The following is a 143,177-nucleotide window of genomic DNA, read 5'->3' on the forward strand; positions in this document are numbered from 1 at the left end:
CAGCCACTGTCATCTCTCAGAGTGCTTTTTGAGCAAATTCAGAAGAAAGGGTGTAACAGTCAAAGCAAACACAGAAATTACTTTTATCCCAGGTGGGAGATAAAGATAAAATTTTTAAAAAGCGGTGCTTTCAAAATGCCAAAAAAACCTTTAATTTTTACTGAGTGATGTAGTGCAGTGTGGTGTAATGCAAGAGGGTTAAAAAAAAAACCTTTTTGAGGTAAATGTAATTAATTTCTACCTAAAATGTTTTAATAATTCATTAATTTATTATAGAAGTTGGGATTTAATGTTTTCTTCTGTTACAATGATAATACTACACAAGGCTGTGGGGAAAACAAACCTACAACAAACACAGGCATTCATACAGTTTTCTCTTGGAAATTCTCAAACATACAGTAGATGAAACCTTTGGAAATGATGTGGGAGGGAAGCAGACGCATAATGTTTGACTATAGTTTACTGCTAAATCCATCCAATTATTTGAGTACTCTACATAAGATCACTTTACATAAAAATGATTTAGAAAATCTGGAAATTGATGCTCGTTCAACATTGATATTGTTGGTTTTATTGGGACGTCTCCCACATAAAGTTCCAGGGATGACATGTAGCCAATTTTAACGTGTGCAATAAGAAGCTCTGTACTGTGGATCCAGGTCAGTGCCTCAGCAGACGAGGCAATCTGAGGGTCAAAGGCAACAGTAAAAGCAGTGTAAGGCTTTACCTCAAAACTCCATGTATGGGAATTCCACTGAGAAATCATTACAGTCAAGTTCAATCCTTTAATTTGAGGGAAACAAACCAATTTCATCACTATCATCTCAATCATTGTTTTGATTGTTTTGCAAATTACAAGATCAATGCATTGTTCATCTTAAGGCACATTTAAGCCTGTCCTGCAGGTCGGGTCACAGCTGAATGTCTGAGTGACCATAAACCGACGGGGCAATGGTGCTGTTGCACTGTAAGCATGGTGGTCCTCAAACTTTTTCATGTCAAGGACCCCTAAATAGAAAAGTAATAGGTCAGGTACCCCCGTACGATATGACTTTGTCTCAGTGACCCTCATCTATAAAGGTATTTGTTGTTATATATGATTTAGTCACGAGTTCTAAAACATAGGTGGGGAGATAACAGTGGACAGAGTGAAGCCTATGATCAGAATAGTCACTCTTATACATTGTCTCATGGGACTAACTTCTGGTCATTGAAATATTAATGAAAGTAAAAAATTCCTAATTTTGCTGGGGATCCCCTGGAACCACCTCAAGGACCCCTGTAGGTCCCCGGACCCACTTTGAAAACCACTGCTTTAAACATGCTGACAGTAGACAGTGACATGTAGTAACAATGGTATGGTCCTTTAAACATGCTGACACTTATGTCTGTTACTGCACGAAGTGTGTGTATTTTTTACAAGGCATCCTTTATGTCCACCAAATTTCCCTCAGAACAAATAAAGTAATCTTGTATTTTGAATCAGTCTGTTGTGTTTAGTATAAATTATACTGGTACTTTTCATTCAATATTTAGGCTATAAGGGGAAAAGGAAATCCCTTCACTTCTTTAACCTGTCCAAATGTCTCAAGCACTTAGTCCTCATATGATATTGAGCAAACTGACTTGCATAATATGTTGTACAATACTGCACAGTAGCCACCTGCAAGTTTACTGTTTTGTTTTTTTTAACCATGAAATGTTATTGTATACAATAAAATAGATGTCTATAATTTTCTGTTATGGAGTAAATCACTTAACTGCTAAAAGAAAAGAAAGCACACTCACTGCCAGTTGCAGTGTCTTATTTTGATTTGCAGACTGTTCATTTTTTTGTCTCAATAATTGTCATTATTAGTACTGAAATGAATATAAATCATTGAATATCAAAAAGATTAATCAAAATCAGTTAAATATAAACGTTTTATTCAGAAAACCCACAGTTTTCACTCCTGCTTGTATTTGTTTACAGGGCAGACCTCCCACATCCAATATGGCGGCGACTATGACGTACGATATGTTTGTGGGCTCTACCAGCGGTGCTCTCCTCTGATTGGTTATCCGGACTGCCTCGCACTTCTTGTACTTCCGGTGTTGGATGTTAGCGGAGTAAACCTGAACACATCCATCCTACCACAGGCAGCGAAACGCAGCTAGAGTCACAGTCCCCTGCTGTACACAAGTGTGCCGACACAGCCAAGATTAATGGCGAAAAGACGAGCCGAGGACCCGCTACTGCTGCCCGACTCTCCCTCCAAAAGATGCTGCCGCTCTCTCTGCAGTGTTGACATGCAGCTGGGAAGCATGGCTCCCTCTGGGGGTGTGAGCCCGCCGTCCCTGCTGGCTCTGCTGGGCAGCCGCTCCAGAAAGAGGCCTAGTTACTTCGAGGAGCCGGAGGGAGGAGATGAAGAAGCCGCTCTTCTTTGTCGCAAGGCCACACACTGCTGCGACACGAGGAAACATGCGGCCAGTGTTTTGACGGTGCAGGCTTCTGGAAGTTTCCAGGACCGTCGCAGCTCCAGCACAATCACAAGCTCCAAGAAACGACATCGAGATGAATGCACGGCTTTAGGGACTGCCATTGCTCAAGTTAATGATAAAGTAAGTTCTTTGTAATAGAGCAAAAGTCTGCAGTCTTCTCAGTGACGATGTTCAGAGAAAGTGAGCCGATGTAATGACAGTAAATGTCCGCTAGATGTCACCCTTTACTCATTGACTAGCTCACCGATATTCCAGCCGCTTGACAAAATTTCTGTTTCTAATCAACAGTGATGAAATGTATCTAAGTACATATACCTGGTACTGTACATAAGTGCAAGTTTGAGGTACTTTTAGTACTTTAGTTACTAGTTACTTTGTAGATTACATGAGCCAAACCAGCACATTTTTAAATGTATTTATTTCATTGACACTAAGATAAAATATATATGAATGATTTACTTTTACTATTACATTTGTGCCAGAAAATTACTTTTAATTACATTTACTTGATATCTAAGTTGTACATGTGATATCAGATACTTAGAGACTCAAGCAAAATAAACTTTCACTTTCACCAAAGTAATATTTTACAGTAACAGAGTATCTTTACTTTAACCACAGTCTGACTTGCTTTTTACAACACCTATCAAAGATGCCAATAACCAATATTTGGAAACTATAAACCTTTGCTGTAAAATTAAAAATCTTGGTGTCAATATTTGGAACAACCAATGATGGAATGTAGCAGTACAACTTACTCAAGTACTGTATTTAAGTACTATTTTGAGGTACTTTACTCCACTACAAATATGTGACAACAAAGTTACATTTTACTTTTTATTTAGCAGAATCAGATCACTTCTCTGTCTTACCAATCTCCCTTGACTTGTTTGGGTATCTGTCAGCCATGTGGTTAAGGTAGATGCACACACGTACCTGCTGGTTGAGACACCTTTTTAAGACTATGCTGACTCAGCACCCTACAGGCATATACTGGCATGACAGTAGTGTGGACCTACAGGCGGCTATAGACAGAGAGAGGCGTCTGAGCCAAAGTAGTGCATTTTTAAATTAACTTATTTCATTAGCAATTGGGGAAAACCCCCTCAAAAATTTGGATAATCAGAAAAATGCTGAATATCCGATCTGATAATCGGTTGATTATCCAGCCCAGATGAGGGCTACCATGTATAGCTGGTCTAAAATATTACTGTTCGTTGCATTGGACAGTTTTTCTCCTGACCTCAGTCCCTCTCTCTTTTTCATCACTTTCAGGCTGATGAAGACACCAACTACGAAGACTGCACCTACAACTCCTTCCAATTCTGGAGGGTTCCCTTACCTGAACTAGACCTTTCACTGCTAGAAGATGCCGGTGACCATTCACAAATAAAAGGCAAGCCAAAAGTCAAAGACTCTTCTTCTGATGCCATGGAAGCTTGAAGGTGATTCTCATTCTGTTCTGACATCTGCAGACAAACATGAGGATGAAAATGAGAGGCTGTTCAGCAGACAGACATGTCAAAAGCACATGAAGGTACTTGAAATGCATCCAGGTGAGATGCATGAACCTGATGTTGCAGACTGCCAAGGTTGCCCTGTCAGAGTGAATCAGTCTGAAGTGAGTGAGCCTCCTGCTGCTGGAAGATCTCAGTGACTTTGGTGAAACAACAGTGAGATCTGCACTGCAACAACCCTGTTCTTACAGCGAGGACCAAAACATTTTTGTAAAGCTCGGTGAAGTGTTGCCCATCCATCCTCAAATTGTACATAGTTTCCATTAAAAGTTGATAACAGCTTTGTGTTTTTGTGCACAATCCTTACCTTGCAAACTTTATATAACCTTACAGAGATTAGGTGTGGAAAGTTGAGTCTGTTCACAACAGTTTGTATTAAAAACATTTAATATCTTTCAGAGTGTGTTTTTTTTTGGCATTACTGTTGTTTCTGAGTGTGACTGAGTCTTACATGTTGTGGGTAAGAAAACAAGAAGAACAAAACAAATGATCACTATCAGCAGATGCATCATGCATTCTTCATTTTCAAAATCTGCCACCCACACGACCCACAATGCAACTGACCACCACTGAGTGACATCACTGGAGGCAATTTATCAGGTTACATGCAGCTTCCTGAGGAGCCACAGCAATCTTTGATTAAAATGCTTTTATTTTTACATTTATCATTGTGCTATTTGTAAACAGAAAAACTTGAACCAGAAGCTCACCCTAAAATGAAATACCTTCTGTGACAAAAAGCTACAAAATCTAAAGCAAGGTTGCAATGGTAATGCTATATCGGTTTCAAGGTGTACTGTGTATAAAACATTGACACTGTTGATGGTATTTAATTCTACCATATTAGTGTTCTCAAAAAAGCTCCATGTCTGTCAGGACATATTTTGTGAAATTATAATAAAGACAAAATTAACAAGACATTAAGTACAGATTTAACAGCACACAAAAGTAAAAGGAAGGAACAGTAATATGGCAACAACCATTACAATATATTGTATTTTGTAAAGAAAAATGACCCCTCCACTGTCCTGAGGGAGCATCTTCACTGGATGTTGTCCAGCTGTTGGTGTGAAGTGCTCAACACCACACAAGCCCTGCTCTTCACATGTACTGCACACAGTGTATTAGCAGGGCTGTGACCCTTTAATCAGCTGTCTGTGAGTGTACTGGAGAGGTGGCTGAGAAAACGGAATCAAATGCAAATCAGTTTCCATCATCCTTCTTCCACCTCTTAACCCTTCCCACACCTTCCTGCCTGTTTACCAAGAACAGGACGAGGGGCTCGATCACACTTCCTCTATCACAGTGTGCTGACAGCTGAGGAGGTGAAACAGTCCTGAATGCGTTTGAAGGAGGAGGTCATTAACTCCTCAAGGCTTCTCGGAGAAACTCTCCTCTGCCCTTTGGACCCACGGCTGATAAAAGGGCAGTCGGTCCTTGTCAGGGGAGCAACTAATGATGAAGTGGTGGGATACATGTAGACTCATAACGTTACACGGCTTTAACTCAAGTGTGGAGACATGGTAAGTTATGTAACGCTACAACTAGTGCTTAAAAATAGTATCTAAAGTAATTGTGAAGTTACTAACGAGGCCAGCTTGTTTCCAGCGGGTGTGTACAAATAGCTCAGCTATTTATTTAACACTACTTATTAGCTGTCGCTAGCAAATGGCTAATGATAGCAAAGTTTCGAAGTGATTTCACTGTTAACTGGCTAGCTAACATAAACATATAACCTAGCTAGCTAAATGTCATGTAACAAATGCAAGGTTAGTAAAACGACTTACTCTGCTCTGTAACCAGCGTACACTTGAGATAAATTATATTTTATTTTACTGCGTCCTGTTTGTAAAGTATAGGTACTTTTATTAGACATAACTAGTAATGTTACTCACTTTACGGGTGGGAACCTAACGTGAACCTGCTTGACATGCTTAAGTTTAGCTAGGATACTGGTACTTTGAATATATATTTATTATAATTTTGTGCATCTTTATACTTAAACTCCACAACTTTTCAGAGGAAAAAATACGCTTTTACACTAGATAATCAACTCTTATCTGATGGTAGTTGCTACCAGATATATATATATATACATTTTACAATTTTACAATATCCAATTTATAATTTTACATGCTAAAAAAAATCACATCTGGGTTTGTCATCAAAAACTTCTGTTGGAAAGCTGACAAGTTAGTTAAAATAGGTAACCTTGTGTTTTTGTTTTAGAAATTGTGATTATTTTTTTGGATGGTAATAAGGGATGGGTAATACGGGGTATATGTCTCATACAGAAGTGCTTGCCCACCTCTTTAATTATGAAATAAAATGAACACAAATAAAATATATATACGAATATGTGTATAGATTAGAGCCCAATCAATAATGTAGTTTTTGGGGCTGATACCGATATTAGGGAGTAAAAAAAGTTTTGAAATCGTTTTATTGGCAGATATTCTGTCATCTATCTATACAGAATATCTACATATACACACAGTTTTTTGCAGTGATCCCTCAAACTTATTAACACTGAAAATAAGACAAGTATACAGTGGAGGCAGGATATTGTACAGTTTAACAATAAACTTTATAGTGAAAAGTGACATCAGTGCACTGTAACAATAAACTTACAACTACAAGCATCTTTTTTGGCTTTATGTTCTGTACAAAAAGTTTTCAAAGCGGTGAATGTGGGGCAACATATACACTGATACAGTTATATCTGTGATAGGTCTATGTCAGTCGATAAAATCAGCTGCCTGATATATTGGTCGAGTATAAATTCTCATTTAGAGCACAGGATCTTTAAAACAGTGGTTCTCAAACTTTTTCTCGTCAAGGACACCTAAACTGACACAAAAAAGACCACGGACCCCATTTGTTAAGAATTTTGTCTGTAGATGTTTTATTACAGTGTATGAAACCCATCAACAAAATAGTCACACTTTCTGTCATTGTGTTAATCATGGATAGAATTAGTGAAAGTGAAAATACAGTAAATTATTCCCATTTTTGCTGGGGAAGCCCTGGAACCCCCTCAAGGACCCTTTGAGGTCCCCAGATCCCACCTCTGCTTTAAAGTAATGCTTTAGTTGTTTCATTATTAGTCATGTGGCAATTCTAAAATTAATACTGCAGCACATGGTAAACTAGTGAGCTTTATTGTCTGTAGAGAAATATAATTACTGTGATACCACTGTGAGCTACATCAGCTACACTTCATAGCCCTGTTTAGTGTTTATACAGTCTGACGCAGGGAGGAGGCACACCAGCAACCAGCCATGTGTACTAATCTCAGGAAGGGGATGTATGTGTGTATGTTTCCTACCAACAATACTCTCCTCAGTGAGGCCATTGTTAAATTTGTCTGGTAAACGGAGCACAGGAGCAGGACAGACCTTGAAAGACCAGGGGAAGCAGTAAGAAAAGACGGCTGTGAAGTTGAATGAGAGACTATATCTCACATCCCGTCAGTGTTTTTAAGAGTGCAGTTCAGGTTTCTGTGACAGGGAGGGACCTACAGTTCACTCCCTGTGAGGCTGCTGCCGGCACTGCAATGAGCTTCACTGAGAAGGTCACTGATCACAAAAATTCTGGAATAGTGTGTTTTCTGGCTTGAGGATGAGATTGACAACACAGTTGAGGATATAGTGAGTATCTACTCCAGGATTTGTTAACTGAAAGTAAATATTTTCTCTTCGCATTGCAGTCCCGAAAGTCTTGGATTGAGGAAACCTTCTTCAAGAGAGAGTGTGTGAAGTTCATCCCCTCCTCTCGGGATCTACACAGGTAAACTGGAATCTGATTGCATTGATGAGCTTCCAAACTAGCGTAACGCACATGTTTTTATGATTCTCAGAAGAAACACACAAGGGTTTGTTTAGTCAGAACACTGTAATATTAACAGCAGTAGTTGGAAACAACATTTTTCTGAGAGCAAAACTATTTGGCACTCAGCCCTTACTTCCAGGAATAGAGACCATGTGGATTCTTTGATAATGTGTTATTTCCTGTTTCTTTCAGATGTATTCCAGTATGCCAAGTATGCCAAAACTTGATCAGGTACAGTTTATGAGTTTGTGTGTGTCTTTATGCCATCCTCAAGCTCAGTATATTCCCCTCCTACACTCCACCCCCTATTCCAGTGAAGCATTACTTTTAGTCTAGTGTAGATTTATGTCTTAGTTTTTCCCACAGTCTTTAGTTTTGCTGTGTTTTTGTTTCTCTTTCCTTTTTCTCTTACAGTTATTTTGACAGACATTACGATTGCGATATGCTTCACGGTTTGCAGTGATGGAATGTAACTAAGTGCATTTACTTAAGTACTGTACTTACGTACAATTTTGAGTACTTTCATTTTCTATTTCTTACACTTCCACTTTGCTACATTTTGTAGGCAAATTTTACTTTAACTCCACTACATTTATAGGATAACTTACTTAAGTTATCCTGTAAATGTAGTCTAATTACTATGCAGATTAAGTGCTTTATCAGAACGAAAGTAGTGTATTTTAAACTAATTAAAGTTATCAGAGATCGGATAGAATAAAACACATACTCCAACAATAAGATAAAAGCTAAATATTGGATCTAATTATTGGCCAGGTCGATAATCAGGCCCCCCATAGAATACAGTATATACAGCACCTATAAAAAGTCTTCACCTTCTTGGATGTTTTCCCCTTTTATTGCTTTTATAAGTGCAATCATGGTCAATAAAATTTGGCTTTTTTGACAAAAAAAAAAAAGATTTCTACAGTGTATCAACAGTGAAGAAGATTTCTGAATGAATGAGAGATGTGTGTGGATTTTGTAGACTGGAAAAGACAACATAACTTAGAAACATAGAGAGGTAGACTCAAGGACAAAGGGAGGTGAAGAGGAAGGGAGGGACACAGGAAAAGGCGAGGCAAGGTCAGGTGTCAATGAATCATAGCTACCTAACAACACAACTTTGATTTTGAGGTGCTTTACAAACAAAAACCTACGTTTTATTAGCTCAAATAGAGTAATAACATGTAAGTGAATAGTGTCTCTGTCTAGAAAAAATAATCTGCCCCTGCCATGCTCAGTTACATTATCTTTCCATTGGCCAGATGTTGTTGTGGCCGCCTGATTGGGGAGCACTCCTGGCAAGAGTCCTCTCCCCCCATATCCCTCTATCCTCCTCCTGGACAGGACGTGGAGGAGGACTGGTCCATAGAGCTCCACACCAAAGCCAGTCCCACCAATGCCTATGGGATCGTAGACTTTGAGGACACTGCCACACGTGTCTGTCGGGCCAAGGTCAGTGAGTCTACTAACTACACTACATGTCTGCAGGCCAAAGAAAAAACGGTTGTTTGCTTCATTAGCATACCACATTTTTACAACTCCACTTCTGTTTTCTGCAAGGCATTACTCAACAAATAAATCCTCGTCCAGGAGTGGACAGGACAGGCATTTGGCTTTTGATGGTTGCATAAACAAGATTTGGTTTGCTATGATGTCAGATAGTATCTACTTCAAACAGTAGGAACAAAACAGCCACACTAGCAGCACCTGAGAAAAGTCCCTCAGTCCCCAACAGACCCATGTGTTTCCTGTCCAGTTTGTACGTGTGGCTGTGGACTCAAAGCCGGAGGCGCTGCTCCAACTGATGCTGAGGGAGTGGCAGATGGAGAGACCCAAGCTACTAGTGACTGTCCAGGGAGGCTCAGAAAACTTCACCCTGCCCCCGAAAGTCAAGCAGGCCTTCAGCAAAGGGCTGATGACTGCTGCCAACAGCACAGGGGCATGGATACTCACTGATGGCATCAATACAGGTAGGTGTTGTTATGGTTGTAAGATGTAAGATGTGTGTGTGTGTGGGGCAATATTTCTTATTCTTCTTGAACACACTGGATCTTGGGCTATTGTCAGATATGCCCTAGGGATGTGTGTGATTAGTCGACTTTTCGACCTTGTTAGTTATTGTTGGTATGGGACTAAAACAAATGTTATTTGTTTCACCATCATTCCTCATCATCAAGGTAATTAATCTCATCTATTCCTTTACTTGCTTTAAAAACAAATGCACACTCTAGTCATATCAAGATCTTTATTACAGGAGGCGGTGGTGTTCATTCCACATTTTGTCCACAGGGGCCACCAATCAACAAAAAATGAAAATTGCTTTTAGTAGCTTTAACTTTGTAGATTAAATTGTACTCAATTTTAACTGTTTTCTGTGCATTTTCTTACTTTTAGACAGGTCAGCTAGTCTAATTTTAGATTTTTCCAGATTTAAACGTCATGGAAATTAGTCATGAAAAACATCTCAGATTACCAGCATGGTCCTGTAGTTCCATAATGACACTCAGTTTAATCAGTGTTGGTCCTGAAGTGAAACGACTAAAAAACCTTATGTTCTGGCATGCCTGTGTGATGTTAAGTTGCCAAAGGGCTCAATTTTTAACAGCATGTAGATTTCTGTCCCCAGTGCCTCCTGATCAATTTTGTTGGGCTGTGTGAATTCAAATAGGTCTGTTCATTTGTACGGATTTCAGTCCATTCATCCTGTGTCCCCGGGTCTAATATGTGTAGCCGCATGAAATGTCCATATGTTTGCAGCTGCACCAAGATGAATTCTTGATGGTGTGTTTGATGCCTGTCTTAAGTCAGCTGCATTCTTTATTTATACTGTTGAATTGTATGTTTGCTGTGCACTCAGCTACTCTGTACATGCTTTCTAGGTGTGTCTAAGTATGTGGGCGAGGCAGTGAAAACATTTGGGAGCCACGACCTGAGGAAGAGAAACACTGTAGGCATCACACCATGGGGAGTTATTGACAACAACACGGACCTTATAGGCAGAGATGTGCGTACTACTGTACACCAAACACATGCAGATATTTCTAACGAGTCTTTGAATATTGTTTTACTTTGATTGACTCCTGGTTGATGTGACATTCACTCAAAATGATTCAGGTGTTCAGGCCCTACCAGCCACTGGGGAACCCTCTGAGCAAGAGGGCCTGTCTTAATGGTTTCCACTCCCACTTTCTGCTGGTGGATGATGGGACGCTGGGAAAACATGGCTGCCAGCAAGGTCTCCGGAAGAAGCTGGAGAAACACATCCAACTACAAAAGATACACCCCCGTGAGTCAGTGTGTGTGTTTTTGTGTAATACATACAGGAAGTGAGAAAAGCAGAGGGGTTGGATGTGACTAATGTTATTATTCCCCTCTGCTCACCTCAGGACTGAACCAAGGAGTGCCGGTGGTGTGTGTGGTGGTGGAGGGAGGCCCTGCCATGGTGTCCACAGTGTTGGACTATGTGAGCAGTGTGCCCCCTGTGCCAGTGTTTGTGTTTGAAGGGTCAGGCAGGGCTGCCGACCTGCTTGCCTTCTTACACAAGCAGACTGCTAATGACAGGTATTCATGCTTACCTTAGAGTAGTAGATCTGAAGCAGTGGTTCCCAACAGCTCTGTCAGATAAACTAAAGTACCACTTCATCAACATGTTCTTAATGTCTGTGTTTGAATTGACTTTGAACTGGATGTTGTCAGTTTTTTCATACAGTTGTCTGTATTCACTCTACTACCACTTGAGACTACTACCACATTTATTAACTATTTCCACCGTTCATTTATCACTTAAAGCAGTCAATTTTAACTATTTATCATAACTTTTATCTTTCTATTTTACACATACTGTATATCACTTACTTTCAGCTATTACAACAATTTACTCTCCACTTTTAGCTAATTGTTTCAAATGTTTATTCATTACTTTCTGCTAATAATGTCAGCTATTAATCAGTTATTTATAGTTCATTATTTTAACTGTTTTTTAATTGCTTAAGCTAACAATTTTAGCCATTTATCAGTTACTTTTAGGTAAATATCTGAGCCATTTAACAATTATATTCTAGCTAAATATTCTTTAGCTAACTATTTCAACTGTTTATGATACTTTTAGCTAACAATGTTAACCATTTATAGATTATATTTTAGCTACCTATTTCAACTGGCTATTAATTACTTATAGCTTAAAATTTGAGCCATTTATTGGTTATTTTTTAGCTAACTATTTTACCTGTTTGTGATACTTACTATTTATTTCAATAATTTCTCTATTAATTTTAATGATTTTAACTATGTGAACAATTTATCCACTCCGTTTAGCTCTTTCACCATTTGATATTTTTAAATGGTTATTTAACCATTTAAGTATTGCTATGTTAAAGTTCTGGATAAATTTTGAAATACAGTAAGTAGATCATTAGCTACCATTTGAATAGCCTGGTTGAGAATCACTCATCTAAAGGATCTACATAATTGTGCAAAAGGAAACTTCTTGTTTAGTTTGATGGCGTTGTTATACCATAAGTAGAAACCGTTTAATTATTGAACATCACTGCATTTTGTAGGCAGTTGGACGCTGACATTAAAGAGGACTTCCATGTCAGGATTGAAGGTGTGTTTGGAGTAGAGAGAGGAGAAGCCTCTCAGCTCTACAATCTCCTCTTGCAGTGTATGGATCACAGACAGTCTGTAAGTAAAACACCATTTGCTGATGTGTGTGTTGTGATGCAATACATGTACGACTCATACTTCTTCACTATGTCTTTGAACAACAGATAACCATCTTCGACTCAGAGTCAGAAGACCACATGGCGCCTGATGCAGCCATTTTGACAGCTACTCTCAAGGGTACTTTTTTTTTCCTCCTGCTTGTGACAGAATAAAATTTTCAATACAGATATTTTGACATGTCATAGCAGGAAAACTGCAGGTGTGACTGATAACATCAACAATTCTTGCATTCTTTGTAAGTTTATCAGTTGCATGCTTGGAACCTGGGCTTTTCCCTGTGGAAGGTGTGCTATAGTCTAGGAATGCAGAGATTTAAGTTCAGTTGTATGTTTTTTGTTCTGTATGATGAACAGGTACCAGGGCCAGTCCTGCTGAGCAGCTGAGCATGGCACTAGCCTGGGACAGGGCAGACATTGCCCAGAAAGATGTCCTGGTGTACGGACAGCATTGGCAGGTGAGACTGCATAATTATTTGATATATTGCACACAAGTTACATGGTATTTTCTCAAAATCTTGATAGCTGTTGTCTTTTCGTAATAATTGTATGTTATATGTAGGTGGGTTCCATGGAGCAGGCAATGCTGGATGCTCTGGTGATGGACCGGGTCAGTTTTGTCAAACTGCTGATTGACAACGGCATGACTATGAGCCGCTTCCTAACTGTGGATCGCCTTGAGGAGCTCTATAACACGGTTATTATAATATATTTATTATCTACATGCTCCATTGCCACTTTATATTAGGCTACACATATAAACCATTTACTATTTGCTCTTCAGCATATTAGTAGCATATTTGCTCCTTATTAGTCATTATAACTCACAATTGCGTTTTCTGCATGGCCATATTATACAATTATTAAGCTATTAACTAAGAGTTTTCCCTCAATAACCTCCCAATTAAAGCTAATAAATAGTAAATAAAGAAGTTGTTGTACATGAGTCACAATCTTAACACGCTCAGTATGGGCCTTAAAAGGTGGTTGTACCACAAGAATATTCATTCTTTCTTAATTTCACTTGATAAATATAAGTATGTAACAAAAGACAAAACTATATGTGTAAAAAGAGTCCAAATAACTCCAAATTAATTCTCTCCAACTTAGAATATGTTCCATGCTAAAGTGAGATCGTGCTCATAAGCAATGCTCCCAGACAATGTTGGAGATTGGAATTTCCAAGTTGAAACCTCTGACTTCTGACCTCAGAGTGTTCCAGGTGCAAGACAGCAAAAGTGAACAAAAAACATGACTCAACGTAACAAAATTATGTCTCTTTGGCAAGTGTACACACAATTGGACCATCAGCAGTGCAGGCTCCATGCATTATAAATTAAATAGAGGAGGAAACAGACGGCATTTTATATTTTTATTTTCCGGCACTTTAATACTAGGAAACGTACATTTCATTCACTTACCTTTCACAAATACTGTAGTCTACAAATACAATAATAAAAATCCAATATGCTGCTAATATGCGAGCAAAAAGGAACCAGTTAATCGTTAATATGTGTTCCTTTATATAGTGTGTCATTATTATTGTTATTATCATTATTATTATTATTATTATTATTATGATTATTGTCCTATTGTGCTGCTGGAGGTCAATTAATGCTAACTTGTCTCCAAACAGATAAAGAAAAAGTACATTATAAAAACATTTTTTTGAGAAAATACTTTCACTCTGCTGTACTAGTTCCACTATTTTTCCCCCTCAGATGGCACTTTGCTACACAAACAGAAGAAATTCAGTTCTTCTGTTTGCGACTTTTGAAAAACAAATTTCATATCTGTAGCTTTGATTGAAATCACAATAATGCAATGTAAGTGTTTTGCACCAATAATCTCTGTGCTTCCTGGACAGTTGCTTTCAGGATATTTTCCCAGTTGTTGTTTTAGGATGCTTTCAAGATCACAAGACTCTTTTTCATCAATACACTCACACTTGGCATTCTCCACACTGCCTTTATCTTTTGTGTATTAAAGCCTGTTTACTTATTCATAACTTTGGGATAATAAGTCCCCCTAAGAAACAAGTTAAGGGCCCAAGAGCTGCTACTGTATATGCAGTATGCAACTGTGTTTGTTTTTTCTCTGATTTGGTTGTTGTTATTTACTGTTTACTTGTCTGTTTTCTTTGAATAATAATACATATTTCTCTCCACAGCCACAAGGACAGACAGACCGCTTCCTCCACCACCTTGTTGAAGATGTGAAACAGGTGAGTAGTGAGGCCAATGCCTATAATGATATGAATATTAAGTTATGTACATACAGATATTAAGTTTTAATTTCCCCGTAGCCTCCACATCTACATCTATATAGTGTATGGAGTGGTGGAAAGTAACAAAGTACTCAAATGCTGTACTTAGGTACAGTTTTGTGGTTCCTGGTCTTCCATTTTCTACTACTTTATAATTTTACTTCACTACATTTGAGGGGCAAATATTATACTTATACTAGTTACTTTGCATATTCAGATCATTAATATAAAATATAATTCACAAATAGATAATGATTTATGTTTATAGATATAACTATGTAAAGTCATTTAAATGAGTCTTACTTTTACCAGCTGCAACATTAAAGTGATAAATACATTAATGGATTCTGTATGTGTGTGCATCAACAGCATTGAGGGGAAGGGAAGGAATTGAATGCAAGGAATATTCAAGGATGACATTGTTAATGTACTACTTTTAAGAAAAGGAGCGATAGAAGAAAAAAAAAATACATGAATAAAATAAAATGAATTATAAGATAAACATAAATAAATAAAAGAGAATAAGGAGGAGGTGGAGTAGGAGGGAAGTTGAATGCTTAACCGAGGGGGGAGAGGAAAAGAAAATTAAGGTGCATAAATAAATAAACAGATAGTGGTCTTGGATTTGGAGGGTTATTCAGGCAAGGCAGAAGCTTGTTGGATTGTTGAACTGAGTGTATGTTTATTTTCTGTATCTTCGTGTATCTGTGTGTGTGTGTGTGTATGGTTGCGTGCGCGCACTTGTGTGTAAGTAGACTTCTCTTCCATTAGGTTACCGTCTTTCACTCATTGACATGGGCCTGGTGATAGAGTACCTCATAGGAGGAGCCTACCGCAGTACCTACACAAGGAAACACTTTAGAGCTGCTTACAGCCGCCTGCAGGAGAAAGTGAGCATCAATAGTTCAAACTGTATTTTATCTTCTGTGTTTTGATAAATCGTTATTTTCTTGTGTTTATCAGTTGTAATTACGCTTGACCTTTCTTTCAAATGATGCACTCTCTAGGAGGGTAGAAGGGACAGCTCCACCTCCTTGTCGAAACAGAGACGGGGATTAATACCAAATTCCAGCAGGGGCAAGAGTCTCCAGGACCTGCATTTCTTTAGAACTGCTCAGCCCTACAGACCAAAGGTTAGTGAGGCATTTTCTCAGTACTGGTGATATACTGTCAAACAAACAGTTTCCTTAAGTTAATTAATCCTATTCCTGGTGTTGTTTCTAGTAGGCACCTTTTGGATCTCTAAGGCAGTCCTAACATCTTTTAAACTGTGCCTTTTTTTTGTCCTTCTGCCTCCCATTTCTAACCTTTTCTTATTTCCTTGTTCCATCTCTCCTTCCTCGGCAGTGGCTCAGTCGGTAGAGACTTGGCTTGGGGACTGGAGGGTGGCCGGTTCAAGTCCAGCTACAGACCATAATATGGAAGTGGGCTGGCAGCTGAAGAGGTGCCAGTTCACTTCCTGGGTTACTGCCGAGGTGCCCTTGAGCAAGGCACCAAAACCCCCATGTGCTCCCCGGGCGCCTGTCATGGCAGCCCACTGCTCCTAGTTTGCAGTGTGTGTACATACAATGTGTAGCTAGTGATGGGTTAAATGCAGAGGACTAATTTCGGGTGTGTTTGCATGTCGCATGTAAAAGACAACTGACAAAATAAAGATTCTTCTTCTTCTTCAATTCCCTCCCTTTTGTCCACACCTCTAACTTTTTCATCTAGGAGCAAGATGTGTCTCCCAGGAGCAGTCAAGAGATCCCTGTGACCCCTGTCCTCGATGCGCCACTGCTGGTTCCCTTTAACTTCAATGACCTCTTTGTATGGGCTGTGCTTCAACAACGGCAGCAGATGGCGCTGTTCCTTTGGCAGCATGGTGAGGAGGCGCTTGCACGTGCAGCAGTGGCCTGTAAGCTCTACCGCTCCATGGCCTTGGAGGCACGGCAGAGCAGCATGGAGGACATCATATCAGAGCGATTCAAGTCATATTCACTGTGAGTGTATGTGTGTGTTACTGTGTGTGTTAACAGCAGTGAGCATGGGACAGTTGCAACCTTACAAAGGACTGTAGTAGCATGATTAAAGATGCAATCAGTTTTGAAATACAGTCTAGTCTTGTGAGTTTGTGCATTTAAAGATCCTGCTGTCAATTTGAGAGTTACAGCGGGTTCAATCCTGTGTTTTTAATTTTTGATGATGCTGGTGCATTTTTGTTTTGTATGTTAAGATAAATATTTTATATTATTATGGACTTAATGCCTGCATATGGTTGCATGTCTGTCCCGTCTCTGTGTCTTAGGGAGTTTGGTCAGCTGGCGTTGGATGTGTTAGACTGTGCATTTCGTCAGAACGAGCAGATGGCCATGAAGCTGTTGACTTCAGAGATGGAGGCATGGAGCCACTTCACCTGTCTGCAGATGGCTGTCTCTTCATGTCATAGACCATTCGTCTCACACTCCTGCACCCAGACCCTCCTCACAGATCTCTGGACGGGTCCACTCAACATGAGAAAAAACTCCTTTTTGAAGGTAAACATTGCAAATATTGCAAGGGTTGTCATATAAAACCAGATACAGTTCATATTATGTTTAGTTTTGTTACACCTTTAAAGTTCTTGTTATTAATATATGAACAAAATTTCTCAGTGCATACCTGCACTTAACTTGTAACAAAGTATTTCTCCACTGTTATATTACTTCTTGCAAACATGCATGTGAAATGCTTGTATAGGCTAAGAGACTTGGAAATTAAAAAGAAAGAAAACCATGATGTGTTTTCCCTCTTCTTCCCCTCTTTCATCCCTCTATGCCTCTCTCTCTTCCACCCTGTCACTATAATTTTTCCATTTCTCTCTCACCTCTCCTTGATCTCATCCTCTTCCTCCTCGGCTTCTGGGCCTCTGTGCTCTCTCTTCCAGTGTATCCTGTGGCCCATCTTTCCTGCTGTTAGACATTGCGATTAAAAGAATCAAAATGCAATCAAACTTTCCCAAAAAAACATTTTCTCTTTTATCAAAATGCTCCAAATGCCTAATTTGAGTATTAAAATAACTAAAGTTTCCTGTCTCTCTCCAGCTGTCGCTATTTAATAAAGCAGAAATGCCCAAAAAATTATCTTAAAAAAGACATATTGCTCAATTAAGCTTATGTTTGTTTCTGGATAGTTGTACAAGCTTACATGACACACTTGTTATCTCTTTCTTTCAGATTATTTTGAGCCTTCTTCTGCCCCCCGCCATCTTGCTGCTGGAGTTTAAAAGCAAAGCTGAAATGTGCCATGTACCACAGTCCCATGAGGCTATGCTGTTTGGACTCGACTCTGTGAAGTCGTTACCAGCCCACGAGGGAACTGATCACACGGTAAAGAGCCAGTAGTACACTTATCCAGCACAGTTTTTAAACTAGAACCACAACAGCCTCAGTATCGTGCTTTTCTTGTCTTGTCTTTATTCTCTCCCCTGTCCTTCTCTCCTCTCACAGGCCAGTCAGGATGCAGAGCGAGGCCTGTCTTTCCATGAAAAATGTCTTGGCCCTGTGTCAGAAACTGTATCCTCTGTGACTGTGCATTGTCTGTCCTGGATCAAAAAACTCTATGAATTCTACACAGCGCCTGTTGTCAAGTTCTGGTTTCACACAGTAGGTGGTGTGCATGTTGTTACACTTGTGAATAAATGTAAAATATTTATCTGTCTGGGCTGAGAGTATCTCCCTCTCGTTGATGTGTGGTATTTATGTACACTGCTGTTAAAAAGTTTGGAGTTTGAAGCTTTGACGAATTTCTCTTTTTTAATGGAAATATAGTCTAGAACAGCTATTCCCAAATTTAAAAATGACGTGACCCAATTTGAAAATCTTTAGGGGCCCACCCAAACATATGATACTAAGATTAAGTGTGATACTAAGATACTAAGATTAAGTGTTTCCCCAGAATAATTTTTATTTTATGTACAGAATAATACTGTGTGAACATGGGTCTACAGCAATGCAGTGAAAATTATTAATCCATCCAAATACATGTAACACTATATAAACTTGCATGTCTTTCAACACATGCAGTTATTACATCACAGCTGGAAAGATTCCCATGTAATATTTGAGGGGTTTAACATGTTAGCCAGGTAAAAATAGTTCAGATAAATGAAGACAAACACGTCATTTAACTCCTTTTTCTCAGTTCTGATTACTTTTAAATATTTTTAAATAGTGATATTAAAGCATACATATTTTATGGTAAATTACACTTATTTACATAATTGAAAATTAAAAACTTTTCATTTATTTATTGTAAATGACCTCCTGTGGCCCACCTGCAGTACCTTCACAGCCCAACAGGGGGCCATGCCCCACACTTTGGAATCATCGATAATGTGGCAAATGGCGGATTTTCAGCAACCGTAACTCCTGTGTTCCAGTGGCAAATTCTGTTTGTTGATCCTAAATTAAGCAATTTAGCACAGTTGACGACTATTTTGCTGTTTAAAAACAAAAAAAAAGTGTCTTTCTTTAGGCTAATTAAGTATCTGAAGCAACCATAGCTGCAGTTACTTTTATGGACAAACAAAGAGCTTTTCTTTAGAAACTTGACAATCACTTAATATGATAAGGGAAGGCTATTCTCAACTCTACATAGCTGTTGTTGGAGCTGCTTGTGCAATAAAGAGCTCATCAAGCCAATCCAACCTATGGGAGGTGCTACAGGGATGACATTTCTGAAGATTACCTTGACTAATGGACAGCTAGAAAGCCAAAGATCTGCAAGGGTGTTATTGCTGCAAACGGAAACTTATTTGATGAAAGACAGATTGAAGTTTAACCCTAACCCTTGTTGATTGAAGTAGAACTTTTCATTTTAACCCTTTCAATGTCTTAACTATGTATTGTTTTAGAACTTTTACACTTAAATAAAACTATTGGTATTTGTGGTTAATCTGAAAATGTCCAAGTGATTCCAAACTTTTAAAAGACAGTTTGCATGATCTTTTTTCTAATTTCTCCATGTCTCTCTCTCATGTTGCTTTGTCTCTGTTTCCACTTCAGATATCCTACTTGGCCTTTCTGATGTTATTCTCCTATGTCATCCTGGTGAAGATGGGGGATCAACCCAGTGTTCAGGAGTGGCTGGTTATAGCGTACATCTTGTCCACAGCAGTGGAGAAAACAAGAGAGGTGAGAGAGCCAGAAGAGAGGCTCGTTCTATTCTCGCCTTTGTGATTTTTTTAGTTGTTTATGTCCACTGGTGTATGCATTTGTGATACATGTTTCAACCATTAAACCATGGCTTAAAAAGTGTCATATGGAATATACAATAAAAGTAATTAGTATATAATACAATGCATAAAAATCTGAGCTTAATGATTAGAATATCCAAATATATACCTCTTTCTTAGGTACTGATGTCTGAGCCGAGGAAGCTGAGTCAGAAGCTGAAGATTTGGTTCTCAGAGTACTGGAACGTATCAGATTTCATTGCCATCCTCCTCTTTCTGGCTGGACTGATAATGCGTTTGCATGCTAACCCCTACCGGACAGCAGGGCGCATCAGTTACTGCCTGGACATCATCTTCTGGTTTGTCAGGGTGATGGATCTGTTGGCTGTCAATCAGCATGCTGGACCTTACCTCACCATGATCACAAAGATGGTGGGTAGCAACTGTACGCTACTAGATGGAGAGAAGGAAAGGGAAGAAGAATTTTTGTTCACCTATGTCTCCTCTCTGTGTGTGTCTTCTCAGACCAGTAACATGTTCTTCATCGTGGTGATGATGGCAATAGTGCTGTTGAGCTTCGGGGTGTCCAGGAAAGCCATCCTGTCACCAGATGAGAAGCCGTCCTGGAGCCTAGCTCGAGATGTAGTCTTCCAGCCCTACTGGATGATCTATGGAGAGGTCTACGCATCGAAGATAGATGGTAAGTGGTTCAATAGAAAACATTAGATTAGATTAGATTAGATTAAAGGGTAATTTCAGTATTTTTCGGCCTGGATCCTATTTTATCATATTTTTGTGACTGATAGGGTCAAACTTTCAACTTGTCTTCACAGAAAATAAATGACCTGATCCTCGACTTGGACTTAGAAGTTAAAGACCTGTGACTTAAGACACAATAACTCGAATGACTTGTCTGTGTTAATTTTATGCTTTAGGTTTAAATATTAATATAAAGTAATTCTGTGTGTGTGTTTGTGTTTTTTAACAGTCTGTGACGACGATCATCCATGTCCGCCTGCTTTCTTCCTCACGCCCTTCCTCCAGGCTGTCTATATGTTCTTCCAGTATATCATCATGGTCAACGTTCTCATTGCATTTTTTAAGTAAGCGTGTTTTTAAAAAAAATTAAAAATCTAATTTTATTTTTTACAGTGCAGGACTCCCAATAAGAGCACTTCTATTTTAATGAATGTTGTTTTCTGAACAACAGCAACATCTACTTTGACATGGCATCGATATCCAATAAGCTGTGGAAGTACAACCGCTATCGCTACATAATGACCTATCAAGAGAGGCCATGGCTGCCTCCACCCCTTATCCTCCTCAGTCACATGACCCTAGCTTTGAGAGCCATCTACAGGAGATGTCGTGGAGATGCTGAGCAAGAGGAGAGAGCCTCTGGACTTAGTGAGTACTACAGTGTGCATGTGTGTGGATAGAAAACGTATTTAGCAGTCATCTACACACATCTTACAAGCCAGTTCACTTGTTCCCTCTTCTGCCTCAACCAGAGCTCCTTCTGGGCCATGAGGATCGAAAGAAGCTCCACGAGTTTGAGGAAAAATGTGTCGAGGCCCACTTTCATGAGAAGAGTGATGGTCTCCACAGCAGTCAAATTAACAGGATCAGAGCCACAGCTGAGAGGTTAGATTGATATTCTTATAGATTTGTATAAACCAGGAGTGTGGAATTAAAGGGAAGCTTCTCGATGTGTGTTACCCTCCAGCTCTTGTGTTGTCTTCCTGCTGGCCTTTGTGATTTTACTTGGGTCCTTGCACAAGATGTTGTAGAGTTAATGCTTATGTAAACAGTGACCTTGGATAGAAACACAACGTACTGGGGGCTCTAAATGATGTAACTGAGAAGAATGTCTTGAAAACTAAACATTTATGGGTTTAGTGGCCTGTACAAGTTGGTTCTGGTTTTGTGTACCAAATTGATAATAGTGTCTATAGTAAGTAGGAGGTCAATCATCTGTGTCCAATGCTAAAACCAAAATGTTCCTCCTAGTGACTCACCCACAGTGGGTCCTTCTATCATTGTTTTTTTCCCTCATTATCTTATGAGGGTAATATATAACGACTTATTTAAGTTGCAGCCGTATGCAGTGACCTCATACGACTTTTCAAAAATTGACCTTTTTTCTGATTTAGATAAAGTGCATGTGAATAATAACATTAACATGAATATTCAATTTAATGCAAAATACTTTATTTGTCCCTCAAGGGGCAGTTCAAGGCAAGCAAGTGTGCAAACTAGGGATGTCAACGATTAACCGTTAGAAGGCTAACTGCTGAGAATATTTTTGACCGGTTACGCATGTTGTTCCGTAGGTTAATTTGCATACAGACACACTGTTTGCTAACAGCTTCACAAGAGCAGTCTGATGTAAAAAGGGAAGTGTGCTACAAGAAGCTCAGTTCTCCAGAAAGGCAATCTCTCATTTAGGAAATTTGGTAGTTCCTTATGTATTTCACATCAGTTTGCATTGTTTCTTAATAATTATCAGGTTAGCTATTGGTTAGTAACTAGTTAGTGGGTGTCGGCTTTTCAAAAGCAAAATGACCTGAAACTGATGTCCCTGGTGCAAACAGAATTACACACAGACACTTAATTTAGGTACAAACAAAAAAACCAAAAACATCTAAAAATACAATTATGACACATGTTAGAAGGCCTACAGAAGGATTAGTATAAGGTCATTTGACCAGGGACAGCAGATGTGAATTAGCTTATAGCTAACTCTGGTACAGCTAAGAAGCTGTGCACTGTCCCTGTCAAATAAACAAATAATCAAGTATTTCTAAGAGCTGTATCATTTGGAAGCGTCTATGACATTACTTATCACCCACCTACAATGCAGTACTGCGTTCCCATCCAAGACAGCTTAACATCCATTCACACCTGGGCTCACCTAGACCTAGCAACCCACATGAAGGCCGGTTGGGTCAACGACCCACAAGTGGCCCTAACGACTCTGAAACTCAGTGCTCACACGTGTCCTTAACGACTCTGTAAGGACACTCCCACACAGAGTTTAAAAGCCTGCAACTCCCCTCCAGTTAGTTAGAACTGAGGAAGCCTCTTGGATGAAAGGTGTAACGTCTTCAAGAGACTGAAACAAGTCCAGTTGCCTATGATACAGCACTTAGATTTACCATGACCTGGATGACTGAGAACCTTCATCAACAAATAAATAAGTAAATACATTTATTTTAGTAAGTAGTCTACTAAGTATATATTCCCGTCCAACTCACACAGTCTGTGTACTTGACGACACAGTCTCCCAGTTCATATGTGACATACAGTATTAAATGACATGTCATCATTGCATGCTGTCAGGCTCATTGTGACATTGTTATGAACTATATATATATATATATATGTATATATATGTATATATATATTTAACCGTGTTGACTTTTTCTCCAATATTTGGTTGGTGAAACTAAAGCCAACAAATGAAGCTGATAATACAAAGCCAAATTCCTTTCATCAACCTAAAAGCTCGCCATCTACACACTCTGATAATAGGTGGCAGTATGCACCTTTAAAGTTAGTTAGCAATCCGCAAATAACACAGAGAAGAAGACGAAGTAACGCAGCACACTGTTGTGGCACTTATGACCTGAAACTGCTGCACCTGGTTAGAGCCACACAGTTTAGACTAGGGAGCCAAGCATGACGTTGGTGGTGTGGGTGTTTTTTACGGTGTCAGAGGAAGACAACACAATTGCAATTGGCAGCACATGGTCTGCAAGGGTTCAGAGAGGAGGGAGAAAGTCTACAAGTTTCAAACAACAAACCTTACTAGAGCTGTGAAATATGTAATCATCCACCTATGCTCACTACATCTTTGCCTCTCAGGTGTGCATACACTACAAGTAATGAACCTTTTAAAATACAAAAATGTGAAATTATCCGTCATCTTATCAGTACTGGCCACAACACGCAGGTAATTATCAGTTCAGAAAAAAATCCATATCGTGCATAACTACCAGTGTTTTTTATTTTTTGTTGCACTAGGGCAGAGGAGATGTGCATGATGATTGGGGAAGTCACAGAGAAGGTCAGCTTCATTCAGGACAGCCTTGTAGATTTGGACGGTCAGCTGGGTCAACTCCAGGACCTGTCGGCGCTGGCTGTGGACACCCTCACTCTGCTCTCTGCTTCTGACAGCCTGCATCAGGAGGAGGCGCGCCTGGCTCAATGTCACCCCATCGCAGCGTCCCGACACATCCTCCCTCACAGCTGGAGCCTCCCGCACAGAAGTGGAGCAGACTGTGATGGGCTTAATGTGCGGCGAGTGATGGCCAAGTCGTGTAAAAGTACCCCGCCTTCTTTGCTGAAGGGCTACACTCTGGTGGCGAGTAGACGGGCATCACAGGAGTGTCATGTTGGAGCCAGAGGGAGCAGGGGAGGAAGACAAGGACGCACTGAGGACGGAGAGGAAGGAAAAAAGGAGGTACTCACAGTTTTCTTTTAATGCTGTCACTTCAGAACAGCTGCTGTAGGAAGTGAAAGAAATCTTCGTAAAGGGGCTCAGAAATTTAGTATTTAGTTTAATACCTATTTCTTTTCCCTAGTCTGCTACTGTTGACCATCTCAGCGAGAACTGGCCAGGAGTTTCTGGACCCGCATCCCGACAGACACCCTGTGAGTCCTGTGGACCATCCCGCTGTGCGTCTCCTCTTTCATCCAGAGGCGTGGAGTCACCACATCATAAACTCTGGACGTGTAGCCCATACCTGTATCCCAGTCAGGAGGAAACATCCATGGAGGAGGAGGAAGAGGGAGTAGAAGAAGAAGAACAAGAAGAAGAGGAAGAAGAAGAGGAGGAAAGAAGGCAAGAACAGCTGTCTGATACAGAAGCATCCAGACCCTCAAGCAGTGCTGTCCTTCTGTCTGAACCTCGAAACTTCTCTGAGGGTTTGGTAAATCCTGCCTTTTGTCCAGAAAATAGCCAACCAAGTTCTCACTCCAGACCCTCCAGCCAACAAGGAAGAGCTGTGAAATCCTGCAGGTGGGCGTGCCTGTCCAGAGACCGCCCCTACAGCCACTGCAGATCTCTGTCATCCAGTGTGGAGAATATGACCTTCTCTGGCACACCTCTCAGTCCAATGAGAGGGTCATTTCCTTCTCTTAATGAACCACTGACAAAAGAAAGTTTGTCTAGTGGGAGGAGTTTTAGGGATGACACATCACTACGATGCAGCAGGACCAAAGGTATTAATGCAGAGGCTAGAAAACATTATTTATTACAAATGATGGTTTAAGGTCCAGTGTGTTTGAATTAGGGGGCTTTAAGCTCAGTTCAGACCAAAGATTTGCAACAAGATGAAACCATTTTTATGTAGTGAAAGGTTGCAGCAGTATGAACTGGCCCTCTCAGCTCCACTCAAGCTGGCTGATGGTGTCCGCAGCGACTCAGCTTGTCAAATTGCCAGTGGCTGATTTTAGAACATAAGGCACATCAGCTGTTTCAACAGCCAATCAGCGTCTCGTATCAAAGTCAGCTGGTCATAATGTCAGCATTTTGGATGGAGGAAAGAAGGGTTAACATCCAACCATCCATTTGTTTGAGGAACAGCTCTGTCTGTATGACACAAGCCTTACAATTCTAATTTACTTATATCAAACTTTAAAAAGCCTGAAATGTTGGTATTTTGAATGCAAGTACGTAGAGTCATTGCTATGGAGATGATGCAACAACATGTCTAGTTTTAAGAACGTTACACTGGCACATTGCAAGTAGTCGCAAGTCTCAAATTGTCTCGTCATGACTCTTTGGTCTGAACAGGGCTTTAGGGGCAGAAATGGAATATACAGTACTGTTGGAAGAATTTGACACAATGGACATTTGAATCAAAAAATGCATTAATTAAAAATCTAGAAAGTACTAGAGGGATTATTCAGATGTGAAGCATTCCTTTACTTCATGTCTGCCTCTGCATATAACAGAGAAACAAATTATATACTAATCTAAAAAATCTGGATGTTCATTAAGTCTTTTGTGTACTGAATATACTTAAGTGTAAAAATGCAGACAGCCTTTCTGACAGCTCATGTGTGTTTTCTTTCTTTTTTTTTTGCAGAGTGGTCCAAGTCCTCTGACTTCACTCAAGTTGACAGCATAGGCAAAAGCCAGAACAGGAAGACGGTGAAGATACAAGAGAGCAGTCCAGAAACTGTAATGTGACACAAGATTTGTTTTTCAGAGCATACTGTTGAGATTTATTCATGACAATTAAACTCTCTCCATTATGATTCATTAATGCACTTAATACAACATGGAACATACAATTTAAATTTGAACTTTTCCACCTCTCTGTTTCTAATGGAAAACAGATAACCATGGAGTCCCACTTGTCTGATGCCTGCTGGAAAAGGTTCCGGAGATTTAGAGGGGAACCTACATGTTGGTCGGCTTCAACCAGCCTCAGTCAGCTCAGTAAGGAGCTAGCCATGTTTAAATTAAATGCACATTAGTAATTTGTGATACTGTCAGCATACTTCATCCATTGACCTGAATACAAAGTGGCACTAAAAGGAGAAGGAGAGGGTGATAAAGAGCTTGTTTGGCCTCTGAATTTATTTATGTAACCAATCCAGAGTAAACATTAAGAGACAAAGAACAGTCACCTAATAATATTTATAAAGTTATTTACAGTGTCGGCTTTGTTTTAAAGATTTGAATATTGGAAATATTAATATTGTTTCAGATTTTGAACCAATGGATTTGTTGCAGAAACAAGTGTTTTCCCATCAGGTAAATGTGTACCAAGTTGAAATATGTACTGTAGTAATAGTGGTAACATAAATAAATATTATTTATTATTATTATATAAATATTGAGGAACTACAATATGTATTGAGTGTATAATATGTCAGTGAGATTGGTCTGATTTTCTTTGCATTGGCCTTCAGGATATGTGGAGCCCCACTCATTCAGCATGGAACAGCTGGGCCAGATCCATGAGCAGGAGGTCTTCGTAAGTCAGCCTTTGTTTCGGCTGTCCATAATATTCGTAAATTTCAAATTAAATCAAATGTTTTCTTTATGTCTCTGTTGCAGTTTACAGAGTGGGATTGCCCCTGAAGGTATTTCTGAACATGGAGTGCAGACCTGTTTCCAATAAAATGTTTTTATACACACACATTCACTGGTTTTGTATTTAAATTTTTCCCCTTCTTTTGCTTGCTGCAGTGAAGAGCCCCTCATTCCAGTCCACTGACAATTTGTACCCACACTATTCAGGTACTAAAATAGTATTCAGAATATTAAATTAAGTTATTTTAGCTATCAGGCCTTTCACGATATTTACGTTATTGAGTTATTTTACATATCTTATTTTATCGACCTATAGATGTATGTAGATGTAGATAATTTTTGCTGGCCTTGATATGGCCTGTTTCCCTTCCCAAAGGAAGACTTTGGTGGGGAGGGTTTTTTTTAACATTTTATTTATTGATATTTATTTTCTTTATATATGATATTTAAATATTTTCTTAAAATGTCTGAATATTAAGAATTTAAAATTCACTGCTCTGAAAGGTTTTATTTGCTTTGTTATTCTGTATATTTTAAAATCAGTGGCATAAAATGGTCTTTAAGTGACAATAACTATTTATTGCAATTATTTCTGGGACAATATATTTCATCCAAGAAAAAGTAGTTATCATGACAGGCCTAGTGACTGTCAATATTTTTGGTGCATCAGACCTTAAAAGCTTCTTTTTTTCCCTTTTTAAATTTTTTTTTTACCTGGAATCATCTTTGTTGTGTTTGTGTGTTAACAGCTGTGGAGAGAAACAACCTAATGAGACTGGCTCACACCATCCCCTTCACACCTGTTTCCATTATGGGTAATTTTTTAGTTTGGTGTCACAGTAAACATATTTCTTGTTGATTACCACCTTCAATTTTTTTCTATTTCTTTCCATGCTCTTCATCTACTGTTTTCCTCATTCTGTGCAGGAGGTGAAGAGGTCAGCATCTACTCTCTGGAGGAAGTGCCCTCCAATGTTGACCCTGAATCCAACACAGTCTCCTCCTGGTCATCACGAGGCCTGTCTGCTATGCTGCAGCCCCTCTTCAGTGAGGAGGGCTCTCTGGATGGGGGTCTCCGGCGGGGCTGCAGGGTGCTGTGTACCTGGGCAGAACAGGACGTGCTCAGACCTGGTCTGGTGTACATAGTCAAAGCCTTCAGAGCGGAGGTGGTTCGTGCCTGGCAGAGGTACTTCCATGGTAGCACAGCACTGCAGCTTTGTTTAAGGGTATGTTTATCTAAAAAGTATATATGAATTCAATTGATTAGTAGAATTGCACCTACTTAGTTAAATGTTTGCAATTTGAAGTTTTAGCTTCCTGTAGGTCCAAATTTATTATCAACCTCTGTTTGACATCCCTGAAGGAGATCCAGCAGCAGAGAGCAGCCCAGAAGATGATGACAGTGTTCAACCAGGTCAAACCTGAAGATATACAACACTCACCAAGGTGTGTGTGTGTGTGTGACGTGTGTGCTTGTCTCCTCTCTTGTGTATGTCTCCTGTGTTTGTCTGAAAATCTCTGTTCTGTCCACCAGGTTTCTAGATGTATCGCTGGTCCTCTGGCATTCAAATGGCCAGTGGTTGACTATTGAGAGGAACATGTCTGGTGACTTCAGGAAGTACAACAACAACACAGGAGAGGAGATTGTCCCCTGCTGTTCACTGGAAGAAATGCTGCTAGCATTCTCCCACTGGACATATGAGTACTCATCTAGAGAGCTTCTGGTGCTCGATATACAAGGTAGGTTCTTTTACCGAGTGTTCACGGTTGCACAATAATTAAAATTTTATTGAAATCACAACATGGCCAAGTGGAATATTCACATCGTGGGTGCTGCATTTTTTTTGATAAAGATAAAGCATTGTGGTTCTACAGAGATGTCCCAGTCTACAAATCATATTCTTAAGACGTGAGGGGAAAAAATCACATCATCATCGCTCTATTCCTTTTCAGTGAAAATAATTACCAGTCCTCATAAAATTGTGACTCATATAGCAGTCAACCTCGTGACCTAATAAATTAGAGATATGACAATAAAAGATTTTATCATGGATCGCAATAAAAAACACACATGAATTTGATCAAGGTGATATTTCATTATCGGGAATCTTGTGAATCGAAATAATTATGAATATCTGGTTTCGTGATTTATGTTGAGCTGCCTAAGCCTATCACCATGACTGAAGGCATGGCTTGCACATACTAACAAATCAAATTGGAAGTGTGTAAATACTACGGATTCCAAACTAAAACACTACAGAGCAATGAGGGTACCACCATTTATTTATTGCGCATGAAGACCTTACGTTTTATGACTCCTTAAGATTCTTTGATCGTTTTCCAAAAAAAAGATGTGTGTCCTATCTGTGATGCAATAAAAATATTTTTTTTCCTGAGTGTCCTTGCCAAATATAAGGATAAAGTGATCCCAGTAGTGCAATTTTACTTTTATGAATATTTTGATGATTATCCGGATGATTTTATGAATCACAATTATGTTGGACAGGATAATTATGACATGAAATCTTCATATCGTCCCATACCTAATCACAATATCTGTCATTTATCTTTGTGTTGTTTTGTTGACAGGAGTAGGAGAAGAACTGACTGATCCAACGGTGATCATGGCAGACAATCAAAGGTATAGTGACCAGCAACAGATGGAGGTTATCAATAACGTTTGGTTCCAGAAATCTAGAAATTATCAAATTCTCTCTAACAGATGTTCAAACCTTTCTCTGACTCTGTTGCAGTGGTGGCAGGGGTGAGATGCTTTTTGGTCCTGATAACCTTGGAGATGCTGCCATCAGCGGGTTCCTGCAGAAGCACTCTTGTGGCGCCTGCTGCCGTAGACTGGGCCTAACAGGTCAGAAAATGTTCAGCATTGCTGTGGATGTGTGTGTGTGAGAGAGAGAGAAGTGGTGAGAGAGGATGTTTGTATGTTAACAAAAATACTTTGAGAATGATTTTTTAAATCTAAATCTGAAAACCAATATGTGATTTGCATTCTTTAGTGTATACAAAGGATTTTTTTTGTCATTTGTGTTTTTTTACTTGTGCACGTGTGTTTATGCATGTATTCGTATGTCACCTCTGTGTCGTCACTCTGGAGGCCTACGTTGGCTCTGAGATAAATCCCCAACAACTTCAAATGAAGACAACACACACCAACAGCCAGCTAATTAAGCCGCGAGTGTTCGTTTATTTCTATAACAACAGTAGTGTTTGAGGCATGGGGGTGGGCCCTGCTTTGTGCGTTGTGCTCCACGGCCTTTGATTACGTATTAATCATGTCTTTGTGCTGGCGATGTGCTGCTGAGACATTAGCTTTGATTAGCTATTAATTAACGTCTCTGGGTAGGCACGATACCGGCATCTGGAGGATAACTGCTCGGAAAGAAACTGTGCTCAAAAACAAACAAGCCCGGCAAACAAACACACAAACACTAACAATCAGACACAGTTGTTTTGATATTTCAAAGGTGCGTTGTGTTTCCTCTTCCTCTTCTTGTGTCCTCTCCAAGATTTCTCCAACAAATCAAACCAAATTATTCATGCTGGATGCATGGACTTCCTCCCAGGCCTGTCAGTATTCTCTTTCTTGTGATAATGACTGCGTTATTGGAACGACATGTCGCTAACTGATGTTTCTGTTGTTTTAGATTTAGGGAAGTGTTCGGACAGCTGCAAGAACAGCAGTGAGGCAGAGCCGACGGCGGGGAAGGAAGAACAAGAGAACGATGATACCGAGATGTAACCTTTGACCCAGGAAGTAGGGAAAAAAAGACACTTGCACTTTTACCAACACGTGTACGGAGACTGCCTGAACACACACTCACACATATGTTCTCACAAGATACTGTCTCGGTATCCTGCGGCAGCCCTGATTCCTTTGCAGTGGAAACAGTGTTGTATTTAATCATGAACAGTCTGTGACTAGACACTAGAGATTTAATTACTTTAATTTGTAAAAAAAGATATAATATAATAATATATTGTTTCACTGTAATAAGTAAGTACTGTCAGGAGGAAGGAAGTGTTGCATATTATTTTTTATAAAAATTGGTTTTATATAATTAAGCTTTATCCTATGAATCATAAAGAGAACAGTAACAACAAACTGCTTTTTCTAAATTACATTTTAAATAATTTTTTGTACTTTTTTGGTAAATATTTTGAATCTGACAGAAACCATGACTGTTAAAATTAACATATACATAATGTTCCAAAATTGTATCATGTTTGGATGAAATAAAAAGTGTGTATGTGACAGAATAACGAGGCAGAAATGCACCCATAAAATTTCTTTTATTTTTTTTCTTCCCACAACAAAATGTCTACAAAAGCGATAAAATATAGAATTTAACAAAAATCACTTCAGACCTTCACATTGTATATACATCTCAAAGGAGGACTCAGTAAGGGCCCTGCATAGCTCTGAACTTCAACCCATTCTGATCCATCAAATGTGGCTGTTTGTGGCTCTCTTTGATGCAAATGAATGCACGCATGCACGCACACACTCTTTCATCATCATGTTAAAAAAAAAAACAACTACAGTAGAGCTCATGGATTTCTAGTCGAGTCAGAGTTCAGAGTCCAGCAGAGTCCCCGCTCACCAAATGAAAAAAGCATAAAATGTAAAAACTGTTTGTCAGTGTAATTAAATACACATTTTCCTTGGAGTTCCCCTTTTTTGATTGGTTTCTCAAGTAAACTCACACAGTAAAGCATCTACGCCCCACTCTGCCAATCCTCTCCTCACTAGCTATGGCACTTTGAAAACAACAACAAAAAAAAGTCTTGTTTTATTGTATTTTTTGTTTTGTTTTGTTAATCCTGTGTAAAAGAGGTTCTGTCACCCGACCACCTTTTAGGTTTCGGTTACAGGTTGCTACATTTTGTTTTATTTGCTCTTGCTGGGATGCAAAGACATTCTAAACAATAAATTAACAATTTTCAACACTACTCCAATTGCACGCACGTGTAATGCATCAAGAAAGTTTACAAAGCATTGGTAGAGCAAACATCTCATTCTCTCTGATTCTCTGTCTCACAAACACACACACTCGCACACAGATTTCTCAGGAAAAGGAGGAGGAGGTTTTGGGTGGAGTGTAATTGACTAAATGTAGGAAATGCATTTCAAACCAAGTGTATTAAAAAATGTATGCGCAATTTGTCTGAGCCATCACATAGAATGACGACTAGTTTTATTGTGCGCTCTGCGATGTCAGTCTGTGTTGATGGAGTGAAGTAAAGGCGCATGATGTGTTCAGCCCCTCACACTGAACAGGCTACTCCATAACATTCAGAATAGGTTACCCTCCCCATATCGTCCCCTCCCGCTGCAGGTTAAGGGTCTTTGATCCGGTTCAATAAGGCCAGTTCAGAAAAGGGCCGTTCACTGACTGGTTATACCAACTCACACATTCAAAGGTTGAGAGAAAAATAAGCCATTTCAAATCGAACAACAAATTTTAAAATTGGTTGTGTATAAATAAGAGCATTTTATTTAAAAATTATTTCAGCTTGTGAAAAAAAATTTGCTTTGAACTGACTGAAATGACGTGGAATTTGCCCTAAAACCCATCGCCCACCCCGCCAATAATAACCCCTCCCACGAAACTCACAATATCATGAGAAGAGAAAACACAAATAAGCCCCAAATGTTTCATTGCAATGAAACGTCATGCAAATAGAACAGAACAACAATAGGCTAATAGTAATAGAAGAATAGTAGTCATAATAAGAACAATAATAATAGTAAATAGTAATAAAATAAAAAATAATCTTACAATGCAAACATGACAGTAGTAAATGCCTCCAGTTCTTATTGCTACAGTATCTTACTTACAGTGTTGCGTTGCCACTCGTTCTTGCCAGCACATCCCCTCTCATAACCCCATCCCACCCCTCTGATTCACAGTCTAACAAGGGAAAATAAAAATATCACACACAAAAACTTCATATTCAGAGTTGGAATTCACTGTCCCAGGGGTGTTGTGATGGCGCTTGATTCACAACTTACTAGTGGACTTCTCTCACTGTCCCCAAAGCAGCAAAATAAGCAGTAAACATGAGTGCACAGTGGTGATGAGAGCACGCTGACGTACAGTATATATTTTTTTGTTTTTCTTCATGTGCTACGTAACAATGCCTGTCATCTAGTCTGGGCTCTGGAGAGATGCGGACAGTGAATTCATGCTCTGTACACACATACACACAGACACACACTTATCAAAGCCTTGTCTGGGCAGATTCCTTCGCCTGCATACGTTTGGCGACGTATGCCATTTTTTATCCTAAAAAGTTATTCTTTAATAATTAAATTTTTTGTAAATTTTGCAAAAATATTAAACCCTCTTTTAATGCAAAGTCAGAAAAAGAGCTGCTCCCTGAGAGATGCTGTGTAGTGCATCGAGCCTTAATGAGCAAGTGATTGTCTTAAGAGTCACTGGCCTCTGATCTGGGGTCGGGTCAGGGGTTGAAGGACGGACTTTATGAATGGATCACTGAAACATTGATGCTCGTTATTTTGTTTACCATGTGGAGTAAACATATGTAAGTGTGAAAATGGTAATGGTTCAAGTGTTTTTAATGTTAATGATTGCACAACTTGTCAGACTGTGTCCGTGCTTATAGCAAGTTGAACATTTGCAAACAACCCAACGCAGATCTGCACTTTTAGTTCCACAGAGCAAATATGTAATTTTGTAAGTATTTAGGTAACCAAGTACAATAAGCTGATTAATTTTGTGCTATTATTGTGTATCTGTTATCACGTATTTTGATAAAAAGGGAAGTTGCACTTGGATTTGTCATTGCTCAACATAGATCTCTTAACAAAAGTAATGCATACAGAGCATCAAGTTTCAAACTGTTCCTTCACTTGTCAGACAGTGATAGCTACCAAATACACATCTTACACAGTGGCCAAATGCTCAAACATTTATGTGGAAAAAGCAACAAAAATGATAAGTGCTATTCATTTATGGAATGACTAATGAAAAGCAAAAAAAGTGATTGTCTATCACAGCTTTCTGAGTGAACTGTCAATGTAATATTTTAGCTTTAAAAGATCACTGGTAGCTAACCATCTTTCAATAAGTCATATGTGTTAACCCGGATCATATTGTGTGACATTAAAAACACTGCAGAGTCTGCGGTGGGATGAGTACCATCCATAGAGATGATTGTTAGACATATTTAATATTCAAGAGTCAAATATAGTGCATTCTTGTTAAAACTGCTGCCCTGTTGAGCGAGAAGAGATGGAAAGGAGAGAAGTTAGATCAGAAAGGCAGTGTGAAAGTTATTGCTCTTTAGAGAAAATGGTCCTTCATATTCACAGCCTGGAATGATTGACATCCACTGACTGGATTGTGCAAATAGTGATGGGAGGGATGAGGGCGTACAGCGCTCATACAGGCTTTTGGAAATTGGCAAGTTATGAGTTAAATTCAAGTTTATCTTGATCTTTTTGGTGGAATTTTTATCCACTTCTTCATTGTGATTTCTGCCGAAATCTCATGTCAAGGCCCTAATACATAAGAAAATAAGGGGCAGGGTGAGAGGAATTCGGTAAGAGGTGGGGTTTATTTATAGGAGGTCCTAGTTTCTGATTGGTTGATTCTGGTTGATTGTTCGAAAGCAGTCCAGCGTTTGTTGGACATATTTATTGCAGCGAGAAAAAGATGATTGATAGGACGGCACATCTGCCTGATTCTTTTACTTGCAAAATAGAATATTTATGTATATATCTTCACCTTGAAAAGTAGTAGCCATTATTTTCTTTTTTTTTAAATCCTTCATATGCTCTCTTTACAATTCTATAAGTTCTCATCAGAAGGATGCAATACCTTCTTTACATATGAACAAAATCCAGACAAGGCTTCTATATATCAACAAAACCCGAATCGACTCCCGGTTTTACCCAATATTCTTTTACAAGTCTCAACTTTACAAATTCTGTACACAAGAAACTATCAAATAAAATAAAAACACATAGACAAGGTATAATCAGCCACATTGGACTGCTGTATATTTAAATTAGGACTAACTTATTTTAACAGAACAAGAAGTAATACTGGAATCCGCTCTGCACTAGAAGAATATCTACAATAGCTTCTCTAAAACCACAGTTCCCTCCCCTGTCCAGCTTCTTCAGCCTCACAATTTCTTCACGTGAAAAAAAAAAAATCAAACAAATGTAAAAGTTTTTTTTCCAAAGTTAAAACAAATTAACTTACCCATTTTTTTTTAAAAGATTGACAGCTTACAATTGTTCCTAGATGGTTTAAAGTCTGTACATTTCTGGTCAGTCAGTTCAATTCAGGAGACAGAAGGAAGCCCCATTTAGGTTGTGGCTTGGGGCGCGTTTTCATTTATATATACATTCTTCAGACTGTATCGGTGAACAGGATGGGATAAGTGCTGGACATTCCTAGTATTGTTGGCGGTATCTGTAAGTTTCTGGCAGATGACTCCTCACCCTCCAGCCTGAAATGAGACTGGGGGAGCTCGGGAATATGTGTTTGCCACGTTGATGACATGATCGACACAGCTGCTGTTGTCTCGTCAGACGTTGCTGTCTTCTTATTTTCTTGTTCCTCTTCTAATGCTGTTTGCTGTGTTGAGACCACAGGCAGTCACTTGGGCATGGTCATGGGCAGGGAGTTGGGGTCAGGGTTGAAGAGTTCTTTGTAGAGCGGAGGGAAGAGGACGTTGACTGTCTCCGGGTGGAGCTGCTGGAAGGCCTGGAGCTCCTCGGTATGGAGCGTGCACAGGGCGGACAACGTTGGAATTCGGCTGATCAGCTGTCAGACACAAGATGGAGATACAGTCAAGGACAAGTGGAAATCAGACTGGTAAACTACAAACAAAGATAAGATTAGATGTGAGTTTATTGTACAAGAGTCGAGCTGCCAGAGGAGCTGTTGTCTGTCCCCTCTTTTTGACCAAGGTGGTTCAGGCGCTGGTTTGGAGCATGTGCCTACTTTGGGACCAGTTCTTTGTGTTTTGACAACTAAAGAACAGGCCAGGAAAACCGGTTCTATAGCCGCACCAACACTTTGCTGGTCTAGAACAAAGACCTGCTTATGTCAGGGGCTGGGGGCTGGGTTATCAACCAACCACCAACTAAAATTGCTAATGACCTTTATTTTTTAAAAACAGATAGTATAGCATGTTTTGGCTTATCCACAGGAGAATAAACAAACGATTTTCACTATGGACACCAAATCGAAGCAACAGTGGTCCGATGACCAGTCGGACCACCGGATGCCACGTATTCAGTGACTGAATGATGTGACTCTATGGTGGCTACCCGTGGAAAAGCAAACCGACTCTCAAAGAATTTGCAGGTTGAACCAACTCCGAACCAGCACCAGCATTATCCCAGAACCTGACTCATCAGTTTCTTTAGCCTAACACAGTGCCTTGGGGCTACTGTACCTCGATATGACTTATCTAACTCTAAAGGCCTGTCTTACCTTAGCCAATGCGTCTTCGTCCATGTGGTTTTTCTGCATTATGTGCTGCAGAGCAAAGTAGATCTTCTCCTGGAGCTTCTGTACTTTCCGAGGCTCCATCAGCCACGGACGGTCTGAGTTAAAAAAGGAAGGAAGTGTTGATTTGATGGAGAGTTGTTCATAAAGTTGATACAGCTCAGAGGCCGCTCAATAAAACAGTAGAACTACAAGGACTTTATGACTTCGACTGTGATTATAGCAGTTTAATACTGACAAAAAACAGAGTGACTGTCTTGTTTTGCTTCCTGCTAAGTGCCTTGAGTCAGTGCAGGCACTGAGTTCACGCAGGTTACTTCCTGTATTCTAATAATATTAGGGAATGTGCACTGACCTGTGGAAATTAGTACAGCTGCTGAGAACAGAGCAATCTCCTCCTCCGTCAGCTGCAGTGAACACAGACTCTTGGCAAAGTCAAACACTGCGCTCACTAAGTCATCACAACCTAGGAGGGACACAGAGAAGAGGACAGAGAAGGGCAGACAAAAGAGAGAGGTTTTCAGTACACTAATAAATAACTCACAGGTACAGTTTCGATTGGCTTTTTCCCTCATCCATGCCTAGAAAAAATGCAAAGTTTGTAATGTCTTACCTAGAGCTTTGAACATCTGCATGCCTCCGTACTTCCCTTCAAAGAGTACAGTGTTGTTGAGAGGGTTGAACGCCCTGCACATTCGCACCAAGACTACCTCCAAACAACCTGGAACAACAACGGAGACAGATTTTGATGAGTTTGATGCTGATTTACTGAGATAGGGTTTTTTCGTTCCTGAGCTACATCATCTGACCGGTAACAAGACAAAGATATATCCCTGACACGTCATGATCAGTCCTGTCAACTCACCTGACTTGAGCAGGAGGATCTGGTCATTCTGGCACAGTTCCATGAACCCTGAGATGCGCTTGGCAAACTCCACCACGTACTGGATAGCATGGGTGATCTGGATGGCACACTGCTGCCACAGCACGTCCCGGGGCTAGAACCAAACACACCAAGCGTTTAGGATTGTATGTTTTGTACTTGCATAGTTGTATTCATGACAGTTAATGTAACTCTTGTCGTCCTTCCTGACTGACATTGTTGTGTTTCATCTCCATGTTAAGGGAGAGGAAAAGACAAGCTGAATTGAATTTGCATCTCCACTAATGAAAAAGCTATTTTCTCATTCTGTCCCATCATTTGTCAGTCTACAAGTCTTGATGAAAAACCATTTCAAAGCACATGAATGCATTGGGCACAGAGGTATAAGTGACAATGAAACACCTTCAAAGCTCTAGTATGGCAGGAGTAGCTGAAAATTAAAGTCACAATAATGATAATAACATAAAGCCTTACCTTGGTCTGGTACATCTTGACCTCTTCATAGGAGTGTGTCTGCCAGGCTAGCTGCTGCAGCTCGTCTGTTGTGTACTGACATGTCTCCAAGTGGGACTTGATGATATTCTGAGCAATACGGTCTGGAAGAGATGATCGTTTGTTTATTCATTTATTCCTTTCGGTGCAGTATGGCTGTTCATTTATAGTTTGATTAAGTGGTATATGGCATGTGTATGAGCAGTAGCAGAAAAATTGAAATAGTCAGGGAAAGCAAGTCGAAATTTGACTTAAAGGTAGGGAAGGCGATTCTTGAGAGAGATAGTTTTTTGCAGAGTCTCATTCTAAGATCATCAAATACAGACATCTCGAATCGCCTGCCCTGCCTTTAAGTACAGTACTTATGTCAGTTGTTCTTGGTTCGATTCCATCACTGGTTATTTCATTTTTACTGCAAATGTATATCGTTACTATATATCGGTTATTGGTGCCTTTGATTACTTATAATAGATAGTGGTATTGGCCCTGAAATTGTACCGTATCTCCTATGCTGCTTAAATGTTTAAAGTCTAGAGGAAGAGACTTAAAGCTTTTTTTTTACTTCTACCCACTTACTGCTTAATTTAACATTTTCTTGTATTCGTGTTAAATCCATCATTTTATCCTCATCTTAACTTGTGCTAACAGAGCTGTATGTACAGTAATATGACAGGTTGTCAGATAGCTGTGTAAGCCTGTCTGATCTCCTGTTCTGCTCTCAGATTAGCTCTCTGACTCACGGTTCCTACCAGGACTGCTTTGTGGGTAATTTTCCCATGTGGATAATTCATGTAGATTTTAAAACCATTCTGCTGTGCCTGTGTTACAAAACAGAACAAAATATATCATGCAGTCCTTACCCAGCTCTCCCATGCTGACATTATTGGGTCCCAGCTGACTGTCCTGGTAGCCTCCATAGCTGAACAAGTTGGGCACTGGCGTCAGGTCGTACACCGGCTCCTGCTTAATGTGCTTCATACCCGACATGTCCAAACCTGACTGGTCTGGCGACGGCTGGGTGGAGTCCATGCCATAGTATCCTCCTGGGACTCCGCCTCCATTTCCGTGGCCGCCCTTTGGCAGCTCAATGACGTGACCATTGGCGTAGGTGCCCCCAATCTCATGGTTAAGGGTGGACAGTCCGTTGGTTAAGCTGGATGAGTAAACACGCGCCAGAGCTTCTGCTTCACCTGTCTGCTGCTGCCGCTGCTCCTGAAGTCGTGCCTGGTGCTTCTGGACCTCGGCATACAGGCTGTCACGTTGCTTCTTGGACATGCGGCCGAACTTTACCGCTGTACAGGGAGACAGAACAAGAGACAGACACAAAATGACTACTTAAAACTATCATAACTTTTCAGCTTCTTCAGGTAATATAAATCAGTAAGAAGCAAACAGTGTGGAAGCTCATTTTGTAGAACTGTTGACCAAGCTTGTTAACATAGTGTTTAAACTCATACACCACATATATAATAATTAAGTGATGGTCATTCCTGTGTAGACATAGATCTTACCATCTCTGGACATTCCTAGGGCGAGACATTTCTGCAGGCGGCAGTGTTGGCAGCGGTTGCGGTTTGTTCTGTCGATGAGGCAGTTCCTCTGGCGGGGGCAGGAGTAGGATGCATTGTTCTGCTGACTCCGTCTGAAGAAACCCTGGTTACATGTCAACACAAAAGAGCGTGAATACAGACTTACAGGAACCCGAAAAGCACAGATTGGGTGCAATAAAACAAAGTATAATGTCTCACCTTACATCCCTCACACGTAATGACTCCATAGTGGATACCTGATGATTTGTCTCCGCAGATCTTGCATGGTATAACTTCAATTTGGGCTGCAAAAAAAGAGGATAGAAAAGACGTGCGTTAGAGACATAGACTTTTATTTCCCTCCTTATTCAGTCACTTCACAGATTTTTAGACCTCAGTCGGTGGTCTGATTTGAGGTTGACCTGCCTGGCTGTAGGACCTGATGTGTGAACACTATGAACTTCAACTTCACAAGGGCACAGTGACATCTGGACATTGTGTATGTCCTTGAAGGAGTTTTTCTAAAACTGGGACATGAGGAGGACTGCGTATGCGCAGACACACATAAAGATACTTGACGGGATAGCATTAATTGCATGCGTGTGTGGGTTCTTCATGTAATGCTTGTAGGAGAGACCCCTGCAGGTTAGAAAGGTTGCCCATAATGAGAAAACTGATTACATCACTGAAGGACCACTCTTCAACTCTCTCTCTCTCATCACTTCTCTCTCTCTCTCACACACACACACTCACACACAACATTTTAGTAATGCTTTCAGTATTAAGCTTTTTCTTAATCTACAATTCTACTAATTCAACTACTTTTCATTCACGTCAAATATTTACTCACTGTGTATTGGCAGCTCCATGTACAGTCACAACCAAAAGGCACAGAAAGTTTTTCAATCTATCACTCAGAAACACCTGTTACCGGTGACTCTGAACGTATCATCCATAATATATGGAAAGAGAAAGTCGCAGCTCTCCTTAAGAGATATGAGATGGATGTAGAGGTAGGCAGGTATGTCTGCTGAGATGGCACACCCTCTATAAAGAGATTAGACAGCCTATCTAATCCTAAATTATTTCCCGACGAGTTGGTTACCTCCTCTGCTGAGCACTGGCTTAGCCACAGCTGAAATAGCCATTCGCATGTAATCTCCTCCTATATTCCTACCTGTGGGACAAATTCTGCAAGTTTTAGGAGGAGCTCTGACACATTCATAGTCAACAAGTAGAAAATAAACTACAAGTTGTTCAGTTTTATATTCCATGTTTGCATTAATTATGCATAATTTGTCCTCCTTAGGAACAAAACAAAATTTACACTATCTTCCTAGAGTTCACGGATGTGTATGGACACTGAAGTGCATATATGTAGGAGTTGTATCTTGTTATTTTTGTGTGCATTTGATGAAGTGTAAATGTTCTGGTTTGACGGTATGAATGTGTATACTAAATGTGTGGAGGAATGAGTGTGCAGTATATATAATTGGATAATCCCATATGAGGATCAATGCAGACAGTTCTGTCTGTCTAAGCGACTGAGCAGGAACAGTCAGTGCTGTCTATACACTATCTGCACCTCAGGGATTTGACCGCTTCACAATCAAAAGTTTCTCTAAATTCCTGCTTCAATACACATGTGGATACTCACAACTGGTCTGCCCTAATTTGTCCTAATTTGCCCATGCACTCATTTGTTATTTCTCTCATTCATTCATACACCTGCCTATCTGCCCCCTAGTGGCATTTAGGATGCATTAAGATGTCTACAGACTGAGCACGGCCCTTACTGGATTTCTTTGGCTGATGCCGATACCGATATTAACCAGAGTAAAAATTCCAATCTCAATATATTTACCGATATTATTATAACAATAACAATTAACAATAAACTTTATTATCCAAAATGACATTAGGGCACTGAAACAGCAAACGTCACTAGGAATTGTATAATTATAAGCTACCCCAAGCATTTCTTATCATATCGGCACATATCGGACAACATATGTCAATACCGATATATCTGTGATTGGAAAATATGAGCCGATAATATTGATATATCCATTGGGCTCTACTAAAAACTGACCTCCAGTCTGCTGTGACCAGAGGTGGAAGTCAAAGTAAAAGTAGCAAAACCACAGTGTTGAAATATTCTGTTAGAGTCATGGATTTAGTATAAGCATCAAAATTTAAGTGCCAAAAGTAAAAGTACTCTTAATGCAGAATGGCATGTTGCGGAGTGTTGCGATATACTAGTACCAACTTGATATTAAATAATGAAATATTGATATTGTTTTTTATAATAAATTTGTGATATGATTTTTCTCCTGCCATATTTATCTACTCTGACCTAATACGATTCTTTATTTCATGTCTAAAATTGAATTTTGAATTTTTAAAGACCTTCAAAAAATGTTTTTTTTCATCTGAGTCCTTATGTCCCCACCACTTTTTTTAACACCAATGGATGGATATTGTGACAGCCTTATTTCAGAAAAATATATATATTATATTACTGGTTATTGATCCATCATCACTCTGATGTTGAAGCTGGTAAAGGTTGTTTATCTACTTATGTAGTTTATCTGTTGGGTAGCTTGTGAATTTCCCCTCAGGTGTAAATAAAGTTTTGTCCTAATCTTTAATATTAAATCATAATTTATCTGTTAATTATATTTTGTATTATTAAACTAAAGTTGTCAAATAAATGTGTAGTGGAGTTGCAGATACTCAAGACTGTACATCAGTGCAGTACTTGAGTATCTCAAACGCAGTAAACGTACTCTAGTTATCTTTATAGTTGTCATTCAAGCTGGGACCTTCAGCCCTTTATTTCTCTCTTGTGAAATTATAATTTGTATTGTAGTAGCTCAACAGTAGATCATTGTATCCGTCTGCAGTAAATGACCTATGGACAGCGTGACAGGCTGTTTGATTGTGTGCTTAAGGTGGCATAGCTCATGCTGTGCGTTCTGGTGCAGCTCAAGATGTGACCCATTTCCACCAATTCCTGGCCAAATGGCTCTAAACTGGGTCAGAGCAGAGCACCGGACTGGGACGATACACAGACCACACATAAACAGAGTTGTCGATGAACGCGGTCACTATTTATAGGCTGTAAAACAGGTCAGTTGTGCCCGTGATGGCCGTTATCAACAGAGCACAAGTGAGCAGTAAACAGGAGACAGGACAACAGTGCATTGGTGGTGCTTCTCACAATCCTCTCTTTCTTTGCGGTTGCTTTGCATACTTTAAGTCAAACTCTTTGATTAGATTGTTAATCATGAAACAAGTGAATCTCTTTAGGCAAGCTGAATGTGTTTAGCCCACACCTGCTGCTGCTGCTGTGATGTGGATATACATACTTATTATTTTAGTCAATTTTTAGAAAAGGCTCTTTACATTTTTCCACCTTAGAGGAGTGTGTGTTTACGCTCTCTATCCACTGATTACATTAAATCTTCACTGTATTTCCTTTTTGCCCCATGGGAGATTGTACTCCTCTTTGTATCACATAATTATGCCCAAAGGAGCATGGGCGTGTGGGCATGTGCATTGTTTCAGCGTGTGTTTCAGAGCTGTTTTGAGTGAGCGCTTCACTTCTAAAGAAGACACAGTGAAAGATAAAGTACGTGTACATGTCTACGTGTTGACAAAGTGTTTGTGAATATGTGTGTGTGTGGGGGCGTGTGCATTGTTGAGTGTGTGTTGTGTTCATTGCCAGCGGGGACTGTCAGGTAGGATATAGGGAGACGGTCATGACAGCATTGCTGTTGCCAGGGTGACCACCCACTCGCTGCACTCGTCTGGCTGTCACAGCGATGATGTGCTAAGCTGTCACACTCTTAAAGGAAGTGATGTCATCAGTGCATGGAGCCAAGTCGGTGTATCATCACTGCTCGTCCTCATCAGCAGCGGAGCCTTTTTGAATTGTTTACCAAAGGACTCCCACTCCCACATCCAGTCGACAATACACGCCTGCTGCCTTGTTAGCTGCAGTGGTGGATTACAGCAGAATTAAGACTTGTTATCTGTTGGGTTTTTAGAAGAGGCTGTCTTGCTATTGTTTTCAGAGTTAGGGTGTATGATAATGCATTATGGGTGTTTGATTTCATGTTTTTTTACATTACAGAAGTTTTATCTTTAAAGCTGCAGTGGAAGTGAATCTTTAAAATAAAGTAGAACTGCAGAGAAGTCAATCTAATACACCTCATTTGACAGGCCATTTCCAAACCTTAGTGGGGGAAAAAGGCGGCTCATTTCAGTTTTTTGGAGATTATTTTACTCTTAGCTAAGGAGTGGGAGGGCCTTCTCTTCAACCTGAGCTGACCCACACCGAGCTGAGTGACTGACAGCGTCCTCGGCCAGCGGGAGCGCAAGTGTTATCCTGAGGTTATTATGTAAGAGCGGGACTGCAGCGCTGGCGATTCCTCAGCTAAGAGGAGGATCAGACCTGCACAATCTCTTGAGGGGGAAAAAGAAACAGAGGGAACTAAGTAAGAGATGAATTTCGCTAAGATAGTGAGAGTTGCCACACGTGCGTGTGTGTGTAGCAGCAGCCATGAGGGCTGTATTGCGCTGGCACGTGTGTTATGATAATTGATTTTTAATGAGGTGAGGATCTCCTGTGTATTTCCTGGGCTGGCCCTCTCTCTAAATAGAGTCCTAATTATCTACATTGCGCTGCAGAAAAAAAAAAGGAGCAGCCTAGCACCAATATCTTAACAATGCTTCATCTAAGTAGAGTGCATGTACACACACAATGACATGATTGTTTTAAAAGGCATCTCTCTTCATCTATACGGACAATGTAACAGCAAATCGAGGCCACTAGGTGCTGCTGTACATGTTTTGTTTCTGTGTGTTTGTGTGTGTTTCAAGTGGGGCAGACTGGACATGCATGTTTCATCCATTCAGCCTGCAGGGTGGGTCCACAATAGAAACATACCCTCAGCAACACACACGCAGTATCATGCAGTAACATAAGACAGCATTTTACACAAGAGGTTGGTGCTTATGGAACAGTTGAAATCTTTCTAGCATAACTTTTGCCACTTCAGAAATGCAAACACAACTCCTGCTTTAGTCCCAGGGGTTGATTTGTTGGGGGTGAATGTGGGTGGTATCTCCACTTCATTAAAAATATGCATAGCTTCTCGCCAGTTAACTAGATATCTTCTGGGAAAATGAAGGAGATCAGCACTTTACCCCCCACCACTCCTTGTTAAAAAACTCCGGCGCTGGCCTTAGATGTCTACATACTGTGAATTATGCTATCACTGTTCACCATCCATTCCACTTCAGTCTGTTTGACTTTTTCATTTGAGTGTTCCTCCTCGCTGTAAGTGGCTGTGTGACTGGGAAATCATTTCAGTTTCTGTATTTCATGATCTATTTCCATCTCTCAGCGTAACTCTGTCTTCCTCGTCTCGTAGAGCTTAGAGAGGAACAAGCTTCTTTTTTTTTTTTCTTCCTCCTGCGGATGATGAAAAACACGAAGAAAACTTTTGGTGGCGTGATCGCTGAGTGGATTAACACACACAGCTGGGAATAGCGTATAGCAGTGCTGCTTGGGTTATCTCCCCTGTGTCTCCTGTCATGTTTTCATATCATACTGTCCCATTAAAATCAATGAAACACAGCCACTGCATATGGTTTCAAACGGACTTGTGCTATGTGCTGTCATACTTTTCTCTCTTTCCTGTCTGTTTTTACTTTCTGAAGCGTCTAAAGAATATATTGAAGACTGGTCGACTATCTGCTCTCCTTAAAAAAAATAAATAAAAGAAAGTGCATTTTATTCACTTTGATTTGTCTCTCATACTGTATGTCCATTTTACTTCTCTTTGTGACTCCGACACTAGTGAACACTATTACTACTATACTATAAATGCCATTGTTTGGGAGCCTTGGTGATCTTTGGGTTTAAGGTGCTGACCATTTCACTGCAAAGTTCCCAGTTTGAGTCCAGTAATTCTTCATCTCTTTCTCCCCTGTCTATCCCTACTCTCTGTTTTCCAATAAAGGCATTAAATCCCCCCAATATGTATATATATTCAAACAGAAAAATAAATCCCACTGTCATCACTACAGCTAACAACCATGCGTCACAAAATTTTCAGTGTTACAATAAATTAGTTTTAGTCCAGAAATCTTGCTTTCTTGCTCTCTTCTCACTTCTCTCTGGCCTGATCTAAAGAGAAAAAACAAATGCTTCCAAAAAAGTGTGATATTTAATATTTGTTAGAGTCATTCTGCTGTCCTCTGCTACTCGCCAAAAAAAGGAAGTCGTACCATTGTTGTTATGTTAGCCTGTCATGTAGCCTTGTTTATTTATATTTTGATAAAATCATAAATTGTATGCCCTCAGTGTTGTCTGGGACAAATTTAATGAGCATGTTCTCTTAATTTCAGCAACATTTATAATGTTAAGCATGCAACTTGGTTGCAATTAGGCCCCTGAGGCAAATTGTTATTTTGGATTTTGGGCTATAAAAATAAAATTTGACTTTGAACATTTGCCTTTATTCTATGTTTTTAGATTGGAAACACCAGCAAAACTGCAATGATAGTTAATAAATCGTTGAGTTTATTATCAGATTATTAATTAGCAACTATTTAAGCAAAACTGGCAATCACCCTCTGGTTCCAGCTTTGATTTATTGTCCATGGTCTTTGAGATTTTTGGAGCAATCTCTGGCACAATAATTTCCTTTCATGATTAATAAAGTTCTGTCTTATCTTGTTTGGACTGTGGATCAGACAAAATATGACAACTCAAGGTCATTTTGGACTACTGGATGACCACTGGTCCATATTTTCTGACATTTTATTTTAGTCTATTGAAATAATGAGGAAACTTGAGGGGAAGAAAAGTGAAAACTGGTTGTTCTTTGTGATATAATGTAGAAAAACATTGTGTCCGGTGCTCTTGCAAAACAGGAAAATAAAAAAACAGGAACAATCCAGGCAATCTGATTATCAGAAAATGTATCAAATGAGGAAATAAATATAACAAAGCCTTTTTATTATTATAGTGGCTGAATCATTAAAAGGCCAGTCATTAAAAAACCCAACTTGTTTCGACCACTAGATCTTCAGGGTGAAGATCTGAAAATCTTTCTCACGTGCCTTAATTGAGAAAATAACTGACAGATTAATTGATGATGAACGTAATCATAAATTGCAGCTCTGAACTCCATGTTGGCGATGATCATCCCTGACTCCAACATCCAGACCTGATCTGATGCATCAACAAAACGCTGTCATGAAGCATCCTCGTTAACATAGGACGACACAGTCCTGTACCGGTTCTGTCTTTGTTCGTACAGTCTGCTGCTCTGTGCGTTATAATAATAATCATAATGCCATGCAGCGGGCCCATCTCCCCTCCCCCACCCCCATCCCTCGCCGCCAAGCATGTCTTTGTCCACTCTGTGATATAGACAGTCACACTGTTGCTGCATGAGCATACATGTTCCTACCCCCAACCTCCGTGTTTCCCATCAGTCCATCGTCATCGACCCCCCTCCCGTACTTTGCCAACACACACACACACACTTACAAACAGTCAGAAAAACAGTCTCTCTCGCCCTCCCCCCATGCTGTATGTCAGAGGGCATGAGCTTGTCCAGCTTGCCATGCGGCCCCAAAGCACTCTGGGTAATTGCTCAGATAGCAGGTCTGGGATCAGCTGCGGTTTGCTCATAGAATATTGTGCCGCGGCGTGATTGGACGCCACGGAGAGGGAACAGAAGGGGGCCACTGGCTGTCATCCAGTGCATCGATTCACATGCACAGGCACACACACACACACACACACTCGCAGAGACACGTTCAGACAGACAGAGGCACATTCAGACATGCTCGAATGCATACATTACTGCAAACTGCCTTTGAAAAAGCAGACTTTACAGTATGATTTCTATGCTTGCCCGCTTTCACCCTCCACACACACACACACACACACCCTCCCACCCAGTGCAGCATGTGTCCTCAGATGGATAAGTAGAGATGGAGGCGTGGGAAAAAATCCACAGGGTAAACCCAACTCCTGCTTGAACACATATACACACACACACAAACAGTCTGCCCATCTGCCCTCTCTGATCTGCCTCTCATGATCACTGTACACACACACACACACACACACACACACACACAAACACACACAGGCATACGCTCACACTCCAACCCCCTGTGTGACCTGTAGGACCCTGACGACCTCTGACCTTTCCTTAAGGACTGAGCGAGTGCATCAGAGTGGAAGGAACGAGTCCAAGTGTGAGAGGTCTGCATCTGGTCATTACCGTCTTGAAATCAGCCATGAGAATGCACACACACTGAGGCGAACACACACATATATAAAAACACACACGCACACAGTCTTATATATTTTATTTCCTCCCTCACATTAGCAGACATGCATGCGTGCACACCGAGCTGCTAAAACACACAGCGGTGTCATGGTGTTCGTCGTTTCGTAATGTGAGGAGAATCAAAGCAGAGAAGAATATGTTGACACACACGTACAGTGACTGAGATCCTGTTGTTTCATTCCTGAGGTGAGAAAATAACGTTTTGTTGGCTTCGGCCAAGTCCTCAACCTCCCTTAACCTCACGCTCCTCCTCCTATGGTGTTTCTCTTGAGCCTAATTGTAGATGACAGTGTGTGTGTGTGTGTGTGTCTTTGAGGGGGAAGGGAGAGGAAAGGTGGCTATCCCAGTGTAGAGAGAGAAAGAAATAGAAAGAGAAGGACATCCATGGAGAGACAGACCGAAAATTGCAGCTTTCAGTTCTTACATAAGATGGAGAGAAATTAGCCCCGAGTTTTGTTAGAGTCCTTTAGAGTGGCCAGTGTGGTCAGTCAGATAAAACAGGAACATCAACATGAGCGAGGGTGAATGTGCTTTAATGAAGAGAGCAGCACTTAGTCTGGATAGCTGTGGAATTAAATCACTGAGAGACGAATGGAAACTGTCTGTGTTCGTTTCAAACTCTACCAAAAGTATTTCCCTTCAGATTTGATTGGTTGCTATTGAAATTGTTTATGAGACTGTTTACATACAGAATACACATGTGCACTAGTGTGGCTGAAAGTAATGAAGTACATTTACTCATTTACTGTACTTAAGTACAAGTTTGAAGAATTTACTTCAAAAGTACAACATTAGAGAGGAAACCCTTAGTACATTTATCCGACAGCTACAGTTACTTGTAGTTACTAGTTGCTTAGCAGGTAAACATTAGCCTGACAGATATAGCAGTTGGCCGATATTATTCACCAATACTGGCCTCTGACAGATCGGTATCGGCATTTATGTTGCCCTATATGAGCCGAGATGAAAACTTTTGTTTTTACAGAACTCAATACAGAAAAAGATGCTTAGCGTAATTTATAATTATTAAAACTTGATGGCATTTTAGACAATACAGTTTATTGTTAAACTGTAAAATATCCTGCCTCTGTTACATATTCTTCTTCTTCACAAGTGTTTAATAACCACATTTGAGGGGTTGCCATGTGTATATCAGCCGATATATCGATATCGGAAATTTTTAACTCGCTATTATCAATATCGATATTGGCCCCAAAAAACGCGTTTCAGTCAGGCTGTAATGAAGTATGTTTGCTCAAGTACCATAATATGTACAATATTGAAGTATTTTCTTGAGATTTTCATATTGTGCTACCTAATGTGCTATCATTTCAGACTGAAATGTACTTTCTACCTCACTACAGCTGCAGTTACTGTTAGTTACAAGGTAGTTTGCAGATAAACATTTTACCAACCAAACATGATAAAAAAATATGTATTTACCCAACAGTATATAAAGCAGTTACGATTTGCTCCACCATAACCTACTAAAAGATTAAAACACTGTTTACATGTGAATGCATCAATACAAATCTGGGAACTTTTTTCAGCCGATGGTCCTGCCAGACGAATCCCAAAGCATCGGTATTTGCACCTTGTCGATTCCACTAATTCTTCTAAATGAAATGTTATGGCGATACACCCAATGTTTACTTGTAATGGAGTTTTTTCACTCTGTGGTATTACTCCTAATTAATTAAAGATCCTTGCCCCACTCGTTGTGGGTTTCTCTTCCCTCCGAGTGAAGCAGGCTGTCTGCTTGAACATGTGAATGAGTTCTTAAAAGGGTTTGAATGTATGTGTGTGTTTGAACGAGTGTGTGAGCATGCATGTGTGTGAGTGTATGTGTGTGTGTCCTCTCTCAGGGATGGCCGCTAATAGCTCGCCTCAGGCAACAATTTAACTCAGCCTAACAAGGTTCTCCCCAAAGTGGCCCCAGGGGCATCTCTCACAGAGGCAAATTGATCACAAAGACTATCACACGGCTCAGCTCGGCTCGGCTCGGCCCGGGCTGCTCTGCTCTTCACCTGCTCTCTCTCTCTCTCACTCCCTCTCTCCCTCTCCCTCTCTCTCTAGTGGGATGATTTAACAGAATGCGTTATGAACATTAAATCTGTGTTGAGAGAGCAAAAGCAGCAGCAGCATCGGTTTCATAATTGCAGACTCTTTGTGAATGACAGAAGACCTCACATCACCAGCTTAGGATACACACATTCAAACACACACACACACACACAGGTTATGAGAGGTAACTCAGGATTTGGCCAGAGAGAGCGAGAGCGATGTAGAGAGAAAGAAAGATAGACCTAATAAGAGTCTCTTCAATGAGATTACGAGCACTAAAACAGGCTAATCTTTGTCATTAAGAAAGATGCCGCAGTACACTAAGTCATATTATAGGCTTATTGTTGCTAGTGGGTGCTAGTGTGCACCTGCCAGCACTGAACACCTTCACAGAGTATGGGCATTCAGTTACATGGTGTTAGATTTCAAACGGCTAATGTGGATATACATGATCTTTTTCACATCTTCATTGTAACCTCGGGGTGACAAACGCTGATTTTTCTTGCAAAAGCAGACACAGTAACAACAATGCACTTCTGTTAAATCATGCATTTTGTTCCTACTTCTTTTTTCTAACTTAAAAAATGCATTTATAAATTTAATGACATTAATAAGCCCTGTTTTAGGCTTCATGGCAATGCGTTTTTCAGCCCTAAGACATACAATTAACCCATAAAGGAGCATTTCATCTATATGTGTGTGTATAAAGCAGAGGTAGGATTGTTAAAGTGACACAAACCTGCAGTAAATGGACTAATCTGCTCTCAGTGTTAGCTAAAGTCTAAAGGGAGGTGTGCAAGTGTGGACTTTGGACGCTACTATTACAGCTTCTGGCGTTATTCATTGCTCATGGCAGCGACAGGCAGAGTGTGCATGTGTTACTAAGGACAGGATAGTTTGAATCTGTGTTTCTGTGAGTGTGTGTGTGTCTGTGTGCATGCACGTAAACACCATCTACTGTTTTATCCACCTTCTACTCTCTCCTCCCTTACACATAGGGACACATAGACACACAGACTTGCACAAAGACACACACACACACACATGCACGGCTGCACTGTTACATAACTCTTGAGTCAAACTCTTGCTCTCTCTTTCCTTATCTCATTCATTTACTCATTCACTTTTTGCCTTCTCTCTTTCTCCTGCATTTGAGTACTCTCTTTAAATTTAAAATTTGCTATCTATTCGCTTTATAAACTTTAAAACTACATCCTGGTACAATTTCCCTGCTTCTGTTATGGTTAGTTTTCTTTACAAAGCCTAATCTCATTACTTGTCCAAAATGTTATTTAATTCAATGGTAGATCTCCTACATGATTGAAACCAGAGTTTTGAAGTGCAGGTGAACATGCTCTCTGACTTTGGACTATCAAACATTGCACTCAGTATCTCTACAACCACAAAACGAGGCTGATTATGAGACAGCAAAACTCAATTTCTGCTCAGATGGTCTCGATATGCGCGTATATCTCCCACCCAATTATATCCATGGTCTCTCTGTTCATACATCACTCGGTTTCTGCATTTAACAAGCGCAGTCACCCTCTTCCCCCGGTTTTTACTTCAATGTAAATCGAAGGAAAATGTGAATATTGAATGTCATTGTGGCTCCATTGAGACATGCCGGCTTCATGGATGAGTAAAACTGACAAAACAGAAGGAGCTGTCAGAGGACTCTATGACTTCAAGGCAGATTTAGAGTTTAGGAGTGGTTCAGGCTGAAATCCCTCCCGGCTAAGATAAAGTGGAGACACAAACCGAAGCGTGCCGTGTAGCCCACGCTTTGTGTGTATAAAGATTAAAAAAAGGAGAGAGAGGACGAGAGGGAGAATCGACTGAGGAGAAAAACTGTTCGCCTAGACTCCCCCAGACAGCCGCGGAGGGATAAAACCAACATGGAGTGCACGCTGAGCACATGCTAAACAAACACGGGCTATGATAGAGGCTCAGTGGGACCACAGAACTGCCATCCAGGCCACACACACAGCGTGGTGGGATGTTTTTAGTAGATGGCCTGAAAAAAAGGTCAGGCAGGCACGCTGGGTGAGGAGTGTGTATCTGGAGACAGGTTAAGTGAGTCCTGAATGTAAGCTTGTGTGTGTGTGTTGCAACAGCACTCTGGCGGTACCTCAGTCAGTCAGTAGGGCTGTGTTGAGGGATTAACAGCGTGGCCTGCATGGGCTTGGGGTAATCTCTCCTCTCTTCTTACATAACACCGGGCCATTAGTCAGCACAAACACACAATAAACAACACAATCAACAACACGGAGCTCGACAGCAGACCACACAGACCTCGACTGCACTGCAAACCACAGATTCATTCGGGCCAGGTGCCCGCTATTGTGCACAATAAGTGATTTCATGGCAACAATGGAAAAGCGTGATTTGGTGACAAAACCTGTGCGCTGACCTGCTGTTTCCTCCTGGTTTCCAAACAGCTCCTTTATCAACCAGTAGGAATTATGTCAGTCCATATTTTGGTGTAATGGTTCATTGTTGGGGCTCTTATCCAACTTTTCATACAGACTCCCTGTTATAGATTTGAATCATCTTTTGGTACAAAATGTTACACTTATTATGTTTTTCTCCTTGATATCTTAACCAGCATGTAATTCACACTTATGCGCACTATATAAACATTTGGCAAAAACACTATAATGCATTTTTAAGCATTTGTAAGCACATTTGGAAGTGTTCAATAATATACAGCATTTGTCAACAATTTTATTCTAATTTGAAGACATATTCTGTGTAATTATAACCGTGTTTCACTATGCTGTCATTCATTAACTCATTATAGTTGATAACAAATGCATTAATAAATACTTAAATCTGCTTACAATTACATTATTGTTGCTTATGAATGCTAAATAAGAGTGCTTAAGTTAAGTGTTACTCATATTTTCCAATGTCATACATATTATAACAAATAATAGAAAGACATACTAAAAGTAAATGAAAAAATGAATGTTAAAGACCCTGTTTATGGCTCTAATAACATTAAAGTTATCATATGGAGCATAGATGTATCTAAACAGACTGCGTCTGTTGGCTTCGACTAAAAATTGATCCCGGGATGCTTTAGAATCGGACAAATCGATGCTCACACAAGCCTCCAAAGCAAAGCAGCATGGGACTAATTCTATTGGCATGAGGCCGTCAAGCGTAGTGTTGCAGCTGTTTGTGAGTGAATGTGTGTGTTTTCAGTCTTTTCTGTGATTGTACCAGAGCACATCTTCTAAATGACGCAGGAATTAGAGGAGCCACTAACGTGTTTTTGTGGATTGATCCGATCCTGTATTCTTCTTTTGACACACCTTACAGCTCTTACACACTCTCCCAGTTCCTGTCATCCTATCTTTTCCCATGGTGAAGGAGCCTGGGAGATTGTGATTGACACATATCGCTAACAGAGGAGATCAAATGGCGCTGCCAGCCCCTCCTCCCCCTGTTGCTCCCTCCATCGCTGAACTCTTTGACCTGTCTGACCCGGGTGCATCTCTGTGGTGTTAAAACTCTTACAGCTAAGCAGTGATACAAAGTGTACGCAGACACAGGCTTTACTATTGACAAGCAGAATATGCCTGTTTATGTTTTTATGGTTTTGTATGTTTATGGTTAATATTCATGTTCCCAACTAGGTTGTTTCTGGCAGAAATCTGATTATAACAGACTGAAAGATTTGTTATGTTGATGATGGCTGACTGGATTAACTTTTCGGGCTAAATGTTTTTTTTATCTTACATTTAAATACAATTATTATAATTAATATCAATCTACACACACCATTCACAGCACAGCATCACCATGTTTCAATTAAAAATACAGAAATAATTATCCTGCTTACAACATCCCATACAAAAAAACACCACAAAGCTCCATTTTGTGAGATTGAAAAAAAGGCCCTGATGATATTATTCGGTCTGTTATTTCTCCGGCCACGCGATGGAGTGACATCATCTTCAGTCAGAGCTTCAGGAGTTGTGGCTATTGTTAAATGATAATTACCACGGCTCATGAGGGGCCTCTATTTTTTATAACCTTGTGGTTGTGAGCACATTTCTGTGTAAGGGCAGTCGAGACACACACACACACACACACACACACACACACACACACACACACACACACACACTCACACACAGGTTGAGAGTGGGGGCCGCGCAGCCCATACTGATTTAATTCTATCTGACAAAACCCTTTGGGGCGTGCAGAGGGAGAGAGGAAGATGGAGAGAGAGAGAGGGAGGAAGAGAGAGAGACATGGGAGAAAGAGGGGTGAGAGAGACGCTTCAGGGGCCTCTTCTGCCGACCACGGCTATAAAGTGAAAGCAGGAGCTTTCGGTATGCCCCCCAAAGCCTTGCATGCACGAGAGTGGTCGCGAGGCCCATTAAAATGTGGATAAAATACAAGGTGCATGACAGAGGAGTTTGCCATGGGATAAGAGAGAGAGAAGAGAGAGGAGAGGAGAGGAGAGGAGAGGGAGAGAGAGGTGGGGGGTGTTTGGCCTTCTCATGTTTTTTCCTGCCCGAGGTTTGATGGCCTGAAGCTGAGGAAGCTTTACATGACATTAAAAGACAAAAACAGGAAGCAGATAGATAGATAGATAGATAGATAGATAGATAGATAGATAGATAGATAGATAGATGTTTGAACATTTATTTCAGGTAAAAACTGGATTAAAATTACTTCAACACATGAAATAATCCCTATTATTGTTGGTTAAAATGTTAACCCTTTACCATGACAAGAATCTGTTAGATAATAATAATGGCCAGTCATTTACCCTCTGATATTATTACTACAAAACTCTACATCTGATTACAATATAGCCATGGTCCACTGTCACAACTGTGTGTTTTATTTTTAGCTGTATTTTACTTTGACAGGATTATTTTTTTCTGCACATTTTTGCAACAAACTTTCACCTTTTATGTTAAGTTTTTACTTTGTACATGTGGGTCGAAATTCTCCAACTATCCACCTATTTCTCTCTCTCTCTCTCTCTCTCTCTCTCTCTCTCTCTCTCTCTCTCTCTCTCTCCCTTCTCCAGCCTGATGTCGGGAAACATTCACACATCCTGGAGAAGAAGCTTAACTGTTTCAAATGTCAAATCGCAACGTGAAGATTAATAATTAGAGTTCAGGATCATCCAGGGGAGCGAGTGTCGCAACTTTGCGTCAGCCACAATTTCACAACATTAAGAAAAGTCAATAAAAACAAAGCCAGAGACATTAACCTGATGGTGAAATATTAAATGATTCGTGTTTGATTCACCACGACTGGAAAAAAAACTGCAAATAGGCGAAGTGATGGACGAACGAAAATACGCATTTTCTGATTTTAAGGGAATTTAAAGAGAACTGCAAGTGAGAGTGGAAAGAGATGTATTAACCTGCGTGTGTGTGTGTGTGTGTGTGTGTGTGTGTGTGTGCATGCGCGCAGGGCATGCAGGGCAACATTGACGTTGAATTTCAACATCATCCCCGGCCGGCGCGCTGCAGAGCGGTACGGAAATGGGTTAGTGGAGCGCGTAAAAAGTATCCAAGCAACATTCAATAAAGTTTATCAGCAGAACATAACGAAATGTACTAAAAGTTCTCTTTCCGTCCATCATCTGATCTGACCTGGTGTCAGTTCGTGGCGTGGAGTGAGAGGAGCTCAAAACGATTAAAGCTTTAATCAGACTTCATGCGCCACTTTTTAATTTCAAATCACAGACTCCAGCGGCTTTGCGCATGAATTTGCAAAAACTGTGGGCCTGTTCCACACACACAAACACACACTCTGACTCAAAACACACACACACACACACACACACACACACACACACACACACACACACACACACACACACACACACACACAAATAAAGTTTTATGCATTTATAATGTAAGGTGGCTGAGAAATCCAACCGCGCACCCTCCGCCCGGCTGTGAAAAAGTGTCCAAAACAGCTTCGCAGCTAAAAACTCCCGGAATAAACTTTCAAAGCCAAATGTGGGATAAAGCCTGTCGTGTTGTGTGTGTGTGTGTGCATGTGTGTTTAGCGGGATGAAGCTTGGGGAAAGTGCGGAGCAGTGGGATGGTCTTACCTCGCATGGTGTTGGCGTTGCTGGAGCTGATGCTGAGGCTCGCTTCCCAAAGCAGCAGTCATGAAGAAACAAACATAAACACTTAAATAAAAGGGGGCTTTGAGGGGGGATGCGGGGGGAAAGATCCTCGGTTAAAAATAACAACAACAACGAAAAGAGTGCAGATGATCTGCGTCGACGTCCACTGGGTGCCCTGAGTGGAGGCGGCTCTGCGTTAAAAGCATCCCAGACCGGGGCGCATGAAGGCGGGCTGAGGTCGGACGGTGCGTCGGTCGGTGCGCTCTGGTCGTGTGGTCGCTTTTCTCATGACATCTGCGCTCTCACCTCTATGGGAGGGTTTCACTGTTTTCTGCGGGCTGAGGGAGGGAAGAGCGTATAGGAGAGGCTTTACCCGGCGGCCCCGATTGGACTGGAGCACTTTCCGCTCCTCCCACTCTCTCCTGCTCAGCCTCCAGCACACACACACACACACACACACACACACACACACACACACACGCACACACACAGCCTGAGCGCACTCTGCCGCTACAGTAGCTACACAGACGCAGCAAAGTTTTAATGTCACCTTCCACAATTATTCAGCTTCATGCAGTCGAGGCTATTTTCATGCAAAGTCCATCTTTAATCCTGAAATCTCACATTCTGCCTGGTAGGAAGAGATTATTTATTCCTCTTGATGCCATTCCAGGTTTATTTGTTTTAAATTTGCACACAGAAACATGTGGCAGCATTGAAGCCGCAACAATTGATCAATTAATCCATTTTATTTATTTTTATTTAACCCTTATTTAACCAGGAAGTCCCTTGAGATTAAAATATATTTTTAGGTGAAGACCTGGCCAAGATAGCACACCACTACAGAGGTACAGAAATCAGTTCAGTTGTCAACTGTTATATCAATCACTGATCGCCCTTCTGAGTCATTTTTAAGAAAAAAAGGTCAAAATTCTCTCATTCCAACTTCATAAATGTTAATATTTTCAGGTTTCTTTCCTCCTCTGTCACAGTAAACTGAATATCTATATATCATTTTCAGACAACTAATTGATTATTTGAGAAAATAATCGACAGATTAATCAACAATGGAAATAATTGTTAGCTGCAACCCTTGGCTGAAAAACACAAGCGATCAGTAGACTTAACACTGTTTGTTAATTTACAATAAATAGAAGTCTAATAGTTTCAAAGTGAAAATGAGCTTTAAAAACTATCATATACTTGATTTAATGACTTAAAGTCACTCTTTTAATGTACAAAAGGCGACTGCATGGTTTGAATATCAGCTGATTAGTGACAAAACAAATGATAAACAACTGATAAAAGAGCTAAGTCACAGACAATGGTATAGTCTGATTGTGCAGGTTTAAAGTATTAGTAGTCAGTAGTAGTATAGTGAACTATTGAGTAGCACATTCTCTAAAATATTGATATAATAGTAGGTCTTACAAATGTCATTCATTTGGTTCACTATAAACACAGAACTTAGGACCACACACATATGTAAGTTCTTGCTGGGAATAAATTAAAGGGGCACTATGTAATGTTGGAGAAGAAATCCAAACTGATAATTTCAATATTTACACTATTAATGAGGTAATAATACAAACTCAGAAATATTTATTTTTTCCATAAGTGAATAAACAAGCTGTTCTTAGAGAAAATAAGGTCCCCAGAACACTGTCTGAGGCTAGAAAGGTGGCAGGGTCCGCCACATATAAACAAAGTAAAACAGTATGAAATTGTGTTGTCCTTTATGGTCACTTTGTTTATTCAGTTTATTCTGTCATGAGAAGTAAGATTCTTTGTTTACTTATTTTGTTCAGGCAAAAAAAACCTTCTTTCTCGTCTGATTAAAATGTCTTTCCCAAAACTACATAGTGCACCTTTAAATAGAGTTTTTGTTTATTTATTTGACAAACCTTTAATCAATAGGCGTAAGTAAAAATGTGCATGGATACTTTATCACAACAACTGATTATCTCATGCTGATGTTCAACTTGTAGCTACAGTAAATTCCACCACACTCTGATTGTTGTATGTATTTAAGACAACACATTATATATGTAGAGGCTCATAGATCTTATGTCACAGAAAGGAGAGCAGCTCGGATGACTCGAGGTGTCTCAGGTGTCCACAGGATGGCTTTCAGGGTGGGGTCCTCTCCTTCCTCTGAGAAACACTGAAATACTGACCTGGAAAATGAAAGAGTCGGTTCATGTTAGACCTTCTGTACTGTACAATGACTGACCCAGTGTAGGCTGTCGGTGTTAAATGTATGTGTGTACTTAGTATAACAATGAGGATGGATGATAACTTCAGTGTGTTCATGAGCTTTTAAGTCGTAATGTGGAAAGAAAATGGACACTATTCTCTAAAACCATTCAAATATTGTTTTACCAGAGGTGTTTAGGGTTTATGCTAATAAAATGTTTTTTTTCTAACTAATCTATGTTACTCCTCTTGGACGGCAACTCACGGTTACAACTGGAGCTGCAACAATTAGTTGATTTATCAATTAGTCGATCAACAGAACATTAATCAAACTACTTGGATAATCAATTAATCCTTTTAGTCATTTTTCAAATAAAATGTCATAGATTTGCTGGATCCAGCTTCTTCAGTGTGAGGATTTGCTATGTCATTTATGACAGTAATTGAAAGTTGTTGAGTTTTGGTCTGTGATTGGAAGCAATTTGAAGACGTCACATTGGGCTCTTTGAAATCGTGTTGAGCAATATTTTTTGATATTTTATTGACTAAAGGTTTAATTAATTATAGTGAAAACAATCAGCCCTAGATACAACCTAATATCATATTACAAAATTGCAGTTGAGCAAAAATTTTATACGCAGTACGTGAATCATAGTGACCTCAAAGACCAGGCTATACACGTTTTAGCAGAGCCTGGTAATAATAACGCGATTCTACCAAGGCCTGTAATAACACAACCCTGGTGGTCGAATATTTTCTAATTTAACGACTTTTTGAATATTCACAAATCATCCTTAGTGTTTATGTGACTTTTTTAATCTATTCTAAATGAATTTTTCAAATTACTCCAACACCACATGAAGGCACTTTAAGTGCAATGAATTGCTTCACCTGCTGACGGGTGATTACCTCCACCAAGGAGGTTATGTTTTTGCCTGTGTCCATTTGTTTTGTTGTTGGTTGGTTTGCAAGCAGGATTACACTACTTTATGGATTTCCACAAAACTTGAATGGAGGATGGGTCTTGGCCCAGAATATACCCCATTGACTTTTGGTACAGCTCTGGGAAAAGGGACGGTTTCAGGAATGTTTTCCTGACTTTCTTTAACATTGTGAAATAGTGTGTTTGTTGACAGTTTTCTTAATGTCTCAGGGAATAATACATACTGTAGATCTTGATGAAAAAATTAGGCGTTTTTTAGGTGGCTGGTATCTACGAGTGAGTACAATTTGATGCAGATCCTAATAAATATCTGGATTTAGTGGATTTAACAACGTTTATTGGAGATTTGATTAGGTCGATTGAATTGAAGTGACTGTTGGCCCTTGGCGGAGGTTTGCGCTCTATGATATGTGCACCAAAATACGAGTTAACATTTTTAATTACTTGCTAGATATCTTAACGCCCTTTATAACCTTTATGTCCCTATTTAACCTTTTATAAGGTTAAATATGGACTTTAAACTATTTTACTGTAATCTTGTGTTTACAGTGTACCAGCAGATCTATAACCACAGCATGTGTGTGGTAGACCCTGACTGACTGATCCAAAAGGAAATCCCCACCAGGTCTCCTCTTACCCAAGACTGGCTCCTGCTGACCTTTGGGTCCATTCTCAGTGAAATATTAACCAAATGTAAAAACTGTTCATGTCATGAATGTCTAGAAGAGAGTTTCTGTCCTCTCATTGCTGAAAAGAGCCACTCCTGTCACACACGGTTAATGTCACACCCAGCGTCCAGCGTCTGTCATTAGAGTGGTTTTCTGAGAGAAAACACGGTCGAAGCTTCTGTCCGTCTGCGCGAGGTAGGAGAGAGGCAGGTGTGGGTGAGAGGCACTTTCACCCTGGTCTCTTTTAGCCTCTTTAGCTGTGGCCCAGGGAGAGAGAGACACAGAGAGAAACAGAGAGAAAAACTGCCCCGAGCGCATCTCCACTGACCTACATTTCATCTGTCGCTTTTTTCCACTCTTCCTTTTTTTTCATTCTCTTATTTCTCCTGTACCAACAGCTCCATAATTGTGATGTAATGACCAAAGCAAGCGTGATAAAATCCCAGACTGGTCAGGATGAAACGCTCTTGAAGATGGGCAGACAGAAGAAAGAGATAAAGAAAAGAGGAGACAGTGAAAGACAGACAGGGAGGGGGTTGTAATGAAAGCGATGGGGGGGTAGTTAGCACTTCGAAATACAATAAAGGTTTCATCCCTTTTTGTCAAAGCAATAAAATGTGTCCTTATGTGATCTGTATGCTGCCTGGACTTGAATCCATCTGAGGGCTGGGGACTCCATTAAGAAGGATTACCCCTCATTGCCAAGTATTCACTCTTCTCCCAAAGCTACAAAGATATCAGAGAAATGACTTTAAACATGACCAAATATGTACATCGTCTGTCGAGCGAGCGTGAGGGGAAAAAAGAAGAACATAGAGGTTGTGTTTGATGAGATATACTGGAGTGGAGGCTGCTCTGTCCATATGGTGGTAAGAGGGAGGAAGGGAGCAGGAGAAGCAGACCGGGCCATGCCTAAGGGCTGAACTTGGAGAAGGAGAAAGCAGCGCTCTGCGCCGAGATGGGATCTTAGGTCCTTCTGCCTTTATGTTTCGCTGTCTGTTTCTATTGGCTGCCTGATCGCCTGCTGCATCTATCTCTGTCTGTCTGTTTGTGTACCTGTCCAACTGACAGTCCTGCCTTGAAGGTCGTAAAGTGTAACGCATTGTCAGTGAATCTGTTGTGTGTCCATCATTTTCTGTTTATTTTCTTCCTTCTTTTCTCCCCTCCCATTTTAAGCCATGCTGGAGGCGTGCCTCTAGGGATGGCAGTGACGATCTGTCCACTACTTGCCATGAAATTTATACAGAAATTAATTTCCCCCAGAGGATAAATCCTAATGCCCTTTAATGAATAGCATCACCATGAGGTCAAATTGTAAGGTGTCCAATATGTTGATTTATGACAACATATCTAAAAAACAAAGGTTCACACAACAGCCCTGATTTTGTACTCACAGTACATTTTTGGAGATTACAGAAAAAAGACTCGAGATTACAGGAAATTGGTGCTCAATAGCTATGTACGAAAAAAAGACTGGTAAAAATAGAAGTAGCGATTCAATTTCTTTACTCAAGTAAAAGTAATAAAGTACAGGTTCTGAAATGTACTCAACGTATAAAAGTAAAAAGTATCCCTCTGAAGGACATTTTCACCGGCCGTGTCTGTGCAAAAACAACTGAACCTGACGTCATATTAATAAAATATCAAAGACTATTAAACTTAATGGTAGAATCAGTAGGATTTGTCTGAGCTGTTCATAAATGCACCACAAAGATAGTTGATTGTTGAGAGTCGTTCCCAGGACGTCAAATAGCCACATTTTGGGTTGGTAAAGTGTCCCGATCAGCAACAAACTGAGAAAATGAGACAATCCAGGCAGAGAGCTGCAGGGTCTCTGCAGATACGAGACACTAACACACCTTTTCTCCCCATTCCACTCTCCCTCTCTGTCTGTTTCCGTCTTGTTACGTCTTTTACATCTTTATGTCATTTCATCTTTCTACATCTGCAATGCTAGATATGCACTGGTAGGTTAAAATCAGTCTTGTGATGTTGGAAAGCCGGCAAGTAATGACTCAGCTTAAAAAAATAATTGAGTACTTAAGTAACGAGCCTGTTTTGAAAATGTAAGGAGTAGAAAGTACAGATATTTGTAGTACATTAAAGTATTTTTACTTTGTCACTTCCCACCTCTGTCAGGGACTAGTCGGGGAGCTGTGCAACGAGCTACAGCCAATGAGAGCAGAAGGAGAGACTCGATTTAATCCTTGTTTTTTCACTGCAAATCATCGCACGAACAACTTGGACCACTTGTTTCCTAAGCACATCCAATTTTGAAGAAAAAAAAATCGTCATTGTTGTGTCATGTCCTGTGTCACTGCTCGTGTGTGTTTCACTGACAGAATGTAATTTGGAGACCAGACAGACTGATCATGGATTCCTCCTGGTGAAATAATTTTGTAATGTGTGACCCCCTGATCAATCGCGTAGTGTGCAAATCACAACCCATACAAGATTCCTGATAACAAGACAGACTGCTGTCGTATGAATCCAATCACATTTTCCTTAATGTTCACACATATGCAACTGAATGCTCACGCTGTAGTGTAGCAAATGCAGGATCGTGTGAGACATCAGACCCTTAAGTCGAGCATCTGTGTAGACATTTTACCCTTTTGTTGTTGTCATCTCATTGAACTGGCCTTTTTCTATGCAAAGCCGTCACCATCACAACCACATGTCTCATGCTGTCGTTGTCGTTGTTTAGGAGAAGCATACAGGAAATATGTTGCAACAATAGTCATCGTTATGTGTACGTGTTGTTGCCAGACACGTTGTTTTTTTGCATCCTTTCATCACACTTACCCCCTGTGCAGCAGGTGATCTGATTAGAGTTTAAAGCACCTTTCATGAATGAATGCAATGCATGCAAGCAATAGAATTAGGATTAATTCATGATTAATTCTCTATCTTTGAGTTTGAGTTTAAATATAAAGCGCTGTAAACACAACGTGTGTGCAACTCAAAAACTGTGCAAAAAAGACCAAACCAGGGCTTATATGATTATTGGGAGTTGCCAAGTACACCCTCACACACACAGTATCTCTACAACAAAACAACATTATAGGGAAGCTACTCCTGTGTGTGAAAAGTACACCAGTGCAGAGATATGATTGTGTTGAAGACAAGAGAGAGAAAACAACGAGCCTGAAGAGAGCAGGATGTGATAGCCTTGTTTCTTTTAAGGCTGCTCATTCATATCAGTCAGCGCTGCCCTTGAATCGACCACTAGGAAGTTAACTTATATATAATTAGATAAGTTTCCTCTTGAAAATAAGAAATTAGGCCACAGGTCTCTGAGGAATCTCCCTCTCCAATCTGACGACATGTTCCACACTGCCTCTTATTTTCCCCTGAAACAAGCAGGTGATTTTTCACTGTGAAACTATATATGTGTGTGCATGTGTCTGTGAGTGTATTTGTGTGTCTGTGCATGTGTCTTTTTATGTCTTTTTTTATATATATACATATATATGAGCATGATCGTATACATCAAAGGCAGGCTGTTCTGCTGGTGCGAAAAATAAAGAGGTTGCTCGTTTTTTCCATCATACGCCAAATTGTTTCACGTATATTGCCTCCGTGTAATGTGACATTGACGCATTGACATGTCAAGTGAGAGCTTCAGAGGAAAAAGAAAGAAAGCCAAAGAGGGAGAGATGAGAGATGGAGAGAAGAGGACAGAGAGAGAGGGAGAGATTGAAAATACACTTGAGAAATTTGCCGAGAGATACCACAAGTGACATAGGCAATTTCTGTGGAAAAATTACTTCATCATAATTTCAATCCCAAAAAGAATTGAAAGGAAAGCCCTGAAGGAGGAAGGCCAAGTCACCTTGAGAGGCATTAGGGGAAACGCTTACCCGCTACACACACACACACATGCACACACGCTCTCTGAATATGGCTCAGTACAATTTTATGTGTTCATGAAAATCAAAAATGTTATCCTCGTAATGAGTTATTCCATTATTTGTATTCAGCCACTTTGTCTGAGCCTTTTTTGATGCTACATCTGTGTTAAGTGCTTAGAGCCTGTAACAGAGTTAAAAATATACAACCTATTAGTCTGGCTGCTACTATTACCAGCATCATCTAATCAAAGCTTTATATAGAGCCAGTGGTTCAGACAAACAGTTTCATGTCTCTACCTCACAGTGCCAATCATCAGATTTTAATTGGATTTCTCTATTATCTGTTTTTTTTTTTTTCACACAAAGCCATTAAGATATTAAATCAAGTTTTACTTTGAGTCAGTCATTTTCCCCTTCTCTCCTCTCTCCTTGTTCCCCTAATATATATATATATTTTTTTTCGGTAGGCATATCGAATATGCCTCTGTAGCCCGAGGCTCTCTCTCAAAATAATTTAGTCGTCGTTGATTTCTTTGGGAGAGCTTAATAAACGTTGACGTTGAAACGGGGAGGAAATTGCAAACTGGGACTGTGTGAGGCTTTCATGTTCAGGGCTACTTGATAGTTATGTTGATTTTCTGAAGTGGTTCGTAATGATATAAACCAACGGAGGATACTGCAACAGCTTTGCAAATCAGCGTCTTCATTTAATATTCACTGATGGTTCGGGAAAGAAGGGTCGGGAGACACTCCCTGACATAAGTCTTTATTAAAGAGGACCACTGAAAGTGTCTGATTTGAGTGTGTGTACAGTATGTGTGTGTGTGTGCATGTGTGTGTCAATTCTTAGCCTTTCAAGAATAATTGGAAATCATTTTATGAAGCATCCTGGACTGTTGTTTTGTGTAATTTGTGGTCAAAATCAGATTTAAATCTCCATTCTCCAGAAATGCTGTTTTTCTTTCTGATTCTCTTGAGGCACCGCTGGGTTGGTTTATTGTAATCCCTCTCATCAAAACAAACAGATGTATCTTTTATAACCATCTCATCACACAGTCCATCCCACCCCTAACGGTTGACCTTTGACCCTAAACCTATCTGTAGGTGTCCAGTCTGGGGGGGCTTTTCTAGAAGACCAATAACGGAGCCCTGGGGGACGCCACCCAGAGATCCTCTTACTGTCTGTCGCACAGGGGCAGCACTAAGCACTATAATCTGAAGGGAGGGGGAGTGATCATCTGTGTGTGTATGTGTGGTGGTGATGATGATGAGGCAGGGGTGGGGGTGGGTCTGTGCGGCATGTTTTTAACCCCTCCCTCGTCCACATCCCCATCCCCTCTCGTTAATCTGGAGTCTAGCATGTGGATTAGTGGACACTCTGCAGCACCACTGTTTGACAGAACACAGCGTTTCCTACAGAGCATATAAGATTACGTCTTTAAGCAGTTTACACTCACAGCTCTGTGAGAATATTGGAGTTAGCACATTGGCTAATGACATCCAATGCAATCAGAGTGCTGGCGCATGCTTTAATGCTGTGGTTTGATGTATATATGTAAATGTAATAACACACCCTGCTGTGTTTTTTAGTGTGTCTGAGAGAGATTATTCATGTTGTTCCCAACAGGTGTTATGATTTTTATTCCTTTTTTGTACTTATGCAGTGGGTGCCAGATAACGCCCCAACAACACACCCTACCCCCTGCAAACACACTCACACACAAACACATACAGCTTCATCATGTTAATACGATCATCACCTTTAGCATTGGGTGGATGATTTGACATCTCTCTTTGTTTGGGCTGAGGTAAAATGAGTCTGTTAGTCTGTTAATCCACCAGGATTAAGAAACAACAACAATCCCCCATGGAGTGTGTGTGTGAGAGAGAGAGAGTGCAGTGCAGTATGTGTGTGATTGCATGTCTGAGTTTTGATTTTGACACTTCCTGTCCTTAAAATTTTTGTCATGTTTCGAAATCTAGAGAGAAATATTACTGTGAGGGTGCAATGTGATAACATGATGGTGATGGTGATGATGATGGTGAGGATGTTGGTGATGGTGAGGATGATGGTGATGATGAGTAGGAGGAGGAGAAGAATGGATGTTGAGGGAGGGGTATAGGGTAGAAGAGTGTAGGGATTAGTTGATATTTCCCTGGCATTACGTACGCTTTGGCGAACATCTACTTAAGTCCTGCCTTATGCGCCGCTGTCTGGAACACACACACAAAAAGCCCTCTGTCCCATTCACACACACAAAGACTATTAGTACAGTCCAGCTCATCCTCTCAATACGCAGAAGAAAAGAGAGAAAAACATGTTAAGTCTTTGTCCTCGTCTGTCTGGGCCCATTCATTCTCTCATACATGGGAAGAAGAGTAATGGGGAAAAAGAAAGAAAAAATTGGAAAGACACAGATGATTATTTGTCCATTGAGGTTTATGGTTGAGATGGTAAACACTAAGTTACTACAGAGCGGCCTTAGTGAGTCTGGATGTGTACAGACCTCAACAAAAGGATGGCTGCTGTGCTAAAATAATAGGATTGTGTATTTACAATATCATATCACAGTAATATGATGCTGCTGGAGACACTAAAACTTTAAAACATTTGATCAGGAACAGCACTGAATATCAGCTCTGATGCACATTTTTGATAACTCACACTGCAGAAACGTATGTTTTTTGTCAGTATGGTTTTGATATATTAATGTTACCATTATTTACTTTTACCCTGAGTTTTCCCAATCCAATCGCCAGAATAAATGGTTGCAACTTGATTTTTAGGTTTCACTGTGCCTGAGCTCTGCTTAGGTTAAGGCACAAAGAACACTTGGTTAGGATTAGAAAAACATCATGGTTTGGCTTAAAATACCTGATTTGGTCGTCACAAATACGGCATCAATCCCATGAAAAATAGCTGTCTTTAGTCAACATTAAAAAATAGGGAATATCCCCAGGTCTCTTTAATAAAATCCCCAGTTTTGTTGCCATAAAAATGGCTGAAAAAAGCTGTGTTTTGGTCACTCCAAAATATCCCAACAGCCTGCTGTTTGACTGCCTTGTGGCTTTTAATAACACCACTGCCTTCCCCTCCACCTCTGGATGTGAAAGTCAGCTAATAAGCACATAATGTGAACGTGTAAACCAGTTTACCACAAATGTGTACCTTGAACGTGTGTGGTTTGCAGAAACATTAATCCTGGTGATTGTGCTTGTTTTCCTGTCCAAAGTGAGAGAGTAAACAAGAAAATATGTCATTTTGCAGAATTTAATTGACAAACTGAGCACATTTTGTGTCGCATGCCGTATCTAAAAGTGTCTGATTCAAAGCCTACCTGTTAATGGGTCGTGCCTGGTTCTGTAGCTTACCAAATGTTTAGTATCAGAAAACAATGGATTTATGATAATTATCATATGTTTTGGATGATAATTTTGCCCTCTGTGTGACGTACGATCAATAATGCCAAAAGGGCTGTTATGTATGCTAATTTTAACATTTTGTCACGCTTACATAAGTAGTTGGTTTTATTCTATGCTGTCTCATTGTAATTCATTTCCTGACATGATCAGGATGGCAAAATATGGATCCTACGACTCATGTGACCTCCAATCATTCTTGCTTTAGGCTCTGGTGATGAATGTGAATTGCGAACATGGTTGTCGTTTTCTCTCCCGCAGCTCGACACTCATTTGAAGCAACTTGGAGGTGGAGTTTGGACTTTCTAAGGTATGCTGTGTTCAAGTCGAGTTATTTTGAATGCACCAGTCAGCCCAGTTATTACCAAGGAGGTTATGTTTCTGGTTGGTTGGTACAGAAGTTGAGTTGTTGGTCGGTTGGTCGGTTTATTTAGGTGGCTGGTATCTTGATAGGTTGGGTTGTTGGTTGGTTGGTTGGTTTGTTGGTTGGTAGAGTAGGTTGGGTAGTTGGTTGGTTGGTTGGTTGGTTGGTTGGGTTGTTGGTTGGTTGATTGGTAGGTTGGTTGGTTGGATTGTTGGTTGTATCAAGACCGAACAGAGAGTGGACCCAAAATGCAGGACACAGGTCTCAGAGTAGACAATGTTTAATCCAAAAATGGGTTCGGTACACAGGTAATCAGTCCAAGACAGGCAAACAAATCCAAAGGGGGCCAGTCAGAGGCAGGGTCAGAGAAACAGGCAAAAAGTGAGGTAATCAAAAAACACTCGTAACTCTAGAAAATGGCTGGAACGTTAGACAAGCTAAGACGAACTGGCACAGGAGTTGGGGGAGACAGACTACTTAAGCACACAGGGGGGTGAGACAATGAGACACAGGTGAAACAAATCAGGGCGGGACAGGTAATCACACAGGAGGTAAGGACAAATGGGCAGGAAGTGACGGACCTAGAAAAGAGACAACAGGGTAACAAAATAAAACACAGGAAGCACAAGACAGAAACTGCCAAAATAAGAGGGAAACACTTAGCTGGGGAGATATGACAGGTTGGTTGGTAGGTTGGGTTGTCGGTTGGTTGGTTGGTCGGTTTATTTCGGTGGCTGGTGTCGATGAGTGAGTGCAATTTGAGATCCAAACAAAAATCCAGATCTAGCAGATTTAAACATGTTCTGTTTGATACTGCATTAGATAGGGAATATGATAAGGCTGCACCCTGTCTTGCAATTCTTAATTTTGAATAGTATGCTATTGCAAAAATTGTCAGATTGATGGACTTATGGACACACCCTTCCTCTTATTAAAGCTACATCACAGCTTGCATTGTAGACATGTCAAAAGTTACACATTTAATCCTGTTTGTTCTCGTTGTTGTGCCTCATGAAAAATACTGTCCCCAAAAATACGCTAATTTCAAGCCTTTGTTACGATAGCTTAACATTTCCCTTCTGGCAACGTTGGGATTCATGCATTTATGTTTGATGAATGCTAAACAATAGAATAGTAGGTTATACACTGTCGCTGCTCAGTGTAAAAGTTCATAAATGGTTAATTAATGACTGCCCTCCTTACTAGTGACTGAAAATTTAATCACAAATTTCAAACAAAATTTTTATTTACTCATAAATGCCAGAAATATCTCACAATAATAGAAATCATATTAAAGAGTGTTGGATGAATATACATACTGAAGCACGTTTTGATGCATATTCTCAGCGCGACTCTATGATATGAAAGTGATAATTTAATGTGTCTGTCGTCCTCCTCATGGGATTTTTTCGGTGCTCTCTCCTCTGTTTCCTTTGCTTTACATACTGTACTTAGCCATCGCTCTCTCTTTGCTTTAGTGGCTGCCACTTCCAATCTCTCCTCTCCTCCTATCCCTTCCCCCTTTTAACTCATTCTGAATTATCCATAGCCGCATCGCTCCCTCACTTTCCCTCTTCTCCCCTCTCCATCCCCCTCTTTCCTGTCTGCATGTTCGCTTGCTCTCCGTCTCCCGTCCTCGTCTCTTCCCCCTTCTCTCAATTTGCTCTCTTACTTTATGGCAGCCTTTCACTTTCTGCATCCTCTCTCCTCGTCTCCCCCCATCCCGCTCTCTATTCCGTTGCTCTTCCCCTCTCTCTCTCGGCTTCTCTATGTCTCTCACTTAGTGTAACTGTAGGATATAGGTCAGCAGGGCGGCTTGGCTGACTCGTGTCTAGACTCAGCCTCAGTCTTGGGGGCATGCAGTCACACAGCGGAGCACATTGACCAGCACAATCACCGCACCACACTGGAGCTCCATTGACTGCCTGACTGTGTCTAAGTGTGTGTCCGTGGAAAACACACGCAAACACACACGGGGAGGAAAAAAGCTGAGGGGCAAAGTTCTTATAAGGAGGCTTTGCAGCACGCTGGGCATTACCAAAAACATTAACGCCATCTGTGAAGAAAAACAGAGTGGTAGAAATGTCAGTGTAAATGTCATTAGTTGGGAGTTGATATTTACAGCAGGGCAAACATGACCACAGGGCGCTCCTTTAAATTGATCTGAAATTTTCAAGCGTGCATAAATGCAAATTCAGTGCTGATGAAAGGAGTGTTAATGTGGCATTCTATAAAGTTTCCTTTGTTGAGTTAGACGGATATTATAACCCAAAAATACAAAATGGAAATTAAATTGGATACGGCGTGTGTGTGGCTGTCTGAGCTTCTGTGTGAGTTGAATGCACTGTAACCACGGCTGTGTTGGAGTGTTTTAAAAGGGGGGTCGGCAGCTGTATGGCAGTGGGTGCTGCAGGGTGCAACATGCTGTGGGGAAGGGTAGATGGGGTGACAGTGTGTGTGTATATGTGTGTGTGTGTTGTGGGGCAATGATTCATTCAACTGAGTCTATGTTCCACCCCTCCTCCTCCTCCTGCTCTTCCTCTTGCTCAGTCTGTGGTCCAGATGTGATCCCCCCTCTTTCTCCCTGGATACTGATTCAGTCCCTCCACCCAGCCTGCCAGCCCTCTGTCTCTGCAGCCAGACCAATGAGGTGATGGGTGCAGGAGGGGAACATGCAGTGGGTGCACATTAGTAAGATGTGACATACAGAGCCTCTAATAATCACGAGCCTCTAAATATTGCAATACTAGCAATGACCTGCGTTTAGTGTACATGGTGCTCTGAGACATGAAACCACGTTACCCCAACTTTATCTATCTATCTATCTATCTATCTATCTATCTATCTATCTATCTATCTATCTATCTATCTATCTATCTAGTAGCTAGCTAGGGAGGTATCTGTCTATGCTACGTATTAGTAAGCTAGTTGGGCATGTATCTATTTATTTGTTAGCTCTGCAGGTATATTAGATAACTTTGTTAGGTATTTACTGTATCTAACTATCTATCTATTATCTAACTATATTGCAGGGTAGGTATCTATTTAATGTTAACTATCAAACTACTAGCTGGCTAGATTGCTAGCAAAGTATTCCTCCATCTGTCTTTCTCGTGGATCCAACAATTAAAATTTGGATACAGCATTGGAGATGGAGCTCTGTTCATTCTTGGAAAGCTGCCCAGTGGCGCATGAAGCCAAAAAAGCTCTGCTAACTTTTGGTTTAGTGCCCTGGTAACTCGAAAAAGAGATAAAATGATTAATCTTGCGGCTCTTCTAAATTTTATTAGACCGAATGGATCAAATTATGATAGTGAAAGGAGTGATTTCACAGGGGCTGTGAAGCTAAAAAAAAATCACAATGTTAGCTTCTGTGAAAAAGTCTTTTTGGGCCCCAGGGCATCATGTTGTAATTACACGGCTTGGCCACTATGAAAGTTGGCTTCAAGCTATCAATTAGCTTTCTACATATTAGCTAGCAAGGTAGTTTCTGTTGCACCGGTCATAATGTTTGTTTACAAAATAACTTATGAGCACAAAACCTCTATATCACGTACTAGCTTACATACAACATCATTTTCTTTCTTCATGATGCAATTTCAAAGTGTATAGCTACAACTCATTGATCTAAAATGCATGTTTGATGCTTTAAGATTTAATTACTGACAACGCTTTTTACAACTGTTATGCCACAGAGTAAAGAAAATGGCAGCTTGAGAGTTTACACCTAGCTGTTAAGATAAGATATGATATGATATGATAAGATGAACTGAACTTTCATTTAAGGTAATAGAATAAAATAAAAACATACTCAACATACATAAAATAAAGTAGAATAGAAATGCTACATACACAGCATGGGTCTATGTACATGTACCTGTGCAATGTTCATGTAAATGTGCAATATGCAAAAAATGTGGATATACAGAGTGAATACATTAGTCTGATATGTCGCTGTTGTGTAGATGTCAAAGACACTAGCAAAGCAAGACAATACATGAAATAAGCACAGCAGAACAGTCAGATAGGTCAGACCACTATATATCTGTATTTATACATATTTACTTTATATCTTTAAATGTTACAGTTACAGCTGAAAATGACAACATGTATAAACAAGTTAGCCGATTTCACATATTCTCTTCAATGCAATGTCACTGTGATTTGATCTAATGGTGCTTTCAAATGGACCTCGAGTTTGTGGTTGTGTACAAGTAAGTCCAAAAAACACTGCTCCAAGGCAACGGGGGCTAACAATTAAGCAAGCTAGTTAGCGGGTAACTTATTGCAGGGAAATCAATGACATAAAGTTAACATTTTCCTCTGACATATCATGAAGAAAACCTCTTAAAATCCCAGAATCCTAAAATTTCAGTATATTAACTTACCATCCACCAAAAAAATTACCTCCTACAATGCTGACAACATGAAACAACTGGAAGCTTTCAGAAAGTTTTCACTTACAAGGTTGTGAATACGACAAGAGTGAGGCATCAATATGGACTCTTCTTGTGCGCACGGTAAACACAACCCCATTAGAAGGCATCATATCTAACATTATCTATCAAACTATTTGCTGGCCAGATAGCGAGCTAGCTGTCCACCTATCTGTCCGTCAGTCTGTAACGACTCCACTGAAGAATCACCATTGAAACATCGATGATTTTGCGACTCCTCTTTTCAGTCATTATGTGATAGTTTTGTCATTTGTTGATGATGATTATGATTTGTAAATCATCGTTTCTTGGTCTGCCTGGTAACAGCGGCATCTTCACTCTACCACGCTGAAATATTGATAGATGAATGGGATCAGAGGTGTGTGTGCTACTGTGAGTGTGTGTCTGTTGTCAGCATGTATGAGTGTTTCAGACTGTGTGTGAGTTGTAGAGTGGGAGAAAAGTGAGTCTTCACATGGCTTTTAGAAGATAAATCCAATCTGTGATGTAGCTTCATGTTACCTTACTCCCAGCCCATAAATAATGTTATGTCTGCTGTCTGCCCCATCTACCTCCCCCTGCCTCGACCTCACCAGTTTTGTTTCTTATTTTTACCCTCTGCTTTCACTCCATTCTTTTGTTTTCTCTTATTTAAAAACGTATTAAGTCACTCACAAAGTCAATCATAGTCTCTTTCTGTATAACCCCCCTCCCAGCAGCTGTCTGTCATGCCGTCTTTCTCCCTTTATCTCAAGAGTCTCGTGGGTTAAAAGCATAAAAGAGCTCCTTTTTTTACTAATGAGAAAACCTGCTGGCAACTTCAAATCTCAAACACAGGGAGACACGTGTACACACACACACACACACACACACACAAAGAAAAAGAATCGAGAATGACAAGATCGTATTTCTATCAGAGAGTGAGTGTGTCATCTTGATAATGACTCATTGATTAAGTTAATTACAGGTCTTTAGATCACGTAGACCAACATCCTCTCTCAAAGAATCAGAAATCATCCGATTATGGATTTACACACATTTTGTCACACAATGTAAACACATGCATGCATGCACAGGCACACACACATGCATGGGTGGCTGTGCATTTACCCTCCATGCATAAGCAAATATTAAACATGGCTTTGCAAACAAAAACATTTTCTCAGTGCACACCGCACGCAGACCCTTTACTATCATCTGACAATGATCCTCCATCACCTCGACGCTAAAAAACATCAGGGAAAATGTTTTTAGAACAACAGTCGAGCAGCTTTGATTTCTCTCCCTCTCTTCTCCGGCTCTTTTTCAGTACCTCTTGGTGCCAGAACCAATTTCAGCTTCCTTCTGTTTGAGAGGCTGCAGACAGGATGAAATCAATGGACGTGTAGCTGGAAATCTCATTACAAGGCATTATGAGGCAGAGATGTTATGATTACTCTGCAATGTTACCTTTGCCAGCAGATGTAATAATGATGGAGCTGAAGGACAGCATGTTAGGTCCTCCTCCGTAAGATGTAATCAATCACACGCATCCTCTTGATAAGAACAAACAACTTGACTTTCAGAGTATAATATGGGACAGTTTTTGTTCGTGTGATGTGTTAATGTGTAAATAATGAGAGACAAGGTTGGAAGGTTGGTGATGTGTAGTGTGTGCTGCAAGGTTATAACTCAACTGAAAAACTAGGTGTGAAATAGGCTTTAGAAAAATCAAAACCAACTGGAATAATATTGTGTGCCTATGACACCAAAAAAAAATGCAGGTAAGGATTTTAGTTCGTCTGTACGTTGGTGCACGATTGTTGAGAATGGATGTCTCCATGATCGTAAGTCAATCCCTTTACAAGGTGTGGTTTTGGATTGTAATCACTGTTCTGAACGTCTCAAATCTTGCCCCTGACAATATTTAACTGACAACTTTTTGGAAAGTTGAATGAGAAGATTGATACCGCTTTTATGTACGTTGTTCCCCTTTCACACTGGACAAAAAAACCCACTAACATCTGGCTTCTGTCTTTAATGTGAATGGGTACACTCGGCATTAACTCCCGCATCAAATGACCAACTCAATCGTCAGAATAAATGTTAGCTAAGTACGTTTCTGCAAAACCACAGAGGAGTTGAAACTGAATGTTTCTTTATGTTGCAACTTTATGTTTGTTTAGGTTGAATTTTATATTTCTCTCTTGTCACAACGCTGTGCTAATGCTCTGGTTAGGTTTACACACAAAAACCAGTGGTGTGACTCAAATTGCGGTTGGCCGTTTGGCAGCTTTGTTAGCTTTTAGCTACACCACCACCTTCCCCTCCACCTGCTGATGTGTACGGTGGCTAATTAGCATATAATGTGAACATGAAATGCCACTTTTGGTACAAATTTCAACTTTGGATGGATCTGTAGTGTGCAGAAATGATAACTGCTAACATTATATCCCTGCGACTGGGCTGAGATGACTCTGCAGTAGTCACAGGTGTTTATCAGCTCCCGCTCTGATCAGCTGTGATAGTAGCACCACTCGCTCATTTACAGCCCTTTTCTGGTGCAATGCTATGACGTGTGTTGAAGTTAAGAATGGTGGCTTGTTAATACTTTTCCATCTGTCTCTGTTCAAGCAGGGTTTTTTAGAGAGAGACACACAAGAAAGAAAAAACAAACAGAAAGGTAAACTTGTCTCCGTGCAATGGTAAGGAGTCAGTCATCTATTGTAGTATAGTGGGTTTACCTGCCTTTAAAAAGAACAACAGCACACACGATAATCCTGGTGCAAATATGCGAGGCCTGTTCGTAAACATGGCAGCAGCATCCAGTTATCTTAGCACAAACTTTGGAAACAGGGAAACTGCTAGCTAAGCTCTCCCTGAAGGTCACAAAATACACCTCTAAAGCTCACTAATTAACATGTTATATATAGCTTGTTTAACCTGAAAACCCACACAATCACCTGTATGCTGTTTCTAAATGTTTATAACGACTCCGTCATCATTTATAACTTAAACATCAGAAGAGAAGAACCAGGGCCGACCCTCTGCCCTTTTAACCTTGATTACTGTTGTAGCTTGATTATATGTATGTGCATCGCTATATAGACTGATGTAACAGTACAGCTCAGCCCATCCTCTGCTTCCATCCCCTTTTCTATCTCTGTCTCCTCTCTTTCACCCATGTTGCCCCAGGCACCACTGTCACTTCCCATCATGCTTTGCTCTAACAGTAAAAGTGACGTTACAGTGCTGTGTGGTGCATTGCTATGTACATTTTTCTTGCCTGGACAACAATGCAGAATCTCTTATTATCATAGTTCATTTGAATTATATATTGCGTTTTATTGTGTAGTCAAAGTGTAAAGGTGTTTCTGGCAGAGTGCATTATTATCATTGTCCTGTACATTGCCCCTCCACCCCCATGCTTGTTTTTTCCAGTGATCTGCATCATGTAGGGAGCAAACTGCTGTTGCATGTGAACTGTGTAATCCACATTACAGGATACAGCGGCAGCCTTATGTTTTACCTTTTACGAAAGCACATTGATCCCCTCATGGACAGGCCTCATGGGAAAACCACAGCTGCAGACAATCAATGGTGGTCAATTTACAAGCCAACCATACATGCCAGCTATTCATCCATACAGTCCACTTCCAGACGGCAATCCACCTAACTACTACATCCACACTCTACACAGAGTATCTGGTCTAACATCATTCCTCCATCCATCCAGTACATGCAAACATGCACTCAACTATGGAAGCCAGTGACAGAAAGAAATATAAGATGAAAACTAAGCTTGATGAGTAAAATATTCCCATGGTAAATCATAATTATAAGATAAAAAGTCATAATAAGGTGGTAAAGTCCTAATTATCAGATGAGAAATCGAAATTATGAGATTAAAAAGTCGTAAATATGAAATAAAAAGTTGAAATCATGAGATAAAAAAATATCAGAATAAAAGTCATAATTATGGGATAAAAAGTCCTAAATATCAGATGAGAGGTAGTAAGATGAGTTGTCATAAAGTCAAAACTATGAGATAAAAAAATCATGAAATAGGAATGAAAATTCAGACAAATTAGATAAAAAGTTGAAATTAAAGTCATAATTGTTAGATAAAAACTCCAAGTTATGAGATAGAAAGTCAAAAACGTATCTAATAATTTTGACTTTTTATCTTTTTAATATCTTTATATTTTATATATATAATATAATTATATCTGTACATAGAACACATGTCACAAAACCTGTGACCTCAGGTGAAATGGCAAATTTCATACAAATAACAGTAGAATGTAAATGACATGACTACCATTTTCCTCTATGCTCTGATGAAGGCCATGAAGCCGAAACATTAGCATGTTGGTTGCCATGGCCCAGAAAGAATTGGTGAAATTGAAATTTGCCAACTGTGTTCTGAATATATGTGTGCGCTACCTTAATACCTTTTCATAATATTTCAAAACTATGTCAAACTGATTCATTTCTGAATTAATCAATGACATCGTTTTTGCCCCAGACTGCGACCCAGATGAAGATGCACCAAGAGTCCTGAAAAAAAAACTTCACCTACTCTTTAACTTGAATTCTTTGTTTCCATTATTTTGTCCAGCCCCTGTCCATGGTCACACTCTCAAATTCTCAATTAAAAAAAAACACGTCATTCCCTTCATTAATCCTCCGTCTACCCCTACATACACACTATAGATACATATATAGTAAACATAGCCATAAGTGCACAATGCTAAAATAAACATGTGACTAACCTCCTCGTCATCTTCTGCCTCCTCTTCCCAACCCTCCATCCTGTGTGATTTAACTGCGTGTGTGGCAGAGGCCATGTTTCCGAGCCTTCCTGCTCCTACACTCGTGCTCGTATGAAACATTAAAACCAAACTCAGACCATCCATATTTCATACATCATTTTGCAAACAACAGATGAATAAATTATACCACGAAAGTGGGCATAACCTCTGCATCAGCATATCACTATGGCCTATTTCTCTGCTTTTCTCAATGGTGAGTGGGGCTGATGTGTGTGTGTGTGTGTGTGTGGGGGGGGGTACCTATATATGTGAATATGAGTGTATCTGTGTCCTGTATGTAGGTGTGTGTGTCACTTTTTCATGTGTGTTCAGTGTCAGCAGGGTTGGGTGTGTACTCTTCAAGGAATAATGAGAGCTCCGTCATACTCCGTTAACACTGATACACTTGCCAGCTCGCCATCTCCTCTGTCCCCAACCATTATCACTCCCATAAAGACTCTCTTATATAATATGGCCGACCATTAATGGAAAATAACACTCGGCTCCAACAAAGGACAGAAATGTAATTACCGGTCTGAATAGCACTGCTGCTCCTTATTCTTACCCAGAGAGAGGTGGGAGAGGGACAGACAGAGGGACAGAAAAGCAAAGGAAGGATTGAGAGACCTAACAAGCATTTAGTGCAAGAGAGAATTATGAAGGGGTGGAGGGAGAGAGGGAGGGAGGCAAGACCAGAGGCAGGAAGAAAGGTTATAGTGGAGAAAAGGACATTTGTATTTCTTATGTTGTCCACCTGTCCACGCATGTGCTTTTTATTTTAATCTTTCTTCGATCTGCAACCACTACGGTTAAGGTTTGGTTAGGTTTGGGCAAACAGAAATACATAAAGACAACCGGATTATTATTTTCATTACAACAGGGCTACCTATTTCAAGGTGTGTATTTAACTGATGACGGGCTTGTCTTGAGTAGTGGTTAAAATATCGTTCTCATGTTTTCAAAGAATAACCGCTACCAAATCTCTGCTGATTCAGTGTTAAACATGTTTTATCTCTGATAATTGCTTCACAATAAAAGTCCCCTATTATTTTGTCATTTAAAAGTTTTAACTATGAAGTAGCAAAATCAGGAAATGTTGGGTTTTTACCAGCAGCAACTTTATATGACTCCTTGTATGAAAGCACAGTTTGACGTAGCCTGGAAAAGTCCCACACTGTTGGCTATTGGTAGAGAATGAGATGCAAACAGCAGCAGGGTTAAACAACCACAGTTGCCAATGAAAACCTATCTGATGTGACTCAAACAGAAATGTTCACGGACAAGTTTTATTCATGTTGTGCTCAGTCACGTCCTTCCTCGATCTCTGGGGTAACATCAGGTGTTTACCAGAAGCTGTAGTGACGCACTATTACTTTGAATAAAGTGACAGATTTCTCAGGGTTTGAATATTGGAAACATTTTGGACAATGTATGTACACAGTTGAACAAAATATGGAGAAGGTCTATTCTAGTTTTAAACATTTTAATGGAGAAATGTAACATATAATGTCTTTAATTAATTCTCAGCTGATATACAAATTGATGAGTTGATTCATTTGTTTTTGTTTTGAAATTTGAAAAGAATTGCTTGCTAACTTTATTTATTCTTAAGGTTTCATTATTTTTAATAATTTAATAATTTTACTTTTTATTGCCATTTTTATCTAAGTTTCTTATTTGTGTTTGATTGTGCCTAGGACCTTTTGTTTTTGTGCCTGTTATATTGTAAATGAGGTCTATTCCTCAATGTATTTTCAAACTGAAATATAGGTTGAATGTATAAATGAATGAAAAGTAGCTGATTGATTTAATGGTTCGGTATTCGGACCTCCACTGGACAGAACTTATTATGTAACATTTTATGTTGACCTTGCTACTGAACTATGTTTTGCCATTGGCTTATGCTTATGAAGGCATATCATTACAAGGGAATGTTGATAACTTCAGCTTGAGCAACCAAATCTGTTAGCTGTCAGATTACATGTAACCAAGGTGGACGAATGGTGACAGTTGAGTAACTTTGTTTCATCATCTTCATGCTGAAGTTATTCATCTTACACATCCATAAATACAGTACATTACCTTATTGCTATGCATCCTACAAACAGCTGTTTTTAAAATAGAATTTTTTTATTATTTTTTTTTTTAAATACATGCATCTCTTTTTCGTTCCACATCCAAAACAAATCCACATGCCAGCCAGATCAAGATCTTTATGACAGGAGGTGGTGGTGATCATTTGCCCTCAGGGGCTTCTTCAAATCAACATTTTGTATCTAAGCTCATTTCAAGTTGTCAACATTAATTAGGCTGCATAACTGCAGTGTTTCTGCCCTCTCTGCTCACAGTGTGATTACAGATTTTTTTTTGTAGTTTTTTAGTTATGTAAGTTATGTATGTAGTTTTTTAGTTATGTAAAACTTTAGTTACTTGAAAGCTAAGTCTAGGTAAGATTAGATAAGGCATTTGAAATGCCTGTGACTCAGTGAGATGATTTGAATCTAAGTTTGGATTTAGTAAAATGTCATCAAAACCCAAAGTTGGTCTCCAACATCCAAGTCAGGCACTTTATTGAAAGTTGGTAGAAAATGGGTTTGTATGCCGACCTGTTCACCATGACCTCCTTCCTAAAAGGTTTTACGGTGCGGTGATATTCTCTATTATGGTCTTTCGCCTTTGCTAATATTTTAAAAAACAGAATTTGTTTGTTGTTATTTGATTTTTTGTGTACAGTAACGTCTGAAGAGACTTATCTGATGAAACACAATTCATTGCACAACGTTCGTATTAATGTCAACACATTCATTTCAGACACATAGCCCTGTGTTCATCTTTTCATATGATTCTACAACACATCCACCTAATATTTGACTCAGGATACATTTGTATGTTTGCTTGACATAAATTCATGTCATCAGTGATCCTTCTTGTTCCTGTGACAGACATCATGTCAGGCGTTTTTCCTCAGTCCTGACAGTAGCATGATGCTGAGGGCAAAGACACACTGCAGGGGCTGCATGTGTGCGTCCATGAGTGCGACGTTTGTGAGCATTTTATCGAGTGTGTCTGTGTGAGTAAACATGCCTGTGGCTAAAACAAAGGCATTAAAAAAACACAGTTAACATCTGGAAGAAGGACGAACTGATGGAACATTTTCACTACGAGGCAGCAGGTGTGTTTCTTTTTTGTAAGTACACATTCAAAGAATTGTATGTATGTGTTGTGTGCGATTGTTTCCAAGTGTGCCTGCCTGTGTTTATTTTTTGCCATGCATCCGAATGCTCATTATGTAGAGCAACACTTTGGATGGCTGCGTTATGAATCATCTGTGTGTTACAAATCACCTCTTGAACACATCTAACCTTCACGGTTCAACTTCTGGATGAGTTCATGTGTTAGTCCATGCACAGATGTGGGTTCTGACTCTGACTGCGCCCCACATGTGTCTTTGTAAAGGGGGAGATCTCTTGCAATAGCTTGTTTATGTATTTCTGTTTACAGTGCTGCGTTAATTTTTTGATGTGAAAAGCCTCGCAGGGTGAGGAAGGGGACAGTTGTGGAGAAATAAGTGAACTGTCGAGATTCATTAGATGTAGAGATGGAGGAAAAGTACAGTGTATTTTATCTACACACTGCTCTGCACGTTACATTACATTAACACCACTTTTACATTCAATTAACGTCAACAAAATATTTTCATTTCCCTCCTCGGACCCATTGTCGTCCCATTTCCTCATCACTTATCAGGAAGAAGAAACATTGACGATTAAATATTTAAGTGCCTTCTCTGTGAATAATTTACCAGTGAGTGGCATATGTTAAATATGTGTTGAAAGCATACATTAGATTTGTTTTGTATACAAATCAGCTCCAGGCATGCACCCTTAGGGGGGAGATTGTAGCCAGGGAGATTTGGCGTATACTGATGGTTGTATTATTTAGATGTGCATAGATTTCGATCCGTATTCCTGCTGTTGCTTTTGTTAACTGTGTCTGATTATACCACACATTATTTCGACTGATGGAGGGCTGAGAGAGTTTATTATGTGAGGAGAAAAGCTTATTGAGATGCACACACGTAGAAAACAAGCTGTTTTTTTGTTGTTGTTCGATTTGCATGTGTTCTGTGAGAGTACGTTTTGTACAACATGAAATAAAAATTTGAGGTAATTTTAAGACCTACATTTTTATATTTGGAAGAAGAATTAGCAGCTAAACTTCAGTCAACTGATTAATAACCTTAAGATCGGCCATTGACTGGTTCATAGTACATTTACATTGATCCAGAGCCAGCAGGATGATGTACTCGCATCTTTAATGTGAAAAAACAATTTTCGATTTATATTGGTTGATCTTTACACCCCTAGTTCTAGATTTACTGTTGATGTGCAGTTCACAAAACAAGGCACATATGCAAGGTGAGTGTCATGCTGTGTTAAAGTACTGTATTAACATGTTTGTGTGTATTAGTAGGATGGGTTTAAGGTGAATATAGGGTGAGATAAGGCTGCAGGTTAATGTCAGAGGTCAGAGAGCTCATTCAGAGAGAGAAATGTCATACAGTATCACTGTGTTTTGCACATTCGCAGAGAGGAGGGGACTTTCTTTTCTTTTCACTTCTTTTTCTTTCTTCTGCACAAAGAGACAGTGGTGTCGACTGTTCACTGGTCAGATTTTCCCAGATCTGTGAGTGGAGAGGTCAGTGGAGACCGAGGAGAGGAGTCCAAACCACATAATTAAATGATTACATTATTAATATTATTTCCTTTTCTTGCCTTACTCTTGGGACACAGGATGAATGAAATGTGAAGCATAAAAAGAGACAGACAGGTTTATTCAGTCAGAGTCAGAATCAGCTTTATAGGCCATTTATTTCAGTGTACCTAGACAGAAATAGACATACAAGAAACAAGAACATCACAAACTGGACAAATAAGTTAAAGAATTAATAAAGAAATAAATTGTGGTAAATGGTCAGGACTGTACAGTACTATATGATGACATATGAAAAGAAAGTAGGTGTAGGTATTTATATATGATAAGATCACCATAAAGTGTAAACCATAAAGTCTGTATACAAGTCAACTGTATGTTGTAAACAGTACAGTAGTAAGTAGTGCAAGAATAAATATTGTATGAATATACTTCCATGGGGTGGTTGGATTACATACATCATATACTTCATATACATTATACAATATGTACGGCAGGATTTATACGTTGAAAATTATGACTATGTTATGTACAGTGAGCAAGATATATATTGACAGTGACAGTGCATGATGATATAGAAATGTTAAAACTAAAAGTAAAAATGTTCTCAGATTTGTACTTGAGCTTTGAAGATAATTTCCGACAGCGTGCGATTCATAAAAGAAAAACTTGCTTGACCAGGTTTTAAGAATCCCATTTGTAACTTATTTACCTGTGATCTATAAATCTTAAATTATTCAGTCAACTACATAGTGGGTTGACTAACAAAGACAAGTGTGCAGCTTGGGAGCTTGTCACCGCTGCACTTTGATCAGAAAGCTCAAGAGTTCAACACAGACTTGGACATACATGTGTCCATAACTGCAATACCCTCGATGACCAGCAGGAAAATCACTTCCGTCAAGTCTGGACTTTACTCAGAGGGGATCATTTCCACGTCACAAAGAAAGTTTTATAAATAACTACTTACACGTGGTTTTCTACTTGCTGTAAGTAAGCCAGACTTAAAATCAATATTAGTCTTAAGTCCATTTTATAAAATGACAAAAATAATCATTTAAAACATTATAATATAAATCACTGTTCATCACTATTTTTTGTGTGGTGAAACGCTCTATAGATGTGGAGAATTGCCAATTATTTTATAATCTGAGCACGGGAGGCAGAGTGACACGGCAGAAAGTTTGTCAAATAAAAGAACTCTGGATCTTTGTTTTTGCATCTTAACTATATAACAATACACATTTCTTTTGGCCCTCCTTTAAGTTTCCTTTTTGACCCTCCAAGTGTTAAAGTTTGGGCATATAGTCTTAAATAGACTGATTTAACTGTTCATCAGAGTGTTTATCTTACGGGTTTTCAAAAAAAGAGAGAAGCATGTTCTTTTTAGCCAGCTTTGACAACCACAAGTTGTTTTCTTATTTATTCCAGCCAGATATCCCCAATGTGATCAGCTTTGGCGCCAGTGATGTGTTGCATTAAGACATTACAAACCTGATCAAGACATTTTGTGATGAGCAACAAAGTGTTGAATATTTTGAGTGAAAGTGGAGGCGAAGAGAGAAGGGGGGGGGGGGGGGGGGAGTGACAGAAACAAGAGTTTCGGTGGGGGGAGAGGGGAGAGGGAGGAGAAGGGGTGAGGGGGTGGGGGGGTTGAAGCATCTCACGCTAACACAGATCATGATCATCATGTTGGCAGGATCTGAAAGATTAGACACATCAATAGTTTATGATTCTCCACAGAGTTGCGCTCAATTCCCTCTTCTATAAATTACTAAATAAGGGCATTTACATCACAGCAGCACTGCAAACTTTTTCCTTTTCTCCACTGTTTCCTTTCATCTTCCTCTAGTTGAAACTTGGACACAGTCCATTTGACCCTCATGAACTGAGTAATAAGAGAGAAGAACAGAGGCAGCAGAGGATGTCTTTATTACTGTTGTGATTCAGTGAAGAAGATAGAGAGAGAGAAAGAGAAGAAGAGAGGGAGAGAGAATAAAAGGAAAGAAGACGTGGTAAAGACGCGAGCACCTAAAAGACTGACATAATTAATAGATGTGGCCCGCCGATACACATGAATTATGCAACTTTTATATTCAAGAAAATTACAAACACAACCCATTGGGAGAGAATGGAGAGGAATCATTATCTGCAGACTTGAACCTTTGTAAAATGCACCAAATTTTTAATAATTAATCCACATAAACAAATAACACATGAATAAAGAACACTTAAAAAGCCACCCAAGCCACAGGAGTTGTGCGAACTTCCTCTGTAACTTTCCTTCTGTGTGGAGAGGAGGAGAGCAGCGGGGGGAAGAGGAGAGGGGAATTAGGAGGAAAGAGGCTGAAATGATAACGAAGAAGTATCATCTTTATCAGGCAGATTGATGAGTTCATTCTGATCTATTTTTTCAGATTATTAAGCCTGTTTATGTTTGCTCTAAACGACATGTTTAAAAGGTATAAAGTTGACATGCGACCTTGAGCCCCGGCAGGGCACCGGCACACTGAAGATGGTCATTTATTAACCACATTAACAGAGGAACAGCCTGTTTTTCTCTCCTTGCAAAGCTGTAAATAATACCGTAAAAATGTTACATGGAAATGATCAGTTTCTCTTGTGTTACCAGATGTAAACTAATCTGCAGCTGTTCATTTCTACTTTGACACAGACTTTGAGCTTTGCCACGGACGTGTCTTCTGACATCATCACAGATGTAGCCAGTGTTGTACAGTAGCACTCGAAACTGGTCTTGGCCTCAAGACCACTTTTTGAAGGTCTCGGTCTCTCGTCGGACTCGACCGCGTTTTTACTCAGTCCTCTGTCGCTCTCGGACAACGAGGATTCTGGAATTTATTTTAAGACCAGTCAAGAACACGACTGCAGGGATATCACTTTATTATATAATTGTTTGATACCTTTTGTACTAAATGATGGTTTCCGTAAGACAGACAGGAGTCACCTAGAAAACCTGATGCTTGCACAAAAAACTGCATTGTGTTAGGTCGATTGTAAGACATGGAAAAGAACTGTTAAATACAAATGGTTAAGTTAGCTGAGGGTTTGTTGTATTTGTTGCTGATAGAAAACAAAGAAAATTCAGAAATATTAAATTTACCTCTACAATAATTTTTGATTATCTTATCAAGACATATCAAAAGGTGTACTTATACAGGTACACATTTATATATTACAACCAAACCAATACACACTTTTTAGGGTCGACGCCAATGCTAATATTAGAGAGTAAAGGATTCCGATATATACCGGCCAATATAAATAAATTTTTTTGGCAATGATCCCTCAAACGTGGTTATCAAACACATGTGACAAAGATATGAAACAGAGGCAGGATATTTTATAGTTTAACAATAAACTTTATTGTCTTAAATGATATCAGTGCACTAAAACAGTAAACTTCACTGGAAGAATGATAATCACCCAAAGCATCTTTTTCTGTTCTGTAAAACCAAAAAGTGTCATTTCAGCTGATATCATACAACATATACACCGATATATCTGTGAGGGGCCACTATCAGCCGATTATATTGACCAACCAATATATCGGTCAGCTCTAGTATATACAGTATGTAAATAAAGAGGTGATGGAAATTTTATTTTAATTTGTCTTCGGTGGGTGTTTTCATGCGAACGTGAATCTTTCAGATCATTTTTAGGAGTGCCTATCATTTCCAGGTTCCACATTTTCAAAAATGACAGAAGAAGAATAAAAGGAAGGGAATTAAAAGAAAAAATTCAATTCAATTTATTAATTTATTAATTTTCTTTGCCTGTTCATACAGTTTTCAAGATGGACTCAAACGATCCAAATATCCTGGGAACTATATTGGCATTTCTGGTTCAGGGGATTCTGGGTTGGTTCGAGTCTTTCAACTTTTGAAAATTGTATCGGCCACAGACCAGTTCTATTTGCTACTGTCATGTTTCTGTCTCTCCTGAAAGCAACATTCACGATGCTTCTGTTCCGACCAACAGTCCAAAAACCAAACATGCTCGGTTCAAATCAGCAATTTTGAGAAACTGTAACTGGACAATGTTTTACATAGCAAATTACATAATGCTTAATGATTATCAAAACAGTTGCAGATTAATTTTCTGTCAGTCAATTCAAAATTTTAACTTTTCTCAGAAGCTCGTTGGCACCCGACGAATACACGCAAACTTCAGCTGGAGACTTGTAATCCGCTGTCTAATCAGTCACTGTGAGCCTAGATTTGAATAATCCACAATATAGTCTGAACACACCCATACAGCACACACACACACACACACACACACACACAGTCACATATATCCATGAGAGCAGGACAGCGGATGTGTCAGGTTGGGTTAGGATGGTGTGGCTGAAGAGAGGGGAGGACATGAGGACACCCTACAGTGACCACACAGTGATGCCCTCCAGGCTCTGACTGGAAATGAGCAGGAGCTGCAACACACACACACACACACACCAACACATGCACAGAGGCCATTGTCACCTTCAACATAGTGCAGCATATGTTTCACACTGAAAATGAAAAAAGAAGAAAAGCTCACACCAGCCACTGCTCAAACAGGGAAGCTGAAATCTGAAGTAAAACTGTTTTGGCCCATGGCCGATCCTTCCACTGCATCTTTATCTCTTTTAGTCTATATTCATTTTATTTAAAACATGTACTTAAAGCTGGAGTGTGTAAGTTATTTCTGGCGTCATTTGGTCAAAAATCAATAATAACCTTTCAGCATATTGTAATTCATAGTGTTATGACAGAACACTGGACTTGTGTCTCCTCTTGGCTCTGTATTCAGGCTTTAAAAAATCAGTGCCGTGACGGCAGTGTTCAGCCAATCACAGTTCATTTTACAGAGCAAGCTGTTTTGGGCGTTCCTATTGGTTACTCGACCAAAGTCGATGCGCGTTCACGTTCCATCGGTGGTGAAGATGCAACAGCGGACGTCCCGGCAGGAAAAGCCGCTATCCTGGTATTACCAACAAAAGCGTACACGGCTAAGCAAGCCAAAAAAAGGATGACCGATGTAGAGAAACGAGAGTCTAAGAGGGAGAGTGACAATAGACGGAATAAATCGCGTGTAAACATTGGACAAGCATATCCGAGGTGGAGAGAGCTTAGCGATAGCATCGGGCTGAAGCTGGATTCTGAGCTTGCTGTTCTTCTCCTGGACAGGTGAGCCTCCAATGCAAGTTTTACGTAGCTAATAATCTAAATGTGTGGTAGTAATTGGCTGTGTAGTTGAAATGACCGTGAATCTAATAAAGCAGGCGGTTTGTGGTCACAATTGACGAGTAATGTTGTGAGTTGATTAGCTTTATGCTAACCGTAGCCAAAGGCTCACGACAGCTACAAGCAAGTCAAAGCCAAAGTCAACGTCAAATGTAATGTCAGTAGCGTTATATATACACGACATACAGAGGACGTGTGCCGTGTAAATATGGATGTGACAGTTATTATTTATTTTCAGGTTGCGGTGAAAAGAAAGAAGTGTCTGAATAAAGTGGTTGTCTCCGATAGTCCGTGCATGTGGGGGTAATTGTTTACTTTAGCGTTATATGTTGTTTTATTATTCTTAGCATTCACACCTCTTTCCCGTGATATATAAGTGTTGCTGTTGTCATTAGATTATGCTGTATAAGTATCACGTCAGTATGACAAATATCGTAGCGTTATTAGTGCCAGACATGTAGGCTATGTCATGCTGAGACGTTAGCAAGAAATAATTGTTGTCGGTCTCTATCGCTCTTCTAAACAATGCAAAAGTAATGTTTGTTTGTCCATACGTTCAATTTGTTCACGAGAGAAAGGTAAAGTACTTTCTTATCTGTAATTCGGCCATGGCTAGTGTGTGACAGAAAAGTTCCGACCTGAATATTCCAAGTGCCACAGTCGCGCGCGTCCACGAGAGTGGAAAGTGAAAGTGTGGAGCTACGGAGTCGAAACAGGGAGCGGAGGGGGGAGCGCAGTAGTTTCCATCCCAGTCTCATGCGTTTTTCACATATTCTACAAACTCCAGCTTTAACCTGCAAACCTCTGCGTCCACATCTGACGTTTTTTAAGCATTGAAACAAAGGGAAGTGTGGGAAAGTTTTAGTGATTTACAGTTAGAATAGTAAAAGTGAAGCCACTTCATTTTTTCACGTCAACATTTTAAGCATGGCGTGTGAATGAGATGCAATGTGTTATTCTGAACTCCCTTTAGGATTAAAGTCCAACCAATCCTCACTTCATATCTCAACCTAATAACACTGGTTAACTAGGTGTCTGGTAACTGTTTGGTCAAAGTAGCATTTTTGAGGCAGACTTGCGACTGTAACTGTTATATTATTATTCATAATATCTTATAATACTACAATAATTCTGACAGAAAAGACGTTTCTAAAGTATGCTTGATACTTTCCTTAAGGGTACGAAAAGGAAAACATATATATTTTTTGTCTTAGCAGTAGTGCTATTTATCCATCTAGAATGTTTTGGTTGTGAGTTGCTGAGTTTTGGAGATATCGGCTGTAGAGATGTCTGCCTTCTCTCCACTATAATGGAACTGGATGGCACCAAAAAATCATATCTGAAAGGCTCAACAGCAAGATAATCCACAGACCTTGTTGTGAGCAGTTTCATGTAGGAACTATTTTCTTTTCATGTCACCATACGGAAGGAAGTGTGCATCTACAAGAGGCTAACTAACTACAGTAAACTAAGTAAGCTAACGAACATTACAGCTCAGGCGAGGAGGACGCCATTAATGTTCACATTCTGCTCTGTTATGAGCACGAGCCTCTCGTCCATGAGTAGATGCACACTTCTTTATGTTTGGAGATGCGATTGGTAGGTGTAGTTTTGTAGAAAAAAAAACAGCACATAAGCACAGCGTTGTGACAATGGAGTAATAGAAAATTCAACCTAATCAAATGTAAAGTTGCAACATAAATAAACATTCATTTTTAACTTATCTGTGGTTTTGCAGAAACATAATTAGCTAGCATTTATTTTGGGTCTGTGGATCATCTTGAGTTACCAAGGTCATGATTTCTGGAACAACACATTGCTGTTGAGTTTTTCAGATGCATTTTTTGGGGCTTTGAGCACCACAAGCCGAGTGCCATCTAGTTCCAAGAAAGAAGACAAAGAGATTTAGGCGTTTGCCTGTTGTTTAGTATGGACAGACATCTTTTAATGGATGTAATCTAAGTGCATATGAAGTGTTAGCATTGTCCACTGGAGGACACGCTGTACGCTGCCCTCATTTAAAATGATGTTGAGTTACAACAAGTCAAAAAAGAAAGAAAAGAAAGAGAGGGAAAAAGAAAAAGCAGAATTAAACACAAATGAAAGTCAGTTAAATCAGTTACAATGAGAGACAGGGAGGTTTGGGATCATGGTTTTAAATTGACCATAGGTTAGACTATTGATCTCTAAAGTGTGTTCATAAAGTTCCATGTTCATTAAAATTTTTTGGGTTTTTTTGTCAAAATATCCACCATTTATCACCAAAATGAACCAACAAGACCAACTTAATACAAGTATTCCTTCCAATGTTTTAAAGGTTGGGAATTTCCTTGAATTCTTCCCATTTCTTTTTAGCTACAAACCACGAGGAAGTGTATTTTATTTGTCTCTCCATCCTCATTCCTCTACGTTTCCCGTCACCAGAAGCCAGCCAGGGTTCAGTCAGCATGGCAGAGCAGGAGCGACGTCTCCAGCTTTTGTCTCTGTGGAGAGCAGGGGTTGTGTGGTTCCTAATTGCTGTGTGCCAGAGAGACCTGGGGAGCCAATCAAAATGGCCAATCTCTAAAGACAAGCCAAAACTAATTTGTTAGCAATATAACATCCCATACCCCTCTCTCTCTCTCTACCCTCTCTCTTTCTCCGCGGGTCTCCTGATGGCAGTCAAGGGTTCATTTCTGTGCCACCGTGGTCATGACCTCTCCCGCTCTTTCTGCGTGGCTTCAGCGGGAGTTCATCTCTGATGCCTCTTTGGTCGTGACCTGGCTCTGAATGATGTGATGATGATGAGAGCGGAGTCGAGGCTGGCAGAGGAAAAAGAAATCCTCTCCCTGTGTTTATTAAATTCTGTGTGTTTCTGTATCTTCAGTCACTATCTTGTCCCTGTGGTGTTTGTTTGAATGTGTGTGTGTGAGAGGGACACACCTCAGGGAGCGTGAGAGCGGAGCAGCTGTGGTCAGAGCGAGAACACACACGTTAGCTTTGGGTTTCATCCTTGGCTTGTTCAGCAGGGAATCTGGCAGCCTGCAGAGAGACTGAGTGTGTGTGTGTGTGTGTGTGTGTGTCAGTGATCACATGTCCATGTGTGTTTGTGCGTCCTGTCCTGTAACACACCTCATACCTTTTGCTTTGTCACTCTCTCCAAGCTCTTTCTCGCTGCTTTACTCTCTCTGAGGATCCACAACTTCAAAAGGCAACTTTAAAAAGTGTGTATTTCACACAGTCAACAAAAGCATCGCTGAGAAAACACTCACACACACACTCACTGTGAGAACACACCTAGTACACTATCTCTGCAGGACATAAAGCCTTCAGAGAATAAAAAAACAATCACTCTTTTATATCGCAGTGATACTGGATTTTATGGCTGCCAAAACACTGAGCAGCTTCCTTGAGGCAAAGTAAAGAGGAGGAAGTAAGGAGAGAAAAAAAAAGAATTGATTTCATTGTAAAAGCCCCCATCATGTGTTTGGTGTCTACACTGAGAGACAGATAAGATTGAAGGCATGTATGCTCAATTGTTTGATTGTATTCACGCTCTTGCTGGCTGCAGAACGAGCATGTCTCACCGCCGGCGTCTTTGATAGTTGCATTAGCTCAAAGTGAGGAAGCCACGCAAACACAGTTGCAGGTCTGTGTGATGCAACCTCAAAGCAACTCGGCTCCAAACTCCTTGTAAGCAGGTCACAGTCACACGCTGATAGCAACTAACAAAGGTGGCATGAAGCCTCTCCTGATCACAGTGTTTGAAGGGGCTTCTGTGCAGAGTGGACCGGCCATCTGGAGGAGAAGATCAAAATATCTGTCAGAAGTCGTGTGCTACAAATCTTGTGTCATATACTACAGTAATTAATATCACAGATGATCTATGAACTTTGTTTCATCAATAGCTGTGGTTACATGGACAATATGTCTTCAAACCGATTAAAATCATTCTGATTAGAGATTCCAACTTAACTGTTGGACGCTAAATAAAGTGATCCGATAAGGTGTGTGTTTATACCCCGAAGCATTTAATCAGAATGTAACTTTTCTGACATGCGCAAAGTGGTTCCCCCTGCTGGGAAGTGTCTATTCTGCCAAAAATGACAGGAGAAGAATAAAAGGAAAATTTTAAAGAGAAAATACAATTCAATTTATTAATTTATTAATTTTCTTTGCCTGTTCATACAGTTTTCAAGATGGACCCAAACGATCCAATTATCCTGGGAACTATATTGGTGTTTCTGGTTCAGGGGATTCTGGGTTGGTTCGAGTCTTTCAACTTTTGAAAGCTGTATCGGCCACTGTCTCTCATGAAAGCAACATGACTCATGACCCCCATGTGAGGGGAACATGCTCTGCTGTCCACTTACATCTGAAGGAGAAAAATCATTCCTTTGGGGACAACAAAGTAAACATCTTGGCCAGAGAATACAGATGGTTTGAAAGAGGAGTAAAGGAATGGCCGTCTTTGAACAGAGGAGGTGGCCTACGACATAACATTATTAGAGTTCCCTCCCCAGACAGCTTTACAACCATTCACAGCCGGGCTCACCTAGCCCTAGCTACCCACATGAAGGTCTGTTAAGTCAACGACCCACAAGTGGCCTAACGACTCTAAAACTCAGAGCTCACACGTCTTAACGACTCTGTAAGGACACTCCCACACAGAGTTTAAAAGTCTGCAACTCCCCTCCAGTTAGTTAGAAGTGAAGAAGCCTCTTGGATGAGAGGTGAAATGCCTTCAAGAGACTGAAACAAGTCCAGTTGCCTACGATACAGCACTTAGATTTACCATGACCTGGATGACTGTGAACCTTCGTCAACTTGAGGGTAAGAAAGGCTAACACGTAGTGTACAAAATTAAATGATTTAATATTTCACAGCTGTAACTGCACAAAAAAACCTCCACAACAGCGATGACATATTTGGCTCCATAGTCTGTTTGTTTTATATACTATGCTTCCCCTCGTACAGATAAGAAGGCACTTTTGAGGTACTTCCTGTCACTCACACGCAGATGATATTCAACTATATGTCTCATTTAAACCTCACAAAACTGCCTGAATGCATTCAAAACTGGATAGCAGACAATTTGTTACAGTTAAACTCTGACAAAACAAAAATACTTATTCCTGCCCCTCCAATTCTTGTCCCTAAGGTAATGGATGGTTTTGGGTCTCTTACCTCTTAAATCCTCCATAAGAAATGTAGGTGTCACAAAGGACCAGGCTCTGACTCCAGATCAACATCTCAACAAGTTGCTGATTGTTCTTGTTTCTTCCATATTAGAAACATTGCAAAGCTCAGGTCTGCTGTGTCTCAAGAGGAGTAGGAAATGTTAATTCATGCTTAACTGCAACTCCCTTTTCACCCGCCTCAGCAAATCCACCCTGGACGTTCACAAGTGGTCCATAATGCTGCTGTGAAACTGTTGACCAGGTCCACTAACATGTGAAACCAGTTTGAATGGCTCCCCACTGGCACCTCATCAAATACAGGATCCAATTTAAAGTGATCTTATGATCAGTCATGGTCATGGCATGGTCTGGCACCTACCTACATCAGAGATCTACTGCAGCCCTATGTCACCAGTGGGTCTTGAGGGTCCGCAGATCAGGGCTCGCTGGTAGTTTTTCAATCTACAGTAGGTTTAAAACTAAGGGAGACAGTGCTTTTGAGGTTGCAGCTCCTAAACTGTGGAAATCTCTCCCATGTGACTTAAGATCTGTGGACACTGTGGACATGTTTAAAAAGCAGCTCGAAACCTGTTTGAGCAGACTTCCCTGTTCCTATTTTATTTCCCCCCCCTGCTTTTATTGTGCTGTATTTTATGTCTACACTTTGTAAGCTGCTGTATAAATAAAGTTACTTACTTACACTGCATGGCTCTACCATGGTGCAGCACAGTTTGATGCCACGAGCATGAAAACAGCATGCTGTGCTTCGTGTTCTTCTTTTTCTTCATCTCTGTGTTTATCAGTGGATTGCAAACAAGTAAAAGTGCATAACTGCAACAACTGCATCACAGTGTGTAGGTGTTGTTGGATCAGTGGAACAATTTCACCATGTATTATCGGCTCTATTTCATCTATAATTTTATGATGGGCCAATAGCTGATAATATAAATATCCTATTTTTGGGCCTATAATTTATCGACCCAATATACAGTATATTGTGCAGAATGGGGGCCTTTCCACCCAATTTCAGACCACAAAATAATAAAAATAATAACAAAGCATAAGCACTAAGACAAAGATGCAAGTTCCCATATTTTTTTCCGGTAACACACAAACCATCCCATAAAAGTCTTGATTTACTTTTATCAATTGAGCTTTATATAACACTTCACAAAATCAAAGATTTATATTGTGTCAGAGATTTTTACACCAAACTTCAATCACATCAGCATGTTTTAGCAAAGAATTTACACAAAACACTCCATCTTCTGCTCTTTTGATCATCCTGTATTTCCATATACCGACAGCTTTCTGCAGATTACACCGAAGGTGACTAAAGTAGCGTAAAACCCAAATTACTTACAAATTGTAGCTTTAATTTAGCTAAAAATCAGGAGTGGTTATCACTGTAAGGAGTAGATAATTGGGACTAGTGTCGATGGTGGTGATAGTGATTTCCCCGTCTGTGATTAGAGTGCTTGATTTGACAGCGATAGTACAGACAGTAATGAGAAAAAAAGTAAGATGAAGCATCTTTTAAAGGATCAGTTGAAATTGCCAATCTATTTTAATCTATTGTCACCTTGGGAGAGCAATGCTCCGTTTTTGTGTGGACTAATTGGATTTCAAAATGTATATTGAAAAAGGTCTAATTAGATATTCATCACATGGGGAGATTCAATGTGATCACATGCTAAAGAGCACTTTCTTTAATGCAGGTAATGTTACTTTACCCCCTCTGCACCTCCCTTTTCTCCTTTTCTCCCTCTCCTCATCTCATGTCTCCTCTCTCCTCTCCTTCTATTTCTCAGTAAAAAAGCTGAGTGTTGATGTTTGAAAACACACAGGTTTAATTTTACCATTTTGTAACTAAGCTTAGTGTTCAAAAACAATACAACGATCACAGAAAAGGGAAACCCAGTGTGAGACCTATTTGACTCTTCGTCACTGTCACTTGTTTTCTTCTTCCTGACCCCTGAGGGGGAGACACTCTCTTTGTTTGAACTCTCAGCGGTCAAGGGTCCCCACAGGGGTCACCAGAGGTCAAGACTGACATCATTGACCTTACGTCAGGTCAGCTCCTGTAAAGATCACCAGAGGGGAGCTAACAAGTGGGGTTTTACACACACGCTGAGGGTGAACTACAAGAGCTTAACTGGATTGATGTGTTAAAGCGTGAACATGTAAGGCCTACACCACACATACACAGGTATTTCTAAAAGGGGGTTTATAGCAAACACAATCTCCGTCCAGACAGGTATTTTAACACCGTTTCAGAAATAATCTCCATCCACACAACACACTTGAAACGCATATCACATGACCATTCACGTACATTTTATTAAAACCTTTTCAGTGGCCATTTTTTTCTCTCCTATCCATCATTATCAGGATTATCATTGTCCGTTTGTGTCTTTCAAAATATTGACAATATAACATCCAGTCCATCAATGTAAAAACTCAAATACACATACTTAGTTACATTTGCCAATGATGCTACACACACTAATAAGACCCAATTAAGAAGCAAATGTTGGTGTCAGTCATCTCCATTTCTGCCCATATAGACGAAAACACTGACAATGGACTATCTGAATATCTGGAAGGAGTTTTCCAAAAGGTTTGTTTTTTTTGTTTTTAGACATAAACCACTTGGTAAGGGTTAGAAAAACATCCGTCTTTGGCTTAAAATACTTGTGGTTGACACAAACATGACTGGAGATGTATGATGCTGAGATTCATACACTGATGGCAGGGGCTGACACGCAAAGTGCCAACCTGTTCATCTGGAGCAGGTTGGCACTTTGCGCTTCCTAACCAAAGTGCCCCAAGATGTGTCTATGCTCAGTCATTCACACATCCACTCACACACTGATGAAAGAGCCATCGGGAGCAATTTGGGGTTCAGGATTTTGCCCAAGAACAGTTCGAGGCATCAGTGGACTCAGCAGAGTTCATTCTTCATTTCTCTATCTCCTGTTGGTCCATCACTTTATTGGTCCATAAATCTGTGTCCACACTATAGTGTGAGCGATATGGTATCACAGTGATCAAACAACACATAGATTATAATTTCTCTCTGTGTATTTAACCTTGTGCTGCTGCAGCCATTTTATATCATTAACAGCATTCAGTTCAGACTTATGCCATGTTGAAAGTGTTACAGAAGTTTTATTTAGTCTGAACCTGTAAGATTGTCTTGTAACTTTGACTTGACTAAAACTGCTGTCACACGCACGTATGCGAGGTACAAGCCCGTTCATATGGTTCACCATTGGTGCCAAGAGAGAGTAACTGCGGTGTTCTTGCTTCATTTCCACAGATCAATGACATTTTCTTGACTTTTCATAGTTGCTGTCCATCCCTGCTGTCTGTGGTGCGGCCCTGTTCTCCTGCAGTGTCAAATGTAAAATGGTTATAATTGTTTGTATCATAAATATCATCCAATGACAGAAAGAGAAAATAAATCAGATAAAATTGTAATTTTTGCAGCTTCATCATTTTCATGTTTAAAACAAACTCCAACACATCTTCAAAGTCATAAAAGGGAGATGTGTTGGCTCTATTTTAAGGCTATAACCCCCTGCTCCATATGTAAAGAGTACCATGCACCATACTAACTTGTTGAGTAATGTGGAGTACATGTCAGAAGCCTCTTGCCCTCCCTGCCCTGCAGAATGGCTGTTTAAATGAGATTAGTGTTGACAAGTGAACTTCAGCTGGTACTAAAAACCCTTTTTATCTGCTAAGCAAACATTAGAGCCGCCCACCCGAATGAATACCTAACTCCTGAATTAGCATAAGAATAGCTCAGCTGAGAACACTCATAATGCTTAAACTAACAGTGCACAGCACACACACACACAACACACACACACACACAAATACACACATACATGCACTCCAGCCACGCTAATGAGAAGTTTCGCAGTTTGAGATTGCTGCTCTGTTAGGGGTGGCAGCGTCGCCGTGACGATGAGCAGGAGGAATGTCGAGAAGCAGACAATATTGTTCTACAGCGTCCATCCAACACACCCACCACCCCCGAAACCCCCGAAAACTTGTCGCTCCCAGTGTAAAATCTCCTCAATCTGGGACGTTTGGACTCCTGGCTCAGATTCTGGTTTTATCTCTCAGAGTGTTTCAGTGTTTGACGGGATGGAAACTAGAACCAACAACTTACAACTGTGTCTGGGACTGATCTCCTCCCCTCACCTTTCTACAAAACTCCTCCTCCAATTACCCTGCAGACTCCCCTCTAATGCCACCCACTCCCATGGGTGTGGGACCTCCAGACCCCAGAACCATCCAGTTCCAGACCCCCTTTGTCTGCCTCCACCCCTCCTCAAACTCACAGGACCACGGTCCCGGGCTGACCAGAGCTGCGACAGGGTGCAGAGAGCAGGCCGTTGGTTCCCAGGACCGCCGCGCACTTGTCATGTAAATGAAGAAGTCACAACCAATTAGAGTAATTGCAGCGCATCGCCCCGTCTTCGCCACGGCTGCTGAGCCGAGGAGGGGCATGGGAGAGCGAGAGAGAGGAGGAGGGAGGGAAGGAGGGAGGGAGAGAGAGAGGAATGCAGAGAAATGAAATGTGGGAAGGATGAGGAAGAAATGGAGAGAGGGAAGGTGAAGGACAGAATGACAAAAGATTGGGAGACATGGTAAGATTTGTTACAGAAAAATAAAGAAAAGTAAGAAAAATCATCAAAACGTTTATTTCTTTTCTACATATATTGATATTGATACTCTAGTCATGTGTTTCGAAACAACATTTTGGTTGTACTTGAAGGTTTTACATGCAAAGCATTCGACAAAATATGATGCATTGTGAGAAGTTAAACAACCCGACAGTATAAGCTGTAGCCAGACCAGCTACAATATTAAAATATAACTTGCAGGTTGGTGCATCAATAATTTAACACCGAAAAGAGCCAGAGAGAGATCGCTTCATGCATTTTACTGCTCAGACCTTTACAACTTTACTTTCATTTTATAAGATTATCAAAGCAGCATTTTTCGACTTTTATAACAGAGTGATTTCCCCTGATGTTGAGATTTTCGACTACATAAATACTTGAAGCACTTGAGTGCTGCGGCTACACGCTCGGTAATTGTTCTACAAAAACCTAGAAATGCACAAAACAATTACAGCAAATACAGTGCAGCTGTATTTGTTTTATGTACATAAAAAAGAGCAATAGTGAATCAGTGAGGACAGTAGGTTTCTGTGAAAGTACATGCGAGTCAGTGCGTGTGTGAGTGTGTGTGTGTGTGTGTGTGTGTGTGTGTGTGTGTGTGTGTGTGTGTGTGTGTGTGTGCGTGTGAGTGTGTGTGGAGAGAGAGGATGAGTGGGTGTATCACAGCAGGTGGTAGGGGCTAATGGAACCCCCTCTGGCCTATCAAGAGTAGGGGGTGATGGTGCGAGAGAGTGTGTGTGTGCATGTGTGTGTGAGTGCATGTGTAGTGAGCATGTGTGTGTGTGTGTTATGATGATAGTCAGGCATCTTTGCAGACAGAAACTGCAGAACCAGAGAAGTAGAGAGGAACTGAGAAAAAACAAAACAGAGAAAATCGTAGTTTGTTTTCAACTAAAACCTTTAAATATAGAGCGTGAGTGAATGAGTTAAAGTGGTTCATTAGGATAAAGAAAAGGTCGAAGGTGGAAGGGAGTTTACGAGAAAATGAATTGAGAGACGGACAAAGAGTGAGACAGCCTTGGGCCTGAGGCTTTAGTCTCCACCTCTGTGGTCAGTCGGCATGTAATGTAATGCCTTCATCCATCCATCCATCCATCCATCCATCCATCCATCCATCCATCAGCATAAAGCTTCAGCGCCCAAGGCAACCATAGAGCTTACACAAACACAGCATGGATATAAGAGTTAAGGATTGAGTGTGTAACGTGTGTGTGTGTCTGAATAAAAGCCACTTGTAATGCTCGTTAAACTCCTAAGAGGTCTCGACAGCTCCGTATAGAGAACGTCACTACTTCAGCCCTCTGAGTGGAACCTATGCTTTACTTTAAGGTACACACTAACTGTCAGGACTTATACAGAACACATTCAAACAAAGCAGAGAAGTCTGGTGGATGCAGACTGAAGCAATAACAAAAAGACAATAATATGGCTCCTGCTGATTTCGTGACTGGGTGATAATCAGAGGTTGAAGCACAGCAGTAAAAAGTCATTAGACAGCAGGGCTCCACACTAACTTTTTACACCACCATCCTGTAACCCTCACAAAAACAATTTGAACCTTCCTGAAGTGAGTGTAAACTGTCCCAAAATCAAAATGGTGTTTCTGTACTTGGATAATGTCAATGATAGTTCTTAAAAGTACTGTTTTGAGCTTAAGTACTTAATTACATGTATAAAATGTTTTACATCAACTCTATATAATAGGTAAGCATTCTACTGGACTGTGTACACACTGTGAACAAATGGCATATATATATTAAATATATGATGCTTTTTGGATTTTTGTCTTTCCTTTATTGTGTTATGTAGCATTTGTGTGCATGTAAAAGGTCTGCAAAGTGAAAAAGCCCAGAGTCACACAGATGACACTGCTCCTGCACTGCCTGAAACACCTGGTTTGGGATTGGGCCTTTACTTCTGTAACTTATGTGCGTCACTATGTAACAGACGTTATATAAATATATATTTTTATATATTTATTATAAAATATATACACTCCAGTCAGTCAGCAGACATACAGTTGCTACTGTGATGTAGAGAAACTGCAAAGTTAAAATGTTATATTTGAAATAAAAGATAGTTACAAAATAATAACTTACCACTCTGAAACGTCCTGCTCCAGTCTTGGTTCCGAAGGTGGTTCAGGTTGTTCTGCCTGTGTTTCGGTATCAGAATTGGGCTCTAACATGTACGGCTGTCCTGCAGCCATGGTTACCAGCTGCAGTGGCGTTATTTTGGATCACACTACATTGCTTAGCATGACCCGCCCTTCTTTCGTTTCTATTTTTTTCTGCCAATCTACAGCTACACTCCAGTCCAGCAGGTGGCGGTAATGCAACTATATAATATAAGCTGGTTGCCAACGGCCATTGAAAGTGAAAGAAGTAAAACTTTAAGAGGAAGAAGACTAAATTTGTTGCACTGTCACATTAAACTGTGCAGGTCACTGTTTTACCCTTCATGTTCCTCTGAAAATATATCTCGGTCCTTCTGTGACTTTAGCTCCATTAGCTATTAGCTCTGTTAGTCAAACACACCGCAAGACTCTGCTGCCTACCAGCTGCTAACAGCTAACTAGCTCTCCTCCTGCCAACTTCACATGGAGTTATTGTTCACAAAGTAGTGTTATTGGGGGAAAATATGTCATGTCCCCAGTCGAGAAATTTTTTTTGCATCTTATTCGAATTTTAACTCATATTTTTCTCAGGCCCTGAGCTGAGTAGCCTGCCAGTTTGTCACAATTTCTCTTAACCCCAGGATGATGGGACACCATCAGGACAGTAAAAACCTAAATATAAATAGGTTAAAATAAAATGCTGCATTATGAGGTTAATCGTCCCTGATCTTAACGGAGAATTTTTTGCGTTTATTTTGAAATACATAAAGCCACACACACACACTCACACACAACCGCGGTGAGGAAGTGCTGTGTGGGAATATTCACACAGCATTAAAAAATAATGGATTGAGAAATACCAAATATGGTGTGTGTGCACGTGTGTGTGTGCGCCAGGGGCCTCTCCCAAGGAGAAGTGAAGATTCAATATGTCTGCCTCCATTTAAGCACTGAAACATTCATGGCAGCCAGCACACATACACGCACACACACACACACACGCACACACACACACACACGCACACATACTTTACATAGACACACCTGCAGCACACACCTGTAAACTATGACTACTAGATGCTCTAATCTTGTGTCGTAAAAATACAAAAACAAAAATGAGATTTTTGCAGATTATCAGTGATGATTTTTATAAAAAAAACTGGTTCTTGTGCACTTTTGACTCTAAAAAGCGGTGCTGATGCCTCCCTTCCTCATTTAGGACACTTTCTTGTGCTGCACATCGGCCCAGCAAGCCACAACGATGACTGGAGTGTATATGTTTCTCCTCTTATGAATTATGAACACAGTTAGCTCTTTTGTTTATGAATTATTACTGATCTGCCTCCACAGGATAGTTGCTGGAACAAATGCATTTACACTGTAACCAATCGCATTATTGCCTTTTTATTTTCATACGTTTTTTTTGTTTTATCCAATGCAAGTTATTTGGGGTCGAGTGCGAAACAAAACAACTCATTTCAGAAACATGCTTTTCATTAGGAGGAAACAAATGTTTATTTTACCAGCACTTTGTGAGGAGTCATGAATAAATATGGTGTTTGTCTCTGAGGTAAATAAAACAACAATGCAGTGGCAGAACAGAGGAGATGGAGATGCAACAGAGATGTGGTTTGGTTCTCTGTGGACTTCTGGTCACGACTGAGAAGAGAGTGCAGGCGTAAAAATACGGATCTGTTTTATTCTGTAAGAACGGTTTCCAGTTTTGAAAATCAGATTCACAGAAAATAAGATGGAGACTGTAACTGATCTATAATTACAGTCTAAAATGAAGGAGTGAAGAGAGAAATGCATGATGGGGGGTGACTCCAGACGGGGGGAAAAAATAAAAAAGCAAAACAAAAACACAGAGGTCATGAATATGGAATGTGTGTTTCTTGTGATTTAAATATTCATGACATGACGATTAGTATGTCATAACGGCATTATCAGCTTCAGCAGCCAAAAAGACGAGAAAACTCTGGCTTGATTGATCTCATCAGGACATCATCAATAATGGATAACTCCAATCATAGTGGTGGGAGCGCACGCTCGCACACACGCAGGCATGCACGAGCACACCTCGACATGCACAAACAATTATGACACCATCTGTAATTTAAACCTGCAGTTAAATCAGTCCTACTCCCAACGCAAACACATCAACGCACCATGATCCACCTCCTTCGGCTGCTAAGTGAGAAAATATTTATAAAAAAATGATAATTCTTTTCAAATCTAGTAATTGAGCTCTGCAGCTTGAATTACTGTAAATTCACAAATAAATGTCTAAAAATAAATGGTTCAAATAATTACTTCTTGTCCAGAGCTGAAACCATCCATCCATTTGTTGTCAACAATGAAATCAATCGCCAACTATTTTGATAATTGATTAATCAATTTGCAAGAAAATCTTCCCCGCACCTTCACACCATAACCACCAACCTGAACTATTGACACATGACAGGATGAATGCATGGGTTCATGTTGTTCAAGGTGAAATGTGTAATATATATGACCAGAACAGTGTTGACGATATGTCAAAGACGTTTATGTATTGTGTTGCAGAGATGTTAACGAATACGCTAACCAGCTAGCAACGGTGCATCTTGTCTCAATTTGCTTCACAAGCTCTCTTAGCTTTAAGTCCAATAATTACACAAAATAAAATCATAAAATGTCAAGAAAGAAAAAAGAAGAATTTTTGACATATTTTCCTTGTTAAACAGAAAAAAATATAACCGTACCTCTTCTGAATTCAGGTTTCTCTCTTTTATTGAAATGATACCTAAAACTTAATTGCCTTGTAAACTCATCCTTGAAACACACTTTATTCAAACTTGACAGGAACAAAATAAAACTCCCCTAAGCCATCTTTGTTTGTCTTTGCATATCACTTCTGGTTGTGTTGAAATAAATCCTCAATTCACAGAGATAGAAGTGAAAATATTTGGGCTGCTTTTCCATGTTGATCGATGCAGGTAGACATACAGATACGAGATCTGTGACAATCTAGAGGACACCTCATTTAGACTGAATGTCATTTTGACCCAGGCCAACATGGGTTGCAAAGGACTTAGTAATTTGCATTAAAAGAATGCTTTTAATGTGAAACATTAGAGCAGGAAGTGTTAGGTGAGATAGAAATTTAAAAAAAAAGTTTATTGCCTCTGTTCTGCGTGCAAAAGACAAAAATGTCTCGTTCATTAAAAACACAACATATTGCATATAAAACAGGCATATAGAACCACAAGGAAGCTATATTGAAATGAGCACTTTATTCTGAAACAGATTGGGAGCAGTTTATAAAACAAGGAAATGTCTTCCTAAAATATGATAAATCATGTTTGATGATTCGTGGAAAATTAGGAAAAAAACCCTGCCACCATCATAAAGGCCAGGTTTTAAATAATGGACCATTTTTGGAGAGTTAACTCACTTCCCGTCGTCTGATTTTACATACTTGTGATCTATCTGGTTTGATTGCAATGATAGATATTTGATCTAAACTTGGAACACAGGAAGCAATAAATTAAGGTCAATTTCTCTTCCACACCAACAACTATTGACACCATTTAGAGCTGAGAGGACTCTGCACTGAGCCGGGCGCCCTCCCCCCCAAAAATGACAAACAAATAATGCTGAAGCAGAAAAGCCACTAAGCAGCGTAGTAGTGAAGGAATGTTTGCTGCTGCTGTTCTTGTCTCTCTCCCTTCCCCCCGTCGCCCGAGGAGACAATCTAAAGCAGACAGATCATGGTGATGAAGATGTGTGTTTTGCTAAGAGAAATGTACGTGCATGTATGTGCGTGTGTGGATTGGGATGGAGGGGGAGTTAGAGAGGAGACTGGTGGGTGGGTCCCTCTTGTAAAGTGCTCCATTTGTGCAAAGAGATGTCCTGCCTGAGTGTCTAGACAAACCTACATGTAATGCTCATTCGTATGTGCACCTCTTTCTCTCCCTGGCGGTCCGAATAGCTCTCCCACTTCCCCTCCATCTCTCTCTCTGAGCCTTACAGTAGGTAGTACTGTACTTAAACGCCATAAAATTTAAATGAAGCTTGTCTTCAAGCCGCAGCAAGTATTTCTGCATGATGTTGAGAGGCAAGATGAAATATTACAATATTTCATTCAAGTGGTACCTGCATTTGAAAAGTGTAAAAAAGTTAAATATTTAGATTCAATCCTGTATTATTTTTTGTTTTCTTCTTCCTATCTCTTCCTATTTCTTCCCTCCTGTTTTGGTCTGGTTGCTCATTTTAGACCGTGCTCTGTTGCCTTGGGGCTGAAGGCAACGCTCAGAGTGTCTAGCCTCTATACAGCTGGGCCCCTTTACTACACACACTGCAACACATCCTCATACCTGAACAACTGAATAGGTCGATTACAAATGACTCCTAAAATTACATATACCACCCTTCTCAAAAAGACATGACTAGGCCCACCTCACCTTCATTTTACGTTGTGTGTGAAGTTAAAACAACTCACTTGATCTTACACAGGACACAAACAGCAGTCTCCTGGGTGAAAGTCCTGTACTTAAAGGTATAATGTGTATTAATACTGCATAAAATTTTCTTAAAAATGACTCAACCTTTGTATATTTTGTCGAGTTGTTAACTTACATTATCCCAAATGTTTCCAACAATGTCCAAGCCCAAAGAAATCTGCAAGTTTACTCAAAGTAACGGTGCGTTTCATCAGGTCAGCGTGGCTACTTCTGAGTTAGGGAAGTCGATGAACGAGACTAAATTTAAGGCGAATAAAAATTTAAAACATTATGTTATCTGTGTACATTTGAGCATAAGTCACATCAGATAGATTGTCATCAGCAGTGGTGGTTGTTTATTGGTGTATACATCAACAGTGAAGCGAGTTTGATGGCAAGAATATTAGTGTTTATTTGCGTTACTCATGCAGTGTTTATCTGCCTCAACAGCCAGATTACTTTACTGTAACCAGCCATAAAGTAACGTTAGCGAGCAACGGCATGCACAACGGGTGTGTCTGTGTAGTTAAATTCAGGACAACTCTCTGTGAATTCAGTAGCCTACTCACCAGAGACACTGCTTCTCTCTCTTCTCTCTGTAATGTTCATGATGTTGAGTACATTTCCCCTCCAGCTCAAGTAACCAGCAACATCAACATCACAGACCATAAACACCTGAAAACGGAGGTCACCTCCACCGTTCGCTGCTGTAGTCAGGTTGATTAACAGGAGTGAGATAAACCCACTTTTTAATTCCAAAGGTTTAAAAGTAATCTCTGAGTTCTCCTCCCGTCTGTAAACGGCTCTGGATCAGAGCAGAATCCAAAGTGACTCCAGGTGTTTACTCTCCAGAGGGTCTGGCTCACTTTATACTGTACTACGTCAGCTGACTTCCTCCTTTGCTGCTGTAATATATACCGCCTAACAATAAACGTGACTATGGGGTACTTCAATGGTCAACTTATATGGTCATTTTTCTGATGAGGACAGGCGCACACTAACAATCACAAATTGCTGGATGCAAACAAAAAGTGTATATATTTGAACAAAACCCTAAAAACTGCTTCATAGCATCTGGCACTATAAACCTTCCACTGCTGTCTGAGTTGTTGTGGTTAATTTACTCACCTACAGGAAATCTGCCTTTCTGTGGAAAGATTACAAAGAAGCTGTTTTTGATCCAAATTGACAAAAAAGCTCTACTTGTATACTTCCACTCTGGCAGTGGTGGAAACTGGCAGTGATTTGGCTCTTGTACACCTCAGCTACAATAGTGCAGGTGTCTTGTCTTAGATTACCCGTGAGATTATCATCAGTCATGCTGCTCTTGCTGCCAAATATTTACAATGAATCCATGAGGACAAAAACAATGAAATAGGATGTGTTTTTTTCTTCTTATCTTCACCAATGCTGCCTTTCTTTGGAAGCAATATCAAACCTGTGCTCATATTTCCGATTCAGATACAGTCTATGATCCCACTGTTGTCTCCTTAAAATGATGTTCATGTATAACTGGTTTGCATTAGCAAATACAGATATCCCCAATTTTGATCAAGCTAGGAAAAGCTGTAAAATATTCATAACTAACGTAACTAGTTATGTGCTTGTGTTTTCACCAGCTGTACCATGGCATGTTTCAGCAGTGTCCCAGACGTGGCTCGCAACCCTACTCCATGGAGAATACGGCCCAGTCTATTTGTGATGGAAGCAGCCACATCAATCTGCACAGAGCAGATCAAGCCAGACATGAAGACACCAAAACAAAACACCCTGTGCAGACTCTGGATCTACAGAACAACAAAGTTGGAAATTTTAACAATAGACACACTTAAAACAGACAAAAAATCGATACAATTTAACTATGTAGCCTACTTGACCATGGTAGAAGCAGAAAAATCGAGGAAAAATTATGGAATAAATACAATCTGAGAAGGTCAACAATATCAGGCAGGCATGAATTTCTGAAATGCTCCCAGTGGGATTTGGAGCTGCCTGGAGGACCGAACAACACAGCGTTGCACATGCCAGGTAACAGAGACGTGCCCAGGTGGCATGGTTTGTGCACGGCCCAGGACAGGAAGGCCTGGAAGATCATTGGCACCCATCTACAGAGCATCAGTGACAAGTGAGATGCGCAGAGCCCAAAGGAAACTTAAAGACAACACCCACCCCAGCTACAGTTTGTTCACCCTGCTGTTGTTGTCTGGCAAAAGGGGGTCCTGGGGGTCCTTCTCCCAGACCTGGATCAGGGTGTCAGTGAGCTCCTGAACATACTGTGCCAGAACTTGGCGGTGTCAGATGCAAAGATACATAACATCCCATAGGTGCTTAATTGGATTTAGGCCAGGGGAACAGGAGGACCAGTCAATGGCATCAATGCCTTCATCATCCAGGAACTGCCTACACACTCTGGCCACATGAGGCTGTGTATTGTCCTGCACCAGCAGGAACCCAGGGCCCACTGCCCCAGCGTAAGGTCTGACAATCGCTCTTAGGATTTCATCCCGGTACCTAACAGCAGTCAGGGTATCATTGGCTATGGAGAGTCTGTGCGACCCTCCAAGGATATGCCTCCCCAGACCATCACTGACCCACCGCCAAACCGGTCATGCTGGATGATGTTACAGGCAGCATAACGTTCACCACAGCGTCTCCAGACTCTTTCACGTCTGTCACATGTGCTCAGTGTGAACCTGCTGTCATCTGGGAAAAACGGGGTGCCAATGACGGACCTGCCAATTCTGGTGTTCTCTCGTGAGTGCCAATTGAGCTGCACTGTGGTGGACTGTGAGCACAGGTCCCACTACAGGAAGTCTGGCCCTCATGCCACCCTCATGGAGTCTGTTTCTGACAGTTTGGTCAGAAACATGCACACCAGTAGCCTGCTGGAGGTCATTTTGTTGGGATCTGGCAGTGCTCCTTCTGTTCCTCCTTGCACAAAGGAGCAGATACCGATCCTGCTGCTAGGTTGATGCCCTTCTATTGCCCTGTACAGCTCTCCTTTGTAACGGCCGGTCTCCCGGTATCTCCTCCATGCACTTGAGACTGTGCTTGGAGATACAGCAAACCTCCTTGCGTCCGCACGTATGGATGTGTCATCCTGGAGCTGCAGGTACCGCATCCTGCTACCAGTAGTGACAAGGACACTAGCAGAACACAAAACTAGAGATGAATCAGTCAGGAAGGATGAGGAGAGAGCAATTTTCTGTGGCAACCACATGCAAAACCATTCCCTTTTGGAGGGTTGTCTTGCTTTTGCCTCCCCGTTGCACCTGTTGTCACCTTCATTTGCACCAAAGCAGTGAAATTGATTCATAATCACTTGTGCTTCCTAAATGGACTGATTGATATCCCTGAAGTTTAACTGACTTGGTGTTATACTGTGACCATTAAGTGTTCCCTTAATGTTTTTGAGCAGTGTATGTCAAATTATTCCTAATATTTTTTAAATATGTCATAGCTATGAATTATTTGATGGACTACAAGATGCAGTTGTGATGCACTATGAGAGGCTGAAACTACTTCTACCCTCTACATACTAAAAGTATCTCTGATGGGTATTCTTACATATACCTGTTTGTGTCCTGCATACCTCTGTACATACTCTGTAATACTTTGTAATACTGTGTGTATGTGTACGTGTGTTATTGTTCATATGCCACAGTGTTGTTTTTGTTTGTGTTGTCCAGTGTGATCATGTCTCGCAGTGCCTCACTGACTCAGTTGTGTGTCATGTGTTAGTGTGTGTGTGTGTGTGTGAGCCGGCAGTCTGTTTGTTGTATTTCCATGTGTCACATTGACTCATCAGCATGCTTGTCATTGCTATAGCGACTATGCGGTGACATATGCCCGCTTCTTGGCTCTCTGACTGACAGGACCATCGCTGTGGTGAAATCCAAAGGATGTTGGAACAAATCACACCTCGTCCTTTTACTTCCTCTGAGGGACAGTCTGCCTGTCCCTCATCTCTTCCTCCCTTGTTCTGTTCATTTACTGTAAGCTTTAGTAAAAGATTAACATATAAACATTATTTTCCTACACAAAATAAAACCAGAAGATCCCCTGCATTGTGAACTCAAACTGACCAAGATGAGGGTATAAAATGTTACGAGTGATGGCAGGACGCAGAAAGGAGTCAATTGATTACATTTTCCATTACTTTTATTTCCCCTTGTTTTCAGAAACTGCAAGTGTCTGTATTTTTGTACGTATGTGCTGACTTTAAGCTGCAGGTTTTTACCTGCTATGATCCAGAGGTGATGTTGTTGTGTGCCAAAGGGTCAGACCTCTGTACCTGAGCAACAGCAGCACAGTCTCCATACATCTTGAGACTTGTTTATAATTGATTTCACACTAAGTCAATTTCTTCACCTCACAACACACCTCCTGTAGAACAAAACAACAGACTTGTTTCTGCTCATGAGACAACAGAGAGAATAACAAATGATTTTTCAGACACAACTTGAACTCTGGGAAATATGAAGACATGGAATATATCAAAGAAAAAACACCTCTCGTGATCTGAAGCAGCCTAGATGTTGGACGTTTCTGTTAACCATGTGTACATTGAAAGTTATATGTCACACCAACATTTTCATATCATGTTCAGATTACATCTGTATGAGTTGTCTGTCATGTCAGGAGGTTACATTGTGAAAAAAGCGTCTGGATAAATTTCTTTGAGCGTCACAACCTATTCTAGAAGAGTCACATAATTAAATTATTTTGTCCCCATTCAAGTCAGCCGGGTGCTAAACCGGGAGTTAGCCGGCTCGGTCGGCAGAAGTCTCTAGTGCGCACGCTCTCTGGGCCCCACAATGCAGAAGCTATGCGGAAGACAGTCGAGTCAATTTGGCTTCATGCGCCACTGATCAGCTTTGACTGACATTCTTGGCTTTTGGTCCTTTGGGGTGCTCATGTTGTGAAGTGTTACATTATGCCTTCATATGATTCATAAACTATACAGACATTTACAGTTGCTGCTGTCTACATTCACCCAGACATCAAATCACATATATGTATATATATATATATATATATATATATATATATATATATATATATATATATATAAATAACTGTATATGTATGTAGTATGAATGAGTTACAAACATTTTGTTATGCATGTTATGTGTTGTATAATGACAAATAAATCACCTTGAGCCCTGAAATAAACTCCATAATATCTATTAGGTTAAGTGATCTCATGTAACTCATGATGTTTTACAATACCATGGACTCTCGAAGGTCACTGGATTTGTTTACTTTTTGACAATAGAGAAAATGCTAAATGCTTCTATTATTTGTAGTCAAAAAATAGATGTGGGTGTGTGACGTGACATGGCAATTTTGCTGTCTTCAGTGTCAAACATGTATAAATATAAAATATATTTGTCAAAAACCCTCTCAATATTGTGCAGAAGATTATGCTTTATGTGAACATACTCAACATTAAAACAGTTCATCACTCATTTTTTCAGAATTGTCAACCAAACACAACAAAACTCATGTGGTGTGACTGTCCGACACTCGTTTTTCAAACTAAGAACTTGAATAAAGCTAAGAAGAATAAATGCAAAAATTCTCAAAACAATACAGAAAAATAATACAGATGTCTATTTGTGAGCCTACTCTTTTCAAAGTCCAAGCATAATGTTTTGAGTCAGTTCTGATCAAAAAGATTTTGTCCCACAAATCAAAATCATATGGTGTGACACCATTTTGGGATAATTCAACGGGCAACTGTTTTGACATCCTTGGGAATGAGAGGTCCTTCTTCAGCAAGGTTGTTCAGTACTATTAATACCAGACCATAACAGGTTTCTGAGGTGAGTTATCATTTTTATGTTTTCAATAAATCAGATTTTGTTGGCACTCTGACAAAAGTCCCACTTCCAGATGTCTTTTGGTGTGACACATTTTTCATAGAAATGCAAAAGAAATTTTATTTTTTTTGTCATAATTACATGTAAATCTATGTTGCTTTGTTATAGCTAGCATCTTGTTAGCATGTTAATGTGTAGCTACAAGACTCAAGGTTGTGCTAAGTGCAGAAAACATAATATGGTGTGACACTTTATCATATGGTGTGACCTGTCTGCCTGTCACGCCATATGATTTTGATTGTCACACCATATGATACGAATTGTAATTTCCTGCAGATATAACAATAAATAACAAAGTCTAATGTATGTTTTGTCCTTTTAAACATTTGTTTGCATCCATCATCACATAAAAGCTGTAATTATCCACAATAGATTGTGTTTAGTTTAGTTTAGTTTTATTCGGTGATACAGATTTCTAGTTTATCAGACAGACACAGCAGACCCCTTCACAGAAACCTTAGAATGCTGTTTAAGTCTAAACAATGTTTTGTCTTTGTCTTAAACCATACAGTCCCTTTTCTTTTGTCAGCTTGAGGCAAATAATGACACCCTGCGAGGAGAGAGGAGTTGCTGAGGCAAAGAAAAGAAAAGTAAACGACAACGGTCTGTTTCCATTCGCTGACCAATAGGAAGGTCTGAGGGAGGGTTTTAGAGGGTGCCTTCATTGTTGATTCAAAAGGCCTTGGGGCAGATTTCTTGAAGCCTGGCAATACATGATATCTAAAATATCATTGGACTAGAACACTGTAGGCAGTGCAACTAAGAGGAACACAGTTATGAAATGCAGAGAATCTCATCTCATCTCAACCCTAATTAATATTTCCTGCCATTGAGTGATCAGTACTCACCAATAGGTAGGTTAATACATGTTTTGCATTGACACATGGCGACATGATCATATGGTGTGACACTATATCATGTGGTGTGACATTCCAAATTGTGAAAATAACATACCTTTATTAATGATAAAATGATAAAATGTTCATGGAAAACATAGAAAATAGTATGAGCAAGAGTCACAAATATTTTTATAATTTTATAGCAAGGTTTGTCACAATAAATAGAAAATACGTTGAAAGACTGACGACATAGGTCTCATATTGAGCAATGATTTAGAAAATAATACACAAATGTAATTAATTCTCACAAAACTATAATGGATCACAGTTTAGTTATGATAAAGGACTTTGATAAAGTGAGTAACTTAAGAAAGGTATAATCCATTTTCATTTATATACAATTATTTTCATGTCACACCATATGACGATTTTAGGCACTAATGCAACAAATTGTCACATAACTTCTGATTCCAATTGAAAATCTAAAAACAACATATGTTTCTATACAGATGAGAGTTAGTGGAACAAAAGTCAATCATTTTTATGCCTGTTATTTGAAGTTTTTGAAAAAACACTTTTTTCTGGTGTATATGTCACTGACCCATGTACATTTTCAATTTAGGACATTTGTTTGGATTATAAGTACCACAATAGAGGCTGACAAAATAAGAGAGAGCTTGACTATTAGAAAAATATGCTTTGGCATTCAAATTAGAATGAGGAACTGAATCAAAGCTACAACATATATATACTTTTACATATACATACACATTTCCACAGCCCTGTGCCAGCACTGAAGAAAGGTCTGGCTGCTTTCATTATCATTCTGCTATTGGGGAAAAATGCTCTGCCTTGTTTGCTTTCCTTTAGCCAATCACATCTTCTCTGGTGACACTAAGCCCAGGATGCAGCGACGGTGCACCTGCAAAATAGTGATGAGGGGAACTTTTGGAGTTGTGGAGGCAAGGCCTGACATTAAAATGGCTAAATCCCCGAAAAAAGAAAGTCAGACAACTGCTAGATTGTTTGTGTTTCTACCATTAGCGACCGTGTTAGGGTAACTTGACATTTTCAGGTTTTCCCATTGAGACATGGATTTTTGATAACACTTAGACACAAATAGCAGAAGGGAGGAGAATGCCGGCTGGAATTGTGACCCAATGGCAGGCTTATACCCACAGTCAGATCTTATGAGCCAGACTACTGATAACGAAACAAAAACAATTCTAGAGAAAAGTGCTTGCAGACTGAATCGATGCTCTGAAAAAATGTACAGCTGCAGCGTGTTTATATTACATCTTCATCTAGTACATCCAAGGAAGAGGGAGTTTTCACCAAACTCAAGAAGACTCATTTTACGAATTATAGTATTAATTTTAAAATCCAATCATCAGCTAACATTTCAATCAATATGATAAAACACCAACTGATGTGGACGCATTGATAGTGTATGAAAAGGCCAACACAAAGAAAAGGCTGTGTGATCACTACATAACTATTAAGATACAAAAAGAAATTAATACATGAGTATCAAATTTCATAGTCTACCTCATGATCACTAATGAAAATACTAAAAGTGGAGGTAGTGATATCAAGTAAAGTAAAAACTGCACCTTTGCCCTTGTGGATTAAACACAGGGACATAATGGGTATATTATGTATATCCATTTTATTTTAATAGGGGGCTTTATTCATTAGCTGCTACATTCACATGGGTAAATGTCGTGGAATGTGTTAGTATCTATAATTTACATTTTTATGTTTGCATCCCATTGTCTTTTGAGCTCCACAAACGAGTGCGTCCTCACCGACACAAAGAGTGTCTCTGCAGCTCTCTAATGGGAGAACAAGCTGTGTGAAGAGACAAAATGTCACCAGGCGGTCCCCCACTCAGCCACCTCCCCACTCAGGGCATACTTAGCATTTAAAGCGCCCCACTACGCCCCCACCCCATCCTGAAAAAGGCGTGCTAACATTTAGCGGTGGGGGGAAGAGAGGGAAAGGACGCACAGACGGGCTTCATCCAGCCAGGCAGGCGGCAGATTCCTCCGGCCCTGTAGTGGAGCCGTGGGGAAGTTTTTAATTCCTCCACCCTTATGGTTCATTTGTCCTCCAGATCCCCCATGTGAAGCTCCACGATGACCACTCATGTGTGCTTTGCTGTTGAATTATTAACGAGAGAGATAAGGGAAGAGGGAGGCGATGGGAAGATAGGAGGGGAGAGGGAGGTGAGAGGAGGAGGAGGAGGGGGAGGAGGAGGAAGAGGAGGACGGGAGCTTGCAGTGGGGCAGTGAGGAGTGGAGGTGTGGAGATGTGGTGGGGAGGTGAGAGGTGAAGTGAGAAGAGCGCGGAGAGGTGGGAGAGTGATGGAGGAAGGGTGAGAGGAGGATGAAGAGTGGACAGTAAAAAGGTTTTACAATACTTTCTGTATTGATACAAACCCATGAAGCTGCAAGTCACTGCTGCGGTGGATTTACTGTTGTTTTTACCTCAAAAATATTACATCTGCTGCTCCAGAGGCCCTTTTTTTTTTTTTTTAAGTACAACAGTAAATTGGTAGAAAAAAACAAAAACTGACATTTAATTTGATAATGTTTAGCTTAAAATGTGAGCAAAATCAGTGTGCATGTATATCTGATCGTATGAGAAACTCTTAAAAGGATAAGGTCACCGAAAAATAAAAATTAAGTCATTGTCCACTCACCCTCATGCTGATCAAAAGTCAGGTGAAGTTTTCTAGGCCCGAAACATAGAAATCGAAAGAAACATAAAATGGCTCCATGTAGCTCGTCTGGTCTAATCCAAGTTTCTGAAACCCTCCGAAAAAAAAACAGAGGTCAGTTTGATAACAGAGAGTACAGTACTGAGGTGGTTTTCTTGCTGGCTGGCTCTTTGACTCCTGGCACCCCAGAGCTGGGTAAATAGGACCGCTAGAATCATCAGTTACCACTACCAAACTAACTGTGTATGGCAAATCTAGCATACGCCTCTGAGTGCAGGATAAGTCATCAGCATTTTTTATTGTTTTCCTGGAAATACCAAACTCTAGAATACACATTAAAAATACCTGCAGAACGATTTTTTTGCCAGAGCTGGGCCCCAATCCTGGCATATACAGTGGGTGAGATGTAAAGCAAGACATGATAAAAACACTCAGACATTGATTTTGACTTCATTGGAACTTGAAAGATGTGCAATAGAGTTTGTGCACCCACTTCAGACAGGGTGCGTGCTAATGCTTTTTACTTAAAAGGCCTCAGTGAAGGTTTCTGCTTAGAAAAAGGGTGGAAATAACGTCTTTTCAAAAGGCTCGGATCCTGACTTTTAGCCTCAAGTACGAATCATGCCTCCAAAAGAATGGATCCTACATTTTCCATAATGCAATGTTTTATCAGACAGGTTTGTTACAGGAATAGAATATGTTCTAGTTAGTGTGTGTGCATGCTTATTAGCCCTTTTATAACACTGCAGTACGGTGATATTATAGATTATTTTGAAAGGTGATACTGTTGTCTTCAGTGACCCACTACCTTTCACTGCACAGTCTCAGAGTGATCACATCTCTATTGTTACTGTGGAAGACGAGGATGGTCCCACGTCACACACTCACAACATTACTGTACTCCTGTGTGCTACCATCAGGACATAATTGGGTTAGAGTGATGCAACACACACCGTCTGGGTCTGTGACATCAGTGACGGCTACCTGAGTATGTACAGCACTCACACACACACACACACACACACACACACACACACACACACACACACACACACACACACACACACACACACACACACACACATACTGTACACACACTTGTCCAGGTGATATAAAGCAGATGCGCACAAAATCCTACAGTACATGCATGTTACTTCTAATGTTTATGCCCTAAACAAAAACAAGACACATGCACACACACACACACACACACACACACACACACTGCATACATAAATACAAGACAAAGTAAGACGGAAAGAGTGAACAGGCTGATTAGTCTGGAAATGTGTTTGTGCGTGTGTGTGTTTTGTGTGTGTGTGTGTGTGTGTGTTAGGGGGGTGATCCTCCTAAGGGAGAAGCCAACCAGACCCCCCTTCTTCCCTCCACACATACACACTCACACACACACACATGCACGCACAGTGTCTGGGGGGTACAGTAAGCCCCGGCGGATTTGTAGAAAGGCCCGGATTGTTCATTAATAAAGAAAGGATGAAAACGGGGGAAAGAGGTGGAGGGGTGTGTGTGTGTGTGCATGGGGGTGGGGGGGTGGGGGGGCAAGGAGAGTTGGAAAGAAAGAGAAGGGGAAGAGAGAGAGAGAGAGGGAGGGAGGAGTAGAAGGGGTACACAGTATTAGACAGTAATTAAATAATCATCTGTGCTGCTCTCGTTTACTCCCTCCCCTCTTCCTCCTCCGCCTTCCCCTACTGCACTAGCGGCCACAACACCTGTCACAACTCATCACCCTCACACACACAAACACACGCACACACACACACACACACACACACACACACAGAAAGAGAGAGAAAAGACGCTACAGAAGAAATCACATCAAAGTCACACACACACACGTCGTGGACATATACAGTTGTATAAAATATATGCACTCATACATAACACAGAGGTGCTCAGACATGCTCATGCACGCAAATATGTTGATGAAAAACACAGGGGAGATGGTATGAGTGGAGCGGGGGTCTAAGGGTGTGTTTTGGGAGGCAGAGCGGTTGTCAAATTAATTTGCACCACCCGATCATCCTCTCACCCTCAACACCCTCCTCCTCTATTTATCCACTGTCCTTCCGCTCATGTCAGGTAGCTGCTGTCCAGCACAGGTAAATCCTGGATGACATGGACTGCTGACAGAGTCTAGAAAGTGTCAGCACTAATTATAAAAAGAGTCCTGAAACAGACCTGCTGTCAGGAAAAGCTTGGCAGTGACAGTTCACATGTTGTCTCAGGACAGGCAGTGAAAATCAAGGAGAATTTTCATTGCTATAAGTTATGATAACATTGTAATCAGAGTCTGATGGAACATAACCTTCAGATAATACAGGTTTAACAAAGGTCCATCCAAAATTATTATCCAAACTGCCAACTGCACGACAGTTTACAGACCAACCTTCTGGTTGAACTTTGACCTGCTCTACTGTGCTTACCATGGTTATTGCGCACATACATTTCCTGTAGCGTTGTCTCCACATTTCTACAATGTTGTTATCCAGTTTTACTTCCATCAGTTTAGGCATTATTTCTATTGGTACAGACATTTTAGTCTTAGAGGAGAGCTCTTGCAGATGTTGAAGAATTACCTAGAAGTCCAGGGGCTCGTCATACATAAAGTGATGACCGACACACAGACTGCAAATGTCAACAGCGTCCCGTTTCATGAATGGTTGTCACTCACAAATTGCAGACTCAATTGTAAGTAATACATGTAAAGAATAGAATTTCAGTGAAAATTACCTTGAAGGCATCAGTACAGATGTTGCGATATTTGCCGTCTTGGGATGTTAGCAAGAAACCAGGTAGGTATTGACAGATCAAAATGGCCACTTTCACTGACTGTGTTTAATTTTTTCAGTCTACACAGTGTTTTAGAAAATGTTAATTTAAGGTGCAGTTGTTATCAACACACAGAACACAAGCCTTGTTATGTTTATCTTTTAATAAAAATCTAAAATTTTATGCCCCCATTACTGTGTCAGTTTTTCCCTGTGGTATCAAAAAATGGTATTGAATACTGATGTTTTTCAAGGTATTGTATCGAAGTGAGAAATTCTAGTATCGTGTCAACACTAATTGATCCCTCACCGGAGAAATTCACTTTTTACAGCAGCTAAAGAGTCAGAGGTAAAAGATAAAGACACTCTATTCAACCTTCACATACAGATATGATCAAGAAGGACAAGTGCACAGGATCATTACACCCAGAAAGTGTTATACACAAATGAGAAGTTTTAAAATGTAAATGAAAATATAATGTCTCATATACAAATACTGGACTGCAAAGGATACAAAAATGAATTGCACAGGATAGTTGCAGGGTCTGAATATGAAGGATATACTGCATGCAAAGTCTGTGTCAATATGAATGCTATAGATTACATAGATACATGTGACATGTATATGTGCTATGAAGAGCCACAGCTGTGCGTAACGGTCACAGAACAGCTGATCTGTTCTTGGAGAACCTCACAGATGAAACACAATCAGTTGGACAAACACAATGCATATGAATATGTCTGTCTTTGTACTTACACACAGTTTCATGCCCCTGGTTTTGTCCGAGGAGCCAGTTTTACTCCTAGATAATATGTGGTGTACACAGTATGTCCATACCAATGTTGTGGGGGTTTCCACTCAAACTTTATCCATATCAAACTAAATATAGTGTTTGGGTTAAAATTACTCTAAGAGGAAAATTCCTTGTGTTGCAAATCACAGGTTGCATGTTGCAAACAACACACGCAGTCTAGGTCAAAAAAGTTGTAAACAAGTCAAATTATTTGAAAGGTAAACTCACGTGAAATGTCTGTTCATCTTCCTCTGCATAGCTGACAGGTAAACAATGATCATTAAACATAAATAAAGTAAAAGAAAAAAGGATATTACTTTTTGGAATTGAAGCAAAGCTACCATATGTCTGCCCATTTAATTACCCCCTACAGAGAAGATACAAAACCATTAAACTACATATGCATATTTCATTAAAACCATGGCATTCACACACACACACACACACACATACACTGAGATCTCCATCTGGCTATATATTAACCACGGGCATACTGAACATGCATGCCCACACATAAACATAATATATACATTGAGAAAAACACACACACTGACAGTTTCAGACACACACAGAATGAGCGCACACACTCTAAACGAACCCCAACCTGACAGAGAAGTACATTATGTATAATTACAGTCAGCCATATGGCCATGGGGACTGTTGGCCAGGCCGACAGGGATCAGCAGAGAAGAACACACACACACACGCGCGCACGCACACACACACACACACACACACACACACACACACACACACACACACACACACACTGTAGAATAAACATTCAATAGTGTTGCTGTGGATTCATTCTCTCATTCATTGATTCATATTCCTGTGTGCAGCCACAGGGCCTCCCAGTGAAATCCGCCGTACAGGCCAGTATGGCTGGATAATATGGCCTTTGTTAATGACGATCAGAAAATTGTGCCTCTTTCCAGCAGGAGGTAAACAGGATTCTGATTAACATCTGCTGGGAATTACTCATTGATTTTGTCTCCTGTTTTTGGTGGTGATTATAATGTTGCTGGAAAGAATCAATCCATCCTGCGCTGAAGTCGAGTCAGACAGATGTGTGGACTTGGCTGTGGTCAGCCAAAAAAACTACAATTTAGCGATAGAGATAGATTTAGAGATACTGCATGTATGATTCTTACAAGTGTTGTTCTGAGGAAATTACCTTTTCCATGTAGAATTAATGGTTAGTCAAAGCTTCTCAGTGCTTTAAAGCAATGTTATGCATCTATTTTACCTTGACATAACAGCTTCCAAATCAATCTGATGTCAGTGACTCACACCACTCAGCAGCTTTGGACTGCCAGCAGTAGGATTTCAGATTTTAGATGTGATGACGTCACAGATTTTCAAATAACTTTCCTTTACTCAAGGAAAGTTTATAAAAACCTCCATGGATCAAAAAATCATAATCAACAGAGACATAATTGACGTTGTTTGCCGTTCGATATGTCCTGTCGACAGTTTTACAGACGTTTCTTTTGTAATGGTGCTCAATACAGTGCTGCAGGGATGACATATATTTTGTAGGCTAACCCGAGAGTTTGCATCGCCCTGGTTCCCTCGACAAAAAGCATGAGATTTTTTTATTGGATTTTGGATCATTGCCGATGAATAAGCTCAGTTACAAACACAAGTTTATGATACTTACAAGTTTTGTTCAGCAAGGTAATCTTCACAGATGAACACCACTTTTGTGATTTATTAAATCGCTAGAAGTAAAAAGCTAACCTTAGGCTGTAAACAGACCACAGTGTGGTCGCATGATTTCAACGTCACCACCACCAAGTGTCTTGCACAACTGACTGCACAATTACTATATAGGTTTTCTATGAAGTGATCAAACTACAAGTAACACTAGTTTGTAACTAGACAGATGAGTGATTAGATGAGTTTAATGTCTCTGACAACTTCTGTATTCTCATTTAGCCAGTTGTTAGCAACTGTTTTTAAGACACATAAACAGTTTATGATTCAGTTGTGGGACATTTAAAGATTTCTTTTATGTTGTAGAACAATACTAAGCCTGTGGTACACACATACCTTACTTCAGGCATTTAACCAAAAACCCTTTCAGAAAACTAAGCAGAAATGCAAAAAATGTGTGTAAAATCCTCTTTGTTTATGCTAGAAGTGCAAGCGACTTGAAAATTATAATGGTTTAAGAAATACAGCTAATAAGCAGACATGTTCTGCCATCATAGTGTATTAAAATGACCATTATTTATTCTGTCTTGATGTACTTTTTGCACTATTTGTGTTAAGATGTTAACACTGGTATTTTTCTACAGTTAGTGTCTTCCATTATGCACCTTTACTGCAAGTGAGTTTCTACTGAAATATTTAGCTCTCTAAACAAATTATTTTGGTTGGTTGTGGATGAAATTGTGATTTTGAAACTGAAATGAACTGCCTAAGGTACTACAGAAGTTTGTGAATTAGAGCTTTATGTTTATTTCATGAGCTTTATCCTGTGATCAAGTCTATTCATACAATTAGCATAAAGGTAATTTTATCTTGACGTATGTATAGGTCAGTGTGGTTTTGTGGAGTTGGAGACCTCTTAAGACAAGAAAAGACTGCAGGAAGATCTCAGGGCTGACAGAGGACGTTTGAGAGATCCCAGAGAGACGTTTCCAGTACTGGATGGCGAGCCCAGCCCAAAGAGAAATCAAGCCATTGGCCTGCAGCAAGAAGGATGTTTACTAAGGTACACTCATGTATGCCATGCCTGCATTAAGTGTGGTAGGATTGAACTGTACACATACAGCTCCAGAGACAGCACACACAACTTGGTTCACCCAGCGGATCTGGAGTTCGAACTGTGAATCTTACAGAAGATTTGAACACTTCCCAGCTCTTAATTTTCCTTTTAAGTGTGCACAGTTTGTTATTTTATTTTATTGTCTTCAAACTGATTGTGGAAACTGATAGTGTACAGACTGTACATTGTAACTTGTACTTACCTTGGGTCGCAAATGCTTATTACCTCATTCTTCAGTACAGTCAGTTCAAATTTACAGCAGTGTCCTGTGCTCTATTTCACAACAGTCACCCATCCTATCCTATTACAAATGGCTGGCTAAGTTTTTACGAGAAAAAACACATAAAGTAAGATTAATAGTCTACAGTCATGCTAGCAGCTCTGTGAGACTGAACTTAGACACAATAGTGCTCTGAGCTAAATACTAACATCAGCATTAACATCAAAATAACAATGCTAAAATGCTGATGTTTAGCAGGTTCTATGTTGCCATCTGAGTTTAGCATGATAGCATGCTAACGATTGCTGAGCTGATCACAAAGTATAGCCAAGGCTGATAAATGGTCATAAACCAAAGGTTTGACCTGATGATTGCACCACACGAAAAGTTAAGGGATCGCCAAAGTGATGAATAATGACATGAATGTGTGAGCCAAATTTCATGATAATCCATCCAGCAGTGCAGAAATTTCAGTAAAAAACAACATTTTCAAGCTCATGATGGCACCAGAGTCAAAGTCAGTGAACCACCAATGAATACGATTCATCCTCTGGGGACCATGAATGTCTGTACCACATTTCACACCACTGACTGACAGACAGACCGACATCACCAACCTTATGGCCACACTGCTAACATGGCTAAGAATCTGCAATACTACTGCAAAAACAGTCAGCAGTACTTTAAAAGTATTCATGACTTGTTGAAATACAGAACTGCTGGTATTGTCCTTTAAATGCACCGTTTATTAATTATCAGTGATCAAATATTAGTAATTCCTTGAACTCCCTCACATCGTCTCCAACAGTGATACTGGTTTATTCAGTTGGTTTATCCTCTATTTAATAACTCCCTTCTCTTCAGAGGTGGTACTTTTTGGTTCCCTCACAATTTTTCTGCCATCTTCAGGTGACCCACACATCCAACAACAACTGTGTCAAATGCAAACATGTCTGAGATTGCAGGTCGATGACACCTCAGCAGTTCTGTTTGTTTGGTAGAAGTGGATAGAAAAGTAGAAAAAGGAGGAAGAAGGAAACAAAAAGCTGTCGCTCTGCACGGACGAATGTAAACTCTTGGAAGTTCATCAGCAGCAAACAAACAAACTAGAAAACATTCACATTAACGACTACAGTATGTGCAGAAACAGAAAAGCCAGGATGTGATTATTGGAAAGAATGAGACTCTCCATCTATGTAACATAATGAAAAGGAAATATTCATATTAGGCGAAAACAAACTATTGAAAAGCTGCTCATTAAACCTCATAAATAAATGCAAATCATCTTAATTAGTTCGAGGACCTTGGGTGCCTCTGAGCTTCTTCTGCTCCTCTCTCTTTTCTCTCACTTGTTTTTTCCCTGTTGTTTGTTTTCTTGCTGTTATTGTTGTTGTTTTTGAAGTCCTCTTCCTTCCCCCCCTCCATCTCCTCCTCCTCTCCATCGCTGCCATTCGTCTCTCTCCTCTCTCCTCCCCTCTGTTCTGGTCGTTGGATGGTTCTTTCATCGCCGCGTAGTCGACCTGGCCTAACCCTCAACGGATGCCCGATCCAGTGGAGGGTGACTGGGAGGTTTGGGCGGAGCGGACGGTTGGGGGTGGGAGATTTGGGGTTCTGGTGCCACTTTTTGGCATCTCAGTCTGATGTGGGCTGGAGCCAAGCTCTCTCAGTGAAGTCAGGAGTGCTCGAGAAAAAAAATCAAAATCAGTCAGAGCGGGCTTTGGGAATGTGATGGATTTGATGTGCTGCATCTGAGTGAAACTTTGAAAGTAAAGCGTCAAAAGAACATCAAGAAGAGACGATATCAGGATATTTTTTTAATCAAAATTCAGAGAAAACATTTTTAACTCTTTCATGTTTTTAATGTTTGTAAAATATTCTTTGATTGCTAATAAAAGGTAGCAACCTTATATCATATCGTCTGTAGAGATGTGGTTGTCTGTGGTTTTGTGAAGTGCAACAGTGCAGACTTGGCCTCGGGGCTTTGTTACTGCTGTGACACATGCTGCTGCGAGTGGTAGATGTAGATTGGACGCCCGTGTTGTCACTTGGTCTACCTGCTGTTATTAGTTTAGGGACGCCTAATTGGTCTCTGGTCTATCTGTGATATCTTTATGGACCTCTAATGGGGTCTTTTGCTTAGAGAGGAGGATGAGAGGAACAGATAATTGGTCCTGAGGTGCTACAAAGGCTCAGGCTCGCTGCTATGCTCAATTTGCAATTTACTAGGAGATCTCACACCTATTCACTTTAACAAGGTGTTGTAAATCACAGTGGTCTATACTCAGCAGGGAGAACACTGGTCATTAGAAGAGATGCAAAATATGTCAGGCTTGTTGTTTTCATTCATTGTTCGATGACAGTGTGTTGGATTCTGTGTGCATCTTGCTGGAACTGGAAACTCCAGTGCTACTCCAGATTCCTTAAGCTGTGAGCATCGGTCTTTACACCTGAGAATAAAGTGAACAACAGCACCTTTGTGAAAAAATAAGCAGCCCAGTATCCCGTGGAATCACATCCAGTAGTCCTTTTCCATACACATGTGTTGGTTTGGGTTAACATGTGGCAAGAATTTGCATCTCCATTGCAACAAGGCTGTCCACTTGAAGGTATGTCCTTAAAGAGGTTCAGGTCTTTTGATGGGGGGTATGTATGTACTTATTCCCAGTCAGTGTATTACCTGAGTAGCACCGACAGGGAAGCAGAGCATTGTGAAGACAGAGAAACCAACAGCAAGACGTATTTTAGCCAACTAAAAGAATATATATATATCTGTGTACGATATATTTTTATAGTGTACGAACATTTTTGGCACTTCATTGCTGCCAGACAGCCCTTTCCTTTGGCACTACATTCTCTCAGCTGTGCAACATTCTTGATTCGATGACATATAAACAGCACCCTCTTTAGCTCTGTTTACTTTTGCACTGAGCAATTGTTGTTGGTTGCAGGCTTCTTATGGCTTCTCACAGATTTGAAGACCGTTGTTATGATTTTGCTTGGCATCTACAGCTTATTTATTTGAAAAACGAAGATTGGATGACAAAATCATACAGAGTAGTGGTTCCCAAATGCTGTGCTGTAGCCACACTGGTGTACTGTGAGGTGAGCCCTGGTGTGCTGTGGGATTTATCACAACTATACAGTATTATTGCAATATACAACTATGCTATATCAGTACATTGTATGCATTCATTCCTAATAGAGAGGCAAATTCTGTATCCTAAACCCTTTAAAAACATTCAAAGGAACCCCAATTTGCTGTTCACACAGTTGTCGGTTGGTGGGAATTATTAGAGTGTGACACATTTAAGGCCTTGATTGACAGCCAGTGTAAACAAGGATAAAATGGGGAAATGGATCTCTTCTTCTTTTATTTTGGGACCTGCCTGGGGATAAATCTGGGTGTTGCTGCTTTTGTGATGTTTCATAACGTTTCAAATGAATTCTTGAATCATTTTGTTTATAAATATTTCATCAGCAATATAGTTGTTTGTTGGATATGACTACAGCTGTGCCCTGAGATTTGGGCTTGCCCTTTGGTCTTGGACACAAAAAGATTGAAAACCACTGATCTAGAAGATGTGGAGGAAGCTACCATTCATTCCTGAATGATGATGAAGCTCATCTGATGTCACCTCAACTCGCTTGGAGGCGTTCGGGCATGTTTTGCCCAACTCATCATGGTTTAAAACTAATGATCAAAACTCAGATCCAGAGATATTTCTTTCTTTATGCCATACATTCTTCTTCCTTTGCAACTTAGCCACTGAGTGACATCACTGGAGACAATCTATCAGATACATGCAGCCTCCTCTGGGGCCAGAGTAGGCTTCATACTACTTTTTCACATAAGTAATACTCCCCAGGACCTGTAAACACACTTCAACGTGTAAAATTGGTGGAGTTACCCTTGAAGATCTTTTCCTAACCTTGAGCAAGTTGTTGTTTGTGTTGTATTTTAAACTAACCAAAGGTTAACCAGCCACCATTTTGAAAGGCACAGACAAAGGATGTCGTCATGCCAATAGGCGGGTCAGGGGGAGTCCATGCCTTCCAAATGAAGTATTGTCCTCTAATTTTGAGGACTTGTTGGCAGATATGATAGAAAACAATACTTTTTCAACCTTTCCCATTGGATGCTAAAAAAAATGGTTGTTGCTTCAATTCAGGTTTCTGCAGAATCATCCAACAGGAAGTAGGTTTTGAAGGAATCCCAGTCGAGCAGGTGGACTGATAGGGTGGACAGAGGAGTGCTATGAGATCTGCGGAAGTCAACTTGTTATGCAACATAAGCATAGGGCGTGACCCCTGGTGTCACTTACACCGACCTACATACTGCATACAGGCAAGTGACACACATACTCACACTGACACAGAAAAGACTTAACCTCAAAGTAGGTACAGGTGTTAAAAATGCATGAACAGAGCTGCACACAATGACAGTGTGTGACATTAAAGCCAATATAGCAGCAAATACATGAAGAAGTTAATTTTCTGTAATCGCCAATCACAACTGAGCAGATGATCATTTTAATAATCACCTAGTAAATGAGTCGCTGGTCACAGATCAGCTGCATCAACTCCCTTCAAGCAATTATGATTATTTCAATGTTACAAAACACCCAGCGGAGGTCTAATTAGATTAAATGACCAATAAGTCACACTTATTAAGAGCGCTCCTCAACCACACTCCTCATAGACAGACCTCTTTCCCTCCATTGGCACCAAGTGCTTGTGATTTCTCATGTTGTTATTCCCGCTACGATAAATTATTCAATATTTGTTTGAATAAATGAACATGAAAAATAATCTCCAATGGCTACAGAAGGCAATAGTTAATTGGAATTAAAGAAAAAAGTTTGAGCCTTCTTTTTAGTTGTTGTTTTGCTTCTTTCTTTTGCACTCTTGCCTTTTATACTTTCTTGCATTGTACCATCGGACTTTTTTCTTCTTTCATGTCAGTTCATTACATTTAATTTATTAATGTCCAATATTTAATGTGCCAAAAATGTCAGATTCAAACAGATGAAAATGGGGCATTTTCTCCTGGTACGGGGGATGCACAAGCTGTTTGCTGCTTCTTGTTGTGACTCTGGGGGCCGAACGAGGGATGGGAGGGGAAGAAACAGAGAGAGAGACAGAGGGAGGGGAAGAGAGCGAGAAAGAGTGAACTCTTCAGTCAGACCTGAAGTTTATCTTTAACCAAGCTTCGAGCTCCCAAACCACAACGCTGCTTGGTGCCAAAAGGCACAACTTTACAGAAACTAACCTCAAAACGGGGCTGGAGTCGGCGGGAGGAAGACAGAAAACAAACAAACAAACCTCACAACCTTACTGTAACTCCGGAAAAGAGCAACTTTTAAGGACTAAACTTAGTGCCGCTCTGAAGCACAAATCAACCTCCAACTTTTGTATTGCAGTGAAATCTATATTTGATAGATAAAGTGATGTCTTATTCAGCTGCAGTTATAAAATGATGTTTTCTTCTATAGCAGGAAAGAAAATACAAGCTTTACACACACACACACACACACACACACACACACAGAGAGAGAGAGAGAGTGCAGCCATGCAGCTATTGATCTACAAGCAGTTTGTCCTTGATGTCTGTCCCACTGTCACTGTGATCGATGTCTCATTGACTCACAGGGAGGAGAGTCAGCTGACAGAGACAAAAACACACACACACATACACACCAACACACACACACGTCTGCAGATGTGGATAGTAACAAAGTACAAATACTTTGTTTCTGTACTTAAACAGATTTTTCAGGTTTCTGTACTTTACTTGAGTATTTATTCTTCTGACAACTTTTTATCTTTCCTCCCCCTACATTTGAACACAAATATCTTTCTAGTCCTTACATTTTTCTAGTCCTTACATTTTATTTTGCGTCATTGCACGCTGCTTTCTCGAGACTGATTTCAACCTATCACTGCATAACACGCACAGAGAGGGAGACTGGAAGTGGGAGAAAAGACGTGTAAGTGTCTCGTATCTGCAGAGACGCTGCAGCCCTCTGCCTGGATTTTCTTATTTTCTTAATTTCCTTGATGTGCTCGGGACGTTTTACCAACCCAAAATGTCCGTATTTGACGTCCTGGGGATGAGAGTCTTTGTGGTGCTTTAAAGAAACAGCTCGAACAAATCCTACTGATTCTACCTTTAAGTTTAACAGGCTTTGAATTATATTAATATGATGTGAGGTTCAGTTAGCTTTGCAGAAAATGCAGAAATGTCCTTCGGAGGGATACTTTTTACGGACATTTCAGAGCCTGTACTTTATTACTTTTACTTGAGTAAAGAAGTTGAATCAGTACTTTAACTTTTACCAGTCTTTCATTTACACAAGTATTTGTATTTCTACTCGAGTAAAAAATGTGTGAACGTTTGTCACCTCGGTGAATAAGATGCATGAGGCCACGAGTGTGATCATCCTTACCTCACAGAACAAACAGACATGAGCTCAGCACAGGCGCTCTCTCCTTCCAGTGTTGGACTTAGTTTTGAATGTTGTCATTACAATACTAAAACTCTTTACTGAAATTTTAGTTGATATACGTCACAGACGGGACGGAAGGTGGAGAGATTTGACCTTGTCTTGTAATTGGATGACCGAGTCAGTGAGTGAGTGAGTGAGGGATGACGTAGAGAAAATTGGAAACCCCAGAAATTATCTGTATAAAAGACGTACGTTTGTGTGTGTGTGTGTGTGTGTGGTCTTGGAGGACATGACTGATAATCATTTGTGACTTTTAATATGGACATCGGACACACACACACACACAGACGCACACACACACGCACACACACACACACACACACACACACACACACACACACACACACACACAAATGTAGCCACAAATTTAGAATTGCTATAGCAACCGATGGGTAGCACACAATGTTCAAGAGGCGGTTTCTCGAACCATTTGCCAATTTGGTTAATTATGTCTTTGTGCCGGTGAATAGGCCTTGACTCCCCCCTCTCTCTCCCCCCCACCCCCCCACGCCTGTCCCGGCTCAGGCCTGAGTGCAGCCAGCTGACGCACACACACACACACACGCAAACACGCACACACACACATGCGCACACACACATATTGTTTGAGGGGGCTGGGTCCGGGAAACAGGGAGCGAGCGGATGGAGGTAGGAACATAGAACAGCAGCTCTAATGAGCCACTGGCTGTCAGGAACGGTTAGGCTGCTGCGCATGGAGAGGCGGGGCCAGTGCAGGGGCGGGGGTCTTCACACACACACACACACACACACACACACACACACACAAATACACATGCAAATGATAAAGAGCGTTTCGGTCAAGCACTGCAACTCTCATGATGGCTTCTCTCTTTGGTCCCTCTGATAGTTTTCAAGTTTTTCTCAGTTCCGTCTTCACGTCTTCCTCTTCCTGTTGCCTTCAGACCCTTCTTACTCATTCATGTGTCAGTCTTCCCTCATCTCTGACGCTAAAACGTCCCCTCCTGCGCTGACGTGATGATAACTGTCTCCTTTCAGAAACAACACACATAATTCCTGTCAGACTAAAATCCTTATATTAAAGAGATTTCTATTACTCAACATGTTACGCATGAGTCACACAACCTGCGTCACACAACCCTGACATGCTGCTCATGTGTTACCGAGCATGCATGTAATTGATGCAGTCAAAATGTGTTTGGCGTGTGTTGTGAACGTGCATCCTTTAGTTCCAGTCAGCGAGTCCTGCTGTCCACTACATATGTTTGCTATGTTTCTCTGCCTCCATTACATGAATGTGCAAACCAGCTTTCATACAATGACAACCATCTGTCAATATGCACACAAACACTCACACGCACGCCCGAAACGCTGTGAGCTCCACCTCCTAACAATATTCCAAGCTGTCTATAAAGTCAGCAGAAAAATCAATGGAGTTCTGACAGAGACAAAGGGCCTGGGAGGAGGAGCAGCTGAACTTTTTTCTGTTTTGTTTCCACACTTTCCTCTCCGGCAGATGTCACAGTAAAAGTTGATGAGCTCCTCGTCCCACGCGTCTGTCGAGATGAGATAGGTGGGGCGCCGGCTGAGGTTAAAGCGATGTGAAACCACACCTGAGACTTGAGGACTCCACTGTCGATTTCGTTCAGTGGCTCCTTCGCGTTGTCGTGCTGCGCGAGATTACGCTTTGATTCGGAAGGCTTGACAGTTCAAAAGCCCTGGCAGATAACGACCGGGTGGTGACTTCCGCTGAGTCCTCGTAGAGAAAACAGCTCCCTGTGTTGTAGAGAGTGTGATTGTAAACAAGTACTGCAGACAGTGGAGGATGTTTGCCCACAGCGGGACAGACCTCAGAGCAGACTCACCCCACACTAAAATAAAGGAACAGATGTTATCAATTATCAAGGGCCTTGGAGTCATTCACTGCACTCATCACCCGTTCTCTTTGTTTAATTACAATCCTGTCCAGTCTGCGTCACTCTGCTAAAGGAATAGATCAATGTCATACCTGCAAACACTCCAGATTTTCACACGAGTCTCAATCAAATGGGTGTTTCTCAGATTCTGTGTGGGACATGCGTCGTGGTACATGACCTCCCAACCGGAGGAAGAGGTGAGCGTGCACAAACACACTGCCAACACGTTTTCACTCACAACTTTTAAAATGCGGCAGCTTGGTGAGTGATGTTAAACTTCAAACTATGGCGCTCTACCTGCCCCTCAAGTGTCATTTTTGCAGGGGAAGAGCTCCGTGGTCAAGTCAGCAATGATACATTATATGCAATGTCCTGCTAGACTTTCAAAATGAAGCTTACAGCTCACATAGTATGACATACGACAGTTTGGTTAAGTTAAGGGCCCAAAACCTCTCGGTTGGGTTTAGGAAGAGATCTTTGGGTTAAAAGAACTACATTCAGTCTTGTAACAAAAGTTACATAAGTGAGTTTCAACCTTTTTTAGTACATTTTGTATGGTCTGTTTTATATAATACCAATTTAAAGTCATGTGTGGTGTAGGATTATATGCACTGTAAAATCTGACAAAATGACTTTACTTAAAAAAATCAAAGGAAAATTTAAAACATTTTTTAAAATTCCCAAGTGAAGTAGATTTTTTAGCTTGTACAACTTAAATTTGTTAAATTACTTTACTTGGTAATTCTGAGGTAATTGGTTTCTTGACTTTTTGAAAGTCAACTTTTGAAATTCCCAGTGTAGGGTTGGGTTTGTTGAGGGTAGACCAGAACTAAGGAAAACTTCCCTCTTTTTTTACAGCCTTATGGTAGCAGGTATGCATTATTAAGAGTTAGATGAGAAGATGTACATAACATGACATTACTGACAGCAGACAGAAAAGTTGACTTTACTTAGCCTAGCTCTGTCTAGATCTGCCTTCAACATCCCTAAAGTTCACGTCATGTCTCGTTTGTTCAATTCATACAAATACCAAAGTAAAAATGATAAGTTGATTTTTCACTGCGGGTTATGTGTGGGACTCCTTCCTGGACAGGTGTGGTGACTTCCTGGAGAACTGTCCAAGAAATACGCTGCCATTCTAGTTCTCATGTTTCTTTGCCTGGAGCTTCAATGATGCAGGTTGGTAGATTGTTTAACTACAGAGAGAGTCCGGCTAGCTGGTTCCCCTTGTCTCCAGCATTTATGCTAGGCTAAGCTAGCCAGATGCTGGGGTATAGCCTCATATTTAACGTACAAACGTGAGAGTGGTATCAATCTTCTTCTTGAACTCTTCGCAAAAAAGTGCATTTTAAAAAATAGTGACACTATTCCTTTAACAATTTGTCTGACTATGTCTCTATGCCTTCCGTTGTCATTTTCTTGTTTGTGCCCCGCAGCATCTCCGTCTGTTTCTTTTTTCTGCCTGCCTGTGCTTGTTCCCCTGACATGAGCAACCAGATTCAATGATAAATGTGTCAAGGTTTATTCTGTCTGTCTGTTCCCTTCTTTTTCATTTTCTGCTCTGCAGCGGAGGAGACTGGCAGTTATGTAAAAAGATCAGCTATATAAAGAGTCCTTGAGCAAGATAGTGACTCCCCGTTCAGCTCCAGACGGTACTGCTGCGCTGGAGCACTCTAGCTGACCCCTGACCTTTGGCCTTTGCTGCAAGGAATGATTTCGCTACAGAAATCAAAGCTTTGGTCGGACTTGTTTTGCCAGCGGTGTTTGTTGGAGGAAGAGGAACAGACAGAGCATCAGAGGCAACAATGTCTAATGACACAACATAAATGAAATGTGATAATAATAATGATAATAGACTGATGACGCAGCTGATAATTACACCCCTGGGAAACAGCCTCACATCAGCGTGATTCTCAAATCATCATCAGGTTGGACTTGTGAACGTGACGCAAATCATGGCTGACACACTGAATAATGGAGAGAGGAGACTGAAGGGACGAGAGTGAGTGACGGCGGCGGTGCAGGATGAGATGGATAAACAGGGATGTAGACAAAGATGGAGGGATGGATGAAGGGGCAGGAGGATGGAGGGATGGAGGAAGTTGATATTGGAGGAGAGGGCTGTCACTGAGACTCTGTTAATGATGTACAGATGGCCTGTGAGTCTCCCCTCCCCACACCAGTAATCTAATGAGGAGACGTGGATTACCGTTAACTCAGATTAATTTTTAACATGGTGGAGGAGACGGTGATGACAGCCATGATTATTATCATTACCATAATCATTCCCACTTTGTCTGCCACTCTGCGCGCCCGCCCGTGTGTGTGTGTGTGTGTGCGGCTTATTTGGGTGCGTGTGCGTCGTCACGTGACTCTGAAAATACTGTAAGCACGCTCGCGAGAGGTTTGTTATGAACCTCGTTCATTTGCATGGAGTCTAGACATGACATCACGTCATCATCCTTTTGTTTTTCATAAACAATATGTATTGACCCTCAGTCAGGCCGGGGCCACAATCCGACATGTAAGACCAGCAGAAAACGCCACAAAACATAAAAGGCCTTTTGTCTTAGGATGAGCGAACGAGGAGGGGAAGCAGGAATCAGAAAAACTGAATTCCTCTCAAAAGGATGTAATGAAGAGTTTCATGAAGTTAAGAATGCATGGATAATGGGAAGAAGGGAGGGAGGGGGGGAACCGGAAAGAGCTGAATGTGAGGAATAAATGAAAAAATTAGGTGAAGGTTTGGATAAACTCATTTTTAGGTGAGAATAATACTGATGAAGACGTGTTGATGGGATTTTTTGGGGGCTATTTTAATTACAGTAATGTTGGTGATCTTTCATCGGCAGGTTGTGCATTCATGATGCAGAAGCAGTATTATATCATATTATTGGGTGATTTATTCTTTATCTGATACCTGTTGGCAGGTCAGGCAGCAGCAAACTGATTTGTTCGTATTACAGCAGCAAATTACATGCGAGGGAAAAAAAATGTAAGTGTGGGGGTTGGGAAAAGTTTGCGCGTGTTCTCTGAGAGAGTGTGTGTGTGTGTGTGTGTGTGTGTGTGTGTGTGTGTGTGTGTGTGTGTGTGTGTGTGTGCTTGTAGTTGGGGGTTAGGCAGAGTCAGACAGTGTCTAATCCTCACATCCCTCTCTCTTACAACAACAATAACACAGGATGAGACAAGATAAAACAATCTCAGTCATTGTTGCCTCAGACAATGAATTAAACTGTTGGGGTTTTTTTTTTTAAACAAGCTCAGATCACACTGAGCATGCTCAGTGAGCAGTAATACTGCACTAAGGCAGATCATTTACTGGAAGTAAGATACATATTTACTGTAATATGCTTTAAAGGATAAATTCACCCAAAATTGTCATTATCTACTCATTGTTGTTTTAAAACATCAAAAAACAGCTGAAAAAATCCCAAAACATTAAATGGCATACAGCTCATCCAGCGTTATCCAAGTTTCAGGAGGCCCAGAGATCCCAAATTGATTTGAAAAGATGTTATTTACACTCTTTTTTAAAAATTGTCACTGTAGCTGCTAAAATAAAAGCGCAACACACCCTATATCTGAAGTGGGTGCACAGGCTCGACCACATGTGGGGGGAAGGGGGCAAACAGATATATAGATCCATGATAAATGATTTTTATTTTCTATATCTTCATTTTTAACTGTCCAAATTTGTGAAAAATGTCCACGGCTCAGCATTCATCGTCACCACCACACCTTTTCAACCGTCTCCATCTCCAGGCATAGGCACAGTATCACTGACACATTTAAGTATTGTTAAACATTGTTAGTGTTACCGTCATGTCATCGTTATGGACACACACACATTCATGATCATATACTGCATCCCCGCCTGCTGATTCGGGGTCTTGGGATTCGGGGAAGGCATTGGGTGGTGAGATGCAGAGCTGTCACTTTACTTGTCTGTCTGTCCGTGCTGAGGCGAGGGTGTATGTGTGAGCGTGTGTGTGAGTGAGTGATTGTGAGGGGTTTCTCTTAATAAGCAGGTCCCTAAAAGCGCGCCGATTACCCCAATTAAACAGTGTTCCCATCACCGTCTCTGGGACCCGGGGCCCCGAGAGCCTGTTAGCCTGTCTGAAAGAGTCAACTAAAGGCCAGGCTGACACACCCTGTCAACTACACGGCACACACACACACTCACACACACAAACGCATAAGAATACACACCCTGGAGAAAATCTCCACCTTAATACATTTCTTACAAAGTTACATTTTTATACTTAAATATCACTGTCTTATAACAGCTTTATTTATAAATAATTTCACTTCATTCTTGAGACTTCCTGCACTGGAAGAAAAGTGGATATATGAAGTGGCCTTGGACTTTACGACTTTTAATAGAGCACTGTCTTGGTAAGATGCATATTCGCAGATGCGTATCATTTGTTTTTTTTTAGTTACACTTTAAGGTGCACTGTGTAGTTTTGGAGAAGAAATTTTAATCAGAAGAGAAAGATCTTCGTTGACTGATTTTTTCTGCCTAAACAAACTAAATAAACAAACTCTCTTTGTTTTCATGACTGAATAAACTGAATAAACAAAATGACCTTGAAGGACAACACAACTTCATGCTGTTTTACTTTGTTTACATTTGGCGGACCCTGCCACCTTTCTAGATTCAAACAGTGTTCTGGGACCTTATTTTCCTCTGAGAACAGCTCGTCTATTTAGTTATGGAAGAAATAAATATTTTTGAGTTTGTGTTATTACCTCATTAATATTGTACATATTAAAATTCTGAGTTTGAATTTCCTTCTTAGTTTTCTTCCAAAACTACGTAGTGCCCCTTTAAAGCATGCAGCTGACGCTGTTCAGTGACATATCAATGTACTGCAAACAAACATTTCCAAAGACTCAGCCCAGCAAGCATTTATAAGATCCACAGTAAAAGTTCAATATAAAAAAACAACAACTTTGAGAATGTGATTTGGAATCAGAAAAATAATTTTAAATAACTTTGAAAAGTGTTTTAAGAAGATGGGAGGAGGAGGGAGGGCCGGGAGGATTATGTTTTCTAAGGCACTTTTGATACAATATGTGTGTTACCCAGGGGTCTTCAGAGACCAAGGACCGCTAAGCTGATAGAGACACAGCACAGGAAACCCTTACTATATATATTGTATATATATATTATATTCTGTCTGCATGTTAAACTGCAGGGCTGCCTATAATGCCATTGTGTCAGTCTCTGCTCAATGAGTTACAAAATGATCCATTGTGGCTCAGAATAATGTCTCCACACTTAATATAATAATACAGATAACTGACCTATATGTTTCAATTATACATTATTAGCTGACGGTGTGTAGACTTTCATCATCAAGTCTTTGCTCGAACAATAATTTGGTTTTGTCTTTTTCTGCAATGGTTTTCATGGCATTTAAGTAGAGAATAAGCACCACCAGCTGTTTATCTTATATGATAAAAAACACAAATTCAAACTTTGGTTTGAATTTGGTTAAAATGTGGGGGCTATATTTGGATAGAAACCTGACTGCTGTGTGTGCGTTACATCACAGCCGTCACCTGAATGCAGCCCATCCACAACAACACTGCATCACAGCTCGTGTTTGGCATCAGATGGAAATCTAAAATGAAAACTACAAAGTTTATCTGACACTACTGCCGGCAACACTTGCAGACATTTTGACTGCTTGTCTTGTTGTTAGACTTTCTCCCTCTTCTTCTTCTTCTTCACACAGATGCACATATTACTCTCTTTTACACACACACACACACACACACACACACACACACACACACACACACACACACACACACACACACACACACACACACACACACACACACACACACACAGGCACACAGAGGCAGCAGTGGTGTCATCTCTGAGTGCTGTGGTCCCATGCTGTCGTCTGGCTGTCACAACCACAGTGCTGGGCCTGCTGCTCTGGAGAAAAGCCTACATTGGGCAGATCCTATTTGGACAGATTAAAAAATCCATGTCCAGCTGTCTACATCAGTCAACACACTGCCCCTCCGATGGTCCCACCTCTCACATCCACCACTGCCTTCCTCTTCTCTTCTCTCTCCCTCTCTCTCCCACATCCATCTCTTTTTATCTGGATGCATTACCTCCTCTGTCTCCGCTCTGCTTATTCTCCCTCTCATCTTTATTTTTTGCTGCCGTTCCCCTGTTAAGACTATGATTTAGTGCTTGAAGCACAGGAGCTGCTGTCACAGGGGTTTTAGCAGTTGAATTAGATTAAGCGGAGCACAACAAATGCTGGTGGGGATGAGTTGGCTTTTCTCGGCAGCGTGGCACTGTAAGCCTTTTTTCCCTCAAAGACTGCGGAGATGCACAAGCGGTGTGGCTTTCAAGGTACAGGGTGAGATAGAGGGGCTAAACTGTTCCCCTTTTGTCTCACAGATGACACATCAACACTTACATGAATGATTTGACAAGATTAGTTTAACCGTGAAGCAAGAGGAAAATGAGATGTATAGCACCACGCTGTACATCTGAATGCAACAACACAATATGTACAGTACGGCTTTGCACCAAAATGAAGATGCAGTTTGAGGTAGCAACAGGAAGTATAGATTCAGCTATTTGGTATTTTAAACTCTGCGCGAAAACCTTATTGGATTGGGCATGGCGGCTCAGCTGTGTGCGTAGTTTCTGCACATGTGTATTCACATGTTGTACAGCTCTGAGCACTGAAGCGTGCATGAATTCATATCAGTACATGTAGTGTGCATTTTGAATGTGATTGTTGTGTGTGTGAGAGATAGAGGAAGAGAGAGAGGCTGAGAGAGAGAGAGAGAGAGAGAGAGACCCCCATTAGTCGCTCTGGCCCGAGGCTGAATCCCTGATGATGTCAAACAGTGTAGTAATGGTCCTGTATCTCCCCCTCTGTCCTCTGGTCCTCTCCTCCCTTCCTCCACAGATCTCCACCCTTCCTCTCCTCTTCGCTCCATCACCTCGTCGCTTCGTGTTTTCTCCACATCAACACACCCATCGTATACACACACACTCATTTTTGGAAACTGGCAGGTAATTGGGAGTCGCTTTTACAGCGTCATTTGAAGTACATGGCCAGATTTCAAAGGTGGCTCTGAAAACATAGGGGGCAGCATATCATCAGAGTAACCGTCAACTATCCTTGGCTGTAGCTACCCGCCGTTAGCTCATGGCTCGATTAACCCTGGAGCCTGTGGCCCTGGACTTTGTTTGGAGAGCTGGAATGTGAAGTCAGGATTTATTTTGGCCAAACCAGAGGTGATCGAGGAAAGACTAACCAAGACTGTCTTGGAGAGTTTTATTTCATTTAAATAAAGTTTGAACGATGCGTTAAAGAGGCAGTTACGCACGTCTTAGCTCGGTAGAAGAGAGGAACTTGAGCTCAGAGGGTGTGCGGTTGTATTTTTCTGTTTACTAAATAAATAGAAGTAAAAGTATTTTATTTTTTGACATTTTGTGAGTTTATTTTGTTCATTCATTACGCTAACAGCTGGTATATATATCTCAGGTGAAACTACGGGGGCTATTGGAGATATCTCCTCTTGCGGTACAAAGTGGTATTACGAGACAGGAAGGCTAGCTGTTTAGCATGCTAACTTCAGTGGACATCTCTGCAACACAGCAGTTAGACGTCTTTCACATAATGTTGTCACTGTTGTTTCTTCACACTCTCTTCAATTTTTGAATATTTTAAGCTAAAATTCTGGAAATAACATAAAAAATGCTACTTTAACCCAAAACTGTAATCTTTTCTGAAATGTTTTGGAGGCCAAGTCTAACCTGACGATGCATATTTATTATTTACTTCTGGGGCAGAACTGACACTAGAGGCGTTAGTACAGTGTCATAGTATGAAGCTTAGTGTCACCGACCAAAGCTGCTGTATTTGACAAGTGAGAACATGTTTGACGTGAACATCACGACATCAAGGCCACTTTGCACACACTTTTTGTATCTACTGTACTTATAAAGGCTAAAAAAAAAAGCCTTCATAAAAACCTGAAAATGGAAGAAACTATGTATTGGTGCTAATTTTAATGAACTAAAAAAAATGGTTTACTTACAATAAAAGAATTCCAACTGTATTACTTTGAGTCTTTTACTCAATGCTGAAAACACAAAAATGTGAAAATTGTTTATAATTTCTCCAATAACTATTTCACTCTTGTCAAAATGCTGTGCTTATGCTGTGGTTAGAATTAGAGACAAAAAACACTTGGTCAGGGTGAGGAAAACACCATGTTTTGGCTTAAGATTTTGGAATCACCGCTGGAAGTATCCCGAGGTCTCCTTCAAAACACCTGCTTCTGTCGCCACAAACACGACTGGAGCTCTCCTTAAAAATATCCAGTGTATCATGCTTACAAAGTCTGTAACACTGACTCGAACTGCGGTTGCCTGTTTGGTAGCCTCCTTGTTTGTAACTCAGTAACCCCTTTTACGTGACTCTAACTTAAATAATCATCTCAGATCTTCTTCTTAGATTGCATGGCTTTTTTTCCCTGTCATATTTCCTTTTATTATCAGAAAATTATCCATAACATAAAACACAAGTTGCAACAATATTGTACAGCAGTAGGAATGAAACACTGTATGGTGACTAACAGCTGGTCGTCTCAGTCCATTGTTACACAGGATCTCATAAACTTTTGTTAGTGATGCCAGCATGACAAATTTGACATTTCCCATTAATTCAAAGCCTCGGTTTCATACCACAGATAGTGTGATACGGGATTAAGAGAAATTTGAGTCTTTCTTGTGTGACTGCACTCTAAGAAACAATAGAGTTTGTTCTCTGCCAAAGTTTGCCAAAGAATGATTTTCCCAAGAGATACTGAACACAATATAGGCCTGGAATATGATAGGATCCAGTCTGCCAACAACAACTCCTCAGTGAACGGTTAAAAAGAGATTTTTTTTTACTTGTTATTACTGAGCAAAGAAATGGATGATCATAGATGGATGGATGGATGGTTGGATGGACGGACGGAGGGATGGATGGAGGGACGGACGGATGGAGTAAATGACCTAAAAAGGCTCCATCACCAGGAGGCATGGAGTCAGCCAGCTAGAGGACAGCCATATAGAGCCAGAACCCTTTAAACATCGTCACAATGCGCTGTTAACTCCCCCGTCAACAACTAGTCCCGACGGGTTGTCCGCATGTGAGGGCAGTGAGATGGACGAGTGGAGGGAAGGCGTCGGAAAATAGATGACAGAAAACGAAAGAGAAGAAGTGGGGTGTGTGCACAAGAACGAGGCTTCTCCTGTCTTGGCCCTAATGGTCCAAATGAGGCTGGGGTAGAGGATGGGTGAGGATGGGGGTGTGTGGTGGGACTGAGAGTGAGGGGGATAGAGTGGGGATAGGCTGAAGGGGTCTGAGCCTGGAGACTGAGGCAGAGCAGAGCTAAGTGACTCAGGCTCAACACCATATGAGCTGGCAGCTTGTCACATCCCAGCCCATCACTGAGGGACTGGATAGCAGAGACTGTTTCACCACAGAGCAGCTCCCATCACTGCAAGTGCTTCTTCACACATGTGTTTAAGATAATTTCAATGTTTGTCGTTTTATTTAGAAATGCATAAAAAGGCATGCTCTCAGAAGCATCTCAAACTTTTACTTCAAATTGAAGTTTGACATGTGAATTTGCTCCAAGTCACCTTAACAGTGTTGACCTTGAGGGAACAGAGAGCTGGAGAGTCCAAAATGGAGGAATCCACTGTAGCTTATTAGCTGTGTTGCACCATCCATGTTTTATATTTAATACATTTGTTTTAAATGTATGTATAGTGCACTCATGTGGTGTCGAAAAAATTAGTTTGAAAATGTCACCGGCTATAATCCTCGACAAAAATGTAGTCTGGAGGAAACACAACGAAGCCTAGTAACCCATTGTGACTTGACGTGCGAGCATGTTCCCAGCTTGCTAGCACATTAGATGTCACCAAGCTTCTAGCAGCACTTAGGCTACAAGATACATTTTGCTGTGCCTTTGGTTTGTTGGCCTAAATGAATGCTATCCCCATTTAAAAAATATTTTATTCCATCATTTAGGAGCCAAGTTGACACCTTTTTTGAGGAACTTTTCCTTAAAGCTTAAGGTCACCGTTGTAGGCTACCTGACACTGTAATGCAGCTGCAGTTCATTTTCATCCTATTTACCCATATTTATTAATAGAACCCAAGACAATTAAAGAGGACATCTAATCATGATTTTAAAATACATAAATACCTTTTATAAAGAAGTGAAACGCATCCCTTAAGTGCCCTGATGCAATCTTAAAACATATCTTTTCCACTAAGTAACACCTTTTTTGCAACACACACACACACACTTGCCTACCCAAACTCTCAATTACCCACCACCTAGAAGCTGCTTAGAGTGCAATATCAGATTGTATTATACTGTTTTAACTAGCTTGATCTTCATATCGAATTAGATTTTCTGTTAGTGTGCAGCTGGGAGAAGCTACATGAACCTCTGAGTGGTAATTAGAAATATAATATATGAGTGTAAACAGCATGGATTTCTCTGATCTCGGTGGTGGACGGGATGAAAAACAAAGTCAAGCGTAGTCAAGTATAAAGGCGCTCAAAAGAAAAAAAAATCAGCTGTAATTGTTGGATGTGGATGAATGATTTTAAATCTTTATAAACATAAAAAGCCACAATTAATGACCAGATGCCCAAACAATAGGGGAAAAGGCTGAGGTGGCTATTAGATGACATACTAATTGATTACTTAAGTTGTGGTCATGAAATAACCCTGTGAATGTGAGCGCCAGGAAAATTACCTCATGTTTGTTATTGTTAAAAAAAAAGATCTTGACACATCCAGATACTGCAGACTCACAGATTCCATCCCAAAAGTACAGCGTGGTGATAAAGATTTTCTCTCCATGTGTCTCACATCTCATTTAAGATCCTGCATGTGAAATTCTGTGTCTCGTTGCCTCTTTATCTCGTTTTCTAAGTGAATCACACACTGTTTACGCCGCCGTCTTCAACACGCGCTTCTTTGTCTCTCATTGGAATATTCATGCCAATTAAAAGCCTGAACCTAAAAATAGACAACTATGATTATGTTGGCAGGGAGCAGAGATCCTGTATGAAAATTAGTTGTGTATTATTAATGAAATGAGTACAGAACATACAATTTATTCTTACGTTAAGTTATTCAGCGGGGTCGGGCTTGTGGTTAGTGCTCAGAGGCTGTTTAGGTGAACTCATGGCATCTCAGTGGAAACTAATTGAAAATTCCACCCAGGCTCTCATCAAAATGGGAAAATGACTGTTTCTAAATTAAGTGCAGGGGATTATGTGCTTGATTTTTTTTTAAATTAACTGTATTCAAATACTGGTAATTCCCCAAAAGAAAATTCTCCAAAACATGATTATGAGACACCCTGAAATAACAGCGCAGATAAATGGTCATGTGCTGGATGTTTAGCAGATTCAGTGTTTCTGTCAGAAATGTTTGAACTTTTAAAACATGATGCAGGCAAATAAAGAGCCTTTAAGGAGCATTTGTGACATGAAACACATCTAATTCACGATAAAACTAAACAAATGTCAGCCCACACTACAGGATATAATGTTACCAAATGTGGCATGTCACGTTCACGGTATATGCTTTTTAGCTGACTTTCATATGCGGTGGTGGAGGGAAGATGGTGTCTTTACAACAAGCCACAACGCTGCCAAACGGGCGACCACAGTTCGAGCCTGTGAGGACATTTCAGTCATTTTTGTGGCGACCAAACTGGCTTTTTTCACAGTAAGTGGGACAATCTTTAGCCTTTTGGTGGTGACCAAAACCAATCATGAATAGTTGGACCAAAACAGTATGTTTTTCTAACCCTAACCAAATGCTTTGAGAGAAATAATAGAAAATTGAACCTAAGCAAACATCAAGTTGCATCATAAAGAATTACGAGTTTTAACTTATCTGTGGTTTTGCAGAAGCACTTAGCTGACCTTTATTCTGGCGACTGGGTTGATGAATGCACAGAAACAGTGAATAAACTTTAATGAGTCAGCTCAGTTGGTTTCCTGACTTCTTCCACTTAGATCTTTAAATCTGCATACAGGCTAACTGAGTACATCTCACTGCCAGTTCCCACAGTGGCCATCAGGTCATGTGATCTACACACAGGTGTGTGTTGTCACCAGGTAAAGATATCTGCCGGCCTGCAATGGAAGAAAATACACCAGCGCTCGCCTCTCTTGGGGCTAGAGTTACGGCTCAGTCGTTGTGTCTTAGCTAACAGCAAACTAGACCCTCACTGCTCCTCTGTCCGTCCTGCATTAAGGCTGCCTCTCTTTCCTATACGTCCTCCTTAGATCCTGGTCAGCCATGTCTCTGGTTTCTTTTCCTCTCCGTCTTTCCCTGCTGTAGTCACATGTGAAGAATCAGTGGAACAAGTATTCAGATCTTTATATTCTACTAAAAGTTAAAGTATTGCTTTCAAAACCTTACTTACTTAAAAGTTTGAAGTGTCATCAGCCAAATGTACTTAAAGTCTAAAAAGTAAAAGTAATAGTTTTGCAGAAAAATGTTCACTGATGTTTTTGGAGTAATAATACTTCTGTATTTCACTGCTGTACATATTGTGAGATACGACCGTTATCATTCTTCTCTTCAGATTATAGCTGCAGATCTGCACCAGCCACTACACATTTGAAGTACACACCTTGATAAACCATGTAAATGTTCATCTGATCTGTTCATCTGTAATATGTGCTGCTGAGTGTATCTTTAGCTAACTTAATAATGACATTTTGCAGCATTATCAGAAATGACATCTCATTGCAATTACCCTCTTTGTCCGACCTTCTATATTTGCTTGTGTGTTTGAATGCAAGCAGGCTTATTGATAGACCATTGTCATGCCCTATATACTGTAGTTATATGACCAGAATACCACAATCAGGGATCCAGGTTTCCATGGTGTTTCAGTGCAGCATTTTCCATAAAGAACATATCTAGCATTTTATAGCTGCTTCTTGCACAATGTAAGCTTAAGGCACCCCAGTGCATCACGTGATGTTGTAATTACACAGTTTGGCCACCACGAAAGTTGGCTTCAAGACTGGTGCTCTTCCTGGGGGCTTGGGTTTTATTGACGCTGAACTCACAATGTTTCTTCGAGACTGGCTATTTAGCGATAGCTTATAAAGGTAGGTAATTGTATAACGTTACTGACAGTGTTAATATGTTTGCTATGTTAGCTGTGCACCCCTACTTGCTGGTGATAGGACTATGCTGCCCCCAATTTGTTCTTACATGTAGCACCTTTAATAAGTTTGTATTTGAGCTGTCGGGTATCTGGACATATTCATTTTACTGTCAAAAGTAGCTTCAATTTAAATTGTTGAGGTTATTATATATCGTCCTTTATTTATTTTTTATTTTTTTATCAGATCAGATAGCAGAACATTTTCTTGGATACTGTTTACACCCAAAGAGAAATGACAATGAAGTCTAAAATCTTCCCATAAAAAGTGTTCATCACAACCTGTGATGAAGTTAGTTTAGAAAACAGAGGAAGGAAAACAAAGACAGAGGACAAAACGGTGGGAAGAACCAGAAGAGAAGAGCTTAGGAGAGAGAAGGAGCGAGAGAGAGAGAGGTGTCCATGTCTCTCATTCTGCAAATAAACAAAAAGTAAACACCAGTGGAGGAAACACCGCGACACCTGATGCTGCTCACCGCTCCTCCACCTGCCCACTCAGGTTTCCCAGAAGGCCATTCTGCCAGCCACAGGACAAAAGCAGCGCAAAAAGCCAACACCTCTCTCCTCCTGGGGCACTCAGAGACAATGGAGGGAAAAAAGCGATACAACACCTTTGTTTGCTGAGATTAAAACATGTTGCATTCCCTCCCCCTCTCCCCAGAGGTAACTCTACCGGGCGAGAGATGCAACTGTGAGTGAACTCTCTCTCTCTCCTTTCTTATAGCTCATAAAATCTGCCTTATTATTTCTGTGTTTCCTATTGTTTGGGTGTCATTGTGGCGCGCCTGGTGACGTTGTGATTAGCAGATCAGCCTTGGCACACGGTGAATGAGCGAGCCTATCCTTTAGTGGTGCCTCCTGTCTGATACGGGTATAAAGTTGGTGGTGTGACTAGACTTGTGCTCCGGCCTGATTGTTAACGAAACTGAATAGCTGTTGACATAAAAGATTACCCATCCTTAGCCTTCTATGTAGGGGATCTGACTCTGATGATAACAGCACAGGAATTCACACATGAACATGACATGTGCACTGCTATCACTTTAATTATATTAAGGTAATCACTGAATAATTGCCTGATCCCTGTACTGTGATAACAACACTTTTATTTTTATGCCTCACATGCCCGGAAGAGTGAGACAGCTTCTCTCAGGCTTGGCAACAAGTCTTATGCAATTCCCGTGACTGTTATTACTCCACAAAGTCAATCGCCAACATCTAAGGCAACATCAAATCCACCAATCTATCACTACAGTGGCGGCAGGGAGGTCGGCCCCCGAGACACGCACTCTCTCCACGGGGGGTTTCTGCCAATCTGGCAACCGCAGTGGGAGGTCTCACTCTCATCAGCGCTGTAGGATCCAGACCAGTCGTCTACCTTTCCTCACTCCCTTGTCTGCACACAGAGTTAGCAAATAATGCTCCTGCAGTAAACACATTTCTCCTTTGGTTTTGTGTTTTATTGAAACTATTTTTCTTAAAACAAACAGTCCCATTGTTTGCTGCTGTTGAGTTTCTGAAATTCAATTCACCTCAATTGTTTTGGTGCGACAAGAGAAGTTTTAGATGTAGAGATCTCAAAACAACAAGAAAAAACTAACAACTAAAAACTTTCTAATTTAGGTTAATTGACACTTCATTTTAAGTTGAGAATGAGAGTTAATTTTTAACCTTGTACTGTAAGTACTGTACTTAAGTGCAGTTTTTAATATTTGATATATTACTTGAGTATTTCCATTTAATGCACATTTAACAGGCAGATTTAACAAGGAAGTAAACCTGAAAGCTGAAACTGAACTGAACGGGCGCCATATTTGAATGAGATGTGGGGTGTTCTGGTGGTTGCATTCTTCAATGTCACAGCTAAATGCCACTGAATCCTGCACACTGGATCTTTAAAATGTTTAAAAAAAAAAAGGAAATTCTAATGGGCAAACTCTATCTGCAGAAGACCAGGTGATTCAGTCTAAAGCTCCAGTCACTGAATGGCCCTTGTGGTTTCCCTTTTTCTTTAGCTTACTCCTGTCTTGTATTCAGTCAACATCCAAAACCTACACGGCCAAATAAAGCAAAGAAAGAAAATGCTTTTGTCTCCAGCATGCAAGCAAGAACCTGGGAGCATTGTCCACATATTTCAGATTCAAGGTGGCATCTAGACATATTCAGCTCTATTTAGCTGGTGAACTTTATGCTTGTACAATCTAATGTAACTCTGAACACAATAGCTGAGGGTGTCTCTCCTTGATGATTTACAGAATCTCATACTGTTGAGAAAAACAACCCTCCTCTCTCACATAAAGCACTCATAAGTTTACATGGGCTTGTGGTTTCATGTGACTCTTAAAAAGACACCAA

At 40.4% G+C, this 143,177-nt stretch overlaps 3 protein-coding genes across 3 annotated transcripts; 2 read left to right on the forward strand and 1 right to left on the reverse strand.

Annotated features, from left to right (window-relative positions):
* The first annotated feature begins 1,965 nt into the window (after positions 1-1,965).
* LOC140996241 (uncharacterized) lies at positions 1,966-4,396 on the forward strand. The gene is made up of 3 exons (XM_073466567.1): positions 1,966-2,601; positions 3,757-3,877; positions 3,957-4,396. The coding sequence occupies exons 1-3, from the start codon at positions 2,206-2,208 to the stop codon at positions 4,136-4,138; spliced, it is 699 nt and encodes a 232-aa protein (XP_073322668.1). The 5' UTR covers positions 1,966-2,205; the 3' UTR covers positions 4,139-4,396.
* A 983-nt stretch (positions 4,397-5,379) lies between these two features.
* trpm6 (transient receptor potential cation channel, subfamily M, member 6) lies at positions 5,380-31,342 on the forward strand. Its single transcript, XM_073465418.1, has 40 exons — positions 5,380-5,521; positions 7,708-7,787; positions 8,022-8,060; positions 9,095-9,284; positions 9,589-9,802; positions 10,712-10,836; positions 10,947-11,118; positions 11,219-11,393; positions 12,392-12,515; positions 12,602-12,674; positions 12,911-13,011; positions 13,116-13,250; positions 14,724-14,777; positions 15,575-15,709; positions 15,827-15,952; positions 16,533-16,801; positions 17,107-17,335; positions 18,014-18,166; positions 18,287-18,442; positions 19,844-19,972; positions 20,194-20,445; positions 20,539-20,713; positions 21,002-21,116; positions 21,224-21,420; positions 21,525-21,657; positions 24,040-24,478; positions 24,600-25,239; positions 26,109-26,203; positions 26,362-26,464; positions 26,736-26,782; positions 26,941-27,005; positions 27,089-27,114; positions 27,221-27,271; positions 27,814-27,879; positions 27,992-28,290; positions 28,428-28,510; positions 28,599-28,804; positions 29,654-29,705; positions 29,818-29,930; positions 30,727-31,342. Exons 1-40 carry the CDS (start codon positions 5,519-5,521, stop codon positions 30,819-30,821), a joined length of 5,934 nt encoding a protein of 1,977 aa, XP_073321519.1. The 5' UTR covers positions 5,380-5,518; the 3' UTR covers positions 30,822-31,342.
* An 11-nt stretch (positions 31,343-31,353) lies between these two features.
* rorb (RAR-related orphan receptor B) lies at positions 31,354-56,315 on the reverse strand. The gene is made up of 10 exons (XM_073465419.1): positions 56,023-56,315; positions 39,697-39,782; positions 39,460-39,601; positions 38,809-39,240; positions 37,931-38,052; positions 37,439-37,571; positions 37,187-37,294; positions 36,929-37,039; positions 36,559-36,671; positions 31,354-35,883 (listed from the first exon to the last, which is right to left on the reverse strand). Exons 1-10 carry the CDS (start codon positions 56,027-56,029, stop codon positions 35,716-35,718), a joined length of 1,422 nt encoding a protein of 473 aa, XP_073321520.1. The 5' UTR covers positions 56,030-56,315; the 3' UTR covers positions 31,354-35,715.
* Between the last annotated feature and the right edge of the window lie 86,862 nt (positions 56,316-143,177).

The sequence above is a fragment of the Pagrus major genome, chromosome 5, assembly GCF_040436345.1.
Source record: "Pagrus major chromosome 5, Pma_NU_1.0".
Lineage (NCBI taxonomy): Eukaryota > Metazoa > Chordata > Actinopteri > Spariformes > Sparidae > Pagrus > Pagrus major.

Excerpts from the sequence above, each read along its gene's own strand:
- LOC140996241 (XM_073466567.1), top strand. The coding sequence starts at position 2,206 with ATGGCGAAAAGACGAGCCGAGGACCCGCTACTGCTGCCCGACTCTCCC. Across the intron at positions 2,602-3,756 it reads TTGCTCAAGTTAATGATAAA|GCTGATGAAGACACCAACTA; the intron begins GTAAGTTCTTTG and ends CATCACTTTCAG. Across the intron at positions 3,878-3,956 it reads TGACCATTCACAAATAAAAG|ACAAACATGAGGATGAAAAT; the intron begins GCAAGCCAAAAG and ends TGACATCTGCAG.
- trpm6 (XM_073465418.1), top strand. Across the intron at positions 12,675-12,910 it reads TTTGACAGCTACTCTCAAGG|GTACCAGGGCCAGTCCTGCT; the intron begins GTACTTTTTTTT and ends TATGATGAACAG. Across the intron at positions 26,465-26,735 it reads AACCAGCCTCAGTCAGCTCA|ATTTTGAACCAATGGATTTG; the intron begins GTAAGGAGCTAG and ends ATATTGTTTCAG.
- rorb (XM_073465419.1), bottom strand. Across the intron at positions 39,602-39,696 it reads TTACGTGTGAGGGATGTAAG|GGTTTCTTCAGACGGAGTCA; the intron begins GTGAGACATTAT and ends ACATGTAACCAG. Across the intron at positions 37,040-37,186 it reads GCAGATGTTCAAAGCTCTAG|GTTGTGATGACTTAGTGAGC; the intron begins GTAAGACATTAC and ends TGTCCCTCCTAG.